Here is a 126,462-nt window from a genome sequence, read left to right on the forward strand (position 1 = left end):
GTGAAGGTTAAGCTCAAAATCATATCAAAACATTTTTGGAAAATCATGCTGGCTGGCAGACAAAACGTACACTATTTCAAAATATATATTAAAATACAGATTGTATATTGTGTATGAGTTAGGGAATGTGAATGTGAACTGCTCCATTCTCCCGATAGATTAACTGAAGATTAATTTGTTGTGTAGGTAACAGTGGCAGAATTTGCTTTCAATTAATTTATTATTGTAACTGAAAGTTTAATTGTGAATTCCTAGCTTGCTGATCCTGAGATCTTCGAGTACAGCGGTGTCTGGCCAAGGGACCCCTTCGTTCCAGCCACCAAGCTCACCTCAGCTCTGGCCGCTCAGTTTCTGATTCCCATCAAGTTTGAGTACACTAATGGTGTGGTCGGCAAGTTGTTTGCCCCAGCTGAAGTCTCCACTACAGTGCTGAACATCCACAGAGGTATCCTCAACATTCTTCAGCTCAACCTCAAGCAGAACCAGAATGTTTATGAGCTGCAAGAGGTGGGACCATAAACCCAAAGAATCGTTTTGTTTTTATTGTTATTGTTTTCAGTATAATGCCATGTAACACATATGTCAAATATAACCTCAACAACCTCAAGGCTGGAGCTCAGGGAGTGTGCAAGACCTTCTACGTCATCAGTGAGGATGTCAAGTCAGAGCACGTTGTTGTCACCAAGTCCAAGGATCTCAACAACTGCCAGGAGAGGATCATCAAGGATATGGGCCTGGCTTACTTGGAAACACTGGTAAGCAAAACAAGGTCACTTAGTTTAGATCTGGTGATGCTTGGCCATGTACATTTTCTAACTGACTTGCAGCAAATACTTAAAGGTTCACTGCCATCAAGCCTTTTCCTCTACTTACTGAATAGTCACTAATCACCTTCTATTCTGAAGAAATAAACACACTTTCACTTTATGTACACTGTGCTTTCTTTTAATTATATTACTGTCTTTTAATCAAATGTTTTTATTCTATTTTATATTTTTATTTAGTTATATTTTTCTATCTTTTATTGCTTTTCAATCTTAAGCAACTTGGTCTTTATTTTTCCTTTGGGTATTCCCTTTTTATCATGTAAAGTACATTGAGTTGCCTCTGTGTATGAAGCCTCCATGCTTACCTTGCATTGCCTAATAACTGTCCAATCTCACAAATACAGAAGTCAAACAGCCTGACTGGAGCCGCAACCTACAGCTACATCATGAAACCAAGCGCCTCTGGTGCTCTGATCACTGAAGCTACAGTCTGGGAACTTCATGAGGTCACACCTGTTGCTGAAATGGGTGGAGTTGCACAGATGGAAGCCAAGTATGAGCTTTACCAGAATTTTAAACAGATTAAATATAACTACAAATGCATTCTTGCAAGCTAAATTCAGTCTTTTTACTGTGATTACAGACAAAGCCTCACCCTCATCGAGGTTAAGAGGACTCCAATTATGCAGGCCAATGCTGATTATGAGGCCCGTGGAGCTCTGCAGTATGAGTTTGCCACTGAAATTCTTCAGACTCCCATTCAGCTTATCAGAATCAGTGACCCGGCAGCTCAGGTAATGCTAGCTAGAGGTTAACAACATTTTCTCTCTGAACATTTCTGAACAGTCTTTTTTTGAATGTCTCTTCCTCTCAATTAAGTTTTCTTCAGTGTGGCTCCACAATACATTTCCTTAGTATTAAACATGTTAAAGCAGCACTAAGGAGTTTTTGGCTTGGAGCTCCTCCTAGCGGCGAAACCTGTTGAAATTTGCTTTCCTCGTTCATGACAAACTAGCGAGTCAACAACTTTGCTATCACAGTGAAACATCAAGCAAGTACAAGACAAGACAAAGCAGGACAGCAAATAAACCAGTGGCGGCTCCTGAAAAAATTCTCAGGGGGGGCAATTTTTTTGATAATGATTAAGGCGACCCATTCAGTAGGTACATTAGGTTAGCTGATTAACTCATACAGCAATACCTTTTTGTCCACTATTGGCAACACACAACAGTAATATTTCCCCTCTTGCTACATAGCTAGAGTAGCAAGTTACAGGTGGAAAACTATGGAAGAAAGTTGCATCCAGGAGCCTTCATAAGCAAACATGATGTAGCTCCACATTAAATGATCCCACTTTTTCATTATCCACATGTCTCAAATGTTGTATGATGTAACATAGCTTAACAGGACACATGATATGTCCAGTAACAACATAAAGAAGGGGGCAACATATAAGTCAAAACCAACACTATTTATTGACTGATCTTAAAAGTATTGGCTTACAAAAGCAAAATAAGTCATCACATGAAAAATTATTCAGTGTTAGTGCAAGAAGCGAACTGTGAAACACACTGTGAAACCAATGAAAAGTGACAGTGGTATATAGAAATACATACCGCGTTAGCCTCTTCACGACCGCAATTTTCTTTCGTTCCAATTCTTGGATGTAGGATTTCCCTCCCTTTGTAGAAACCTGTTGAATGGATACATTTGGTCCAGGAAGTCCTAATTGTTTTGTTGTTTATTGATTTATCTTCATTAGTACGCCGACTAAAAAGGCGTTTCTGTCAAAGAGCGAATCGAGTTGTTGCACTGAACAGGAGCCATCTTGACAAAATATGCCTCTGTCGAAGCTGTATGACATTCTTATAGGCTTTTACGTCCATTACTTATGACACGACATGGAGGGGCGAGCCCTCCCGGAAGCCATAGAGAATGCATTAATAGCCCTGTTTTGTAAAAAAATAAATGGATTTAACATGGGAGTCAATGGGAGAGGTCTGGGGCGATTTTCATTTCGGCCCAAATCGCCCAGAAGGTGCAGGGCCATTTGAAGCACGACTTTTGCCTTTACTGCCTGGCTGTTACCTGATTGGACAATGACATTTAAAGGCAGATCAGACGGTCTAGTGGTAGAATCCGACAGAAAAAATATATAATATTTACATTTAGTCATTTAGCAGACGCTTTTATCCAAAGCGACTTACAAGGAAATTGCATTTATACATCAGGATTTTTTTTTCTTTTTTTTTTTTTTTCTTCACTTTTCCCGTAGGCAGTGCGTCGCCCCAATCGCCCTTATGGACAAGCCACCCCTGAAATAAACTACTTACTAATCCAGCAGAAAGATGGCTAGCTCTGAATCGAAATCGCTACCCGATCCTAGTCGCGCATGCTCAGACACAAAGGACCGGGCGGCTCCAGAAATCCTACAGACCGCAGTAATTTCCCTACAGACCCCCGATGGCAATGGCGGAGAGGCCATTCTCCATATTAAAAGTAATTGTAGTGGCACAATTATTTTGAAGCTGTTATTTTAAGGTAGAATTGTTACATAGTGTTACTTTAACTAATACATTTCCTGAGTATTAAACATGTTAACTAATTCCTGAGTATTAAACATGTTAACTAACTCATCATCGCAGGCTGTGGAGATTCTGGACCACCTGGTTGCAAACAATGTGGCTAAGGTCCATGAGGATGCTCCTCTGAAGTTCCTCCAGCTGATCCAGGTGTTGCGTGTGGCCAGCTTGGAGAACATTGAAGCCATCTGGAGTCAGTTTAAGGCCAGACCAGAATACAGGTATGACATTATTACTTTTCTGTAATTAGCCTTTAATAAAGTAACAAGTCTGTACAATACAGTGTTACATCCAATATTTGTCATATTATTGTTGCAGGCGTTTTATCCTGGATGCCATTCCTGTTGTTGGAACACCAGCTGCTGTGAGGTTCATCAAGGAGAAGTTCCTGGCTAAGGACATCACCGTTGCCGAAACAGTTCAAGTTCTTTTGGCTGCTGTGCATATGGTTCCTGCCGATGTGGAGATCATCAGACTCATCTCTGTAAGTTGGCAGAAGAAGTGTAGATTTAAACTAAAAAGTTCTCCGTAAGGACAACACTTATTTTAACACTTATCGACTCTTTTCTCCTAATCAATCAGACCATGGCTCATCACCGCAAGGTTCAGGTACACCCTGTTCTACGTGAGATTGCTATGCTGGGTTATGGCACCATGATTGCCAAGTACTGTGCTGCAGTTCCTACTTGCCCAGCTGAACTCCTGAAGGTAAATGTTTTCCCTTTATCCTCAAAATTTTCACTGAATTTACATATCATTTTTTTCTGAAGTGAGTGAAACTAACTTCTTTCTCCAGCCCATTCATGAACGTGCAGCTGAGGCTGTTGCCAATGCTGATATTGATGAAATCACCCTACTGGTCAAAGTTATGGGTAACGCTGGTCATCCTGCCAGTCTTAAACCAATCATGAAGATCCTCCCTGGATTTGGCTCTGCAGCTGCTTCTCTCCCCATCAGAGTTCAGGCTGATGCTATCTTGGCCCTGAGGAACATTGCTAAGAGGGAGTTTAAGTTTGTAAGTGTGCCTGCCTGTCCATGCTGTTTACATCATTGCTTTCTCTGAGTTGATTCATTGGTCTCTGTATATGTGATGCAACTTGGCTGATTTCTGAAACAGGTTCAGCCAGTGGCCCTTCAGCTGTTCATGGACAAGACTCTGCACCCCGAGCTTAGGATGGTGGCCTGCATTGTGCTGTTTGAGACTAAACCTAATGTCGCACTGGTGTCTACTCTCGCCAATGCGCTGAAGAAGGAGACCAGCCTGCAGTTGGTCAGCTTCGCCTACTCCCACATGAAGGCCCTGTCCAAGGGCAACGCCCCAGACCTTGCCCCTGTGTAAGTGTTAGCTGATTTTTCTTTGCTACGTTTATTACCATAATGGACCAGAGGCCCTTCTCATACCCCATCCCCATATGTCTTGAAGTGATCACAAAATAGATATATATATATTTATATATATATATTGTCAAAAATGCTCTCAAGTTTTGTAGTTATTGCTTGTGTGGATTTCACCATGTGGTCATTAAATATGCATATAAGCATAAATGATGTATTGGTTCCTCATGCTGTCACCAGTAATATTGCCATGAAGATCCTGAACCCCAAGCTGGACAGACTGAGCTACCGTTTCAGCAAAGCCATCCACCTTGATTTCTACAGAAGTACAAACTATTTTCATTATCATAAAAAAACGAAACTTTGCCACACAGCTTTATCCACAGTAAAATATCTCTGTTTTAATTTGTCCCACTCCCCAGATAATAAATCCTGAATGAATTTTAAAATGTCTCCAACTTTAACATGAAATTCTCTATTTTTAAAGGTCCCATGATGGCTGGTGCTGCTGGTAGTGCTTTCATCATCAACAATGGTGCCACCATTCTGCCCACAGCCGTTGTGGCCAAAGCTCGTGCCTATCTTGCTGGAGCCGCTGCCGATGTTCTTGAGGTTAGGAGAAATTGAAAGTTCTTTAGCTTGCCATAAAATAATCTTTTTGAACTTCATCAACATCAGTCGTCTGATTGATTTTCCCTCAGGTTGCTGTGAGGACTGAGGGAATCCAGGAGGCGATCATGAAGTCCCCAGCTCTGGCTGAGAACACTGACAGGTTGACCAAGATGAAGCAAGTCCTGAGGGCTGTAGGTCGCAGTGTTCCCTACATCTGTAATTAAATTGAAAACCATTCTTGCTCTTTTCTTTCATATATTTGTAATGCTTTTGTATATATTCACCTGTCTGTTCAAAGATGAAAGAATGGAGGGCCCTTCCTCAGAGCCAGCCTCTGGCCTCTGTGTACGTCAAGTTCATGGGACAAGAAATCGCATTTGCTAACATTGATAAAGCCCTTGTTGAACAGGCAGTTCAGGTATGTCCAATTTGTAAATTAATGACTGTAAGTGTTATTAACTTGTAAGCCCTAACAGAAGAGATTCCTGAAAAAAAATCAGAAATGTATACAAAATCTAGTCCACTTGTTGATTTTGCTCTGTATTTTCAGATCTTAATAGAAAACACAATACAGAACTTATCATGAAGGTTTTCTATGTATGTTTCAACCAGTTAGATTCGATTTAATTTTCTATGCTATGTGAGAGATCGGGACTCAAAAGCAGGACTTAAAAACTGTCACTGCTGATTTCCAGCTTGCCACTAGTGCCGATGCCAAGCTCCTGCTGAAGGATGCCCTGAAAGCACTGCAGAGTGGCATTTCAGTTCAGGCCGCTAAGCCTCTTCTGGCTGCTGAGATTCGTCGCATCTTCCCCACTGCTGTTGGTGTGCCAATGGAGCTCAGTCTCTACTCTGCTGCTGTTGGTGCTGCCACCGTTAAAGGTAGGACTGTATTATGATTTCACTTCCATACTAGGAGGTTTTTCCAAGGTAGCTATTATTTGCAGTGGATACAAATATCACCGCCTGATCAATTTTTATATAAACCCTTTTAGTTCAAGCCTCCATCAGCCCACCTCTTTCTGAGCCTCTCAGTGCTGCCGAGCTGCTGAATGCAGACATTAAGTTGGAGGTTGAGGTCACTCCAAGGTAAGAAGAAGATAAGATACATTCACACTATTACGTGGGTGCCCAATGACTATTGGTGAAATAAGTAGTGTTTCTTCTCATTTCCTAGCATCGCCATGCACACCTTTGCTGTGATGGGAGTCAACACTGCCTTGATTCAGGCTGCTGTCATGGCTAGAGCCAAGGCTGTCACTGTGCTGCCCGCTAAATTTGCGGCAAGAGCAAATATTCCCAAACTGAAATTCAAGGTTGAGGCTCTCCCTGTTGAGACACCTGAGCACATTGCAGCAGTGCGGTAATGATACTCAAAGCTATTTGACTGTATGAAAATCACCAGAGAGATAGATCATGGTTGTAACAATACAATGTTGAAATAACACAATATTATGTTTGGAAATATTCTGGCAGCTTTGAGACCCTTGCAATCACCAGAAACATTGCAGATCTTGCAAGTGAGAGAATCACACCCATGGTCCCTGTGATTGTTGCAGCTGATCAGCTGTCCAAGCAAAGGTTTACATCTAAGATGTCAGCCTCACTTGCTAGTGATATGGTAAGACACTTAGTACATGTGATTCCTCTCACACTGCTACTGTGTAACAGACCTCACCCGTGTTGCCATCTCCATAGTTTTACACCCCCGTGTCTCTGCTCGTTTGTTCCAGGCCCGATCCTCTGAGGTCATTTATTCTGATCTGTCGTCTGAGGTTGCCCCTCAGCTGAATGCAGGAACACCAATTCACAAGATAATTTGTGTCCCAGCTCCCCTCTTGGGAATCAAGGGATGCTTTGAGCTCACCTCTAGCAATGCTGCTCTCATCAAGAACACACCTCTGCTTAACTTGATTGGACAGCATGCAGTCTTTGTTGCTGTAAGACCTGGTAAGAAATAATCATGTTATTGTTAGACATTCCCATATCTCTTGCAATTGTCTTCATACTGCTTTCCTGTTTTCTCTAGCTGATGGTCCAGCCATTGAGAGAGTGGAGATTGACATTGACCTCGGACCCAAGGCCGCAGAGAAGCTTGTGAAAGACCTGCCTACACTCCAGGACGCTCCAGAGGGCAGGAACATCTTGCTGAAGCTCCGGAAGATTCTGGAAACTGGCATGAGGAACATCTCCAGCAGCTCCTCCAGCTCCTCCAGCCGACCGAGCTCCTCCTCCTCCTCCTCCAGCAGCTCCAGTTCCGCCAGGCGTTCATCCCAGGTGAGGTGATGCATAGGATTGGCACGCCATTTCCAGACATTGGTCTGCTGCGACAAAATTCCACCAAAAAGGATTGGATGAACCAGTGTCCTTAGCTCACTGATTGGCCCTCTAGAAGTTTTGCTGAGCAAACTTTTCTCATCTGAGCTTACAGAGCATGATTCCAGGGATTACTGAAATAATATATATAGCATCACGTGTATTAGCTAAATTCAAACTAGGAAATTAAAATAAATCTTTCAAATGTATCCCTTGCAGGAAACAATGTACAAGTTCACCAAGAACCACGTCCACCTGGTAATGATCATATTATGAGTTCTTATACAATTATTTTTGCATTCCCTTGCTATTTTGTACAGTGTCTTAACTTCTGTCAATTCTGTCTCTATCTTACAGCACAGAACCAGCGCAGATTTGAGCAGAAGTAGTGCATCCAGCTTTGAGGCCATTTACAAGCAGGTAAAAAGTGAATTTATACTATTATCTCCTTATGTCAAAACTGATTAGATCAAATCAGTGTGATAACCACAATTCATTTGATTATTACAACATTTCATGTAAAGTTATGGTTTATAAATCAGTTACATAATTTGTTTTGTGGTTGATACATTTTTAAATAGTTAAAACTCAGTTCAGAAAAAAAGAACCCAGCACTTGTAGATGTTTTGCTATGTACGTCTTTACTAAAAAATCTTTTCTACCATTGCTAGAATGAATTCCTTGAGGACGCCATCGCTCCTGCTGTGGTGGTCATGTTCCGTGCTGTGAGAGCCGACCATAAATTGCTGGGATACCAGGCTGCTGTCTACTTTGATAAGGCCAACAGCAGGGTGCAGACCATCATCTCTGCTCTGGCTGAAACTGACAACTGGAAGTTGGTTGCTGATGGTGTCCTCCTGAGCAAACACAAAGTCATGGTGCGAATCCAACCTCCTTCTTCTATGCCTTCTCTTAATCAGCATAACATTGACACTTAACTTTTGTGATGTAATATCTATGTATTATGAAATTTCTGTTATCAGGCTAAGGTTGCCTGGGGAGCACAGGGCACCGAATATGCCACCATCTTGAAGGCTGAGACTGGACTAATAGATGCAAGTCCTGCTGTCCGTCTGGGATTTGAATGGGTGAAGATCCCTGCCATTGTCACAGTCTATGGCAAGAGGTAACCTGTCGTCCAAGACAGAGATATAGTTCAATGCAATTCAATTTTATTTATATAGCACCAAAACAATACAATTATCTTAAGGCACTTTACAGAGCCCAGGGCCTGAACCCCCTTAGAGCAAGCACAATGGCGACAGGGGCAAGGAAAAACTCCCTGTTAATCAGGAAGAAACCTAAAGCAGAACCACGGCACATAAGGGGGGGGGGGGCATCTACTCAAGTTTGATGTGCCCCTATGAATATTAATTGGCTGTTATTCTGTGTCCACCTAGACTGACAAAGTATATCCCAGGTGTTGCTCTGATTGCTGGAATCACAGTGACCGAGGCCAAGAACACTGCAAAAGATATTGAACTGACTGTTGCCGTCCCCACCGATAGGTCCCTGAATATCATTCTGAAGACCCCCGAGGTAAATTGTTATGCTTTAAATGAATCCCCTGAAAACCCATCTCTCTCCCTCAACTCTAGCTCTCGTTTCGACATTGCCTTATGCTAATGATATGTAAAGTCCAACCCCGCAAGTTGAGGGGATTGGTCCCTTAGGTATGTGACAAATGACACCCAGGCTGTCTGGTTTTGTGTTTTTGAGACAATCATTGGTTCCAAGGTGGAAGTACTCAGCCATGGCGTTGACTGCTTATTTCTCTCATGATATGTCGTGTACCATATTTAAAAAAAAAAACATTATATGGACTTGTTTTCATTGGATTGGGTATTTAAGGTTACTACTTAATATTCTGTACTGCTATGTTTTGTGGAATATTCTTCTGTAGATGACAATGTCCAAACTGGCTTTGCCTCTACCCATCCCCCTGCCAATCAGAAAAGAGGATGTTGACCGCCTCTTTCCAGAGGAGGATATGACTGAACATTTTAAAACTCTTTTCGCTGAAGCCACCTCTGGTATGTGAAAGAAATCAGAATCCTTATTTCCAATTATGACGACTGCTGTTCAAGATCTTGAAACGGATTATTCTGTGATACTGTCAGTATTGTCATGTTTATCCTTTGTTTTGTTTTTTTACAGCTCAATGTACCAGTACCCACGACATGCTGACCACATTCAACAACAGGAGGTTCAGGAACGAAGTGCCACTCTCCTGCTACCAGGTCCTGGCTCAGGACTGCACATCAGAGCTTAAATTCATCGTTCTCATGAAGAAGGATCGGATCACTGAGCAGAAGCACCTCAGTGTGAAGTTGTCTGACATGTGAGTGATATATCAGTAGTGTTGTGCTACACCATAACTAATTTACTATGCTTCGTTCATCATATTTAATATCGTCGCCTCTCTACAGAGATGTGGATCTGCACCCCATGGGCAAGGACGTGCTTGTGAAGGTGAACGGACTGGAGGTTCCTCTCTCTGGCCTTCCCTACCAACATCCAACAGGTCTGTCTTCTCTCTCTTGTTGCCGTGGAAATACTGATCATCATAACAGCTCAATGTTTCAGGTTATTTGCATTAAGGTATGAGGTTCGTTGTTTTTGTTGCCCTTTATTACTTTAGAATCCATCCTGATCAAAAAGAAAGGTGAGGGTCTGTCCCTTTATGCCCCGAGACTGGGCCTTCAGGAGGTTTATTTTGACAAGGACACATGGAAGGCAAGTACAATATTCCATGGGTGTGCTGTGATTGATGCCCTTACTTTTTTTATTGTTTTATTGGGATTTTCAAAGAATTATACAGCACAATATACATTGTTGCATAATTGGTGTAGTCAAGATCAACATAACATAGACATAACATATAATAACATACTGTACACAATAAAGGCAGGGTCATTGATGCCCTTAGTTTAATAAGAACGTCAAACTAAGAAAAACTGTGTCCTTCAGGTTAACGTTGGGGACTGGATGAAGGGACAGACTTGTGGTCTCTGTGGTAAAGCCGACGGAGAGATCAAACAGGAGTATTCCACACCCAATGGTTACCAGACCAAGAGCCCTGCCAGCTTCGCCCACTCCTGGGTGCTTCCTGCCGAGAGCTGCCGTGACAGCACTCGTAAGAAAGATACCTTTTAGCAATCACATACTGATTTTTAGGCAAAGGTCTGTCACATGTAATGTGCTGACACATCTTTGTATTTGTTTCAGAGTGCCGTCTGAAGCATGAATCTGTGAAACTGGAGAAGCAGATGATTGTGGATGGACAGGAGTCTAAATGCTACTCTGTTGAGCCAGTGCTGCGCTGTCTGCCTGGTTGCCTGCCAGTGAAGACCATGCCAGTCACCATCGGATTCCACTGTCTGCCCACCTGTGAGTATTTGGTTCTGTATTTGGTTGGCATTAGGCTTTCAAAATATGGCAGAATAATGAAGTAGAGACTGAAGGAGGTATAACACAACATCTTGTTGCAGTTGTTCTATTTGCTGAACTATACAATGCTCTTTACATCTACTCCAGATATCCAAGAGTGTCATGTGATTATGAAAAAGCAAGAGTGTCAGAAGAATATATATATGTATATGTATATATATATATATATATATATATATTGGACAAATGTTGTAAAAAACAATATTTTTTGGGGGGGGGATCTTACAGCAAACATTCTGGTATCTATAACAACATGATTTCTGCTGTTTAAAACTATCCTGTGAAGTTACAGGTTTATCTGAAATGGTCTTTTTCTCCTTTTTAGATTCCAGCTCTGTGGATCTGAGCAACATCTCTGGGAAGAGTGTGGACCTAAGGGAGACTTCAGAGGCCCATATGGTATGCCAGTGCAACGACCAGTGTGCATAGAGTGATCACGATTTGTTGTAATATGATATTATGTTCAATATTTGTTTAAAGGTGTAATTACTGAATTCAATAAAAGCCCCATTTGAACCACCCTCTGTGTATATGCACTGGTATCTAAACCTAATTCATATTTGTGCTGAAAGCCTGTGTGTGTGTGTGTGTCATGAAGCAGTGTGTGATTATAGAGCAAGGAATACTTTTTCTGACAATCCTTTCAGTGCAATCTGTGTATGTGAGGATGCTGTTCATTGATTACAGTTCAGCATTCAATACCATAGTCCCCCTCCGCCTGGTCGTCAAGATAAGGTTGCTGGGGATCAACACCCAAATGTGCAACTAGGTGCTCAGCTTCCTCACTGACCGACCCCAGGTGGTGAGAGTGGGGGGTGGGTGTTACCTCTGGGCCATAGTGGTTTCTGTGGGTGTTATTTTTATACTCGCTGAGCTTTAAAGGCATATTGAAAACAAGACCCAAAATGGTGGATGTTGGAAAAAAACATAGCCACATGTCTGCTGAAAAAGCAGAATAATAAGAAATACATGGCCATCATCCAGAGTCCAGAAATACAAATAAACCTAGGAAGGTATCCATTTGTAAAAAGCATAACCTTCTATGGTTACGGTTTTATTTTTAAATAAATGGTTGTTTCTTTTTTTCTTCTCGGATGTATATCCACTTTTGACAAACCATAAAAACCAGGGAAAAAAGGTTTTATTTTATCATGATTTTGATGTGTCATCTTGCAATTAAACTCAAAGATTCTTACACTGATTATGAGCATTCCCTCTCTGGAGAGATACATTAAGATTTGAAAAAAAAACCTTAATGAGCAACAATCAAAATATGAATTAAAAAATATAAATATTGTGCATACCTATTCTGAGCTAAATACATACCATCAGTGCTGGAAATTGCCTTTTAAAAGAGAGATATGGAAATAAGGAATTTGTTGACTGGGTTTCGTCATACAAGTAGGTTTTCAGAGAATTACTGTAAGAGAATCTAAGACATAAATATGTAGAAGAAAAGTGTGGAATTTAACAAGTTTTTAGGAATATTGAAAATGCTTTTGAAATTATTTTAGTTGTAACACACTATGAAAATAAAACATGGTACCTGCAGAATGAGACAATTTTAGGCTTGAGAGAAGTATTATTACCAGTTATAAACCAGATAGGCTATCTGTAATTGTTCATGGAAATCCCTGACATGACCTGAAAAGTTGTCCTGAAATGACCCATGAGCACATCTGTTGATCAACCTGGAATGTGCCCAACACAATGTCAGTGTGTTTCATTAGCTGAAGAATTACCATGACAAATGTCAGCATGAGTAAACCTATTACCCAATGTCCAATAAACCAAGTCCTGACCTGAAGTGTCGCCTAACTCTGAATTAATTCAGGTAATAAACTGTATGAACTTATTTGATGAAAATTACAGGAATGTAAGATTGGTAACAAGAAAGTGTAGATGAATGTGTTAGAAGTCTTCTGGGTAACACTTTACTGAGATAGTCCACCTACAGACATCAAGTTCAGTCTTTGTAATAATTCACTGAACATCACTTTAACCAAACCCAATCCTTCACCATCAATCGTGGTTAACAGCGTTTGCATAGATAGTTTGTATATATAATACATATAATACAACCTCTCTATAAAATTACATATAACAGAACTTCTAAAACATACCTGAAGGTATGAAATTGTACCAATACATGTTGTTTTTGGCCTTCTGAGAAAGAGACACTAAGGACCGTAACCCTTCCAATTCCTCAAAATACAAAATATCAAACCATCTTATCCCTGTTCCTTAACCAAATGTTATGCCATGCAGGTATGTAATGAGATGTCTTAGCTTCCAGAGTACATTTATATGAACTTTAACTTTAACAGAATTGTTGTGGTTCTGGTAGAGTGTACCAAAAGCCCTAATGTCCCAGACACTGATATGAGAGGAGAGGAGGGCAGGCCAGCCTAACCTGTTCAGGTCATGAGCATCTAACCTTGAACCAACCACGTGTGCATCACAACGATTTGGTAAAAGAAGCCTCAAAGTAAATGATATATTGGGTGATGTCAATAAAATGTGGGCTTTAAAAGCAGTGTGTTGGTGTGGCTCTTTCCATCCAGCTGCCATGAAACTGGTTGTGCTTGCACTGACTCTGGCCCTTGTGGGTAGGTGGCTTTTGTCCTTAGTTATTTTATTAAAAAGTACCCATTGTATTCTAATGCCATTTTTAAATGTACTATTTCATTTAATATATATTCAACTATTTCCTAACTTTTTCCTCAGCGAGTCAACATGTGAACCTTGGTAAGTGACAAATTAAGCATTTTGAAATATCAACTGCCTTCTCCATTTTACCAAGTAAACTAATATAGTAATAGATATATAGTAAAAAACATACCCCTTTCGACAGCTCCTGAGTTTGCTGCCGCTAAGACCTATGTGTACAAATATGAGGCACTGCTCCTGGGCGGTCTCCCTGTGGAAGGTCTGGCCAGAGCAGGACTGAAAGTCAGCAGCAAGGTTCTCATCAGTGCTTTGGCTGAGAACACCTACTTGCTGAAAGTAATAGAATATTCTATTTCCTCTACTTCAAAAGTGTATTTTAAAATGAGTTGAATCAATGATTAGTAATTAATGCTCAATTTCACTTCATTAGCTCTTGGATCCTGAGATCTTCGAGTACAGTGGTGTCTGGCCAAAGGACCCCTTTGTCCCAGCCACCAAGCTCACCTCAGCATTGGGTGCTCAGCTTCTGATTCCCATCAAGTTTGAGTACGCTAATGGTGTGGTCGGTAAGGTGTTTGCTCCAGCTGAAGTCTCCACTACAGTGCTGAATGTCCACAGAGGTATCCTCAACATTCTTCAGCTCAACCTCAAGAAGACCCAGAATGTTTATGAACTGCAAGAGGTGAGACAAAACAACATGAAGAATCATATTCTACTATTTTCACGTGATTTCCTGCCATATTACTAATATGTCCATCTTTGATCTAAAGGCTGGAGTTCAGGGAGTGTGCAAGACCCACTACATCATCAGTGAGGATGTCAAGGCAGAGCGCATTGTTGTCACCAAGTCCAAGGATCTCAACAACTGCCAGGAGAGGATCATCAAGGATTTGGGCCTGGCTTACTTGGAAACACTGGTAAGCAAAACTTGGTCACTTGGTTTAGATCTGGTGATGCTTGGCCATGTACATTTTCTTATGTAAAACTGACTTGCAGAAAATACCTTACTTTCCTTTAGTCACTACCAATGGGGAACTGATGTCTTAGGTTCAAATGAACACAGTTCCCCTTGATGCACTTCGTGCTTTCTTTCAATTATATTCTTTCAAGTATCTTTGAATTGTATTACTGACTTTTAATCACACGATTTTATTCTATTTTATACATTTTTCTATCTTTTATTGCTTTTCAATCTTAAGCACTTTGTCTTTATTTTTCCTTTGGGTATTCCCTTTGCTTTTTATCATGTAAAGTACATTGAGTTGCCTCTGTGTATGAAGCCTCCATGCTTACCTTGCATTGCCTAATAACTGTCCAATCTTACACATACAGAAAGCAAACATCCTGACTGGAGCAGCAACCTACAGCTACATCATGAAACCAAGCGCCACTGGTGCTCTGATCACTGAAGCTACAGTCCGGGAACTTCATCAGGTCACACCTGTTGCTGAGATGGGTGGAGTTGCACAGATGGAAGCCAAGTATGGGTTTTTATCATAGTTAGCATTTTCTCAATTCACCAAATAGAGCTAATTTGTTGATTTAAGGCCAGATTACATGTGTTCTTTTACACCACGATTACAGACAAAGTCTGACCTTCCTGGAGCTTGAGAAAACCCCCATTGTGCCCATCAAGGCAGATTATGTGGCCCGCGGATCCCTGCTCTACGAGTTTGCCACTGAAATTCTTCAGACTCCAATTCAGCTCCTGAGGATTAGTGATGCTCAGGCTCAGGTGACATTTTTACATTGCATACAATTTCCTGTATGACACCATTTTCTAAACAAATTTTCAGATGTCTCACAATCTCTGTACATTTTTTTCAGATTTTGGAGATTCTGCACCATCTGGTTGCAAACAATGTGGCTAAGGTCCATGAGGATGCTCCTCTGAAGTTCATCCAGCTGATCCAGGTGTTGCGTGTGGCCAGCTTGGAGAACATTGAAGCCATCTGGAGTCAGTTTAAGGCCAGACCAGAATACAGGTATGAATTGCCTCTTTTTCAGTATTTAAAGCAAATATATGTATGTACATCTTCCTGTACTGACTAACATGATTATTTCAGACGTTGGATTCTGGATGCCATTCCTGTTGTTGGAACACCAGTCGCTTTGAGGTTCATCAAGGAGAAGTTCCTGGCTGAAGACATCACCATTCCTGAAACAATTCAAGTTTTTTTGGCTGCTGTGCATATGGTTCCTGCTGATGTGGAAATCATCAGACTCATCTCTGTAAGTAAACAAAAGCATTGTAGGTTTTAATAACATTCTTTAGTAGGAAATATATTTATAACTCCTCTTTTTCAATCAAACAGACACTGGCACACCACCACAAGGTTCTGGCAAACCCTGTTCTGCGTGAGATTGCTATGCTGGGTTATGGTACCATGATTGCCAAGCACTGTGCTGCCGTTCCTACTTGCCCAGCTGAACTCCTGAAGGTAACTATTTTCCCTTTATCCTCAGAATTTTCCCTGTATTTACATATCATTTTTTTCTGAAGTGACTGAAAATACTCAACTTCTTTCTCCAGCCCATCCATAAGCTTGCAGCTGAGGCTATTGCTAAGGCTGATATTGCTGACATCACCCTACTGGTCAAAGTTATGGGTAACGCTGGCCACCCTGCCAGTCTTAAACCAATCATGAAGATCCTCCCTGGATTTGGCTCTACAGCTGCTGCTCTCCCCATCAGGGTTCAAGTCGACGCCATCTTGGCTCTCAGAAGCATTGCTAAGAGGGAACCTAAATTGGTGAGCCTAGCCACATTTCTGTCGACATGGGCCATTGGAGAAAATCAAGGTTTCATTTCTTATTGTTTATATGTATTCGGTCTTGTAGATTCAGCCAGTGGCCCTGCAGCTGTTCATGGACAAGGCTCTTCACCCTGAATTGCGTATGGTGGCTGCTGTGGTTCTGTTTGAGACCAAACCCACAGTTGCACTGGTATCTACTATTGCTAGCGTTCTGAAGAAGGAGACCAGCATGCAGATTGTCAGCTTTGTGTATTCCTACATCAGATCCCTCACCAGGAGCACTGCCCCAGACTACGCCACTGTGTAAGTGCACCCTGTTATGGCTTTCCATATTTCATTTTTCTCATGAACCATGTTTGGTAGTCTAACACGACAATTCATGCCCATTTTAGTGCTGCTGCCAGCAATATTGCCATCAAGATCTTGAGCCCCAAGCTGGACAGACTGAGCTATCGTTTTAGCAAAGCAATCCACCTTGATATCTTCAGAAGTAAGCATTTTCTTTTCAATTTTCTTAATAAATCCTGAATGAATTTTAAAATGTCTCCAACTTTAACATTACATTCTCTATTTTTAAAGGTCCCATGATGGTTGGTGCTGCTGGTAGTGCTTTCATCATCAACGATGGTGCCACCATTCTGCCCACAGCCGTTGTGGTCAAAGCTCGTGCCTATCTTGCTGGAGCTGCTGCTGATGTTCTTGAGGTGGGTTAAATAACAATAAGCTCGAATAAAGTGTACGACTGAAACAACTTCCATCTCTGAGATCACCATGCTCCTCTGATCACACTGTCTCTCTCTCAGGTTGGAGTTAGAACTGAGGGAATTCAGGAGGCCCTTCTGAAAACTCGTGTTTTGAAAGATCTGGAGGACGACAGGCTCACCAAGATGAAGCGCGTCATGAAGGCAGTAAGTAAAGGTTAAATTAATTTTCTAAAATGAATATAAATGATGTCATGATTCAGTGTGTAACAAAGCATCTTCACTATGATGCAGATTGCAGAATGGAAGGCCTTGCCAAAGAGCCAGCCACTGGCATCCATCTATATCAAATTCTTTGGACAAGAGATTGCCTTTGCAAACATTGACAAAGCTATTGTTGATCAAGCAGTTCAGGTAAGGAATTTAGTTTTCATTGTTTCCACTTCACACACTAGAATTATGAGCTGTATTTTAGTGCATTGTTTTAGTGGGGCAGTGTGTGAAAGGTTATTTTCAGTATGGACATGTTATTATCTTTCCCATCTCCAGCTTTCCACTAGTGCCGATGCCAAGCTCCTGCTGAAGGATGCCCTGAAAGCACTGCAGAGTGGCATTTCAGTTCAGGCCGCTAAGCCTCTTCTGGCTGCTGAGATTCGTCGCATCTTCCCCACTGCTGTTGGTGTGCCAATGGAGCTCAGTCTCTACTCTGCTGCTGTTGCTGCTGCCACCATTAAAGGTCGGACTTGACTGATGATCATTTTATTTCTGCCCATTGTGATATAATATAGGTATCCATAAACAATATATTTCCCTTGCTCTTTTTTTTTGTCCTTTTATAACATTTGTAATTCTATAATTACCTGACATCTTTCCTCCGCATGTTACAGTTCAGGCAATCATCACCCCACCTCTACCTGAACTCAGTGCTGTCACTGCTGCTGAGCTTCTGAAACTAGACATTAAGCTCTTGGCTGAGGCCACTCCAAGGTTCACCTCTTCTTACAAATCCACAACACAGCCACACATAGTCCTTGCTGCGCAGTATTTTAACATCCACACACGTTCCACATAGTGTAGTAATTCCTCAAGTGCAGGTCCTTAAATGTTTTTATTTCCTTTTCTAGCATCGCTGTGGAAACATACGCTGTGATGGGAATCAACACTGCCTTCATTCAGGCTGCTGTCATGGCTAGAGCCAAGGCCCTCGCTGTGCTGCCCGCTAAACTGGAAGCAAGAGCAGATATTCCCAAACTGAACTTCAAGATTGAGGTTCTCCCTGTCGTGACACCAGAGCACATTGCTAAAATCCGGTAAAGATACTAGTGTCCATGCGATTTAAATATAAAAAATAGGTATGATGTGTCATATTTCTTTGTAATTTATCCATATTAATTTGTAACTAGTGTTGAGACCCTGGCTTTCGCCCGCAACATTGAGGATCTTGCAGCTGAAAGAATCACACCAATGGTACCAGTTATTGCTGCACAACGGATGTCTATTGATCGTAGTTTGGTAGGTCTAATGGAAACTTCTTTTCATGCTTTGAGGCATTTTCTGACTCTGTTCTGCAGTGTGAACCTGATTCTTTCTACCACAGTCTTCTGAGATTTCCTACGAGGCATCATCTGAAGTACAACCTCAGTTGAGAGCAGGAACACCAATCCACAAGATCATTTGTGTCCCAGCTCCCCTTCTGGGAATCAAAGGATGCTTTGAACTCACCTCTAGCAATGCTGCTCTCATCAAGGACATTCCTCTGCTTAACCTGATCGGAGAGCATGCAGCTCTTCTTGCTGTGAAACCAGGTAGGTTTTTTTGTGTGTGTTTTTTAAATGAATTTCTGCAGCGGATAGCTCAGTCAGTTTAAATATGTTTTTTTTTCTTTTTGTGTAGCTGATGGCCCAGCCATTGAGAGACTGGAGGTTGAAGTACAAGTTGGAGCCAAGGCTGCAGAGAAGCTCCTGAAGGAGATCAACATTATTGACGAGCTGAGCCCTGAGGGAAGAACCATCATTACTAAACTGAAGAAGATCCTTGAGCCTGCTCTGAAGAGCTCCAGCTCCAGCTCCAGCTCCAGCTCAAGCAGCCTCCTCAGCTCCTTGTTCAGCTCCTCCAGCTCTTCCAGCTCCCATAGCTCCAGCATGTCAAAGGTGAGTTTGGGCCACATCACATCATATATCTTTTTTTTCCATGAAAAGATATCTCAAAATTGTATTTGAAATGACACATTATTATAACTGTGAGCATTTGACTTTAATGTGCCTGGAGGTTGTTTTCAGTTGCTTTGTTCTACATTTGGTTTCACACAAAGTAAAACATGCTTTTGACATTTTTTGATCTAACTAACTCATAGGTTTCACTTAAGGAGTATCCTTTCAAGAAATTCCACAAGGATCAGGTAATTCCCCTTATTCTTTTAAATGATGTATCTATTAGTATTTTCATCCATTGAATGTAAGAAATGAATATATCCACTGGAATTGCATCAGTAGTACAAATGAGGTCTGTCTTTGATAACTGTGCTTTACTCTCAGTACCTGGTCTCTCAGGGAATCTCCGCTCAAGAACTCAGAAGCAGTGGAAGCAGTGCATCCAGCTTTGAGGCCATTTACAAACAGGTGAGGTCCATCAAATGCTGCAAAGCTCAAAGCAATGGAGTGGGTCTGGGTGAAAATGAATACGAAAATGAAATGTGTGTCACTTTTTATCCGTACTTGAAGACTAAGTTCCTTGGTAATGCCGTCGCTCCTGCTGTGGTGGTCATGTTCCGTGCTGTGAGAGCCGACCAGAAGTTGCTGGGATACCAGGCTGCTGCCTATCTTGATAAGGCCAACAGCAGGGTGCAGACCATCATCTCTGCTCTGGCTGAAACTGACAACTGGAAGTTGTGTGCTGATGGTGTCCTCCTGAGCAAACACAAAGTCATGGTGCGATTCTGTCACATTTCATGTTATATTCATTTAAGGCTTTAAAGTCATTTTGAGACTTTGGTGTAAACATTTAAGCATTTGCATCGTCTGTGAAATCAGGCTAAGGTTGCCTTTGGAGCAGAGTGCCAGGAATTTGCCACCATCTTGAAGGCTGAGGCTGGTCTCCTTGGTGCAAGCCCTGCAGCCCGTCTGGAGGTGGAATGGGTGAAGATCCCTGCTATTGTCACTACCTATGCAACCAGGTACTCTGTCATTAAACAAAGAGTTATATTTCAAAGCAAATATCAATTCCATACACTTGACATTGTACATTATCTGTGTCCCCCAAGGCTGGCTAAGTACATCCCTGGTGTTGCTTTGATGGCCGGAATCACTGTCAGTAAAGCCAAGAACATTGAAAAAGAATTGGAACTGACTGTTGCCATCCCCACCGAGAGGACAGTCGATGTCATTGTGAAACTGCCACTGGTAAATATCTCCAAATAGTTTCATTGTGATGATTTCTAAACGCATCAGTCGTGTTGATGTTCGTCACACTGTATGCTTTGTGTGTGTGTAGATGACTCTTTCCAAACTGGCCCTGCCTCTGCCCATTGCCCTGCCTATTGGTGCTGACGCTGTTATCCGCGCCATTCCCGAGGACAACATTCTTGACCAGTTGTATTTCCTGTATGCAGAGGCTACCTCAGGTAGGCGTAAACATCTGAGACAAGATTAATGTTCCGCCTAACTGTTAGTGCCGTCTCATGACATTTCATTTATTTCATCAGCAATTCATTCATGTGAATCTATGGTACATCATTTCTTTCAGCTCAGTGTAGCATGGTCCGAGACACACTGACCACATTCAACAACAGAAGGTTAAAGAATGAGATGCCACTCTCCTGCTCCCAAGTGTTGGCTCAGGACTGCACATCAGAGCTTAAATTCATGGTCTTGCTGAAGAAAGATGAGCTCAGTGAACAGAACCACATCAACGTGAAGATTGCTGATATGTGAGTATTCTTTAATAGTGAGTACCCCATTATATCATAATGATGGAGTTCGGAAAGCTGAAGATTTTGCTGTGACCTTTTTCAGGGATGTTGACCTGTTCCCCACTGGAAGTGATGTACTGGTAAAGGTTAACGGAATGGAGGTTCCTATTTCCAGCCTTCCCTACCAACATCCCTCAGGTAAACTAAACATATTCATGTTCATCTTCTATTAATCCAAAAATACTGATTTGCTTATAATTTCTGTTTATAATAAAATGGTTCTGGTTTTAGGCTCCATCCAGATCAGACAGAAAGCTCAGGGTCTGGCACTTCATGCTCCTAGCCTTGGTCTTCAGGAGGTTTACTTCAGCAAGGACACATGGAGGGTAAATACAGCTTACATGTGCAGTAACACTTTAAGAAATACAAAAGGACTAAACCTCAGTACAACTGTGTCCTTCAGGTTAATGTTGTGGACTGGATGAAGGGACAGACTTGTGGTCTCTGTGGTAAAGCCGACGGAGAGATCAGACAGGGGTACTCCACCCCCAGTGGATACCAGACCAAGAGCCCTGCCAGCTTCGCCCACTCCTGGGTGCTTCCTGCCGAGAGCTGCCGTGACAGCACTCGTAAGAGAGTTACCTTTCAGCAATCACTTACTGATTTTTAGGCAAAGGTCTGTCACATGTAATGTGCTGACACATCTTTGTATTTGTTTCAGAGTGCCGTCTGAAGCATGAATCTGTGAAACTGGAGAAGCAGATGATTGTGGATGGACAGGAGTCTAAATGCTACTCTGTTGAGCCAGTGCTGCGCTGTCTGCCTGGTTGCCTGCCAGTGAAGACCATGCCAGTCACCATTGGATTCCACTGTCTGCCCACTGGTATGTCTCAGATGCTACTTGATGGATACTTAAAAACTGATTTCCTAGTTGATCTATACATTTGTGTTGTGAAGAGCCAGCTTATCTGACACTACTTGTCTTTTTCTCCTGTTTAGGTTCAAGCTCTGTGGATCTGAGCAACATCTCTGGTAAGAGTGTGGACCTAAGGGAGACTGCAGAGGCCCATATGGCATGCCAGTGCAATACCCGGTGTATATAGAATGTTAAGATTTGAACCTCAAATATGTCCTAACCCCTGTACGTGAAATAAAGTTATTGCAAGTTGAATTTGTCTCTGAAACTTTCTTAGGAAAAAAACATTGGTGCAATGGTGCAACATTAGTGATACCAAAATGTTAAATACAAAGACATAAAAACTACACTCTAATTGGAGGCAATACTTTTTTCTTTTGGAGATACCATATTCAAGCCTTTGTGTTCCAAATACATACCTTAGCCCTGTTTTTAAATCATGACATTATCATACAATATGGCACTTAGATGCAACCAGCATGGTTATCCTTCTGAGATGTCTTTGAAAATGTTTTTAACGATGTTGTAAGCCCCTGAGCATTTAATGTGTGGGGTATACCATTGCCCACCTCATTACACCCCCTCAAATTGACCGAGACCGTATGATTTATGTCTATGACAGAGCAATGGCAACACCCTACATATAATTCTCAAATCTGAAGATACAAAATGTTGAGCAAGACTTCAAATTAGGTCATATTTCCTGAGACAATATTATTGCACAATTTATATAACAAAAAACAACAGATCTCCCCAAAAGTAATACATTTCCAATTTCCAACATTTAAGGGGTAATGGATAACACGGTGTTCGCGTAGCAGAAAATAATCCACGTCCAGGTGGTAACGTGGCCAGGACACAAAGTAGTGACCTCTCGTTCCCAAGCTAGCACATCCCAGCATTCTGTTGAGCCTTTGCTTTGTCAAATCACTGCAGACGTTCACCAGATAAAGTGTAATGGTACTCAAAGTTATCTCAGACCTATGCAACGTGTTGTTTCTCTCAGAACTTCGGTTGTTCTATTAATATGCAACTTTGTAAGAAAGCGACAGTAAATTTAAACTTCAAAACAAATTTGGTGAATGGATAATGCAAGTATAATACGATCAAAAACTAAAAATACTGCTCAATTTGTTGTCTTTGTTGGATGAACATACAAAACGAATTCCGTACTGTAAAAACGTTGTTGGTGTTAGCAGCTGGTTGGCATGTCCGTCCCCTTCAAAGTCTCATCCATCGACCTAGCAAAGCCTTTTTTGCCTTTGATTACTGATGCTTCTGCCAAACGCCTCCGCCTTGCTGATCACACATATCCTGTGGCTACCCTCAAGTCAAGGTTCAGGTACCTCCAGGACATTCCCCTTCAGTCTTTTGACAGAGTAAGCCCTATGCTTCTTATGGGGGAAGACCACCCTCACCTGATAACCCCTGTCGAACGAGCTAATCTAGGAGCCCCAGGTGGTCCGGCCGCCCTTAAAACCAGGCTTGGTTGGACGCTCCAGGGTCCAATTAGGCTTACAGAGTTGCAGGTATCGCCCCAGCAGTGTTTGTTCACTTCACTCAGCCCCTCTGGAAGTGGAGATTCAGAGGAATGTGGACCAAAATAGGTAGGTACTAGGGATGGGCATAATTAATCGACGATCGATTAATTGATCATTAACAATTTCCTTGATGAATTTTTTTTTTCATCGATTAAAACTAATGTATGTTCTGTTGCGTAGTGTGCGTGTAATTTATTTATTTTAGGGCTGTCAAAGTTAACGCGTTATTCTATGAGATTATTGTGGCCGAGATTAAAGCAATAAAATATTTTAATGCAGTTAACGCAACTTTGTTTACTTCCGGTGTGCGTTGACCCATGGCACGAAACTGCCGCGTGTCTGCAGTCAGTTAGATAGAAGAGACCGAGACGGTAGTTGAAGATGGAGAGAGCTGAGGAATTGTTGGGCGGAAAGTTTCTGTTTAAGAGGCAAAATGACAGAACAATCGACAAAACTAAAGTTGTATGTAGCATTTGTCAAGCTGAATGTAGCTATCACAGAAGCGGCTTGTCTTTAAGTTATCACCTTAATGCAAAGCACCCGACAGAAAGCAGTCCCAGGTTAGATGGTCGCCAACCCACACTCCACGACTTCTAGGAAAATAACTAGACCAGTCCGTGAAAAGGTTACCAACGCTGTAGCAGTTTGGGTTGCCGGTGACTGTCGGCCCATCAACATAGTTGAAGACGGTGGGCTGACTGAGGTGATTCGAATTGCGTCAGGGGACAATTCTTACGATTTGCCATCGAGGGGCACCATTGTGTCTCGCATACATTCCTTGTATGACGGCGAGAGAGCACGAAAAAAATACAATTAAACAACAGTGTCTAAAATACACGCTGTCTGAAGTGATTACTCGTTAATTTATAAGATTTAGTCTTTAGAAGAAAACAAACTTTTAAATCACGATGAATCTAGATAAATGAATTTCAAAATGTGAGATTAATTAGTTAGAGAGAAAAAAAATACGAGGGTCAGTTGTGTTTATAGGCACCGGCTTCTATCTAGCTGTCGGCTCCGCTGCTTAAGAGTACAGCAGCGCATATTTTCAAGTGTAACCATTGAACGGATCCCGTTTAACTGCCACAAGAGTTGTCCATCTTGTAAGTTTAACTGCCACAAGAGTTGTTCATCTTGTAATAAAGATCTCAATGAGGAAACACGCTGTGTTTTTTCTATTTTCACTGCATTTTAATAAAGCCTATAAATAGTGTATTTTAATATAAAAATATTAATGATTAATCGAAAATCGATCGTTAATTCTCCCGACGATCCATTAAGACAATTTAATCGAATGCCCATCCCTAGTAGGTACCTTACCTTGTGAGCAGGCACCGGATATTTGTGGGTGCAATTGTGCATAAATAGTCGTACTGTCTTTGTGACGGTCCCAATGCGACCGCACATCTACCTGGATCCACAACCGCTAACACACATTGCACTTGCATACAATCGCGCGCACACACACGCACACGGATATACAGACGCAACTATTTCTCCCATTCTCTTTCTTCCTCTCACACACACACATACATGGAAGATACATACGGAAAGGAGGCTAGGACAACAATCGTGGTTTCCTACATTTATTGAGTAGACCGAGAGACTCGTGGAGTGGATTGCCAGCTGTTTGGGTGCTCGTGTTTGATTGTCGGTGCAACGGCTAAGAAGCGCCACCGGAACCAGTGGGAACTTATATACGGTTCCTACCTTAATCAGGGTGGTGATTCCCTGTTGTGGCGGTTGGGACAAGAGAAATGGTTTGGCCAAACCACTTTAGTACAATGTCTTTTTTTACAGGCCAGCGATTAGGATGTATTAAATAGATATTATTCTAATTATATATTTAGCACATTGTGAACACTGTGTGGGTGTTTCAGGGTTTATATTGTGCACTGAAACACTAATTGATTATTTTGTATACCCCTCCTTTTTATATGGTGCTGACCACCTTTCTATATATGTGGATTTGTTCTGTCTTGAGGAGGGGTTGGTAAGGTATGTGCATCTCTGGGAACTGCTGATGGCTGTCCTCTAGTCATTTAGAGGCTTAGCAGAATTCTGTTCTTTTTGGGAATTTTGTGAATGTCTTATGGATTTGAAGTGATGAAGTTTGTGAATGACTTATGGATTCCTGAACTTTGAAAAATAATAAACCAAAAAAAAAACTGAAAAACTTTACTCTGACTCTGAGCTTTGGCCATACCCATGGATAGACGGTTACCCAAGGCTTGGTCCGTCACAATTGGTGGCAGCGGTGGGATCGGCCAACAGAGGACAAGAGTGAGTGGATTATAATTTTTTTTTTTTCATAGTTTCCCGTCCCTGGTTGCTTCATCTGTTGTGGCTGTTGTTCTTTGGACGTCATGGGGCCTAAAAAGCCACGAGTGGCAGCAGCAGAAGCCCTCGGAGGAGAAGAGACCGGCGTAGACCCAGAATTGGCCCAGGTGTCTGAAGATGGCTCCCTTCAGGAGCTCAGAGACATGTTCCGGAAACATCTCTCCGTTCAGCAGAACAGAGATGATTGGCAGGAGAAAGAGGCGGCACGGCAGGAGGCCCGGTGGAAGACAATGCAACATCAGTTTGGTTTACTACAACGCGAGGTGCATGAACGGACTACTCCAGATCTGGAAGAGGAACCCAGTTTGGGCAGAAGTGATAGATTTGGGCTACCACCAGAGTCACAGCGGCTGAGCAGCCGAGTCCGTGGTCAGGTGGGAATTGAGAGAGAGCCCCGTCTGCTCAGATTGAACGAGACGGATGACATTGAGCATTTTTTAATAACCTTTGAGAGAATAGCAGAGGCGTGTCAGTGGCCTACAACTGACTGGGCAGTCCGGTTAGTGGCTCTTCTGACGGGCAAAGCTAGGGCAGCGTATGTGAACATGGATAGGGAAGAGTCATTGGATTATGAAAAAGTGAAGGCGGCCATACTGGACAAATACAACATTAATCAAGAAACCTACAGGTTGCAATTTAGGGCAACAGAGGTGAGAGAAGATGAGACCCCAAAGGAACTTTACGTAAGATTGAAAGACGTATATCAGAAATGGGTGCAGCCCCAACAACACACTAAAGAGGAGATTGCTGAGGTATTTGTTTTGGAACAGTTCCTTCGAATGGTCTCTCCAGATCTTCAAATATGGATAAAGGAGCGTAACCCCAGCTCCGCCGCTGAAGCTGCCTCCCTGGCAGATGTTTTTGTGGCAGCCCGGCACAAAGCACAGGCCTGGACGTATGGCCAATGGCGAGAAAGTAGAGACTTCAGGAAGCCCTATCGGCCTCCTCAGCCGCCCATGAGGACCAACAGTGAGGGTAAGTTTGCCGGTGATAGGGGTGGTCCGACCAAACAGAGCCCTACTTTTAGGTCTAGTGGCCCCAGGATTCTTGTGTGTTTTCAGTGTGGACAGGAAGGCCATGCAAGACCGCAATGCCCCAATAATCCAGCTAACCAAGCTAATGTCTGCACTGTACCTAGACCTAGTTTTCCAAATAGGCCGATAGCGCCCCATTGTTGCACAGTAGTCTTGAATGGACGGGAGGTTAGGGCACTAGTGGACACCGGGAGCATGCAGTCGCTAGTTTCCTCTGACTTAGTTCCAATAGAGGGTAGGAATTACTCTGTGGTGACCAGACTGCGATGTGTGCATGGGGAGGAAAGACCGTATCCAACAGCTTCGGTATATGTGAAGGTTCAGGGACAGCCTTATTTCTTGGAAGTGGGTGTGGTAGATGATTTGCCATATCCAGTGATTTTGGGCCAAGATTTTCCACTTTTGTTAGATCTGGCAGTGGCTAAGAAAGACTGTAACCTGGCTCTAACACGGGCCATGGCTAAGCAGGGTGAGGTGGAGCTACCACTCTCTGCATTGCCTTTCTATAATGCCGACATAGAGGCTCAGCCAGGTAAGACAAGGAAGTCTAAAAGGCAGAGGAGACATGATAAATTACAATTTGGAGCTGCCCGCATGGAGGAATTTGGTGTGGAGCAGCTTAGGGCACCTTTAGGAATCCCTCAGGACATTGGGGCAATGCAGCAGCAAGACCCAGATATTGGCTTGTTATATCAGCAGGCTCAGGGGGAAAGACCGCTTAGTCAGACTAATAAGCCAGGGGATAGTTTCTCTGTAAGTAATGGGGTGTTGTACAAAGGAGATGGTTCAGAGGCAAGGATGGTAGTTCCTCAGAAGGCTAGAGGTGTAGTCCTGGAATTGGGCCACTCCATCCCGTGGGCAGGTCATTTGGGCAGGCAAAAGACTATTGCCAGAATTAGCCGGCATTTCTTTTGGCCTAATATGGCCAGGGAAATTGCAGAGTTTTGTAGGACATGCCCAGAGTGTCAGAGAACCACCAGCAGAGGACCCCCTAAAGTCCCTTTAGAGCCTCTTCCGGTAGTGGGGATACCCTTTGAGCAGTTAGGAATGGATGTGGTAGGTCCCCTTGAGCGCAGCAAAGCTGGTAACCGGTATATGTTGGTCATTACAGATTATGCAACGAGGTATCCAGAGGTTTTTGCCCTGAAGACAGTAAAGGCTAGGAATGTAGCCACCTGTCTGATTCAGATGTTTTCTAGGGTGGGTTTCCCTCGGACCATACTAACTGATCAAGGGTCAAACTTTATGTCAGAGCTGTTGAGGCAGGTATATCAGCTGCTAGGGATTAAGGGCATACGGACTACCCCCTATCATCCGCAGACGGATGGGCTGACAGAAAGGTTTAACCAGACCCTAAAACAGATGCTACGGAAGTTCGTGAGTGAATCAGGAGCGGACTGGGACAGCTGGCTTCCATATCTCCTTTTCGCATACCGCGAGGTCCCGCAAGCATCCACAGGGTTTTCACCCTTTGAGTTAATGTACGGCCGGGAAGTGCGAGGACCCCTGTCACTGCTAAAAGAGGCCTGGATGGGAGACCAGGAGGTCCCAGAGGCCCAGAATGTGCTTTCTTACGTTTTGAAGATGAGGGAGCGGTTGACGAGCATGGCACAGCTTGCCCAACAGAGCCTGAAACATGCACAACAACGCCAAAGGAACTATTATGACCAAAGAGCCAGACCAAGGAGTTTTGGACCAGGAGATAAGGTGTTGGTGATGCTGCCTAGTGATACAAGCAAACTGTTGACAAAATGGCAGGGCCCTTTTGAGGTCACCCGTAAACTAGGGTCTACCACCTATGAAGTCGTTAAACCAGGACAGAAGCGCTCCAGACGGGTGTTACACATCAATCTCCTGAAGGAGTGGCATGAGAGACCAGAGACAGGAATAGATGCACTCATGATTCGGCAGGTGCCAGATGAGGACGAGGTAGAGGAGCAGTACCTACCACTACCATCAGAGGGCGCCCTTGAACTCAGCCATCTGTCTCCGACCCAGCAAGCTGACATTCAGGTTCTTTGCAGGCCAGTCCTGTTTGAAGAAAAACCAGGGCGCACTAGTCTGGTGGAGCACCAGATTACCTTGTGTGAGGGGGCAGAGTCCCGCCGCAGGAGCTATAGAATCCCTGAGCGTCTTCTGACCACTTTGAAGGAGGAGGTGGACCAGATGTTGGCTATGGGCATTATCGAGCCGTCTAAGAGCGAATGGTGCAGCCCAGTGGTATTGGTGCCGAAAAAAGACGGGAGTCTACGGTTCTGCGTCGATTTCAGGTATCTGAATTCAGTTTCCAAGTTTGATTCTTACCCAGCACCCAGAATTGATGACCTGATTGACTCCTTAGGCTCTGCTAAATGGCTGACGACCATTGACTTAGTTAAGGGCTACTGGCAGGTTCCCCTCAATAAGTCTGCTAAGGAATTAACGGCTTTCCGGACCCCCTGGGGGCTGTTCCATTTTTCCGTGATGCCATTCGGTTTGCACGGAGCACCAGCAACATTTCAGAGGTTGATGGACCAGGTGTTGGTGGGGACCAACGGCTACGCAGCAGCATACCTAGATGATGTCATCATATATAGCTCATCGTGGGAGGAGCACCTCACGCATCTGACAGAGGTGTTGCTGCGGATAGAGTCAGCTGGCCTTACTATCAACCCAGCCAAGTGTGCGATTGCCAAAAAGGAGACGGAATATCTGGGGTATGTAATAGGGGGGGGGGCTTATCAAGCCTCAAGTACAGAAACTGGCAGCCATACAGAATTGCCCATTGCCCCAGAATAAGACCCAGGTGCGATCCTTTTTGGGCATGGCAGGTTGGTACAGGAGGTTTGTACCAAACTTTTCTCTTAGGGCAGCAGCCCTTACTGATATGACACGGAAAAACTGCCCAGTCCAAGTACAGTGGTCTGGGGAGGCAAAGGAGGCCTTCTATGACATAAAGAATGTTTTGTGCAATGAACCTGTGTTGTATTGTCCAGATTTTGAGAAAAAGTTTGTGTTGCAGACTGATGCCTCTGATTTAGGCTTAGGTGCGGTGCTTCTTCAGGGTGAGCCCGATCAGCAACATCCTGTGGCATACATCAGCCGGAAGCTGTTTCCAAGGGAAGTGAGATACTCCACAGTCGAGAAGGAGTGCCTGGCGGTGAAATGGGCACTTGACGCCTTCAGGTACTACCTCTTGGGCCGGGAGTTTCTCTTGGAGACAGACCACCGGCCACTGCAATGGATGGATCGCATGCGGGATTCCAATGCAAGGATTACCCGGTGGTACTTGTCTATGCAGCCATACCGGTTTATAATTAACCATATCCCAGGACGGAATAACACCACTGCTGACTTCCTCTCCCGCTTACCAGCGTGAGACTAGAGGTGGGGGGGTGTGTGACGGTCCCAATGCGACCGCACATCTACCTGGATCCACAACCGCTAACACACATTGCACTTGCATACAATCGCGCGCACACACACGCACACGGATATACAGACGCAACTATTTCTCCCATTCTCTTTCTTCCTCTCACACACACACATACATGGAAGATACATACGGAAAGGAGGCTAGGACAACAATCGTGGTTTCCTACATTTATTGAGTAGACCGAGAGACTCGTGGAGTGGATTGCCAGCTGTTTGGGTGCTCGTGTTTGATTGTCGGTGCAACGGCTAAGAAGCGCCACCGGAACCAGTGGGAACTTATATACGGTTCCTACCTTAATCAGGGTGGTGATTCCCTGTTGTGGCGGTTGGGACAAGAGAAATGGTTTGGCCAAACCACTTTAGTACAATGTCTTTTTTTACAGGCCAGCGATTAGGATGTATTAAATAGATATTATTCTAATTATATATTTAGCACATTGTGAACACTGTGTGGGTGTTTCAGGGTTTATATTGTGCACTGAAACACTAATTGATTATTTTGTATACCCCTCCTTTTTATATGGTGCTGACCACCTTTCTATATATGTGGATTTGTTCTGTCTTGAGGAGGGGTTGGTAAGGTATGTGCATCTCTGGGAACTGCTGATGGCTGTCCTCTAGTCATTTAGAGGCTTAGCAGAATTCTGTTCTTTTTGGGAATTTTGTGAATGTCTTATGGATTTGAAGTGATGAAGTTTGTGAATGACTTATGGATTCCTGAACTTTGAAAAATAATAAACCAAAAAAAAACTGAAAAACTTTACTCTGACTCTGAGCTTTGGCCATACCCATGGATAGACGGTTACCCAAGGCTTGGTCCGTCACAGTCTTCATTAGGGCCACCAAGACAACATTGGTACTTTCCTGACAACAGCACCAATATGTTGGTAATCTCACCCGATTGGATTGAACACCTAACGGTCGCCACACAAAGTGTAGTGTCCTCCACAGTGGTCAAAATAAAGATCATCCACAAATCAGTCTCATAAAATATATTAGTCTTATAAAATATATTGAAACTATCAATTTGGAGCTCTGAATAATAATGATGATAATCAATAATCAATAATTAGCCTTAATGATTCTGTCCTGCGGTTCAGAGAACACAGTGTCGGCATTAGCGGTGGCATCTAAGGCGTGTATCACCAGGTGCTGTTACTGCCTGAGGACAAGCCACTTCTGGGTTTCCTTTGGCGCAGCATGCGGAGGGAAGAAACACCGCAGGTCTTTGAATGGCAGATGCTGCCTTTCGGGAACACATGCAGCCCATGTTGTGCTACCTACGCGCTGCAGCGACATGTGTTTAACCACAGCAGGACTGATAGTGAAGAGCGATTTTCCAAAGAAGGGCTTCTATGTCGACAACTGTTTACAGAGCTTGCAGTCTGCCCGGGAAGCAACACAGTTGAGCGACAATCTCAGAGGCCTCTTGGTCTCTGGAGGATTTGAAATCAGCCAGTGGCCCAATAACTGGCCTGAAGTCATAAACCACTTGCCTGAAGATGCCAGACCAGATAAACTGAGGCTGTGGTTGGCACATGACAAGTCTGAAGCACAGGAGTCAACGCTGGGGGTGAGCTGGTAGTGTGATGCTGACACCTTCAGTTACAAGCACAGACCAGTCACCCATCAAGATACCACCATGCGCAACATCTACCATGTGTGAGCTAGTCAGAATGACCCTCTTGGGTCTATACTTCCTTATACCACACAGGAGAAGGTACTAGTTCAGCGGCTGTGGGACAGGCGGAGGGACTGGGATGACCCCAATCTCCCTGAAGAGCTTCTGACAGCCTGGTAAACCTGGGAAACTGAGCTTGAATACCTGCCTCAAATGGTGGAAATACAAGACCTCACTGACCTCCAGGCCTGGCGATATGTTGATTCTTCCAGGAATCCGGTAGATGACCTCATTAGAGGTAAAACCCTGCAAGGGCTTGCGAAACCTAACAGATGGTGTCAAGGACCATGATTCTTACAGTTATCTCCTGAAGAGTGGCCAATCCTCGCTCCACCGAACCACTCTGTGTCAGAGGATACCACGGAGCTCAAGCGTTATTCAGGTGTGACACCAAACTGTGCCACCCTGGACCTGAACGAGTATTTGCCGAATTGAGGTTCTTGGTGTGGATCCTAAGAGGCTGTGAGACAGTAAAACGTCATCAGCGGGTTTGTTACTATGTGGAGATGATACTAGTTGTATTTCTGGCTAATCCAAATGCAGTTGAGGTGAACTGTTAATTATGTTAGTTAGTAGGTTAGATCTGTTTCATTTTGTCAACTTCCTTTTGTTATTATTTACGACATAAGTAAAGATTCCATTCCGAACGTGATGTTGCACATTAAGGGTTAGAGCACATTAGAGTAGTAGCACTAAATGATTGATGTGACTGACCTGTTGATGGCAGTATTGTCACACAGTAACCACCACAATTGTACTGTTGTTAAATCTTTATTGTGTGTCTGATCTGTACATATTAAGCCTTTATGTTATTTAATGCAAACCAATCTATAATTTGTCATTTATTTCCTTTCTGCTAGACCACAAACATACAAAAGTGTCTTTTGCTGGTTATGCCTGTTTGAGTCCTGTGCATTACTGTGCTGCCTGCAATATGTTTGTGTGTGTGTGTGTGTCATGAAGCAGTGTGTGAGCAATAAAGACTTTTTCAGACAATCCTTTTAGTGCAATCTGTATAGATTACATACAACAAATATTTACTTTTAGATAACAGACTGCCTTTGATGAATGTGGGGCAACAAAGGAGAAAAATAACAGATTGGGCTGGTTTGAATAACAGAAAACAGATCAACTAAGATTTCAGAAATAAGTTCAGGAGTAATCTTTCATGATATGACACCAACATTTTCACACCAATTCCATTTCACCAAACGATCCAGTACACTCTCATTTGTCCATGGTCTCATTTGACTTCACTCACTGGTGATGTGGAAGTATCAGATTTGTCAGGTAAATATACCTCTACAAAGCAACAATGGTGCAGAGGAATGGACATAAATGTGTATAAAATAGTGTCTGGTCGACAGTACAAGGTAGAAATTTGAATTATATTCTAGAAGACCTCAGCAATAATGAGAAACAAATGTCACCTTATATGAATAGCCCTCATTTTCTAATGGGCGGGTCATTAAGAGCTGAAACCTTACTCAGAGACTGAAATGTGCAAGATTTTAGTTCTATTCTCCTTACAAAATGCTAATTTCTTTCTGGTTTGACAACAAGACCCAAAATGGTGGAAGCTGGAAAGAAACACATAGCCAAATGTCTGCTTTTCTGAGGGTGAGACACATAGCCACATGTCTGCTGAAAAAGCAGAATAATAAGAAATACATGGCCATCATCCAGAGTCCAGAAATACAAATAAACCTAGGAAGGTATCCATTTGTTAAAAGCATGACCTTCTATGGTTACTGTTTTATTTTTGTTTATTTTTAAATAAAAGGGTTGTTTCTTTTTTGTACTGATTCAAGTCCTTTTGACAGACCATATAAACCAGAGAAAAAAAGGTTTACTTTTTTCATGATTTTTATGTGTCATCTTGCAATTAAACTTAAACATTCTTAGACTGATTATGAGAATTTCCTCTATAGAGATTCATAAAGATTTGAAAAAAAAACGTAATGAATAATAATCAAAATATGATGGAATTATTTTAGTTGTAACACACTATGAAAATAAATCATGGTACCTGCAGAATGAGACAATTTTCGGCTTGAGAGAAGTATTATTACCAGTTATAAACCAGCAGTGGTGTATAAAGTACCCAAAAGCCATACTTGAGTAAAAGTAAAGATACCTTACTGTAAAATGACTCAAGTAAAAGTAAAAGTAACCTTTTAGAATACTACTTGAGTAAAAGTCTTAAAGTATCTGATCTTTACTGTACTTAAGTATCAAAAGTAATTTTCTGATATTAAATGTACTTAAGTATTGAAAGTAAAAGTACAAGTAAATGCTGTTAATAAAAAAGCAAAGGGTCAGAATTTTGAGAATTATGAAGTTTATTCCGACTAGAATGAGCATACTTATAAACTGGGCCTTATTTGAACACAATAGTGCATGAACGAGTTCAAAAGACGTAGCAACAGTAACTAAGAGTATGGGGCTTTTGCGAACGGTCAATAGCGCATTAACGTGCCCTAGGACCACTGATTCGCCAAACCTGCTTGCAGTCGTTGTTCTACCAAAGTCCCCGACGTTGGTCTCGTCACTCCCATGATTTTTTTTTTTTTCTAAAGATGATTTGATTTTGTAATGAGTAACGAAGGTTTCATGGGAAATGTATCGGAGTAAAAGTATCAGTTTTCTTTGCAAAATGTAGCGAAGTATAAGTAAAAGTTAACAGAAATACAAGTAGCCTAGTAAAGTAAAGTACAGATATATAAAAAAAACGACTTAAGTACAGTAACGAAGTATTTCTACTTCGTTACTATACAACACTGTAAACCAGATAGGCTATCTGTAATTGTTCATGGAAATCCCTGACCTGACCTGAAAAGTTGTCCTGAAATGACCCATGAGCACATCTGTTGATCAACCTGGAATGTGCCCAACACAATGTCAGTGTGTTTCATTAGCTGAAGAATTACCATGACAAATGTCAGCATGAGTAAACCTATTACCCAATGTCCAATAAACCAAGTCCTGACCTGAAGTGTCACCTAACTCTGAATTAATTCAGGTAATAAACTTTATGAACTTATTTGATGAAAATGACAGGAATGTAAGATTGGTAACAAGAAAGTGTAGATGAATGTGTTAGAAGTCTTCTGGGTAACACTTTACTGAGATAGTCCACCTACAGACATCAAGTTCAGTCTTTGTAATAGTTCACTGAACATCACCTTAACCAAACCCAATCCTTCACCATCAATCGTGGTTAACAGAGTTTGCATAGATAGTTTGTATATAATCTGAGCATCTGTAGATAGTCTATATGGGACCCTCCAAAGAAAGTGTGACTATATTTTGTTCTTGGTCATGTACAGTAAACATATATAAACACTAAAATCCAATTTTCAGTGGATACACTTAACATTTTAAATATACACTGCATTTCCAATGCAGACACTAAACAGGGCCCCAGCATGTCTGCCTAGTCTTTATATCTCCCATGGCCATTATTTGGAAACATACAGTATCACAGACATATAATACAACCTCTCTATAAAAGTTCATATAACAGAACTTCTAAAACATACCTGAAGGTATGAAATTGTACCAATACATGTTGTTTTTGGCCTTCTGAGAAAGAGACACTAAGGACCGTAACCCTTCCAATTCCTCAAAATACAAAATATCGAGCCATCTTCTCCCTGTTCCTTAACCAAATGTTATGCCATGTAGAAATGTAATGAGACATCATAGCTTCCAGAGTACATTTAGGTATAATATGGCCTTTCTCTCTCATATATATATATGTGTGTGTGTGTGTGTGTGTGTGTGTGTGTGTGTGTGTGTGTGTGTGTGTGTATATTAGAGAATAATATATTTTCCAACAGTTACAGGTTGAAGACAATCAATTCAGTTAATGGTGAGACAGAGATTGGGGCAACACATGAATGAATTTAACAGAATTGTTGTGGTTCTGGCAGTTTACCAAAAGCCCTAATGCCCCGGACACTGATATGAGATGAGAGGAGAGGACGGCAGGCCAGCCTAACCTGTTCAGGTCATGAGCATCTAACCTTGAACCAACCACGTGTGCATCACAACGATTTGGTAAAAGAAGCCTCAAAGTAAATGATATATTGGGTGATGTCAATAAAATGTGGGCTTTAAAAGCAGTGTGTTGGTGTGGCTCTTTCCATCCAGCTGCCATGAAACTGGTTGTGCTTGCACTGACTCTAGCCCTTGTGGGTAGGTGGCTTTTGTCTTTTAAAACCTTAGTTATTTTATTAAAAAGTACCCATTGTATTCTAATGCCATTTTTAAATGTACTATTTCATTTAATATATATTCAACAATTTCCTAACTTTTTTCTCAGCGAGTCAACATGTGAACCTTGGTAAGTGACAATTTAAGCATTTTGAAATATCAACTGCCTTCTCCATTTTACCAAGTAAACTGATATAGTAATAGATATATAGTAAAAGACATACCCCTTTCGACAGCTCCTGAGTTTGCTGCCGCTAAGACCTATGTGTACAAATATGAGGCACTGCTCCTGGGCGGTCTCCCTGTGGAAGGTCTGGCCAGAGCAGGACTGAAAGTCAGCAGCAAGGTTCTCATCAGTGCTTTGGCTGAGAACACCTACTTGCTGAAGGTAATAGAATATTCTATTTCATCTACTTCAAAAGTGTTTTTTAAAATGAGTTGAATCAATGATTAGTAATGAATGCTCAATTTCACTTCATTAGCTCTTGGATCCTGAAATCTTCGAGTACAGTGGTGTCTGGCCAAAGGACCCCTTCGTTCCAGCCACCAAGCTCACCTCAGCATTGGGTGCTCAGCTTCTGATTCCCATCAAGTTTGAGTACGCTAATGGTGTGGTCGGTAAGGTGTTTGCCCCAGCCGGAGTCTCCACTACAGTGCTGAATGTCCACAGAGGTATCCTCAACATTCTTCAGCTCAACCTCAAGAAGACCCAGAATGTTTATGAACTGCAAGAGGTGAGACAAAACAACATGAAGAATCATATTCTACTATTTTCACGTGATTTCCTGCCATATTACTAATATGTCCATCTTTGATCTAAAGGCTGGAGTTCAGGGAGTGTGCAAGACCCACTACATCATCAGTGAGGATGTCAAGGCAGAGCGCATTGTTGTCACCAAGTCCAAGGATCTCAACAACTGCCAGGAGAGGATCATCAAGGATTTGGGCCTGGCTTACTTGGAAACACTGGTAAGCAAAACTTGGTCACTTGGTTTAGATCTGGTGATGCTTGGCCATGTACATTGTCTGATGTCTTAGGTTGAAATGAACACAGTTCCACTTGATGCACTTTGTGCTTTCTTTCAATTATATTACCTATCTTTGAATTGTATTACTGACTTTTAATCACACGATTTTATTCTATTTTTCTATCTTTTATTGCTTTTCAATCTTAAGCACTTTGTCTTTATTTTTCCTTTGGGTATTCCCTTTGCTTTTTATCATGTAAAGTACATTGAGTTGCCTCTGTGTATGAAGCCTCCATGCTTACCTTGCATTGCCTAATAACTGTCCAATATATCACACATACAGAAAGCAAACAGCCTGACTGGAGCAGCAACCTACAGCTACATCATGAAACCAAGCGCCACTGGTGCTCTGATCACTGAAGCTACAGTCCGGGAACTTCATCAGGTCACACCTGTTGCTGAGATGGGTGGAGTTGCACAGATGGAAGCCAAGTATGTGTTTTTTATCATAGTTAGCATTTTCTCAATTCACAAAATAGAGCTAATCTGTTGATTTAAGGCCAGATTACATGTGTTCTTTTACACCACGATTACAGACAAAGTCTGACCTTCCTGGAGCTTGAGAAAACCCCCATTGTGCCCATCAAGGCAGATTATGTGGCCCGCGGATCCCTGCTCTACGAGTTTGCCACTGAAATTCTTCAGACTCCAATTCAGCTCCTGAGGATTAGCGATGCTCAGGCTCAGGTGACATTTTTACATTGCATACAATTTCCTGTATGACACCATTTTCTAAACAAATTTTCAGATGTCTCACAATCTCTGTACATTTTTTCAGATTGTGGAGATTCTGCACCATCTGGTTGCAAACAATGTGGCTAAGGTCCATGAGGATGCTCCTCTGAAGTTCATCCAGCTGATCCAGGTGTTGCGTGTGGCCAGCTTGGAGAACATTGAAGCCATCTGGAGTCAGTTTAAGGCCAGACCAGAATACAGGTATGAATTGCCTCTTTTTCAGTATTTAAAGCAAACATATTTATGTACACCTTCCTGTGCAATGTACTGACTAACATGATTATTTCAGACGTTGGATTCTGGATGTCATTCCTGTGGTTGGAACACCAGTCGCTGTGAGGTTCATCAAGGAGAAGTTCCTGGCTGATGACATCACCATTCCCGAAACAGTTCAAGTTCTTTTGGCTGCTGTGCATATGGTTCCTGCTGATATGGAGATCATCAGACTCACCTCTGTAAGTGCACCAAAGAATTGTAGGTTTTCATAATTGTTTTTTAGGAGGACAATATTCATAACTCTTCTTTCTCAATCATACAGACACTGGCTCTCCACCACAAGGTTCAGGCAAACATTGTTCTGCGTGAGATTGCTATGCTGGGTTATGGCACCATGATTGCCAAGTACTGTGCTGCAGTTCCTACTTGCCCAGCTGAACTCCTGAAGGTGAATGTTTCCCCTTTATCCTCAGAATTTTCCCTGAATTTACATATCATTTTTTTCTGAAGTGACTGAAAATACTCAACTTCTTTCTCCAGCCCATCCATGAGCTTGCAGCTGAGGCTATTGCTAAGGCTGATATTGCTGAAATCACCCTGCTGGTCAAAGTTATGGGTAACGCTGGCCATCCTGCCAGTCTTAAACCAATCATGAAGATCCTCCCTGGATTTGGCTCTGCAGCTGCTGCTCTCCCCATCAGAGTTCAAGTCGACGCCATCTTGGCTCTCAGAAGCATTGCTAAGAAGGAACCTAAATTGGTGAGCCTAGCCACATTTCTGTCAACATGGGCCATTGGAAAAATCAAAGTTTCATGTCTTATTGTTTATACGTATTTGGTCTTGTAGATTCAGCCAGTGGCCCTGCAGCTGTTCATGGACAAGGCTCTTCACCCTGAATTGCGTATGGTGGCTGCTGTGGTACTGTTTGAGACCAAACCCACAGTTGCACTGGTATCTACTATTGCTAGCGTTCTGAAGAAGGAGACCAGCATGCAGATCGTCAGCTTTGTGTATTCCTACATCAGATCCCTCACCAGGAGCACTGCCCCAGACTACGCCACTGTGTAAGTGCGCCCTGGGATGGCTTTCCATATTTTACTTTCCTCATGAACCATGTTTAGAAGTCTAACATGACCATTCATGCCCATTTTAGTGCTGCTGCCAGCAATATTGCCATCAAGATCTTGAGCCCCAAACTGGACAGACTGAGCTACCGTTTCAGCAAAGCAATCCACCTTGATATCTACAGAAGTAAGCATGTTTTTCAATTTTCTTAATAAATCCTGAATTAATTTTAAAATGTCTCCAACGTTAATATGAAATTCTCTATTTTTAAAAGGTTCCATGATGGCTGGTGCTGCTGGTAGTGTTTTCATCATCAACGATGGTGCCACCATTCTGCCCACAGCCGTTGTGGTCAAAGCTCGTGCCTATCTTGCTGGAGCTGCTGCTGATGTTCTTGAGGTGGGTTAAATAACAATAAGCTCGAATAAAGTGTACGACTGAAACAACTTCCATCTCTGTGATCACCATGCTCCTCTGATCACACTGTCTCTCTCTCAGGTTGGAGTTAGAACTGAGGGAATTCAGGAGGCCCTTCTGAAAACTCGTGCTTTACAAGATCTGGAGGATGACAGGCTCACCAAGATGAAGCGCGTCATGAAAGCAGTAAGTAAAATTTAAATTCATTTTCACGTAATTATCTCCACATGTACGTCCTTAGTGACGTTGACTATTTAGAAAATCTTATCTTCTGTTTCTTGTAGATTGCTGAATGGAAGGTCTTGCCAAAGAGCCAGCCACTGGCATCCATCTATGTCAAATTCTTTGGACAGGAGATTGCCTTTGCAAACATTGACAAAGCTATTGTCGATCAAGCAGTTCAGGTAAGGCATTTAGTTTTCACTCTTTTCACTTTACACACTAGAATTATGAGCTGTATTTTAGTGCATTGTTTTAGTGGGGCAGTGTGTGAAAGGTTATTTTCAGTATGGACATGTTATTATCTTTCCCATCTCCAGCTTTCCACTAGTGCCGATGCCAAGCTCCTGCTGAAGGATGCCCTGAAAGCACTGCAGAGTGGCATTTCAGTTCAGGCCGCTAAGCCTCTTCTGGCTGCTGAGATTCGTCGCATCTTCCCCACTGCTGTTGGTGTGCCAATGGAGCTCAGTCTCTACTCTGCTGCTGTTGCTGCTGCCACCATTAAAGGTCGGACTTGACTGATGATCATTTTATTTCTACCCATTGTGATATAATATAGGCATCCATAAACAATATATTTCCCTTGCTCTGTTTTTTTGTCCTTTTATAACATTTGTAATTCTATAATTACCTGACATCTTTCCTCCGCATGTTACAGTTCAGGCAATCATCACCCCACCTCTACCTGAACTCAGTGCTGTCACTGCTGCTGAGCTTATGAAACTAGACATTAAGTTGTTGGCTGAGGCCACTCCAAGGTACACCTCTTCTTACAAATCCACAACACAGCCACACATAGTCCTTGCTGCGCAGTATTTTAACATCCACACACGTTCCACATAGTGTAGTAATTCCTCAAGTGCAGGTCCTTAAATGTTTTTATTTCCTTTTCTAGCATCGCTGTGGAAACATACGCTGTGATGGGAATCAACACTGCCTTCATTCAGGCTGCTGTCATGGCTAGAGCCAAGGCCCTCGCTGTGCTGCCCGCTAAACTGGAAGCAAGAGCAGATATTCCCAAACTGAACTTCAAGATTGAGGTTCTCCCTGTCGTGACACCAGAGCACATTGCTAAAATCCGGTAAAGATACTAGTGTCCATGCGATTTAAATATAAAAAATAGGTATGATGTGTCATATTTCTTTGTAATTTATCCATATTAATTTGTAACTAGTGTTGAGACCCTGGCTTTCGCCCGCAATATTGAGGATCTTGCAGCTGAAAGAATCACACCAATGGTACCAGTTATTGCTGCACAACGGATGTCTATTGATCGTAGTTTGGTAGGTCTAATGGAAACTTCTTTTCATGCTTTGAGGCATTTTCTGACTCTGTTCTGCAGTGTGAACCTGATTCTTTCTACCACAGTCTTCTGAGATTTCCTACGAGGCATCATCTGAAGTACAACCTCAGTTGAGAGCAGGAACACCAATCCACAAGATCATTTGTGTCCCAGCTCCCCTTCTGGGAATCAAAGGATGCTTTGAACTCACCTCTAGCAATGCTGCTCTCATCAAGGACATTCCTCTGCTTAACCTGATCGGAGAGCATGCAGCTCTTCTTGCTGTGAAACCAGGTAGGTTTTTTTTTTGTGTTTTTTAAATGAATTTCTGCAGCGGATAGCTCAGTCAGTTTAATTATGTTTTTTTTCTTTTTGTGTAGCTGATGGCCCAGCCATTGAGAGACTGGAGGTTGAAGTACAAGTTGGAGCCAAGGCTGCAGAGAAGCTCCTGAAGGAGATCAACATTATTGACGAGCTGAGCCCTGAGGGAAGAACCATCATTACTAAACTGAAGAAGATCCTTGAGCCTGCTCTGAAGAGCTCCAGCTCCAGCTCCAGCTCAAGCAGCCTCCTCAGCTCCTTGTTCAGCTCCTCCAGCTCTTCCAGCTTCTATAGCTCCAGCATGTCAAAGGTGAGTTTGGGCCACATCACATCATATATCTTTTTTTTCCATGAAAAGATATCTCAAAATTGTATTTGAAATGACACATTATTATAACTGTGAGCATTTGACTTTAATGTGCCTGGAGGTTGTTTTCAGTTGCTTTGTTCTACATTTGGTTTCACACAAAGTAAAACATGCTTTTGACATTTTTTGATCTAACTAACTCATAGGTTTCACTTAAGGAGTATCCTTTCAAGAAATTCCACAAGAATCAGGTAATTCCCCTTATTCTTTTAAATGATGTATCTATTCGTACTTTCATCCATTGAATGTAAGAAATGAATATATCCACTGGAATTGCATCAGTAGTACAAATGAGGTCTGACTTTGATAACTGTGCTTTGCTCTCAGTACCTGGTCTCTCAGAGAATCTCCGCTCAGAATCTCAGAAGCAGTGGAAGCAGTGCATCCAGCTTTGAGGCCATTTACAAACAGGTGAGGTCCATCAAATGCCGCAAAGCTCAAAGTAATGGATTGGGTCTGGGTCAAAATGAATAAGAAAATGAAATGTGTGTCACTTTTTATCCGTACTTCCAGACTAAGTTCCTTGGTAATGCCGTCGCTCCTGCTGTGGTGGTCATCCTCCGTGCTGTGAGAGCCGACCAGAAGTTGCTGGGATACCAGGCTGCTGCCTATCTTGATAAGGCCAACAGCAGGGTGCAGACCATCATCTCTGCTCTGGCTGAAACTGACAACTGGAAGTTGTGTGCTGATGGTGTCCTCCTGAGCAAACACAAAGTCATGGTGCGATTCTGTCACATTTCATGTTATATTCATTTAAGGCTTTAAAGTCATTTTGAGACTTTGGTGTAAATATTTAAGCATTTGCATCGTCTGTGAAATCAGGCTAAGGTTGCCTTTGGAGCAGAGTGCCAGGAATTTGCCACCATCTTGAAGGCTGAGGCTGGTCTCCTTGGTGCTATCCCTGCAGCCCGTCTGGAGGTGGAATGGGTGAAGATCCCTGCTATTGTCACTACCTATGCAACCAGGTACTCTGTCATTAAACAAAGAGTTATATTTCAAAGCAAATATAAATTCAATATATACTCTTGACATTGTACATTATCTGTGTCCCCCAAGGCTGGCTAAGTACATCCCTGGTGCTGCTTTGATGGCCGGAATCACTGTCAGTAAAGCCAAGAACATTGAAAAAGAATTGGAACTGACTGTTGCCATCCCCACCGAGAGGACAGTCGATGTCATTGTGAAACTGCCACTGGTAAATATCTCCAAATAGTTTCATTGTGATGATTTCTAAACGTATCAGTCGTGTTGATGTTCGTCACACTGTATGCTTTGTGTGTGTGTAGATGACTCTTTCCAAACTGGCCCTGCCTCTGCCCATTGCCCTGCCTATTGGTGCTGACGCTGTTATCCGCGCCATTCCCGAGGACAACATTCTTGACCAGTTGCATTTCCTGTATGCAGAGGCTACCTCAGGTAGGCGTAAACATCTGAGACAAGATTAATGTTCCGCCTAACTGTTAGTGCCGTCTCATGACATTTCATTTATTTCATCAGCAATTCATTCATGTGAATCTATGGTCCATCATTTCTTTCAGCTCAGTGTAGCATGGTCCGAGACACACTGACCACATTCAACAACAGAAGGTTAAAGAATGAGATGCCACTCTCCTGCTCCCAAGTGTTGGCTCAGGACTGCACATCAGAGCTTAAATTCATGGTCCTGCTGAAGAAAGATGAGCTCAGTGAACAGAACCACATCAACGTGAAGATTGCTGATATGTGAGTATTCTTAAATAGTGAGTACCCAATTATAGAAAAATGATGGGGTTCGGAAAGCTGAAGATTTTGCTGTGACCTTTTTCAGGGATGTTGACCTGTTCCCCACTGGAAGTGATGTACTGGTAAAGGTTAACGGAATGGAGGTTCCTATTTCCAGCCTTCCCTACCAACATCCCTCAGGTAAACTAAACATATTCATGTTCATCTTCTATTAATCCAAAAATACTGATTTGCTTATAATTTCTGTTTATAATAAAATGGTTCTGGTTTTAGGCTCCATCCAGATCAGACAGAAAGCTCAGGGTCTGGCACTTCATGCTCCTAGCCTTGGTCTTCAGGAGGTTTACTTCAGCAAGGACACATGGAGGGTAAATACAGCTTGAATGCAACTTACATGTGCAGTAACATTTGAAGAAATACAAAAGGACTAAACCTCAGTAAACCTGTGTCCTTCAGGTTAATGTTGTGGACTGGATGAAGGGACAGACTTGTGGTCTCTGTGGTAAAGCCGACGGAGAGATCAGACAGGAGTACTCCACCCCCAGTGGTTACCAGACCAAGAGCCCTGCCAGCTTTGCCCACTCCTGGGTGCTTCCTGCCGAGAGCTGCCGTGACAGCACTCGTAAGAGAGATACCTTTCAGCAATCACTTACTGATTTTTAGGCAAAGGTCTGTCACATGTAATGTGCTGACACATCTTTGTATTTGTTTCAGAGTGCCGTCTGAAGCATGAATCTGTGAAACTGGAGAAGCAGATGATTGTGGATGGACAGGAGTCTAAATGCTACTCTGTTGAGCCAGTGCTGCGCTGTCTGCCTGGTTGCCTGCCAGTGAAGACCATGCCAGTCACCATCGGATTCCACTGTCTGCCCACTGGTATGTCTCAGATGCTACTTGATGGATACTTAAAAACTGATTTCCTAGTTGATCTATACATTTGTGTTGTGAAGAGCCAGCTTATCTGACACTATTTGTCTTTTTCTCCTGTTTAGGTTCAAGCTCTGTGGATCTGAGCAACATCTCTGAGAAGAGTGTGGACCTAAGGGAGACTGCAGAGGCCCATATGGCATGCCAGTGCAATACCCGGTGTATATAGAATGTTAAGATTTGAACCTCAAATACGTCCTAACCCCTGCACTTATGAAATTGTGAAATAAAGTTATTGCAAGTTGAATTTGTCTCTGAAACTTTCTTAGGAAATGAACATTGGTGCAATAGTGCAACATTAGTGATACCAAAATGTTAAATACAATGACTAATTTCCAAGTTAGCATATCTCAGCATTCTGTTGAGCCTTTGCTTTGTCACATCACTGCAGACCTTCACCAGATGTAGTGTAATGGTACTCAAAGTTATCTCTGACCTATGCAACGAAGTTCCGTTGTTCCATTAATGTGCAACTTTGTAAAAAAGCGACAGTAAATTTAAACTTCAGAATAAACTTGGTGACCTGCAAGTATAGTACAGTCAAAAACTAAAACTACTGCGGTATAACGAATTAATAAAAACAGGTATAAATTCCCAATAATATCTTATTACATTATCTGGTCCAAATACTTTAGTACTTTAGAAAAGGTAATTGGGTAACTTTGGGTTACGGGAAAAAAAACAATAGTTGTGCTGTGACCCCCACCCATGCAACTGGGTCCAACAATACATACATGTGTTATGTTTTAACTCCACTTTAGGGCATAAAACTATCAGAAGGTTTTAAAAACAGCAAAACCATATAGGGGTTGAATAACTGTGACACAATATACTGTTACACACAAATAGTGCATCATACATTTTCTTTGTTTACATTATGTTTCACTCAGTTAAATTTAGCTCTTTGAAAAAACTTCCAACTGTAGATTAACAATAAATAATATATTAATGTTCTATATTTACTACATGTTTCATTATATTTCTTACTTGCAGTTTTGACAAGGCACTGACACACCTGATTTACTTTGAACAAAAACATAAACGCACATGTTTTTCTCGCCATGTTTCATCCACTACAATAAAATATATTTCTCCCTGCTCACAAAAATCGTATTTCGCTCAAATTCTGTGCACAAATTTATATCTGTAGCCATGGCCAAGATGTAGTATCATTCGTTTACTACAATGCATTGACTTAGTAAAACCTTTGAGATTCTTCCATCTGGCATTTATATTTGTGTTCATCATATGACATCCATCCTATTCTAGATGACTATAGTGTATCACTATTATACCATTCAAGTCATAGGATTGCTTCACATTCAGCATTAATCCTTTGAATCTACTGTACTAACACCCTCGTGTGGTAGACAGGTGCTATAGCTGCAGGAATTCATGTCATTTATGGTGGCTTCTCCACAATGAGTCTAAATGTGAGGGTAAATTAAAACATATAATGGTCCAGTACAATCTTTGGAATTAACCTTTTTAAAAGTGTTTAAAACGTGCAACACCACTCTTGTCACTATGACTGCAACATTGCTTAAAGGTCAGACTGATATCTGTTGACATTAGGTACATTTTGTGGACTGGACAGAAATCAACTGATTTTAAACAAGACCTACCGGAAAATTTAAAACAAAAAACATGGCTTGGGCTGAAATATCATATGGCATCATTACACATCAACTGAACTGTGCTGATTTTATATATGAACTATTTTACACCATTCCAGACTGTTTTAGTTAAGTTCTATAAGCTTATCCAAGACATATTCTCAAGAGGGAAACAAAACATGTCTCTGTGACTCAACTGATATTGTGTCACCGCCACAGATGAATTATGATTAAGACACCTGCACTTATAAAACCCCAGTAAGTGACAAAGTTTACACTAAACTGTTGAGGTAAAGGTGAGGGAGTCTAGCGAATTCTAAAGGGAAATCCACAGTTTTCTAATTATTCTACTGGATATGGTGGCAGTCTGTTCTTTGTTTTCTATATACTTGTATTCTTTATATTTTATCCCTATGTATAACGGTGATCAGGACTTTTGCTGATTTTATACAGGAAGTAGGGCTTTTCATTTTTAACATGTATCACACTAAGTGAACTTTCGAAAAACCGTCATCGAATGTAACTCTACAACCTCAGATATTGATCCTATTCCCACCACATTTTTTAAGCAAGTGTTTGATAGGGTCTCAGGTCCGGTCCTAGACATTATAAATGTGACGGGTGGGAGTGGGATAAGTGAGTCACCTGTTTCCTAGCGAGTCACCTGACACTCCCTTAATTTCTTCCGGTCACATGCAGGTAAAATAGCACACCGCGAGGTCAGTCTTTTGTTTGAATTAGCAGCGCGGCAAATGCAGTGGTGAGAGCACTGTTGGAATGGGGATTCTGCCGGTGGTGATTTTACGTGAAGCGGTGCACCGTGCTTAAAATACTTTGTTCCGGTCTACATTCTATGCAACAGCACAGACGTACAGGAGTCATTTGTAGCCACTGTTTTTCCCTACCTTAGATTTATATTAAATACGAAATTAGTGGGGTGGAACATTTAAACCACATTCGCTGTTCCAGTGCAACTAGTATTAAGCCAGCAGCTCAAGGCTTGCCTTGGCGGTTATGTTCTGCTACAATGTGTGCCTTTTGACCGTGTGTGTGTGAAACCACCTCCAAGTTGTGTTTGGTTATTTATTTATTTATTGTGTTTGGCTGAGCCTACTCTTTTCTTTTCATTCCTTTGCAGTGAGAGTGCTCTCTTTTGGTGTGATTAATTATGATTTGATAGCTCTGTCACTATTGACATATTCGTGTCCTTTCGTTATCTTAAGTTTGTAGCAGGCATAGTAGCCTAACCGCAGCTCTGGTGCTGCTTGGTATTAGTGGCTTGTGTAAGCACTTTATGGGAATTGTGAAATATTGTATCACTATTTATATACAAGCTATTTATTGCCACACTGATCTTAAGTATTTATTGATAAGTATCTATTTATATCTCTGCCTGCAAATAAGACATCAGAAAATAAAGTGCATTATTTTCATACGCCGCCTCCTTTCCTCATTCATTTAATTGAATAACCCATAGTGGGGAATACCGGGTCCACGACACCCTTGTCCTAGCTAATTCTGATTCTTAGCCAAGCTTCAGTCTGGTATAGGTTACATTTGGCGCTGCGAGCAGGGTAGGAGGTGGTGTGCAATTCTGCCTGGCTACTTGTATATATTTTTGCTTTTTGTTATATTGTTTTTTTTTTTCCTTTTTCTTTTTGGAGGTGGTTATTTAAAAGGCATTAGATAGGTGGGAAAAACAGTGGTTACCACGAGGAAGATTCATCACACTTCGCTCTCAAGGTTGGCTTTCTCATCGTACAACATGTCTGATACCCTGGAGGAACAGGTTAGGGCTTTGACGGAGCTGGTTAAACAGCTTCAAGCTGATAACCAGCAACTTAGAGGGCAAGCAGGTCCTTCAAATATATCAGACTCTGACCAGGATCTTCCCAACAATCCTACTAGGCCAACCCCTGTTGAGCGTCTGGTGTGTGTACCACGAGAAAGAAAATGTTCAAGGTTTTCGGGTAAAATGTCTGTTGATAATATGTCTGTAGAGGACTAGATTGAGGAAGCAAAGCGGTCATTGGCAGTCCGTTCTATGTCTAAACTTGAGCAGGCTTTGTTTTTGTACGATGTCTTGGATGGGGAAGCTAAGCGGGAGATAAAGTTTAGTCCAGCAGCTGATCGCAATGACCCACAGAGAATTTTTTCCATCTTGAAAAATAACTTCCGTTGCTCCAAATCTCTTAATGCTTTGTACCGCCAGTTTTATCACCGCCGGCAGTTTGAAAGTGAATCTGTGAGGGAATATTCCTTTAGTTAGTTAATGGAACAGATAAAGGAGAGGGACGAGGATTTAGAGCAGTCGGATCGCATCCTCCGTGACCAGTTTGTCGAAGGTCTCCGTAATGATAAACTTCAGGGTGACTTGCTGGATAGAATCTCAGCCAACCAGCGTTTACATTTTAGGGATATACGCAATGAAGCTCTTGATTGGCTTAATAGGCGCACACAGACCACCCCCCGAGCCCATGCATATTCCTGCAATTCCTATGAGGCAGACACTAATGCAGTTACAGCCAGTCCCTCCTCTGAGTTGACAGAGCTGAAGGAGTGCCTTCGCAAACAGCAGTCCCAGCTAGATGCAATTTTAACTCAACTAGGACAGTCACGCAGTATTACCAGTTCCACTTACAGACCGGCAGCAGCTCAGCCTAGGCCCTACAAATTCCAGGCAGATGGGAAGCCCATATGCCTACGTTGTAATCAAGCTGGCCATATAGCTAGAATGTGCAGGGCTTTCATTCCAGGGGGTCAGGGGGTGGCAACACGGAGTGACTACCATGGGGGAGAGCAGACGGGGGCATCCGCCAACAGTGTGATGAGGCAGGAAAACTAGCGCCCTCCGGTGTTGAGAGCTTGGCACCAGGAGGGGGTTTGTTGGGCTCAAAACAGAAGACCTCATCTACTAATACCCGTCTTATTGGAAGTTGTCCAGTCATTGACATTCGTCTTGGGGGTGTACTTACACGCTGCCTCCTCGACACCGGCTCCATGGTAACAACGGTGACTGAGAGCTTTTTCCGGCAGCATGTACAACCTCAGACCACTGAAACAATGCAGCCATGTGATTGGCTACAGCTTAAAGCGGCTAATGGGCTAGCCATTCCCTACTTGGGTTACCTTGAGCTTGACTTAGAGGTGCTGGGCAAAACTCTCCCAAAGATAGGAGTGTTAGTGGTTAGAGATGCACTGGACGCCACCACGCGGCAACAGAAGATATCTGTGCCAGGCCTGCTGGGGATGAACGCTATTAGCCCCTGCTACCAGGAACTGTTCAAGGAACATGGGCAGGATCTTTTCTATTGTCCGCCAGTACAGACCGCGGAGAATGGATGGAAACGAGCTTTATCTGAATGCCAAAGCTTGGAGCACATCTCTGGCTCTGGGTGCATTGGGAAGGCAGTAGTACAGCCAGGTCCCACCCTTCGTATACCCGCTGGGTGCCTTAAGTTTGTGCAGGCCACCTGCTCTCTTGTCCCAGGTCCTATTATGTCATGCTTTCTCGAGCCCCTGCCCTATGGAGAAGGTCGATTGCCTGTGAATCTCCTTATCTCGTCTGCCTTATTGCCCATTACTCAGGGCAAAGTGAATGTACCAGTGGTTAATGTGGGGACAGAAGATCAGTGGCTCCAACCCCGCACTACACTGGGAACCCTTCACATAGTGGACCCCACCTCCGGTGATGGTACAGGTGATGAGCAGGTAGCTCTTGTTCAAGCAGCAGGGGCTAGCACCATAGCCTCTGTAGATTTCAGGGGAGTACATTGGCCAAACCTTTCAGTTTCACAGCAGCAGGAAGCTAGGGCCCTCCTAGAGCAGTACAGAGGGGTATTCAGTGAACATGACGGGGACTTGGGTTGTACAGCACTAGTCCAACATGAGATACACTTAGAGGATACAGCTCCAGTACGGCAACGTTACCGGCGTCTGCCTCCATCTCAGTTTGCACAAGTCAAGGCTCATGTACAAGAACTGGTAGGGAAGGGGATCGTCCAACCTAGTTGTAGTCCATACGCTTCACCTATCGTAGTGGTCCAAAAGAAAGATGGTACAATCCGCCTTTGTGTGGACTATAGACAACTCAATGCCAAAACAAGGAAGGATGCATACCCTCTTCCAAGAATAGAGTAATCCTTGGACGCACTGACAGGTGCCACACTGTTCTCCACTCTAGACCTGGCCTCTGGATACCATCAAGTCCCCATGGCTGAGAGGGATAAAGATAAAACTGCCTTCTGTACACCCTTCGGGTTATTTGAATTTAATCGCATGCCCTTTGGCCTATGTAACGCCCCTAGTACTTTCCAGCGCCTGATGGAACGAATCTTTAGCGACCAAAGTTTCCACTCCTTACTGTTGTACTTGGATGATATCGTGATTTTCTCATCCTCGTTTCAACAGCATTTACAACGGCTAGAAGTGGTCTTAGGTAGGCTCAAAGAACACAACTTAAAACTTAAATTGAGCAAATGCCATTTTTTTCAAGAGGAAGTGCAATATTTAGGGCATGTTATATCGGCTCGTGGTGTGGCGACTGACCCAGATAAGATCCAGACTGTCCTGCAGTGAAAGCGCCCTACCATCCTGACCGACCTGCGTTCATTCTTGGGGTTCGCCTCTTATTACCGCAGGTTCGTGGCAGGCTTTGCCAAGCATGCAGGGCCTTTACACAAGCTTGTAGCAGAAGTCCAAGGGAAGGGAAAGAAGAGGGGTGGAGCTAATGCCATGCTGGGAAATCTCTGGAATGACCACTGTGAACAAGCGTTTGAGACACTAAAACAGGAACTTGTAAGTGCCCCAGTCCTCAAGTATGCAGACTTTTCAAAGCCATTTGTCCTTGAAATAGATGCCAGTCACCAGGGCCTGGGGGCTGTCCTGTCTCAGGAGGTGGACGGGAGAAGACGACCCATTGCCTTCGCCAGTAGAACATTGCGGCCATCTGAAAGAAATATGTCGAACTACAGTTCGATGAAGCTAGAGTTTCTGGCATTGAAATGGGCGGTGATGGAGCGGTTCAGAGAATATCTGCTCGGGGCCAAATTTGTTGTCTATACAGACAACAATCCCTTAAGCCACCTGCAGACTGCCAAGTTAGCTGCCGTTGAACAGAGGTGGGCCTCCCAGTTGGCAGTTTTCGACTTTCAGTTGAAATATCGCCCTGGTACAGCAAACCGGAATGCCGACGCCCTGTCACGTCAGAATCGTGATCTGTCCACACAGCTTGTTACAGCCTTGGTCTCTGGCATTACGGTTCCATTGGAGTTAAGGGTGCCCGGGGTACTACCAGAACACCTGGCACAACAAGCAGTGATCGCCACCATCGATGCAGCTCCCATCCGCTTGCCAGCAGACCTACGAGCACTCCAGGCAAAAGACTCAGTGATTGGTGCCTTTTTGGTGTACTGGAGGAGGGCCCGGCCGCCAAATAGGCAGGAGAGAACACAGGAAGCCGAGATGGTACTGGAGCTAGCTCGTCAGTGGCGCAGAATCCGAGAACAAGATGGCATCTTGTATCGTGAGATTCAACAACCCCCAGCGCGGGACCTCAAACTACAGCTACTACTACCCAAAGTGCTGCACAAGGAGGTTTTAACAAGCTTGCATGACAATCATGGCCACCAAGGGGTGGAAAGGACCACTGAACTAGTCCGTCAGAGGTGTTACTGGCCTAAGATGCGTCGGGACATTGAGCAGTGGTGCAAAGAATGCGAGCGGTGCACTCTAGCCAAGGGAGTGGTTCCTACTGCCCGCACTTATGCAGGCCACCTATTGGCCACCAAACCCCTGGAAGTTGTCGCCATTGACTTTTCAACCCTGGAAAAAGCCAGTAATGGCTATGAAAATGTCCTCATTGTTACCGATGTGTTTTCCAAATTCACCCAGGCCTACCCAACTGCTAATCAGCAGGCAGAGACTGTGGCCAAAGTTCTTACGGAAAAGTGGTTCTACTCCTTTGGGGTGCCAAAAAGAATCCACTCAGACCAAGGCCGGTCCTTTGAGGGAGAATTGCTGAAGCGCCTGTGCAAGTTGTATGGGATTAACAAAAGCAGAACCACCCCCTATCACCCGCAAGGTAACGGGCAATGTGAACGTTTTAATCGTACACTCCACGACCTTTTACGGACCCTGCCCCCTGAGAAGAAGAAAAGGTGGCCCCAAGCTCTTCCACACTTGCTGTTTGCATACAACACATCTGTCCATCAGTCCACAGGTCACTCCCCATATGAGCTCATGTTTGGGCAGAAGCCCCAACTTCCGGTGGATTTCCTGCTGGGGCTGGGAGCAGAAGCTCCAGAAAACACACCTCCAACCGATTGGGTAACTACCCACAAAGAACATCTGGCCAAAATCTACGCTGACGCCAAGAGCCGTCTGGAGGCAGCAGCGACCACCAGAGAACGTTACGGTCAGCCTCCACCCCCCCTCCTAGTGAATGCCAGGGTGTATCGTAGAAGCCATCCACTCGGCCGGCATAAAATCCAAGATCTGTGGGACCCAAGAGCATACCGAGTGGTGAAATGCCGGGACGACAAGGGGCTGGTGTATCATATTACACCTGAAGATGGATTGGGTCCAGACATGAATGTCCACCGCTCGGAGTTAAAAGCTCTGCCAGGCCAGGATAAATCACCGGTGGGTGCTCTTGTGGACGTTCCATGTGGCACAGCAGAAAATGATGACCGACCAAAGGCCAATGAAAAGGATGAGGATGAGGATGAGGTGTGGTTCCAAGTTCTACCTAATCAGCCAGATACAAGGCCTTGCTGTGAAGCTGGACAAGATGGGACACTGGCTGGACAACAAATGCCCAGCTACTGCCCGTCACAAGGTGACTCGGAAACCCCAATGACAACAGTAGGTGGCACAGGTAGCTCCTCTCCAGAGGTGGGGTCAGACTCACCCCAAGAAATTATGCCATTGGGAGAAGACCCAGTGAGACGCCCAAGACGGGCACGAGCAGGCCAACACGCCAACCCCTTCCGGTTGCCACAGTCAGCTACCCAACACCTGGAGGGCCAACAAAACGCCATTCAGTCAGTTAACCTTACCCCCAGCTGTTATTTTAGACCATGGCATTAGAAAGAATTTGATCACCGGCACCGGGACGTGACCTTTCAAAGTGGGGGGAATATGTGACGGGTGGGAGTGGGATAAGTGAGTCACCTGTTTCCTAGCGAGTCACCTGACACTCCCTTAATTTCTTCCGGTCACATGCAGGTAAAATAGCACACCGCGAGGTCAGTCTTTTGTTTGAATTAGCAGCGCGGCAAATGCAGTGGTGAGAGCACTGTTGGAATGGGGATTCTGCCGGTGGTGATTTTACGTGAAGCGGTGCACCGTGCTTAAAATACTTTGTTCCGGTCTACATTCTATGCAACAGCACAGACGTACAGGAGTCATTTGTAGCCACTGTTTTTCCCTACCTTAGATTTATATTAAATACAAAATTAGTGGGGTGGAACATTTAAACCACATTCGCTGTTCCAGTGCAACTAGTATTAAGCCAGCAGCTCAAGGCTTGCCTTGGCGGTTATGTTCTGCTACAATGTGTGCCTTTTGACCGTGTGTGTGTGAAACCACCTCCAAGTTGTGTTTGGTTATTTATTTATTTATTGTGTTTGGCTGAGCCTACTCTTTTCTTTTCATTCCTTTGCAGTGAGAGTGCTCTCTTTTAGTGTGATTAATTATGATTTGATAGCTCTGTCACTATTGACATATTCGTGTCCTTTCGTTATCTTAAGTTTGTAGCAGGCATAGTAGCCTAACCGCAGCTCTGGTGCTGCTTGGTATTAGTGGCTTGTGTAAGCACTTTATGGGAATTGTGCAATATTGTATCACTATTTATATACAAGCTATTTATTGCCACACTGATCTTAAGTATTTATTGATAAGCATCTATTTATATCTCTGCCTGCAAATAAGACATCAGAAAATAAAGTGCATTATTTTCATACGCCGCCTCCTTTCCTCATTCATTTAATTGAATAACCCATAGTGGGGAATACCGGGTCCACGACACCCTTGTTCTAGCTAATTCTGATTCTTAGCCAAGCTTCAGTCTGGTATAGGTTACATAAACACATCCCTTAGAACTGCCTTTTTCCCAGATGCCTTCAAAACAGCTGTTGTAAAGTCCCTATTAAAGAAACCCAAATTGGATACCAATACACTAGCAAACTATAGACCGATATCAAATCTTCCATTTATTAGTAAAGTACTGGAAAATATAGTATTAGTCCAATTAAATTCCTTTCTCGAAGAAAATAACATCTTGGAAGTCTTTCAGTCAGGTTTCAGAAAATATCACAGTACTGAAACCGCTCTCACCAAAATAATTAGCGACCTCAGAATAAACTCTGATGCAAATAAAGTCTCTATCATTATCCTGTTAGATCTTAGTGCGGCATTTGATACCATTGATCACGACATCCTAATCAATAGACTTGAAAAGCTTATTGGGCTCTGACTGTGTATTGAACTGGATCAAAACATATATCAGAGGAAGGAAGTTTTGTTAGTCTAGGAGACCATATGTCTGAGAAACATGAAAGCTGCTACGGGGTGGCACAAGGGAGCTGCTTAGGTCCATTACTCTTTTCTCTGTCTTACCACTCGGTGACATCATCAGAGAATATAGTATAGATTTTCATAGCTACGCGGATGACACACAATTGTATCCGCTGAACTTAACGATGCGACAGCCATAAACTCCATTACCAACTGTTTATTGGCAATAAACAAATGGATGAACGATAATTTTCTAAAATGAATTGAGGACAAAACTGAAGTCCTACTTATCGGCCCCAAATCAAAAAGAGAGATGCTAACCAAGAATCTAGGAGGTTTAACCCGCTAGATTAAACCTGAGGTGATAAGTCTCGGTGTCATCCTGGAAGTGAATTTCAACTCCCACATTAACAAAGTGACCAAAACAGCTTTCTTTCACCTCAGGAACATAACGAAGGTACGACCATTCATAAACCAAAATGATGCCGAGAAGCTAATTCATGCTTTCATATCAAGCCGGCTGGACAACTGTAATTCATTTTTTGCTGGTCTTCCCAAGAAAACAACTGAAAGACTCATTCAAAACTCTGCAGCTAGACTATTAACCAAAACTAAAAGGAGAGAACACAGTAGTCCTGTCCTAGCTACTTTACACTGGCTTCCTGTTACCTATAGAATTGACTTTAAGGTCCTCCTCCTCACATACAAAGCTCTAAATGGACAAGGACCTAGCTACATTGCTAACTCTCTTACTAACTACACACCAGCTAGAACACTGCGATCATCAGATACAGGTCTATTACAGGTCACCAGAAGCAGTCATAAGAAGATTGGTGATGCAGCCTTTGTCAACTACGCCCCAAAATGATGGAACACCTTACCCATTAATATTAGGGAAGCAAACATGCTAGACACTTTGAAAAGGCAGCTTTTTACCAAAGCATTTTATTAGTTTTATCTGGCACTATTTATTTCTCGGTAACTTGCACTATTTCTCTGTAAAACTGTTTTAAGGGTACCATAGCACTGTCGGAAACCATATTGTGGCCTCAATATATCTCCTGTTATTCTCACAGATATTTCCCTAATGAATTTTGTAGTCCCCTGGGCGCGGTCACCTTCCTTATGCCTGTAAAGGAGAGCTACTGTCCCCCCTGAAGCCCCGCGCTCGGTGGAAGAGGACGAGAAGGCCTCTCAAGGAAGGGTATAGAAGGAAGGGTGGCCTCTGGGTGCAGAAACATAGCTAGGGAAAATATTTAAAAGGGTAAGGAGGAATCTATGAAGCAGCACTATGGTTCCGACTGAGCTAAAGACCAGGCAGAAGGGTTTTATTACTTTTATTAGATTTATTCCTTTTATCATGATTTTAGTAATCCAAGAAGCCTATCGGAACATCAGGTTCTGATACGACATCAGGTCCTGATTACTTAATGTATCATAAAAGAGCACACCTGGGCAACCAGGAAGGGAGTGCATGTGTGGGACACCTGAGATTTCCAGTGCAGGTGAAGAAGCCATGTCATGTGCCAGGAAAACTGGAGAAATTCTGAAAGAAACCTGAGGCCAGTTAATGTAATACATCCTCTCTGTCTTGCCTATTTGTGGAATTCATTGGAATATACGGTACTTTGATTTTTCCACCTTTTTGCAAGAGAAGAGGAGTTCTTTTGCTTTATGCGAGACCAATCTTTTTTGTTTGTTTGTTGCATATGGTGGCTGGATATTGTTGAAGGCTGACTTTTTCTTTTGGACCCTCCTTTGCTAAATATCACCACGGATCAATGCTTCAAGGGACTTGATATGTATGATTTCTTTGTTATTTAGTTTTGAAAATGTTTGCCACAGTTCTTGAAGCTTGTCCTTAAACTTGAAGAGAAGTGAGGAAATAGTTTGTCTTGTGTATGCAATTTGCACCTTTACAGTGTCTCGAATAATGTATAATAATTTGAGTTTCTAAGTTGAAGCCAATTTGTTATAGTCTCATATAGAAAAAGACTGTAAAATGTATCTATGTTCATATATGTATATAGGTAACAGATAACAGTGTGTTGACAAACAGACTTATAGCCCCTTTCATATTCAGTGACATAAAAATATATGTTTTATATGACCTACCTTGCATATTGATGCCATTTTAAAATGAAATGTATGCCAGGTCTTTACCACAGATTTATCATGCAAGTATGGTACATGACAAGTGTGATTCCTATATGTTCTACAGACCTTTTCCATACATAGGGTAGTGTAAGGTGCTAACAACACCAGGCCAATAAACACTGTCGACAAAGAGACAAAGAGCACTTACAAAGTGTTAGACACATGGGTGGCAATAGAGGACCCAGGGAAGCCCTTCACATTCGAGAGTTGCTCTGCCAATTCTTCAACTCCCCAAAAGGAAGTGTAAATAGTGTACATCATGTGTAAATAATTCAAAGTTTGGATTACAGTACATGGAAAGCTTTGTAAAATGTTTTTTGTAAAAGGATATTGCCCATCTATAAACTGGGCAATCTCTCTCTCTCTCTCTGTCTCTCTGTCTGTTTCTCTGTCTGTCTAGGCATCCTTGGTTTGAATGTATTTTCACTAAAGCTTCCTTGTTGACTAGGGTGACCAGACGTCCTCTTTTCCCCGGACATGTCCTCTTTTCGAGACCTAAACAATGCGTCCGGCAGGGATTCCAAAAACGTCCAGGATTTTGCTTCGTCGGATATTTGTGTTTCTCTGGGTTTTTCACAAACTAGTTATTATGCCCTTACAAGTTTTGGAAATGGTATCTCCCTTACGTTCCACCTTCTTGCGCGAGCTCTGACTGTAGAGAGAACAGTCATTGGTCGACCGATCTCAGTGTTGCCAGATACACGATAATTATCCTCCAAATACGACGATTTTGAGCCTTTGGTACGATACTTCACCATTTCCAATCTGGCAACACTGAGCACCTTGCCGCCTCCACTAGTTGCATTGTTTACAGCACATGACATCTGCAGCCATGCCGAAACGTAAACGTAAGTTCACGGACGAACTAAAAAAAAAAATACCCATGTTTTCGCCTCGGCCGTGATGCTTCGGAAGCTGAGTGCATGACTTGCAGAGCAGGCACTTACGTGTCAGTGGCAAATAAAGGTGGCAGCGATTTGGAAGCTCACGTGCACTCTGCAAAACACAAAACTGCAGCAAGAGGAGAGAGCTCATCAAAGTAAAGTGACAGACTTTTTTGTGAGTAAAACAGACACTTCTGTTACGGCTGCAGAGGGTACCCTTGCTTTTCATACAATAAAGCATCACAACAGCTGCAGATCAATGGACTGCACATCTGGTTTGCTAAAAAAGATTTTCCCAGATTCGGTGACAGCTCAAAAAAGTGCTGAAGGGGATTCTGTGCACCCAGTACAATTTCAAACACATGACCTGCAAGGATTTTCATACCTATTTGATAGGTAATCGCCGACTCATGGGAAATTCAGAGAAATATGCCCAACCACATGAGGAGGACTGAAAAGTGTCTTCATTTTCTTATTTTAATATGTGGCTATATAAAGTATTTATTATTTAGAATTTTTTATTTGTTATCATTATTGCTTCAATATATGGACAAGACACATTAAAGAAGCGCTGGACTAAATGCCACAAAAAAGATTTGTTTTACATTTGCACTTTGCAGTTTTGTTAAAGTTCAATAAATAGATGTTCATATAGTCATTTGTGTCATTTTTGTCATTTCATTTGTGACATTTGTATGCATGCACATGGTGCAGCATGCTATATGCCTAAGGTTAAGGTATGTAACATTCAATTGACCCTTCGCTAAATCCCAGTCCCACCCCATTTAATGTTGTGCAGCGTTTCGTCCTGGCTGAATTGAACCCAGATGTCACAGGGCTCTGGTAAAGCTGTTGCTTCAGTTATGGGACAAGCACTATAAGGAGATTGTACCAAAGCATCAGGAACTCTATGAAACGTTTATGAAACGGTAGCTAGGGGGTCTACATATCATAGCGCGAGCATTTAAACAGGTTAGCACATAGCTTCTAATCTAAATGATCTATCGTTACGTTATAGGCTAGTTACCTGCTTATATACCACCTGTTGCCCCAACTGCCTCCGAAACAGCCCTCCATCCGGCATCTCTTCGACGTTTGTCCTTATAATTGGCGTCACTGTATTCGTATAGGTGTTTATGTTGTTCAATTTCATATATTAGTTTCAAGTCATCCATTCTTCAACACTAGCTGCTACCTTATCTTCAAACAGAAAGTAACGTTAAATCTCCATGGTAACAGCTCTCGAGGGTTTGGGAAATAATCGAATGTATTTCTTCCTTCATTATTCACAGCAAAATATATAATTTGTATTACATTTCATAGATTTATTACCAGACTATATGAAAAAAGGGCCACGCACACCTCGCGGAAAATAATAAAATATAGAAGATGTGATTCTGCAAACAACCAAACCAAATCGATATCATATGCTACCTATGAATTGAGTACTTAAGTAACTGTTAAAGAAACTGGTTGACATTAACTTCTTTTATTGTCAACTCTGTTCGTCTAACATACATGTGACCTATCTCTGTACTTTCGCGGTCTCCTCTCCTGGCTTCCGTAGTTCGCGTTCCCTTAACTATACTACAGTAACTATATAAAAAAAAGAGAATACAGATATATGTGTAACTAATATAAAGAAATAATGACCTAATCTATTAAATCAAAAATTAAATACACTATAGTGTATCACTATTATTCCGGTCAAGTCATGCGATTGCTTCACGTTCAGAAGTAATACTTTGAATCTACTGTACTAGGATAACACCCTCATGTGGTAGACAGGTGCTATAGCTGTAACCAGTGGTTAAATTGGCTTTTGTGAGGAGGGGGAGCCCTTGTGTGTGGTCAATGGTCATCTTTCAAAAGCATCTTTATTCATATCACTCTCACATACATTATGAATTAATGCATTATTACACTAAAGGGGCTTTTTTTCCACTTCTAATGTTTAGGGGTTGAATAGTTTTTCAAACAAACAGGCTACAATTCAATGTATTATGTTTTTAACATTAAGAAACTTATTTATTATTAGCAAATAACAAAGCTGCATGAAGAATATAAAATGTATGTTCATGAGTACATTAGTGCAGCTATCATTAAAACAGACATTGGTATTTATACAGTATATCATCACTTGTTTCAGGATCATTGGAATCTATTACAGTTTTTTTTAAATTACTTTGCAGCAACAACCTTAAGTTAGCCTATATTTTGTGTAATTCAGAGCTGAAACCACAACATAGGGACACATGTCCTTATATCATATTATCCTAGTATTTTAGTTAAACTGGTATTGTCAAAAATACATTTTTAAGTAAGTATTGAAAAACTAATAGTTGAGTTTAATTATTTCAGTTAGGCCTATATTGCAAAGATCATAGGAATCTAGGTAACACTAAAGACCCCTTTGTCAGTCAATGAACTATGAAATAGGCTAACTTATTGTGTAACTTAATTGGAGACCATAAACAGAGGCAATCTTTTTTTTTTTCAAAATTGGGATTATTGGCCTGATTATATGTGACAAGATCATTACGTGAAGATCCCCATCAACATGTAAACTGGGTAATTTGATGATGCTATGCTGTCTTCAGAGTGTCAAGAGAGCAGGTAGGCTACGAGATTTGACATTTGCTAGCGGCTAGCTAGCCAGTGGTTTGTATGGTGTTGCTCGCTTTTTAGTGCGGGCGTCATTGGCCATCATAGGCGTTTGTTGTGCCCTTGTCCACCTATGGATATTAGCCCCTTGATGCGAGTTCAACTGCACTTTGTCGCAAAGTTGTGCCATGTTTTTTCTTTGGGTTAGGCTGGCTAGTTGGCTATTAGGGTCTGTTCTGAGTGAAGGCTAAGCTGCTTGGCTGCGTCCTTTAAAGTTAGCTTACCGGTAGTTAATTTGTTGTTTCAGGCTGAAATGTCAGTCTGAATACCAAAAACAGATCATAGAACACTAACCTTCTTCACACATTCTAGCGGTGGCGCTTTGATGGACAGCTTATTAACAACAACAATGATCCTTTAGAAAACCGTCTTAACAATCACCAAAGATTGTAGGTGTCGATTTTTGACGTTCACTGACGTGCAAATCACGAGAGAATCAGTAGAACGCCTCTCATAATTCCATGTATCATTGATTGGCTACAGTGTCTTTGAGTAGTCTTGTGAGTTATATAGTCTGATATTGCAATGCGTTTGTCAGGAGATGAAAAAATATTAAAAGTAGTATATGATTATTTTACACTGACGGAGACGGAGCTGAGCTCCGGCGGGGTTTGTTGTGGACCTGAGGAGGCGGAGCTGAGCTCCGGAGCGCTCCGGCCCAATTTAACCTCTGCCTGTAACCATAGACATATATAGATACATGTATAGGGCTGTAACACCCTCGTGTGCAAGACAAGTGCTATAGCTACAAGAATCCATAACAGTAATGGTGTCTTGGTGGAATTACATTTTAAGAACATAACCAACAAAATGGAACACAAGATCATATGCTACATGACCAAAGCCAAAATCATTTAAAGGAAATTAAAACCAACTAGTGTATGAACCCTGAGCTACACTTGTGAAAGGGCACTGAGCACAGGCCTGCACCAAGCAGAGAGCTGTTGTCATTGTCCATTGCAAATACAAAGCAGAGCCTGCTAACTATCTCACGAGTTTGTTCTCAGGTTTTCCCTTGATTGCTGTGAAAGGCTACATGGCACACACATCAAATAAAGCAAAAACAAAGTCTAACTAATATAGAAAAGTAACAATGTACAAATTAAGCAGCAATATACTTTAACATTGTAAGATCAATAAAAACTATTTACACTTGTATGTGTATTAAATGTAAATCTTGTACAAAACTACTTTAGTTGTTTTCTTCAGAAAGTGTTAACAATCGTAACTGTAAGTGCTTATATAAATTGCTACTTTTTAGTGTTTATGACAAGCATTACATTATAAAGGTTGCTTATTTTTTATAGTGTAGCCAATAAAACGGAATGTATCTAGCTATTATGAAGCTGTGTTGTGTGCCCTTTAGGAAAAAAAAGAATAAAACAGCTACACATGTGCATATGAAAGTGGGTGTTACCAAAATAAGGTAGAGTATGTACTTAGAATTTCCTTTATTACTATAGTTTTTAAGAGGTAGATTCTGAAGAAGTAGCACTCAGTATCATGGTTTGGACACTGTATGTATGTATGGACTGTCTCGCTGATATATCCACATGGATGAAAAATCACCACCTTCAGCTGAACCTGGCCAAAACGGAACTGATGGTCTTCCCAGCCAAACAGGTCATCCACCACAACATCAAGATCAATACTGACTCTTTATCTCTTGCTCCATCCAAAACAGCAAGAAACCTCGGGGTCATTATTGATGACCAACTGACCTTCACGGCCCACATCGCCTCTGTCTCCAGGTCGTGCCGCTTTGCGCTATACAACATCCGCAAAATCAGGCCGTACCTAACCCAGTATGCCACCCAGCTGCTGGTGCAAACCTTGGTGAGCTCCCGCCTTGACTACTGCAACGCCCTCCTAACGGGCCTGCCGGCTTGCGTGGTGAAACCACTACAGATGATCCAGAACGCGGCGGCGCGTCTGGTGTTCAACCAACCGAAAAGGGCACACGTCACCCCGCTACTCATCGAGCTCCACTGGCTGCCAGTAGCTGCTCGCATTAAGTTCAAGTCACTTATGCTTGCCTACAGAGTGCTTACTGGTTCTGCTCCCACCTACCTAAATGCTCTTGTAAGGGCAAATGTTACACCCAGGACGCTGCGCTCGTCTAGTGAGCGTCGTTTGGCACTGCCGTCCGTGCAAGCACGGCAATCCAGACTATTTTCATTTGTAGTTCCACGTTGGTGGAACGAACTGCCTAGTACTACCAGAGCAGGGGCGTCCCTCTCTACCTTCAAGAAGCTTTTGAAGACCCAACTCTTCAGAGAGCACCTCCCCTCCTAACTGGCACCTGACTAGCGCTTAACTTGCACTTCAGCAGTTACATTCCTGCACTTCTTTTTTCCTCTTTTCTAGGTTGTTGTTTTTCTAATTCTCATGTAAAGTAGTATTTATTGTTACACCATGCTTTTTTATTGCTCTTAGCTTGACTGTTCCCTCCCTTGTACGTCGCTTTGGACAAAAGCGTCTGCTAAATGACTAAATGTAAATGTAAATGTATGTGGTTTTGTTTATTGCACGGTGTAATTTCATGTGACATCTGCTTATCTCATTACAAACACCTCCAACTTATAAATACCTCACATAATGGCTGTGGCTGCAATGAGGTCACTAACAAAGTCCTTATAAGTAAGTCTAGCCACTCGGCAGCCATCTTGGCAATGCCTCCAGGCAGGTATTTTGGGCAAACAAGATCAGGCTCCTATCTGATGGGGAGAGATTCATAATTCCCCATAGAATGGTCAAACAGACCTTTAAGGTGCAGATCTGTACACAGATCTGCCATTTTTCGCATTGCAGACTCATTTATTTTGCCTTCACTGTTTTTTCTCCCCCCTTATAATGTCTCTGACCTCTGGAGAGATCACATTCAAAAATATTTACTGACTGGACACTCTTCCCCTCCTGTAATGCTCAGAGACCTTTTGATATATTTCCCATAAATACTGCAGTATAAATTACACCTTTCATTGGTGTTTTTCAAACCATTCTTCAGACAGAAACTGAGTTGCTGCTTTGGACACAAATAAGTATTAGCTCATGTCACGTTGAAGATGTATAGAATAGAAATAGAAAAGCTATTATTGTCATTGTGTTCGCATACAACGACATTTGGAGTGCTGCTCCTGTTGTTGCGACGAGGGACAACATATAACACAATACCAACATATAACACAACAATATTATAACTATCATAAAACAGTATGAATAGCTTAAAGATATATATATATATATATATATATATATATATATATATATATATATATATATATAATATTAGGAGTATATATATTAGGAGTTCAAGTAAAGTACTTCCCTGAGGAACAATAAATACAGCAACAGTACTTCCCTGAGGTGCTTTACAATAAATACAGTAACAGTTTTGTTTATACACATGTATAAGGTGACTGAGATGCCATATGTGACTTGCAGTCAATAAAGTGATTAGTGTATAAATATTGCACAATGAAATTCTATGTTAAGGACATGTCTGTATTTAGTGTTCTTATGGCCGTCGGGAAAAACTGTTTTTTAGACGCATGGTCCTTGCTCTAGAGGACCTGTGCCGTCTGGCTAAGGGCAGGAGAGTAAACAGGTGGTGGCCTGGGAGAGAAGAGTCTTTCAAGATGTTATTGGCCTTCCCAAGGTAGCTGGAGCGGGCAATGGATTCCAGGGAGGGCAGTGAGCAGCCAGTGATTTTTCGGGCTTTGTTGATGACCCTTTGGAGGGCTCGCTTGTCTGCTGCTCTGCGTACTACGCAGAGATGCTGTAGGTTAATACACTTTCGATAGTGGTGCGGTAGAAGGCCACCATCAGATTACACTCTATGTTGTTTTTCCTGAGTACTATCAAGAAGTTTAGTCGCTGCTGTGCCTTTTTGACTGTTTCTGAGGTGTTGGCAGACAATGAGAGGTCATCTGATAAGTGGGCTCCTAGGAACTTGAAGGTGTGGACCAGTGCTGAGCGTGATGGTGGAGGCCAAGTTTTACAGTTTGTGGGCGGTTTGTGAGGAAGTATTTTATCCAGGTTCAGATGGAGGGGGAGAGGCCTAGTGCAGTTAGTTTGCTGACTAGTATGTCAGGGATGAGTTGCTGAGTTGTAGTCTATGAAGAGCATTATATGCTTAGAGTATGCGCATGTGTGTGTGGGTGAGTGATAGAGAGAGAGAGAGAGAGAGAGAGAGAGGGAGGGGAGGAGGGAGAATGTTGTGTATTAGCTCATTACATGAGAATAAAACGTCTTCACAATGATGCTAAATGTGAGGGTGACTTAAAACATATTTATTATGGTCCAGTAAAACCTTTGGAATTAAGCTACTCAAAACCAACCATTGCCCTTTCATGTGACAAAAAAAACAATGTTTAAAACTTGCGACACCACGCGTGTCACTATGACTGCAACTCTGTTTAAAGGTCAGACTGACATCTGTTGACCCTAGGTACATTTTGTGAGGAATGAGCACCACTGAACAAAAATCAATTGTTTTTAAACGGGAATATGAAGACATTGTTTGGGCTGAAATATTGTATGCCACTACTATCACCACTACTCATATTATCTGAACATGAAATCTTAAATGTGCTCATTACACATATGAACTCTATTACACTATTCCAGACCTTAAAAAAGTTTTAATAAAGTTCCTTACCAAAGAACTCCAATAGGTTTTTTTACAGACCTTTTCCATATAAATGTAAGGTGCTAACAACACGGGGCCCAAGAACACTGTTGTAAATATATGTAGGCACTCTAGTGTAAGTTTGTAAGTTGCTTTTATTTATTCATCAGTTAAATAAATAAATGTAAATGTAAAAACACAAGAGTGTTATCTACGTTACAGAGACACTGTGCCCTTACAGACCTCTTTTTACTAAGTGGCATGTAGTAATGTCAGCGGTACTTTTAAAGTCTCTGATCTTTTGTCCTTTTTAAAAGCTGCAGTCATGAAAACAAATGTATGTTAAAAAATACCCAGGCCATCAGTTTAGAATTAGTAATCTTTTTCAGTTGGTCATTATAATTGAAGAAAAAGTCAAATATATATGAGGTTTCAAACTACATTCACATTTCAAATGGCAAACTGGAAATATTGATCGATTTCTCAGTGCAGGAAAAAAAACAGATAGCCACCACCCAGGTCACAGGAATAGGGTCAGGTTAACCTGATTTGGCCAGAACATTTGGCCACAACTTTGTGTGTACAAAGAAGGGTCAAATGATAGTTAATGATATATTTGAGATTGAATATCTCAGCCAAATTTTTTATATAAAAGGGGACCACTTCTTCAGATGTTGTTCTTTACATCTCTTCAGCTATGAGAGTGGTTGTGTTTGCACTGACTCTAGCCCTTGTGGGTAAGTTGCTAAAACCTTTTTCAATTCTGGTTGAAAATATTCAAGTTCAGAGTAATTAGTTAACATAAAAATGTATGAAGATTTGACATTCAATTCTAACAAAATATCTCTTTTCTTATTTTAATTATGTTCTAGCGAGTCAACATATTAACCTTGGTGAGTATAAGCAGTTGACAACCGTCTTAAAGATTAGATTATTAGAGGAACCGGGGAAAAACATTTAAATGTAAAATGTTCTTCACAGCAACCTGTCTCACTCTTTCGACAGCTCCTGAGTTTGCTGCCGCTAAGACCTATGTGTACAAATATGAGGCACTGCTCCTGGGCGGACTCCCTGTGGAAGGTCTGGCCAGAGCAGGAATGAAAGTCAGCAGCAAGGTTCTCATCAGTGCTTTGGCTGGGAACACCTACTTGCTGAAGGTAATCTGATGTTCTGTTTCTGATTAGCACAATGATGTTTAATTAGCATCAGAACTGAACCCTATGTATCCTTAGCTCTTGGATCCTGAGATCTTCGAGTATAGCGGTGTCTTCCCAAAGGACCCCTTCGTTCCAGCCACCAAGCTCACCTCAGCACTGGCCGCTCAGCTTCTGATTCCCATCAAGTTTGAGTACGCTAATGGTGTTGTCGGCAAGGTGTTTGCTCCAGCTGCAGTCTCCCCTACAGTGCTGAATCTCCACAGAGGTCTCCTTAACATTCTTCAGCTCAACCTCAAGAAGACCCAGAATGTTTATGAACTGCAAGAGGTGAGACAAAACTAAATGAAGAATCATATTCTACTATTTTCACGTGATGTCCTGCCATATTACTAACATGTCTATCTTTGATCTAAAGGCTGGAGTTCAGGGAGTGTGCAAGACCCACTATGTCATCAGTGAGGATGTCAAGGCAGAGCGCATTGTTGTCATCAAGTCCAAGGATCTCAACAACTGCCAGGAGAGGATCATCAAGGATTTGGGCCTGGCTTACTTGGAAACACTGGTAAGCAAAACAAGGTCACTTAGTTTAGATCTGATAATGCTTGGCCAAATACATTTTCTAAAAACGTTCTATTCTTACACATACAGCAAGCAAAGAGCCTGACTGGAGCCGCAACCTACAGCTACATCATGAAACCAAGCGCCACTGGTGCTCTGATCACTGAAGCTACAGTCCGGGAACTTCATCAGGTCACACCTGTTGCTGAGATGGGTGGAGTTGCACAGATGGAAGCCAAGTATGGCTTTTCTTGTATCTTGCATTATCCTATCATAGAAAATGCAGATATCTTATGAAGTAATGCCTTTATAGCTAAATCTGTTTTTCTTTTTCTTACCAGACAAAGCCTGACCTTCCTGGAGCTTGAGAAAACCCCCATTGTGCCCATCAACGCAGATTATGTGGCCCGCGGATCCCTGCTCTACGAGTTTGCCACTGAAATTCTTCAGACTCCAATTCAGCTCCTGAGGATTAGTAATGCACCGGCTCAGGTGAAATTACAGCCTTGCATAGGAACCCCTGTGTGCCACCATTTTCTAAACAAATTTTCAGATGCCTCACAATCTCTGTACCTTTTTTTCAGATTTTGGAGATTCTGCACCATCTGGTTGCAAACAATGTGGCTAAGGTCCATGAGGATGCTCCTCTGAAGTTCATCCAGCTGATCCAGGTGTTGCGTGTGGCCAGCTTGGAGAACGTTGAAGCCATCTGGAGTCAGTTTAAGGCCAGACCAGAATACAGGTATGAATTGCCTCATATTCAGTATTTTTAAATACATAAATAAATATTATATATTTATGTATATATACTCCATATGGACACTGGTTTGTTATATCTATTAAGTGCAACATGAATGTTTCAGACGTTGGATTCTGGATGCCATTCCTGTTGTTGGAACACCAGCTGCTGTTATGTTCATCAAGGAGAAGTTCCTGGCTGATGACATCACCATTCCTGAAACAGTTCAAATTCTTTTGGCTGCTGTGCATATGGTTCCTGCTGATATGGAGATCATCAGACTCACCTCTGTAAGGGCACCAAAGAATTGTAGGTTTTCATAATTGTTTTTTAGGAGGACAATATTCATAACTCTTCTTTCTCAATCATACAGATACTGGCTCTCCACCACAAGGTTCAGGCAAACATTGTTCTGCGTGAGATTGCTATGCTGGGTTATGGCACCATGATTGCCAAGTACTGTGCTGCAGTTCCTACTTGCCCAGCTGAACTCCTGAAGGTGAATGTTTCCCCTTTATCCTCAGAATTTTTCCTGAATTTACATATCATTTTTTTCTGGACTGAAAATACTCAACTTCTTTCTCCAGCCCATCCATGAGCTTGCAGCTGAGGCTATTGCTAATGCTGATATTGCTGAAATCACCCTGCTGGTCAAAGTTCTGGGTAACGCTGGCCATCCTGCCAGTCTTAAACCAATCATGAAGCTCCTCCCTGGATTTGGCTCTGCAGCTGATGCTCTCCCCATCAGGGTTCAAGTCGACGCCATCTTGGCTCTCAGAAGCATTGCTAAGAGGGAACCTAAATTGGTGAGCCTAGCCACATTTCTGTCGACATGGGCCATTGGAAAAAATCAAGGTTTCATTTCTTATTGTTTATACGTATTCGGTCTTGTAGATTCAGCCAGTGGCCCTGCAGCTGTTCATGGACAAGGCTCTTCACCCTGAATTGCGTATGGTGGCTGCTGTGGTTCTGTTTGAGACCAAACCCACAGTTGCACTGGTATCTACTATTGCTAGCATTCTGAAGAAGGAGACCAGCATGCAGATTGTCAGCTTTGTGTATTCCTACATCAGATCCCTCACCAGGAGCACTGCCCCAGACTACGCCACTGTGTAAGTGCACCCTGTTATGGCTTTCCATATTTCACTTTTCTCATGAACCATGTTTGGTAGTCTAACACGACAATTCATGCCCATTTTAGTGCTGCTGCCAGCAATGTTGCCATCAAGATCTTGAGCCCCAAGCTGGACAGACTGAGCTACCGTTTCAGCAAAGCAATCCACCTTGATATCTATAGAAGTAAGCATGTTTTTCAATTTTCTTAATAAATCCTGAATGAATTTTTAAATGTCTCCAACTTTAACATGACATTCTCTATTATTAAAGGTCCCATGATGGCTGGTGCTGCTGGTAGTGTTTTCATCATCAACGATGGTGCCACCATTCTGCCCACAGCCGTTGTGGCCAAAGCTCGTGCCTATCTTGCTGGAGCTGCTGCTGATGTTCTTGAGGTGGGTTAAATAACAATAAGCTCGAATAAAGTGTACGACTGAAACAACTTCCATCTCTGTGATCACCATGCTCCTCTGATCACACTGTCTCTCTCTCAGGTTGGAGTTAGAACTGAGGGAATTCAGGAGGCCCTTCTAAAAACTCGTGTTTTGAAAGATCTGGAGGATGACAGGCTCACCAAGATGAAGCGCGTCATGAAAGCAGTAAGTCAAATTTGTATTAATTTTCACGTAAATATTTCCACATGTACGTTTTTGATGACATTGAAATTCTAATATTTGACTTATTTTCTGTTTCTTGTAGATTAATGAATGGAAGGCCTTGCCAAATAGCCAGCCACTGGCATCTGTCTATGTCAAATTCTTTGGACAGGAGATTGCCTTTGCAAACATTGACAAAGCTATTGTCGATCAAGCAGTTCAGGTAAGGAATTTAGTTTTCACTCTTTTCACTTTACACACTAGAATTATGAGCTGTATTTTAGTGCATTGTTTTAGTGGGGCAGTGTGTGAAAGGTTATTTTCAGTATGGACATGTTATTATCTTTCCCATCTCCAGCTTGCCACTAGTGCCGATGCCAAGCTCCTGCTGAAGGATGCCCTGAAAGCACTGCAGACTGGCATTTCAGTTCAGGCCGCTAAGCCTCTTCTGGCTGCTGAGATTCGTCGCATCTTCCCCACTGCTGTTGGTGTGCCAATGGAGCTCAGTCTCTACTCTGCTGCTGTTGCTGCTGCCTCCGTTAAAGGTAGGATCACAATAATTAAGCAAGAGTTTTTGGCACCTGATTTGGCACAATGGCTTTTCTTTTGCTATTGTGACTAATTCCTTACGGTGCTGTGTGTTATTGGTTTCCTGTTTGTTATTTGTTGTTATTTGTTTTCTTTTACTATTATGACTAATTCCTTGTGTGTTATTTGTTTCCTTATCTAACCCCACTGCCTCTGTGTGCAGTTAAAGCAACATTCACATTTTTTTTGTCCTTTATAACATTTTTTAATTCTATAATTACCTGACATCTTTCCTCTGCATGTTACAGTTCGGGCAATCATCAGCCCACCTCTTCCTGAACCTCTCAGTGCTGTCACTGCTGCTGAGCTTCTGAAACTAGACATTAAGTTGGAAGCTGAGGCCACTCCAAGGTACACCTATTTCCACATATCCACACACTTTCATTTTAATAGAATACACAGAAAATGTTCTAATATGTATTTTTCTTTTCCTTAGCATTGCCATGCACACCTTTGTTGTAATGGGAATCAACACTGCCTTGATTCAGGCTGCTATTATGGCTCGGGCCAAGGCCGTCACTGTGCTGCCCGTTAAACTGGAAGCAAGAGCAGATATTCCCAAACTGAACTTCAAGATTGAGCTTCTCCCCGTTGTGACACCAGAGCACATTGCAAACATTCGGTAATAATACCTGCGTTGAAGTAAATGTGAAAAATAATATAGATTATATAATATAGACTTTCATGATGCTAAGCCTGCATTCTTTTTATTGTTACTAGTGTTGAGACCCTGGCTATTGCCCGCAACATTGAGGATCTTGCAGCTGAGAGAATCACACCAATTGTACCAGTTATTCCTGCACAACGGATGTCTGCTGAGAGGTCTTCTATTGATCGTAGCATGGTAGGTCTAATGGAAACTTTTTTTCATGCTTTGAGGCATTTTCTGACTCTGTTCTGCAGTGTGAACATGATTCTTTCTACCACAGTCTTCCTCCGAGGTATCATCTGAAGTACAACCTCAGTTGAGAGCAGGAACACCCATCCACAAGATCATTTGTGTCCCAGCTCCCCTTCTGGGAATCAAGGGATGCTTTGAGCTCACCTCTAGCAATGCTGCTCTCATCAAGGACATTCCTCTGCTTAACCTGATCGGACAGCATTCAGCTCTTGTTGCTGTGAAACCAGGTAGGTTTCTTTTTGTGTGTTTTTAAAATGAATTTCTGCAGCGGATAGCTCAGTCAGTTTAATTATGTTTTTTTCTTTTTGTGTAGCTGATGGCCCAGCCATTGAGAGACTGGAGGTTGAAGTACAAGTTGGAGCCAAGGCTGCAGAGAAGCTCCTGAAGGAGATCAACATTATTGACGAGCTGAGCCCTGAGGGAAGAGTCATCGTGTCTAAACTGAAGAAGATCCTTGAGCCTGCTATGAAGCGCTCCAGCTCCAGCTCCAGCTCCAGCTCCAGCAGCCTCCTCGACTCCTTGTTCAGCTCCTCCAGCTCTTCCAGCTCGTCCAGCTCCAGCATGTCAAAGGTGAGTTTGGGTCACATAATATATAATTTTCTTCCATGTAAAGATATCTCAAAATTGTATTTGAAATGACACATTATTATAACTGTGAGCATTTGACTTTAATGTGCCTGGAGGTTGTTTTCAGTTGCTTTGTTATACATTTGGTTTCACACAAAGTAAAACATGCTTTTGACATTTTTTGATCTTACTAACCCATAGGTTTCACTTAAGGAGTATCCTTTCAAGAAATTCCACAAGGATCAGGTAATTCCCCTTATTCTTTTGATCGTATCTATTCATATTTTTAACCATTGAATGTAAGAAATGAATATATCCACTGGAATTGCATCAGTAGTACAAATGAGGTCTGACTTTGATAACTGTGCTTTGCTCTCAGTACCTGGTCTCTCAGAGAATCTCCGCTCAGAATCTCAGAAGCAGTGGAAGCAGTGCATCCAGCTTTGAGGCCATTTACAAACAGGTGAGGTCCATCAAATACCGCAAAGCTCAAAGTAATGGATTGGGTCTGGGTGAAAATGAATAAGAGGTCATTCTCAATATGTCACTTTTTATCCGTACTTCCAGACTAAGTTCCTTGGTAATGCCGTCGCTCCTGCTGTGGTGGTCATGTTCCGTGCTGTGAGAGCCGACCAGAAGTTGCTGGGATACCAGGCTGCTGCCTATCTTGATAAGGCCAACAGCAGGGTGCAGACCATCATCTCTGCTCTGGCTGAAACTGACAACTGGAAGTTGTGTGCTGATGGTGTCCTCCTGAGCAAACACAAAGTCATGGTGCGATTCTGTCACATTTCATGTTTTATTTATTTAAGGCTTTAAAGTCATTTTGAGACTTTGGTGTAAATATTTAAGCATTTTAATCTTCTGTGAAATCAGGCTAAGGTTGCCTGGGGAGCAGAGTGCCAGGAATTTGCCACCATCTTGAAGGCTGAGGCTGGTCTCCTTGGAGAAATTCCTGCAGCCCGTCTGGAGCTGGAATGGGTGAAGATCCCTGCTATTGTCACTACCTATGCAACCAGGTACTCTGTCATTAAACAAAGAGTTATATTTCAAAGTAAATATCCACTCCATATAAATTCTTGACATTGTATATTATCTGTGTCCCCCAAGGCTGGCTAAGTACATTCCTGGTGCTGCTTTGATGGGCGGAATCACTGTCAGTAAAGCCAAGAACAGTGAAAAAGAATTGGAACTGACTGTTGCCATCCCCACCGAGAGGACAGTCGATGTCATTGTGAAACTGCCACTGGTAAATATCTCCAAATAGTTTCATTGTGATGATTTCTAAACGCATCAGTCGTGTTGATGTTCGTCACACTGTATGCTTTGTGTGTGTGTAGATGACTCTTTCCAAACTGGCCCTGCCTCTGCCCATTGCCCTGCCTATTGGTGCTGATGCTGTTATCCGCACCATTCCCGAGGACAACATTCTTGACCAGTTGCATTTCCTGTATGCTGAGGCTACCTCAGGTAGGACAAAACAAACAAAGTGTGAAAAGGGTGTGAAAGTTTGATTCACTTCTGGTTTCAGCACTGTCTTACATGAGGATGTTCATAATTTATTTTAGCTCAATGCAGCCTGGTCCAAGACAAACTGACCACATTCAACAACAGGAAATACACACTTGAGATGCCACAGTCCTGCTATCAAGTGTTGGCTCAGGACTGTTCTTCAGAGCTTAAATTCATGGTTCTGCTGAAGAAGGATCAGCTCACTGAACAGAACCACATCAACGTGAAGATTGCTGATATGTGAGTATTCTTAAATAGTGAGTACCCCATTACAGTATATCATAATGATGGAGTTCGGAAAGCTGAAGATTTTGCTGTAACCTTCTTCAGGGATGTTGACCTGTTCCCCACTGGAAGTGATGTGCTGGTAAAGGTTAACGGAATGGGGGTTCCTATTTCCAGCCTTCCATACAAACATCCCTCAGGTAAACTAAACATATTCATCTTCATCTATTATTCCAAAAATACTGATTTGCTTATAATTTGTGTTTATAATAAAATGGTTCTGGTTTTAGGCTCCATCCAGATCAGACAGAAAGCTCAGGGCCTAGTACTTCATGCTCCTAGCCTTGGTCTTCAGGAGGTTTACTTCAGCAAGGACACATCGAGGGTAAATACAGCTTGAATGCAACTTTCATGTGCAGCATTTTTTTAAGAAATTCAAAACAACTCAATAAAACTCAAACTCAATACCTGTGTCCTTCAGGTTAATGTTGTGGACTGGATGAAGGGACAGACTTGTGGTCTCTGTGGTAAAGCCGACGGAGAGATCAAACAGGAGTATTCCACCCCAAGTGGTTACCAGACCAAGAGCCCTGCCAGCTTCGCCCACTCCTGGGTGCTTCCTGCCGAGGGCTGCCGTGACAGCACTCGTAAGAGAGATACCTTTCAGCAATCACATACTGATTTTTAGGCAAAGGTCTGTCACATGTAATGTGCTGACACATCTTTGTATTTGTTTCAGAGTGCCGTCTGAAGCATGAATCTGTGAAACTGGAGAAGCAGATGATTGTGGATGGACAGGAGTCTAAATGCTACTCTGTTGAGCCAGTGCTGCGCTGTCTGCCTGGTTGCCTGCCAGTGAAGACCATGCCAGTCACCATCGGATTCCACTGTCTGCCCACTGGTATGTCTCAGATGCTACTTGATGGATACTTAAAAACTGATTTCCTAGTTGATCTATACATTTGTGTTGTGAAGAGCCAGCTTATCTGACACTACTTGTCTTTTTCTCCTGTTTAGGTTCAAGCTCTGTGGATCTGAGCAACATCTCTGGTAAGAGTGTGGACCTAAGGGAGACTGCAGAGGCCCATATGGCATGCCAGTGCAATGCCCATTGCGCATAGAATGTTTTAAATTCCGGTCCATATATTTGTTAATTACCTATCCCTGTCATTAAATGTCTTAATGATAAATCCCATGTATGCCACTGAATTTTAAAATAAAGACATATTGAGCACAAATTTTTGTCTCTAACATTTCATTACAATTTCAAATTTTGTTCCAATATGCATTCACTATTCACTGAGTTCTGTGTTATGGATGGGTTTATCAGTGACCAGTCCACTCTTTGATCAACTTTGGTCTTTTGGTTAAAACTCAATTCATAAAAGATTACCTTGATCTTGATATCCTTTTCCAGAAGTGAAGTCCTTACTACTCCCCACTTTAAGTTAAGATTTTAAAAGCTACTGCAACTGGTGCCCTAATAATCAACAATTCCAAACATCCTACACTGCTCCAATGTCCAATCAGCTTTTCCATATTGTTAGATCTTGCTGACAAATGTTAGCTAACTAACAATACAAAATATATAATTGAGTGTGGGAAGGATGCACTTGACAGCATGCCGTTGTGTACAGTATGTGCAGTAAAGCTAGAGCATCAAGCAGATCTGTCACTAAGACATTTTAAATAAAATCAAGGTACCTTCAACAGGACAGCAACAAAAAAATAAACACAAACTGGGGGGCAGCAATAGTTTGTGTGTCAGCTTAGGGTACAAACTGTGACATTTTGTAAATATTAATTATTTTCTTTAATTACTAAATAATTTGTATGAAACATTATGAGCCTTTATGAAGTAGTATAATAAGAAAGGCAAGCTGTCATGTTGCACTCCTCTTCTTCACCCTCTGTCCATGTGCGGCCAGGAGAGTGAGGAAGGCATCCTATAAAAAAAAGTAATGAAATTTGTTTAATAATCAGCTTAAAGTCAGGCATACTACGGCAATATCAGTAGATCTCATTTCCAGCCTGCACACCTTCAAACAGAAAACAGGCTGATGTCCCATGCTCACCATAAATTACAATTAGGTCTACATTCTGTTAATTAGCCAACATGGTAACTAGCCAGCTAGCCAGCAAGCTTATGTAGGCCACTTCACTCAAGTTAGCCTTTCTTCACGGGGAATGCAAAGCAAAGTTACTGTACTGTACTGTTATCCGTTGGCTTCTTATGATAATTGAACATTGGGATAAACTAAACCTCTCACAATCCGTCTTTCAAGATTGCCTTCCAAGACTGTGAAAGGGTGGTACTTATATACATATTCCTCGATTTTATTATGATTTTATTAATTATTTGAACGTGTGCTATATACATAAAATCCATTATTATTATCATTATTACTATTATAATATAGGGTAACATCAACAACACGAAGATAACCTGCCCGGTGCAGTTTAGAGATGCAGACAGTGTAAATTGCCATGACAGCATAACATTACCTCGGGTAAAATGTATCCACCTCTCATAGAGTTAATCAGGAAATTATACCCGTAGTCACAACTTACTTCTGCAGCACTTACTTCTGAACCGTTTTATCAATTCTTATTCTAAAGTAATTAAAGTCAGAAAGAGTTTCAAAAATGGTACAGATTCTAATCGCATATTTGTGATTACACACTCCTACTCCTCAAAGTCCTGTAGAATAGAATTCCTTGTCCAAAGCGACTTACAAAACATTGAAAACAGACATTAGAAAACAGATAAATATCAAAAAACATAAAAAAGGCAGTAATACTAACCTAATGGAAAAAAATTCTACAAACAATACTATTATTAGAACTGACCCATGGCATTTAAATAGACAGGTGCCGATCCAGTGGCTGTTTAATATAAGCCAGAGTGAGGGATTTGAATTTAATTCCAGCAGCTATGAGCCAGTGAAGGGGGACTAGCAGAGGAGTTACATGTATCCTCTTTAGTTGATCAAAGACCAAACGTGCCCCTGCATTCTGTGTCATCTGCAACAGTTTCACTACACAGGCAGGCAGGCCTGTTAAAATTGCATTGCAATGGTCTAGTTTAGACATAACCAAAGGCCTGCACAATAGGTTGTGTAGCATATCAGAATCAGAATCAGAATAGTATTTATTGCCAAGTAGGTTTACACCTACCTGGAATTTGTTCTGATGTATAGGTGCATACAGTAAACATAAAAACATACAAACACAGTAAGTACTACACATAACATAAAACATAAAAACACAGTAAGTACTACACAAACACAATAAGTACTACAATACAAAAAGCAGGGCAGGAGTGCAAAAGTGGATGTGCAATGTGCAGTGTGCAATGTAGTGTGTGTTAACATAACACAGGCTTGAGGTGTGGGGGCGGGATGAGAGTCCACGTCAGGTGGCCTTGTCACTAAGGCCAACGGCAGCCGGGAAGAAGCTGGTTTTGTGGCGTGAGGTTTTGGTCCTGATGGACCGCAGCCTCCTGCCGGAGGGAAGGACCTCGAAAAGTTTGTGACCCGGGTGTGAGGGATCGGCCACAATCTTACCTGCCCGCCTCAGGGTCCTAGAGGCAAACAGGTCCTGTAGAGAGGGCAGATTGCAGCCAATCACCTTCTCGGCGGAACGGATGATACGCTGCAGTCTGCCTTTGTCATTGGCAGTGGCAGCAGCGTACCAGACGGTGATGGAGGAGGTGAGGATGGACTCGATGAGCAGGTGTAGAAGTGCACCATCATTGTCTTTGGCAGGTTAAACTTCTTCAGCTGCCGCAGAAAGTACATCCTCTGTTGAGCTCTTTTGGTGAGGGAGCTGATGTTCAGCCCCCACTTGAGGTCCTGGGAGATGATGGTGCCCAGGAAGCGGAAGGACTCGACTGGGGAGTCACTCAGGGTGATGGGGGTGGGTGGGGCTGGGTTCCTTCTGAAGTCTACGACCATCTCCACTGTCTGAGTGTATCTCACTGTATTGAGTGAGATAGGGGCTGATCTTTCAAATATTATAGAGTGTGAACCGACAAGACCTCAGGACAGAAGCTCAGATAAATTGAAACAGTTGGTCACCAAATATAACTCCCAAGTTTTGTGTATATTTAGTTGGGGTCAATGAATTACCTCAAGGAATTAGTTGTCCCCTACTGCCCACCAAGACCACTTAATTCCCAGAGTGCAGGCAGAGGCTTCTGCTTGCAAATGCCAATTGCTGTGAAAACATTGTTCCTCATCACCATACCCATTAACTTGATCTAATTCAGTGGCGTAACGTAGTTACGACGGGCCCAGGTGCAGGTATCACGGGCCCTAGTCAGTGGCGTAAGGCAGTGGTTCCCAAACATTTTACAGTCCCGTTCCCCCTTTTTCCATGTTTGTAATCACCGCCTCCGCCACGCCCCCTCCCCCTCCCGCATATTCCGCCTTCAGACTATTTTGATTGATGTAAATATGTCTATGGCCCATGGCTACGGGCCCCGAAGACCCACGGGCCTAGGTGCGGCTGCACCTGCTGCACCTCCTATAGTTACGCCCCTGATCTAATTACAGAAACCCTCATCCTACACCCACTCATCACACTGTCATGCACTTATTCTACCTTGTACCCTGTACTAGCCTTTACCTGCAATGTAAAGAATTGCCACAATCAACATAGTTTTCTGTTTCATTGCTCTTCTTACCCTTGCATTAGTAACCTTACATATCTACAACCTACAATACTTGAATGCTCTCTCCCCACGTTATCCACAATCAGTTTTGCATGCATCATGCATCTATGTTTGTATGCATTGTGTACATTTACCACATGTATGCTTGCATGCTTATCCTGACCCGTGTACGGATTAATCTGCCATGTTTCTGATTGTCTCCCCCCTTCTTTTTCTATCTCTACCTCTCTACTAGGCTGGCTCCAAGCGGATAGGTCCCCCTATTCAGCTTAGGCTTGCGCGCCCCTTCCCTTTATGCACTGACATTTCTCCAGATTCCTTGAATATTTTAATTATTGTATGCACTGTGGAGGGTAAAATATCCCTTACTATCTTTCTTTGAGAAATATTGTTTTTAATTGTTTTCAATTATTTGCTCACACATTTGTTGGCAAACTGGCGATCATCGGCATATTTTTGCTCCTTAAGGACTAGGCCTTTCCTGGATGCTGCTTTTGAACTAAATTATGATTACAATGACCTGTTGACATCACTTGTTTCAAATCACATAATTATTTAATTATTCTACCTCATTACTACCCCTAAATTGTCCCCGTCCCAACTTTTTTTTTAATGTGTTGCAGAATGAATGGCAGGAATGGATGTATATTTACAAATGTATCAAATGAAGTTTAACAGACAAAACATGAAATATCTTGTGTTCATACTGTCTGCAATGAAATACAAGTCAAGGTACATTTATAAATCACTGCTTTCTTTTTCAGTTGCATTTTCCATACCGTCCCAACTTTTTCTGATTTGGGGTTGTAAATAAAATTGAATTAAATTAAGATTTACCGAGCTGGATGTTAATATTTTGTGGGGTAGCCGAGTTGTCTGGGAATACGAGAAGCTCAGTTTTAGAAAGATTGAGCTGAAGGCGACGATCCATTATCCAAACTGAAATATCACTGAGGCATGCAGAAATTCGTAGAGTCATCCTGGGGGAACGACAAGTACAGTGGAGAACAGTTGTCATCTGCATAGCAGTGATAGGGTTCCCGTAGGGAAAGCCAGTTCATAAATCGTTTGCATTTGAACAAAAACCATGTTGTTTGAAAGCATGACATTGTCCAGTAAGCAGTTATTAACTTATCTCACTAATAAAACGTGATAATGTTTTAAAACAGGCCTACTGCTGTAACTGATCAAATTCTCAAAGAGATTGTATCTATGCCATCGATTTCCATGTCAATATTTATTATGGCTCTATATGATTGTGGAATATATCGACTTTAATGGCCAATGAGAGAATTTCCAATAGACGGGCTTCTGGCCAATGTTAAGGCGTGTTTGCTGACGTGTTGAGCAAAAAAAAAAAAACAGGGTTCATGTTTTGAGGGTATGGGTTAACTGGCGAGCTAGCTGGCTAGCTTCCCTGTCAAGCGACCTATGCTTGTGACGAGTGATTTTACAAGAACTGGGAAGATTACGGGGGGAGGCTGACCTTGGAATAGGTTTCCCCCCTGGATCTAGAGACATGGAGTCACCTACAGAGTTAGAAATTTTGGAACTCAGGTAAAATTAGTTTACTTGCTAATTTAATCTCCGGTTTTGACAGCTAGCCATCTATCGCCCAAATCCAAACTAGCTAACCAGCAAGCTATGTGAGTTAGGTACGCACATTTCTCGTTTTGAGTGCTGTAAAGTAAGCTAGCTAGCTCATTAATTTACATTTTTGCTGCAAATAGCCGTTTTGGTGTAACGTAGCCACTGCGTGAACATGTTGACAGCAGCTGAAATCACACAACACAGAACTTAACAGCTAATGCAAGAACTGTGATATAGCTATGGTAACTTAGCTGAGTCTATGGTATGGTAAGCCCTTTGGTAGACTGTGTAGAGGCAAACAAAGTATTCCTCTTTATTTTGACACTACGTGTTGATAATGCCAACTAATGTAATAATGTAGAAGATGTGTAATAAATTCCATCACATGTCCCGATAAAAGTTACAATAGTGTCTGTTAAAACTGGTTGTTAGGTGTGAATGTTAGCTCTCTAGCTAGCGAGCTAACGTTCACTTGCTAACTTCACCACCGAACTTAAAAGTCTCCTCTTTAGCCTATGTTGCTTGCTAAAGTCACAAGTTTATCAGGACATATATTTAACGACCAAAGTGAATTGACATGTAAAATTACTTTTCTTCAATTTGACTTATTTCTTATAAATCAGTATCGTCAGCGACGATACCTATTTCAGCTAACTATCTAGTTAGTAGCAGACAGCACTTTAACGTTGACTTGGTCTGTCATTTCGGCGATTTAAAGCATTTGCCATAAGATTGACATTTTCGGTTTGCATTAATAAGCCTTGGTAATTTGTGGATATTGTCGGGCCTGCCTAACGAACACATCAGTAGTCATCACATATGACCAGGAACTACCATGGTGGTTTGTGCGAGAAGAAGATTTTTTGAGAACGTATCTGGGGGAAATTCTGAAGAAAGACAGAAGCTGATAGAGACCTACACCTCACAGGCCTTGTTGTTGTTGTTTTGCTAGTTAGGCTATATTTCGCTGGAGCATAAGCATGTGACTTTTCGGATTCAAGCTTCTGACACTTCAGAAATGTCTGCATAGAGTCAGGGAAGTTTGAGGTTAACGCAAGACTGGATTCTTACCCTGTTTAGTAATTGGAATAGGAATTGTCCCTATGTTCAGCCAGGGTCAATTATCTAATTGTGTGAAATTAACTTTATCAGAATTTGCGATAAATGAGACTTTTGTGTAGCTTACATTACCTCTAGATAAAAGCGTCTGCCAAATACCAGACCTTTACCTGTACATAAAAGCACTCTGTCTTGAGAGGTCAAATACATGTGTTGGTGTTTTTTTTATAGTTATGAAAAGTGGGCTGAGTGTATTTGGAAAAATAACACAACTCCAGGGCTGAGTGCTGATGCCAGAGAAAATGAGGAAGTCCTGGAACTTAGCTTGCAGTTTAATTTTCAGTCAAGCTGTTTTTCAGGATCATAACTCAGATTGCTTCACGTGTCTTCTGAAAAAGAGTTTTATTCTGTTCATTCGTTTCTTTGTTTTGCATTAGCCATCCTTTTGATGCCCACTATGTGTTTGTCATGTTTATGTGTCTGGTGACAGTCCCTTTCAATCCAGACAGGTTTGGATTTGTACCAGCTACCAGAGTCTTGATCTAGTCTTGGGCAGTTTTGGTGTGTGTTCCTCATGTTCCATGTTGTCTTGTCAGGAGGGAACACTGGAAGCTGCTCTCCAGCCTTAAAACCACCGTGGAGGGGCTGCTGTCCACAAACAACCCAATCGTCTGGTCACGATATGGAGGCCTTGAGCGACTTCACAAGGACATGAACAGCATTCTGAGTCATGGGCTGAAGAATGAACAGGTACAGTAACCCAGGCCAACCATGCTGTTCAGATCTGGGTCGGATCTCATTTGTGACTGGGCCCAAGAGAACGCACACATTATAAACTACATAAAGGTGTAACTGACAGTTAGTACAAAATAAGCCATACAAAACAATGTTCCGATAAAAAATGACTCTGGAACACGGGAATTCAAATAGTTTATTTTTCACTATGGTGTGCAAGTCCGCTTCGTAACTAATCAGATTTGTCCTATTTGTCCCAGACACAAATAGTCTCTAGGTGAGAGAGTATGTCATTTTCGATGACAGATTGGAATGGGGACGGTGATGGTTGTATTTTATAACATGAAGTAAAAAAGCGATCCAGTTGCTTAGTTGGCTGGGTCTGTTTGTTGTGTTATATATGCCCTTGTTGTGTGTTTCAGGTGTATAACAAGCAGAGGGACTACTGGCGATTTGTGTGGTGCGTTCGGTACATCAGCCCCAACTTGGCCACTCATGTGGAACAGGTAACGTAACATCTCTCAATTCAATTCAATTCAATTCAATTTTATTTATATAGCACCATAACAATACAATTGTCTCTAGGCGCTTTACAGAGCCCAGAGCCTGAACCCCCTTAGTGCAAGCACATTGGCAACACGGGCGAGAAAAAACTCCATGTTAGTCAGGAAGGAACCTTAAGCAGAACCACGGCACATAAGGGGGGACCCATCTGCTTGAGGTCGGGCGGGTAATGATAGGAAGGGGGGATGGGGGAGGGTTGTGTGGCAGAAGGGGATGGGAAACAAAAGGTGTTGTACATATCCTGCATTTGGTAGGTGTACATAATATATATACAGACATCCGGTGGTAAATACATGATACAAACAAGACCAGTTTAGTGGGTATACACTGTGCTCAAAGGTTTACTGTTACAGGGGTAAGGGGAGTAGGAACAGAGAAACATGTTGATGGTGGCAATATTATATATTGTATATAAATGCTAGCATAGGGTATGAGGTAGAGTAAGTGTACGGCAGTGCGGTGGCGGTGGGTGCAATTGGCAGAGGGTTTCTACGGGTAGACCGGGTGGAGAGATTACAGCAGCGTCCCATAGCGAAGATAGTCTGGATTAGGAGAAAAAGAAAAAGAACAGAGTGAGTGGGTAGAGTTTGGCTGTCCATATGCGTAGTTGAGGAGCAATGTTTCCACTTCCATCAGCAATTGGAACATGCTCACAGTCCTCACTCTCTCTCTCACTAACTCACTCTCACAGCCATCTCTCTCTCTGTCTCTCACAGCCCTCTCTCTCACCAACTCACTCTCTCACAAACCCCCTCACAAACTCACTCTCTCACAGCCCTCTCTCTCACCAACTCACTCTCTCTCACAGCCCTCTCTCTCACTAACTCTCTCTCTCTCACAGCCCTCTCTCTCACTAACTCTCTCTCTCTCTCTCTCTCTCTCACAGCCCTCTCTCTCTCTCTCTATCTCTCTCTCTCTCACAGCCCTCTCTCTCACCAACTCACTCTCTCACAAACCCCCTCACAAACTCACTCTCTCACAGCCCTCTCTCTCACCAACTCACTCTCTCTCACAGCCCTCTCTCTCACCAACTCACTCTCTCTCACAGCCCTCTCTCTCACCAACTCACTCTCTCTCACAGCCCTCTCTCTCACTAACACTCTCTCTCTCTCTCTCTCTCTCTCTCTCACAGCCCTCTCTCTCTCTCTATCTCTCTCTCTCTCACAGCCCTCTCTCTCACTTACTCACTCTCTCACAAACCCTCTGACAAACTCTCTCACTCACTTACTCTCTCTCAGCCCTCTCTCTCACTAACTCTCTCTCTCTCTCTCTCTCTCTCACAGCTCTCTCTCTCTCTCTCTCTCTCTATCTCTCTCTCTCACAGCCCTCTCTCTCACTAACTCACTCTCTCACAAACCCTCTCACAAACTCTCTCACTAACTCACTCTCTCACAGCCCTCTCTCACTAACTCACTCTCTCTCTCTCACAGCCCTCTCTCTCTCTCTCTATCTCTCTCTCTCACAGCCCTCTCTCTCACTAACTCACTCTCTCACAAACCCTCTCACAAACTCTCTCACTAACTCACTCTCTCACAGCCCTCTCTCACTAACTCACTCTCTTAGTCCTGAGTCCATCATTGGTGGGACAAATATATAAAAGATAACGGGCCTTAACGCTGAATGCATCTCTGGGAATCACATTTCTGCCACGTGCAAAGAGCTTATTGAATTGTAGGACTGTAATTACTTTAATTGGGGACAATGTCCATTTCAAAGTAACCAACACCTTTCCTTTCAAACTGTAACCTCATATGACCCCCGTTATGGCCGTCTCTTGAGTGAAATCTGCACACACCACTGATCCATACACTATGTGTTACTGTCATGCTACCTACAATTAAGCTTTACTTGTCCTGTTTGCTGTCTTTGCAGTTCAGCCAGCTGGAGCCTGTTCTGAGCAGTGGCATGCAGGTTCAGGGCGAGAGCTACAAGGCTGAGCGCTGGCTTCTGCACAGCCTTCAGGTCCACTCGCTGTCGGCTCAACTCAAACCACTGCTCAAACACCAGAACAACACTTGCAAATATTACAACGGTAACACACAACACCAGAACAACACTTGCAAATATTACAATGGTAACACAACACACAACACTTGCAAATATTACAATGGTAACACACAACACACAGCACATCTGTCTGTGTCTGTCAAGACTTCTCTCTCTCTCTTGTTGTCTGTGTGCTTATGACCCTTGTGATAGTTAGCTCAAAGTTAGCAGAGTTATTTCTGCAGTTTATATTGAGTCATAAGAAAGAGGAAGAAGGGCACAAAGTGCAAGTTAGTGATTCATTCAGGGCTTTCTACTTTTTCACTATAGACTTTATACAGCTAGGATTGCTAGGCTAAGTTGCATGGAACTTTTAACTATGACTGCTTTATTTAGCTAGGATTGCTAGGCTAAGTGACATGAGACTAACTATGACTGTGCTTTATTTAGCTAGGATGGCTAGGCTAAGTGGCATGAGACTTTCACTATGACTGTGAAAAAGACTTGACTGGGTCATACTTTTATCTGTTCTCCACTCAACACAGGCTAGGTGTTTGACATGTTGATATTGTTTCTTTCTCCAGATGAGGCGTTTGTGCTGAGCGAACCCCATGTGTCTGCCATGTTCCAGTGCCTGGAGGCAGTGGAGCAGAACAACCCCCGACTACTGGCTCTGATCGACACCGTCAGAGTGAGTGCTCGTGCTCGTGCTCATGCTCGCGCTCGCGCTCACTCTCTGATCTCTGCATGGCTGCTAGTGACATGTGACCAATTCATTTGTTGACGTGTGAAATCACGAACAAAAATCCCCTCCTCTGTTGCCCTCCTCCTCTGCCTTCTCAGCTCTCTCATCTAAAGGATCCGCTGTCGCTGGGCATGCTGAAGAGTCAGAGTCTTTGTGTGCTCCCCGGGGCCATGGGAAACTGGAGGACCGCCGAGGCAGCCCTGAGCGGTCTGTCCCGCCGCATGACCACCTCCCAGTGCTCCCTGAGGGAGGGGTCCGCGGGGTCGCCCCTGAGCCTGGCAGAGAGCACCTCAGGTTAGCCGTAATGCCGCTACGCTCACACGCAGGAAGAGCGGCAGCATCAGGAAGAGGCCTGGGGAGGAGAATAGGTGCCTCTGTGTGCTGCTTTTTGTGTGTTGAGGGAACACACCATGCTCTGAATAGCCAGAGTGGCCTGAATGCTTTCCCTGTCTGCGCACAAAAAGTGCACAGTGTTGAAAATGATTTGCATGTGCTTTTTGGCGTTCCTGTTGAGACGTCAAGTGTGGGTGGTTAGTAAGTGGGGCACAGGGAATGTTATCTATTTTAAAAACATTAAGCTCACATAGCTCCATTCTCCCTCTCTCTCTCTCTGTCGTCTCTCGTCTCCTGTCTCCTCTTGGTTTTTAATGTTTTAGGTGTTTCAGTGGTGTAATTGTGTGAGAAAGTTAGACAATGGTTTTAAACCTCGAGACAAATGAGTGTTAAACCTCTCTCTCTCTTTCTTTCTCTCTCTCTCTCTCTCCATCTCTCTCTCTCTCCGTCTTTGTGCCCCTGCCCACTGTACCACAGGCGCTACACGGCAGCAGACAGACGCCTCGGACAGCGGCATCGGAGCACCGTGGGAGTGTGGTGGAGGTGGTGGTGGCGCAGGGGAGCAGCAGCAGCACCTCTCCATCGTGGGGCCATCCTGCGCTGTGCCCCGCATCTCGCTGACTGAGTCTCCCTGCGCGGCCGCGGCGCCGGGGGGGGAGCTGGGCGACTCGGCCGAGGCGCTGGAGCTGGATGACGGACCGGAGTACCTGGCCATCGGGAACCTGGGGCAGCGCAGCCGGCGGGACTCACAGGGCTCCACGCGGAGCAGCGGGCAGGGCGCGGGCGAGGGCCCCAGCGCAGCCAGCGGTAGTGGCGGGGGAGGGGCGGGAGGCGTGCAGGGCCACGCCTCTAATGCACAGCCACGACGCTGCTCCTTCTCCGAGGGTCAGCGGGGGTCCGGCCGGGGTCACAGCAAGGGTCACACGCGGTCACTGTCCGACACAGGGGTCACGCAGAAGAGAAGGCTCGGTGAGTAGAGGGGGTGTGTGTGTGTGTGTGTGTGTGTGTGTGTGTGTGTGTGTGTGTGTGAGTGTGTGAGAGAGACCATCAAGTGTTTGTGCATGTTTGATCAACTATTTGTGTCTGAGTGTTTGACAAACAATGTTTGTGTGGGTGGGTGGGTGTCCATGTACATGATTACAAGAATATTTAGTGTGCCTCCTAGAACTGAAGAAATACCTTATTTACTTAAGTTCATTAGTAAACTACTACTGTGTACATAAGTAGAGACATGGTTAGCACATAAGAGCTGAGGTGAATTTTGTGTGTGTATGCATCTGCTTGGTAGAATGTCTCTGTGTAGGTGAGTGCAAGCTTTTAATAACTTTAGAAAAAAGTTTCTTTTCCCCTTAGTCGGGCGCTCTCTCTTTTAATTCCAGTCTAACTCTCTGTTGGTAACAGTTTCCTCTGCCTCTCTCTGTCTTTCTCTTTCTGTTAACTCTCTGTGGTGAAGAAGGGGGACACAGGAAAATCACCATTATTATAGAGGACCCTGTGGCAGGTCTGCAGTGCCCCCCCTTACTCTTCTCACCCCTCTGCATGCTCACACTTCCTCCTCTCAGTGCTGTGTCTGTCGTATCGCTCTTGGCTGGTGGATCAACCCGATCTGCTGCTCTCATCGCTTGTGTGTGTGTGTGTGTGTGTGTCATGTGTGTGTTTGTGAATGCAGACCGTTGTGAATTTATAGACTGTTTTGTGTTTGTGTTATTATTTTGCATCGTAAGACATTCATTCCAAGATTAATTCAAAGACTGTTTTGTGCTCAAATTCCATCATGGGAGAGCTATTACAAACAAGTCCTTACCAAAGTCTCTGACTGCACCTATAATGAGGAAGTTTATACTAGGGAGTTTGCCAATGAGGCTTGAATCAGACTTCTGTTTTTCTCCCAGGCCATGAATTATCACAGATCTCACGGTCACTAATTCTACACTTTTGGCCGTGAAGGTCTTGCCTTACCAAAGTTCCTCACTCTTTGAACTCCTCATGTTTCCCTTTTACAGACCCAACTGACAAAAATGTGTTCAAACAAAGATGATATCCCAAATGTTAGTGTGACTGCCCAGAGGAGGTTTAGGGGGCGTACCCTGACTAAACAAGTAGTGGCTTGCAGAATCTGAACAGGTCTTCAAAATGTAATAGAATTTAACCAAACAATGTGGATTCTACTGCCTATTTAAATTTTACTACAGTAGCTTATGTAACTATGTTACTCAACCTTTTGCTAGATTAAGTTCAGTCTTATCGCATTTGAACGGAATTTTAGGCTTTAGAGTTTACAAAAAACACCATTTTAGATTGTAGTTAAATGAGGCACTTTCACAAATCTTTTTGGACCATGTTGATTGTGTCTTGTTAACGAATTCCTATGCAGTGCCTTTGTATGTGTGTTCATGGAAGCATCATGGTGCCGTGCAGGTGTGCTCGAGCTATTGAGTGGAAATTTGTTTTGTAGAAATCCCCAATCTGGCCTAAATAGGCTATCAGTTCATACAGCATGGATTCATTTTTCATCATGATTTATTTTTATGTTCAATGAAAATGTCTTGATGTTTATCAGTTAATTCAGTTTCCAACCCATCCAATTCCTTTCCATTGTTCTTAATTTTTGCACGTATTCCATCCCATTGTAAGTTTCAACCCATCATTGCCAGACTTCAAGGAATTAGTGAATATTAATGTTGGTGTGCGTGTGTGTGTGTGTGTGTGTGTGTGTGTGTGTGTACATGCGTGTTTTGTGTGTGTGTGTGTGTGTGTGTGTGTGTGTGTGTGTGTGTGTGTGTGTGTGTGTGTACATGCGTGTTTTGTGTGTGTGTGTGTGTGTGTGTGTGATATCAGAGTCGGCTGGTGAAAATGCCTGTGGGAAGGACTATGACCCCTTCTCGCCCAACAGCAGTGGCCGTAGCACTCCTAGCTCTCTCTACATGGAGTCCAGTGAGTGTGACCCAAGAGGGCTTGTTTTTTTCACTAAAATGGTCATGAATGTACAAAATCAAGTAAGTTATAATGTGTTTGTATACCTCAAATCACGTCTGTCTATCTGTGCGCTTGTGTGTGTGTGTGTGTGTGTGTGTGTGTGTGTGTGTGTGTGTGTGTGTGTGTGTGTGTGTGTGTGTGGTGTTGATATGCAGATGGCTCCCAGTACAGCAGCATCCCAGATGGTATGTTCCGGAAGCCGTCAGAAGGCCAGAGCCTCATCAGTTACCTCTCTGAGCAGGACTTTGGTAGCTGTGCAGACTTGGAGAAGGTCAGCCAACACCCAAAACTTTTAATTTACAGTCTTTGCCAGCATCAAAATTCCTCTATCTCCACTAGTAGAGCAAGATGGTAACAACAGTTCTGATATCTTCCACTTCACACAGTTGACTGCTGGGGCTGGGAATCGCCAGGCACCTAATTTACTCAATTTATCGAGATGTTGATGTATTGGGAACCTGGGGTGTGACATAGTGTAATATCACGATGCCTAGCTCAATAAATCCCCCTACTGTGTGCAGGAGAACGCTCACTTCAGCATATCGGAGTCGCTCATCGCGGCCATTGAGCTGATGAAATGCAACATGAGGCGGCAACAGGAGGATGCTGAAGAGGAGGTTGACAGCGACAGCGAGATCCAACAGCTCAAGCAGAAGATCCGTATGCGCAGACAACTGATCCGTCGCAGCCGAGAACCACCTAGCAGCCTTTCACAGCACGGTAACAACCTCATTCACCACAGTAACAGGCTATCGCACCATGGTAACAGTGTGTAGCACCATGGTAACAGCCTCTCACACCATGGCAACGCCTACATACTTGGGTGAGGAGTGCCTAGAGGTGGTGCATTGAAAGTGTGGGATGTCTATTCCTGATCTCCATAGTAAACAGTGTAAATGAAAACAAATGTAAATAGAAGCGTACCGTGGAATGTTAATGTAATCTTTTGGCTCCTCTGCTGTTCCCTTCCAGGATTCCATTCCACAGACAGTGGAGGATCCCGCCGGAGTTCCCAGGATTCGGTTCACCTCTCTGACTCTGGCTCTGCTGGGGAGATTGAAGAGTGTGAGCTTAAAGGTAGAGCAGGAACATGCTGTGTGTGTGTGTGTGTGTGTGTTGGGTGGGTTAAAGAATGCATTCGTTTTTTTTAGCTATCTGTTGTTGTCGTCACTGAAAATCATTTCCATCACGCTCCAATCATGCATTCATCAATCATCATTCATATTTCTGTACAATCACTACAAACCATTAGCACAGGCTAATATTTAGCTCTGCTTCTTAAAGAGTTCACACCTGTGAATGCCCTCTCTCAGTTTCAGGGCAGGTATTGGACAGTGCTTTTTTTTTTGTATAAATGAATTCATTTATTGAATGTGCTGAGCACTGTTTGTATATGCTATTGGTATTGCAACAACATTGGCTGTGGTCATGGAGTCCAGTCACGGGTCAAGTGGAGTGCGTTCGCTTCTGTGAGCTTTAAACGTGGGCAAATCCACGCTTACAGCCAGTGGGGGTGTAACTGCATGGGTGTGTGTGTGGGAGTCGACCTGAGTCAAGTCTCTGTCCCTTAGATGGCTGTGGGGGTGAGGCACTGATGGTGGTTTCTCAGAGTGGCCTATCGCTGTCGCTCGCTTCCCTCTTCTCAGGTATCTGCTGGGGAGTGGGGGTCGGGGGGTCAGACAGGTAGCAGCCTGGACTCTGGGATCTCGGCCTAATCTGGGGCCCAATCTCTCCAGAGTCGCTATCTGTCTGCAGCTTGTTGCCGTAGAGCTAACCTTAGGCCAAACACAAAGCGCGCTTTCACCCGACTGCCTGGGCATGAGTGTGTGTGCGACCCCGACTGCCTGGGCATGAGTGTGTGTCCACACACATGCACATGTTGCACTGGAAAATGTACCACCACGAGACTCTGGTAGGGCCATTTTGGGCGAGTGCGTGCGCGTGTGCGTGTGCCTGCATGTTTAGGTTTGAGCGTGTGCATGGGGGAGTGTACCCAGGCTTCACTTAAGCTTTAATCCTGAGTAGTATTAACCAGTAGTATTATTTTTAAGAAGCCGAATGTATTTTGAGTTTCTGTTCTGCCCCACGCGCAATAGTGAATCCTGCTTCAGTAGAACCTCCGGTGTCCTGTGTCTATATACAGCGTGCGCTTTTTGACAGTCCTTTGAAATTCCAAATCGCTGCTTTGAAGATTAGTCAGCTTTTAGGCACGAGGTGCCCCCCCCCCCCCCCCCCCCCTAACGCTTCAAATGGACTCTGTGTGCAAATGCTGTCTTCCTTCTGTGCTGTCTGGGACACCATGCTTTGCTTAGGCTGTGTCCCCTGCTGCCTGCTCTGCATCTGTGTTCGCCTGAATTGAAAGCACTACATGTTAAACGTCACCCAGAGGATAGTGCTTCGTAGTAATTGATCATTTGCAGAGATTAATTCCAAATTGGGAAATGAACAAATAAATAAATAACAAATGTTTTTTTTAGGCCTGTAGTTGCCACTCATTGAGAGCCGTCTGAAATGGTTATTTTTGTATGAATAAAAAAAACTATTCCTTCAATCTTCCATTTCCCATTTTGGACCAAACTCTTCACTCTAACATTCTGCATTCATCCCTGGGCGAAATGTTTCATTAGTTTCTCCATCCAACCAAACATAACATCTTCCATCATCCCACTCACCATATACTGTGCAAGACATCATCCCAATCACCATATACTGTGCAAGACATACTCAATATTAAGACTAAAGTCATTTTAAAACTAAAGCGAAAGGAGTGATCACTCAATAACTGGTCTAATGTATAGAGTGTATTGCACTTAATGACAGGTGATGGTGGAGAAATACAAGGCTCTTGTAGCTTTTATGGCTTCTACTGCTTTATCTCATTCTGTCATCTAGAGTTGGAAGTGATAGTCGGTCTTGCCTGTTAAATTCTTTCATGACTGATAATGTTGTATAATCAGTAGATCAAAGACGTTAATGATTACATCACACATGCCTTTTAGAATCGACCTCTTAGTCGTAGTTCTCAAGGAAAATTAATATCTGATGTTGATCTTGTACTGGGTCATGTGATTGTGTGTCCTAAAGCCATATCTGTTCCTTGCTGTTAGATGCAGACATCAAGAGAAGTGTGATGTCCAGCAGCAGATCGTTTCTCAGCTCTGAGTCCATGTAAGTGTCACTGCCTTCAGTCAGTCAGTCAGTCAGTCAGTCAAGAACTCACAGGATTACATATCCACAGCTCAAAAGGCTGGGATGGAACTTTAAAAGTGAAAGTGAAAGGTAATAAGATGTAGCTCAGGCTGATGGCAGAGTCACAGCGAAGTGATGCCCCAGTATTCCTCTGGTGGATGTGTGTGTCTGTGGGTTCAGAGTAATGCCATTTAAATATGAATCTGGTGTATCTGGGACTGGATGTGTGGCCATGTAAAGTCTGATCTTTTGTTTTGTGTGTCATATGTCATGCTTGTTTTATCCTGTATGGAGCATGTCAGTATGTGTGTGTGTGTGTGTGTCAGTACTTCATATGTGTGTGTGTCAGAACTTTGTGTGTGTATGTGTCAGTACTTCATATGTGTGTGTGTCAGTACTTCGTGTGTGTCAGTACTTCATATGTGTGTGTGTGTCAGTACTTTGTGTGTGTGTGTGTGTGTGTGTCAGTATTTCATATGTGTGGGTTACAGTACCTCATATGTGTGTGTGTGTCAGTACTTCATACTCCTCCTCCTTCCCCAGATCCCCCAGCTGCTTGCAGTCCAACTCTGCAGAGTCTGTGGCCATGGGACTCCTGAGGCAGTTTGAAGGCATGCAGCTACCAGCAGCTTCAGAACTGGACTGGCTGGTCCCAGAGCACGATGCTCCACAAAAGGTACGTGTGTGTGTGTATATATACACACAGACACACACACACACACACACACACACACACACACACAGGCTTGCACAGATATATATGTACTCGTATATACAAAAATGTTGACGCGGACACACATCTGTAGGTATATTCACATATATATTCACATGCAGACACACACACACACATACAGAGACCCTGTTCACTGACTGACGTGTCTTCATACAGCTCCTCCCCATCCCTGACTCTCTGCCCATCTCCCCTGATGACGGCGAGCACGCGGATATCTATAAACTACGGATACGAGTGAGGGGAAACCTGGAGTGGGCTCCCCCGCGACCTCAGATCATTTTCAACATCCACCCCGCTCCCAAGTATGTGGAGATATTATACAATACATTATTGTTGTGTTGGAACCAGAGGTATACATGTCATCTAAATGTAAAATATTGTTAGACTTGTTAGCATTTATGTTATGTCTTTTCTCATAACATACTGTATATGTTATGCTGTTAGAGCTGTCTTATTGTACAGCATATTGTTGTACAAAGTAAATATTGTTGTTTTTATGTGATATCGACCTAGTTGACTAGCCTGAAAATCCACTAAAAAGGCTTACACCTGACAATAAACAATAATGGCTAATGGTCTGATTGTCCCATTCCTAACTATCAGGAGGAAAGTTGTGGTGGCCAAGCAGAACTACAGGTGTGCTGGATGTGGAACACGCATTGATCCAGGTACAGAAACACGCTAACAGAAACACGCTAACAGAAACACGCTAACACAAGTCGCCAGTCTTTCACTCTTTGATGCAACACCTGATTACGATTAATAGATTACGATGTTGTCATTTTGATGCAATGCTCACCCAGCAATCTCCTCTTGTGTCAGATTACATCAAGAGGCTACGCTATTGTGAGTACCTGGGCCGTTACTTCTGCCAGTGTTGCCACGAGAACGCCCAGGCGGTGGTGCCAGGCCGAGTCCTGCGGAAGTGGGACTTCAGCAAATATTACGTCAGCAACTTTGCCCGGGACCTCCTGGGCAAGATCGCCGGGGACCCCCTGTTCAACCCCAATGATATCAACAGCAGCCTTTACAAGAAAGTCAAAGCACTGGAGGCAGTCAGGGTAGGCACAGCCTCGTCTTAACTGGCACACACATGAGAGAAGGTCACAGAAGACCTCTGGGCAAGTGCTGAAGGTTACTTACAGAGGGAAAAAATGACTTTCATTTCTTGAGTAGATGTGTTTGAATGTTCAAGCAGTAGAAATGACCATAGAAGCCCCAAGTTAGAATTTTTACTGCGGCATTTTGTCTGCTTATGCCACCATTGATTAGTTGTTCAAACTTGTTCTCTATATAAAGGTATGTGGAGTAATCAGACTCGTTCTCTATATAAAGGTATATGGAGTAATCAGACTCGTTCTCTATATAAAAGTATGTGGAGTGATAAAAAAAACACCCCAAAAAACAACCCAAACCTTTTCTCTTCAAAGATGTTTTTGTTTTTAAAAATCTGGCCAAGGCGTGTGTACATCAAAACTTCCCTTGCATAGAAACATTGGTTTCCCTTTCACTTGCGTTTCTTTTTATGTACAGAAGAAAGAGGATATAGCAGTTGCTGAATCTTAGGGGTGTTCCAGTCTGATGCAATGGCCTTTGTCTGTGCAATTATCTTGCTCTCAAAAAGTCTGCCTGAAATAGAGGAAATTAAAAACCCTCTGAGACTGTTCAGGTTGTCTATTTGAGAAAACTGATTTTGCTTAGGAGAGTGTCAGATCAGGACAAGATTATGTGGTACAGAACACACTTCACTACCTCGTGGTTAAATGCATGCACAGTTATCTGAGTTACTCTTTGTATTCTAAAGTGTGTGTGTGTGTGTGTGTGTGTGTGTGTGTGTGTGTGTGTGTGTGTGTGTGTGTGCTCTATGTGTTCTTCAACCAAATAAGTATTCAGATAGGTAACACTTAGGTACTTCTTTTCTCATTTTCTGCCTTCTGTAGGTTTTACGAGTTCAGCTGCTCCACATGAAGAACCTTTTCAAGACTTGTCGCCTGGCCAAAGAGTGAGAAAACCCTCCCTTGTGTAACTGCATGCAGGATTGCAGATGTTTAATTCCTCCATCACTGACTCTTCTCTTCTCTTCTCTCTCTCTCTCTCTCTCTCTCTCTCTCTCTCTCTCTCTCTCTCTCTCTCTCTCTCTCTCTCTCTCTGTTTCTCCCTTTCTCTCTGTAGGGTGCTGGATCAGTTTGACTCTGTCCCAGGTCACCTGACGGAGGACTTGCACCTCTTCTCTCTGAATGACCTCAGCACGGTGCGCAGCGGAGATCTGGCCCCTCGGCTGCGTGAGCTGCTCCGGCAGGGCACTGCACACGTGGCCAGCTGTGTGGTGAGGAATCAGATTCATTAACGTCTTTCCCAGATGGGATTTCCCAAACAGGTTTAGCTCTGATCTGGCCAGGATAAGGCCTGGACTCGATGCTGGTGACAGTGGCTCCAGATTGAGCTTCTGTCTGGGTTTACCTCGAAGCGTCAGCACTCAGCATTTTAAAGGTGTATTTTTTTTGAGTTTATTCAGGTCTTTACACTTACAATTTTATCTGTTTTTCTGTTCTTTCTGCAGCTTTGCCAGGCCAAGGGCTTTGTTTGTGAGTTCTGTGGCAATGACAAAGACATCATCTTCCCCTTTGAGCTCAACAAGTGCGAGCGTTGCGAAGGTGAGCCCCCTCTGGTGGTGGGAGGACTGAGCGTCACGTCCTCCTCTCCTACCCCCTCCTGGAAAGACTGGAAGTTTCTTGTCCCCGGCAGGCTGGCTAGAGTTCTGTCCCAGGACAGGAGAGAGGGGGAGGGAGGGGAGCAGGACGATAGCGCTGAGGGAGAAAGAGAATCAGGAAGCAGTTTATCCCAGGAGGAGATGGGAAAGGCAGAGGAGCAGCAGGAGACGCAAACTGGAGAGGAGGTGGAAGAGGGTTCCAACTCTGACGGTCCAAAAAAACAGACCATAGTGAAACTTCTCAAAGCCTTCAGACCTGGCAAACTGATCAAGGCTTTTTCCTCTGAGAAGAAAGATAGTGAAAACGAAATAAAGGATGTCAGGATAGAAGGAGGAGACAAAAGTGAAGGAAAGAAAAAGGAGAAAGGAAACCTGTTCAAAAAGTTCAAGTCTAAAGGAGTTACTAGATCTGTATCTAAACAGTGTGCTACAGCACCAGGCGAGACCATAGAGCATGAAGGAGATGGCAAGATTGAAGTCGGAGGACTTTCAGAGCAAAGTGGTGATGCCAAAATAGATCAGGTACTAGAGGGGGAACTTGACACTGCTGACGCTCAAGACAAACCTCAGCCCAAAGATAAAAACAGAAGACACTCTGTGAGATCAATCAAGCCTGGTCAAATCTCTGACCCGTTTTCAAATGTCCCGAGAGCCGAGGAGAAGGTAGATGACGTGGTAGAAAGTGCTGATGATGTCATAAAGGAGAAGCAAGAGGAGAAGGTAGATGACGTAGTAGGAAGTGCTAGTGATGTCATAAAGGAGAAGGGAGCAGAGAAGGCGGTGGCGGCAGGAAAATGGCGGTTGAGGAGCACACGCAAGGCAAGGAGAAGAAGCAAAGACAGGAAGGGAAAGGAGCGCAGAGGCAGGGGTGTGGAGAAAGGAGGAGGGACAGACCCTGAGGAGAGTAGAGAAGAGCGCTCAGCACCAGTACAGTCAGTGTCCGCTGAGACAGACTCAGAATGACCTGTTTCACAAGGCGTGTGTGTTTGTTCGACTGCGCATTGTGTATGAAATGCCATAGAACTCAGACCCCCAGAGATATGTGACCATTATTATTTTTGTTGTTGTTATTATTATTATTATTATTATTATTAATATTATTATTTTGAACCACTGTGTTTGTCATGTTTGACCTTGTATTTACCATAGATTGCACTGCATGTTGCTCTGGTTTTGGTGAAGGACAGTGGTGATGGTGCTTTACAGTGTTGCTCTGGTGTTGGTGATGGCGCTTTACAGTGTTGCTCTGGTGTTGGTGATGGTGCTTTACAGTGTTGCTCTGGTGTTGGTGATGGTGCTTTACAGTGTTGCTGTGGTGCGCTCTGGTGTTGGTGAAGGACAGTGTTGCTCTGGTGCGCTGTGGTGATGGTTTTTATGTTCTGCTGTCTTTACTGGTGATAACAGGCTTTCTAACCTCAGTAGTATGAATGTATGTTTTTTTTATGGGACGTTGTCTCTAAGCTGTGGAGAATCAGGCATATGTTTGCCTCTGATTTACTTGCTGCTAATGCGTGGAATGGTGGTGGTCCTACCAGTTGGTATTTCACACTAGAATAGTGACAAGCTTGTTTGGCAGTGTTTTAGTCCTTTTAGGCAGTTCTTGGCTTATTTTGAAAGTGAACAGCAGAGCTGTGTGCTTTAGGTTGAGTAGTTTTTTAAGACATGTTGTATGTTTTTTGTAATACTATGAATAGTTGGTGTTGGGAGAGAGGTCTTTGAAAGCCTCATTCTCAAGCCTAAGAATGCATTCTCCAGGAAATGACTTGGAAGCTGCCTGTTTTTATACTGAATTCCTGTCAATAACAAATTATGTTATTTTATGAATAAACATATTCATTATTTTGTTTTGGTTTGTGATTTTAATGAATCCAACATGAACTGGGGTGTTGTTGGGGGATCTTTCATGTTTTCATTTTGACGTGAATTGTTGTGGAATTGAAATGCTTACATACTAAGATGTTCACAAAATGTACAAAGACATGAGCTTTGGTTTAAACCAGGACGGAGCACAGCAGAGAAACCCTTTGTAGATTTGGGTCTTGACACGCTCTCCAACATCACAGTTAGGATAGATTTCCTCCTCCCTCTGTGAATCTCAAACTGCCTGCTTTGTTGTCATGGTGAGGTTTCTGTCTTTGTTGTTGTTCGGCTCCTCCCCTCAAACCTGAAGTGGTGATTGGTTCTCTAGAAAAGGCCTGTGGGTAACCCTTCCCCTTTCCAGACTTGTGCTGGATAAACTGGTTTGTCCAGTGGAACTGTTCTAGTGGTGGATGGAGAGAAGGATGAAATCAGGAAGTCAGGGTGTTGAAACTGGTGACTTGCGCAACAGTGAAGCTTTTTTTAGTTGTTGTTAGAGACGGCTTCATTACTCGATTACATTTGCATTAGTCACAAATCAAGTGTCGTTCCTTACTGGTCTGTTCAGCATTTTGTTGTTGTAAAGGATTGTTTCACCAGTTGCTTGTAGAGAGTGGAAAATTCAACTCTGTTCTGTGCTGTCTTCCCCTCAGACTGCAAAGCGTGCTACCACCGCGTCTGCTTCAAGGGGAGCAAGGAGTGCCCGCGCTGCCAACGTCTCGCGGAGAGGAGGGAGCGCATGGCCCGGAAGAACATGGAAGAGCAGGAGGACCTGGAGGAGGACGAGGGTGGAGGGGGGAGCTGAGTCGCCATGGGATCAGGTGAAGGAGCGAGCCATGGGCAAAGAGAGCTGAGTAAATCCTCAGTCATCGGTCCCCGACGCTCTCCGCGTTGCTCTCTCTCAAACAGAGTGCTGTGTCCGATGAGGTGGCTTACTGGGCGACTATGCCGGAATCCAATGAATGTCAGCTTCACTTTACACTTTACCCTTTTTTTTTTTTTACTTTTATGCGTTGTTTTGAGATGTAATATAAGAATTGTGTTATATATAATTTTATGTCCTGTAAATGCAAGTGTGCAAATGCAGAGAATTATGTTCTGCCTCCTGATTTATGTTGATTTTCCTTTTAAAGTTTGACAGTTAAAAGCAGCAACCACTAAAAGCACTGAGAATCCTGTTATTATAATATTACGATTGTCCAAAAAAAAAACAGCTCCTCCCGTGTTTTATAGAGATATAAATGATGAAAATGCCGGCCTCCTCAATATTCAGTGTTTCCCAGTTGCTGTGCTTAAAGGACCTGAAGAACAAGATGTCTCTTGTTCAGTTAAATTCCTGGCTATTCTGGAGCAATATCAACATGTTGGCCTGACCGTACTTATTGCAGGCATTTTTGCCTGTAAGTGTGTGTGTGAGTGTGTGCGTGCGTGGGGGTCCGTGTGTGTGCGTATATTTATATATATATATATATATATATATAAAGAAATGCTTGAAATATGTGTGTTCCAGTTGAAGTGGGCACAACGCAGTCCAATCCCTTCTTTTGTGTTGAAACGGTGTGGCTGTCATTGGGGTCTGGCTATGTTTTATTGCACTGGCATTTTGATAACAAGACTGCTGGCTTCTGTTTAATTGGCATGGCTCTAGCTCCTGGACCAGTTTGATTCTATATATTAGGATTATTTCTGACAATAATATGTTAATCTCTCTTGCTTTCAAGGCTAGAGTCTGAGTAGAGTTTACCTAATGTAGATAGAGTCTGAGTAGAGTATACCTAAAGGCGTCAAGCCACTGACTGCTTTCTTGGCGCAAAACAGCCCGACACAATAATTTGTTGGTTTGGTCAATGTGATCCTGCAGCTTAAAACGTTCTGCACACGTTTTGCTCTGCAGATGTGGAGCTGCGTGCTTTAGTGTCTGATCCTTCAGCAGCCTTAATGAGCAGCCTACCAGTTTTAAAGGGGCACTAAGCCGTACTGTGCCCAAGCATGTTTTCCCAAACAGCAGCTGAGACTGGAAATCATTCGCATTCCCAAACCCAGTCAAATCTGCTCCAGAGCTATCTGCTATCTGGGTGTTAGAAACAGTAAACACTCAGTCATGTGCTTCAGAGAACCATCTCTCATGCTAAAGTGCCACAGCGCCCCCTACAGGCTGTGTTGAGCAATAACTATGTGCTTCTTTTCCGTTGCCAATTGTTAAAAAGCCCTATTTGCACTGACATAAAAGAAGTGGTGTGGGGTAAGAGTGAGTGTGTGTGCGTGGGTGTGCGTGTATGCGTGTGTGCGTGTGCGTGTGTGTGTGTGTGTCACAGAATGAGTGAGTGAGGTGGCTGCTCATGAATTGTTCATATTTTATAGCTGTGGCGGTTGTCCATTTTATCCTGCTGAAGGTCTCCCCAGTTGTGCGGGGTCATACTTGTTAACTGCCTTTTTTATGTGGAGGTCAATTGTAAGATTAAGTGCACTACTGATAAAGATGTGTTTTACTATTAATATTATTAAATAATAATGTTGACAATAAAATACTGATTTTACTGTTCTTTGGCATTGAATTCTTTTAAAGTTGTTTTTAATCATCATTGATAATCATCAAAACATGGTCTAAATTGATCACACTGATTTCAAAACAAGGAGATATTGTTGAAGAAAGGAATTTGAATAAATTGTCCATTTTTAAACTTTATCTTCTGAAGTCTGTCCCACTAAGACTAGGAAACACTGAGTTCTTAAAATTATACAATACATCAATACATTTTATAACAGTCCAAGCAACTTCCAAAATGATGGACCCTTTAATAATCATTATGGGAACATGCTCCTTTCTGTTAATTCTTGCAAAGTGTTTCAGTGAAAATATACCTGATTAAATGCACAAATCTAGTTCATATTCTCATAAAATTATAAGATCTAAAAGTATAAGATACTAAATCGTAAATAGTATAAGATACTACTCAAACGACACACATCTGTGTATGTGTGCTTCATCACACTCATCTTAGGAGTGTGCTCCCAGGCTCTGTGTGTGTGTGATCTACAACAGCACATCATTCCCTCATGTGCTCCCTATTGCTCATAAGATGAGTGTGTGTGCCCAGGGGTTGTGTGTGTGTGTGTGCGCGTCTGCGCTCGCTCTCTGTTGCACATCAGATGAGTGTGTGCCAGGCGGTGTGTGTTGTGTTGTGTCACTGGTAGATCCATATGCACCACATGCAGATGATGACTACCGCATAGCAGGTGATGAGCATCAGGTAGATGCGGAAGAGCAGGAAGTCCAGGATGTACCCCACGTGGCACCATTGGTCCATCATCTCGCTCGCCCTCTGCAGGTCGGAGATGTGCGAGCGAATCACGCTCACGTCCTGGCAGATCTGAGTGAGCTCCGGCACAGCCAGCGGCAGCACTCCAGACACTGGGGTGGTGAGCACACAGACACACACATCAGAGCAGAGACAGAAACAGAGTTTGGCTCAAGCTACAGCCAAAGGACAGCCCTTCATGAGTTTAAACATTGGAGACCACAGACCAGTCCTGATGCTTCACTCCCAGACAAATCTTTCAGGAGAACGTGAAGAAATACTAAGAACCAATTACATTTTTCATTGACAATATCCTCCAGTTATGCATTGCTCTCTTTCCTTATAATGCTCTTCAGCGCAAAGGCTGGTTTACGCTCAGACCAAGGGCCAACAATGGTTCTTCAGATTGGATACCATTCTCTTGGCAAAGGCTAATGCAGCAGAAAGAAATGTTAAAATTTGTTTTCCAATTGTCATTGTACTATTGAGTGTGTAAGAGCCAAATTCATGATTTCATCTGTTATAATAATTTAGTTTAAAAAGATTAAAAAAGGTAACTGAAGATAAATAATCTCATTATGATTTGAAAGAATGTTTAGGTTAAAATATATAATTTAGTATTGTATTTAAAAGCTGAATAACTTGTCAGAATATAAGCTTCCAATCAGATGACGTTGGCGACATAGTTTTTTGACCGTGTCAACCGTTGTAACTCTACGTTTTCTAGTAAACATTTTTTATGGAAGATTTACTTGTCTCATTTGCGTGTCAATTAATAGTTTCTAAGAATGAACTCAAAATTGTGGTACAGAAGACTCAGAACTAAACGGAGTGCCACTACATTTAGTCAAAAAACTAGCTTAGCCGAGTTTAACTGGATTGCCTTAACAAGGAGAAGAACGTGGCTAGGACGTGAAAAGGACGGTCTCACCACTGAAGCTAACGTTGGAACTGGTAATCCATTGAAGTATTCTACGCGAACAGGTATCGAAAACTCCTTTTTATCTTTGAGTATTAAGAAGATACGAAGATATACGGATGAATGAAGATAATTAGTGAGATTGGAGGAAAACGAAAGTTAAACTGTAACTGCTCCATGCTGGAAATAGCAACATGATTCAACCCTAGCAAGAACCTACGCTGATAGCCAGCTTTTATTCAGTCAATGTGGAGATTTTAGCGATTTTTGAGAAGCTGTTTTGCACTCGTTAATTAAGAAAAGTTCCGTGTAAGAAAGAGCTTTTAAACTGTGGCATACAGCTTGAGCATTAACTCGGCAACGTGTACGATGGCTTTTGGGGAAGAACGGAGAGGTGTGGAGGATATGATGGCGCAGGGAAGATCACGTAAGCTAACTGAGAAGGCATTAGAAGACAAGTTGCAGAAATACATTGCATTGAGGAGACGAAAATTAGGAACTCTGACAAGCACAATAAGGGAGTTTGAGATATTAATGCGTGATGCTAGAAACGTCCAAAATGTGCAAGATGCAATGGAAAAAGATTTTGCAGAGTTGGTAGGAGAGTTCAGAAGTCTCAACAGTGAAGTTGCAAATCTTTTAAGAGAGGATGAACGAACGTGTGACCAAGATAATTGGTTTGAAGTTAAAATGGCACCAATCAGAGAATTTATGAAAGAAACTAAAAGATGGATAGCAGCTGTACATGAATCAACATCAGTGCTGCCAATGGAAAATGTACAGCAAAAATAATTTGATCTGATAGATAGCCTGCAATAAGCTGTTAGACCAAATTACAGTATTTCCCAGGCAGGAGATAGAAATGCAGAACGTGGTAGCCTATGTGGAACACAAGTAAGTCATGCAACAGCCGCATCACGTGTTTCGTCAACACGGGTTAGACAGGAAGCACAACATGCAGCCCTGCTAGAGCATGCTGCAGCACTGAAGAGAAAGCAAGAGCTTGAATTTGAATCCGCTAGAATCCAAGCTGAAAAAGAATTTGAAACTGCTAGAATTCAAGCTGAAAAAGAAGAATTAGAAATGAAAACGGCATTAACTGAAAGTGAAGCGAAATTAAAGGTGCTTAAAGAATATGAAAGATCTGAAGATAGTTACAGTTACCATACGCCAGTGCAAAAATTACAATTTGGGAATGTGAAGAAGGAAAGGGTTAGCATAAGGATACCGCAACAAGCTAACACAAACGTTTGCATTCAACCATCAATGCTGCATTCTCAACCGCCACCGTCTCAGTCAGCCACAAGTCATCGGCCTAACACTCAAGTGGACAGAGGTAATGACATACTAAAGGTCATGCAAAGGCAGAATGTAATCACAGAGCTACTTGTAAAACAACAGCAGCTGTCTCCGCTACCAACAAAGGACATTCCTGTGTTCAAGGGCGATGCACTACAGTTCAAATCTTTCATAAGAGCCTTTGAACATGCGATAGACCAGAAGACTGACAAAGAACAGGATAAATTGTACTTCTTGGAACAGTATACAGCTGATGAACCCCAAGAGCTTGTCCGCAGCTTCACTCATATGACACAAAGCAAAGGCTATCTTGAAGCAAAGCGGTTACTTCATAAGCACTACGGGGACGAACTACGGATTGCCAGCGCATATATTGATAAAGCACTAAAATGGCCGCAAGTGAAGTCTGAGGATGGAAAGGCGTTGAGTGCTTATGCAATGTTCCTAATTGGATGTCTCAACACCATGATGGACATTGAATACTTAAACGAGATGGACAACCCTACCAATCTACGGACAATGGTGTCCAAATTGCGTACAAAATGAGAGAACGTTGGTCGGCTGGAGCTTTCGATATCAAAGAGCGAAGTGGCAGAAGAGCAAAGTTTGCTGACTTGGTGAAATACATCGACCGTCAAGCTAAAATAGCATCAGATCCCCTCTTTGGTAATATTCCAGACAGCCGCCCAACTACAAGTGGAAAAACAGAACAGAAAGAGAGGTATCCCCAAAGAAAGAAATACGTGGAAGCAGCTTCGCCACCAATGTTTCAGCAGAAAGCAAAGGGCCTCAAGAAACGCATGCTAAGCCAGCGATCTCAAGAAAAACCACAAGCGCCTTTGATAAGCTGTGTCTACTGCCAGCAGCCTCACACTCTTGCTGCATGCAGTAAAATCAAAGCTCAACCACACAAAGAACGAGTGGACTTCTTTGAAGTCAAAGGGATTGTGTTTCGGATGCCTGGCCATCTCAGCAAATTCTGCAAAAGAAGAATTGAATGTAAAGAATGTAAGTTGAAACATCCGGACATTCTGCACATAATCAAAGAAGGATCTGCTGCGCCTGAAAAGAGAGAAGATGCTCATGGAAGCTAAGTATCGTGTGCTGTCCAACAGGAGTCTTGTAGCCTCACAGGGGCCGGAGAAGCTGAATGTGTGCTGTCAATAGTACCGGTGAAAATTAAATCAAAGAAGAGTAACAAGGGTGTTGAAACATACGCCTTTTTAGACCCGGGAAGCACAGCAACCTTCTATACGGAAGACCTGCAAAGAAAACTGAAAACCGACACGAATACTTCTCAGCACCATGGGACAAGACAAACCTGAAGAACCAAAGCTCATGAACAGTTTAGCTATCTCAGACCTTGAGGTGTGCGGATGGGAAGACACCAGCTTCATTGACCTGCCGAAGGTGTTCACACACAGAGACATACCTGTGCACACTGGAAACATACCTAAGCAGTCAGACATCCAGAAGTGGCCTTAGAGAAGTGAGCTTGCCAGAGATAAAAGCTGACATAGGCCTACTTATTGGAGCCAACTGTTCGAGAGCAATGGAGCCATGGCACATCATCAACAGTCAAGATGGAGGGCCGTATGCTGTCAAGACCGCCATTGGCTGGGTGGTGAACGGACCCATAAGAAAAGAACTAAAAGACGAAGAGAGTGAGTCACCTCATCTTTCAGTGAATAGGATCTCTGTAATGGAAATAGAGAAACTTCTGGTCGAACAGTACAACACTGATTTTCCAGAGCGGAAGTACGACGACAAAAAAGAGATGTCCCAGAAAGACAAACAGTTTTTGCATTCTGTGCAGAAGACAACAACATTCGAGAGTGGGCATTACTGTGTTGGATTACCACTCAGGAACGAGAAGGTCAAAATGCCCAACAACCGATGCGTTGCTGAACAGCGCATAACCTGTCTGCGAAGAAAGCTACAGAAGAATCCTGAGTTCTTTGAGGACTACAAGAGCTTCATGCACACGATCATTGAAAAGGGCTATGCCATTCAAGTTCCACCACACCAGCTGAACCGTGACGACAACAGGGTGTTCTACATACCACACCACGGTGTTTATCACCCGAAGAAGAAAAAGCAGCGGGTGGTTTTTGACTGCACCGCCTCCTTTCAGGATCGATCTTTGAACAGTGAGTTGCTTCAAGGGCCCGACACGACCAACACATTGGTTGGTGTCCTCTTAAGATTTCGTGAGGAACCTGTGGCGTTAATGGCAGACATTGAGTCGATGTTTTATCAGGTTAAAGTGCCAGAACATGACTCAGACCTTCTCCGTTTTCTTTGGTGGCCAAACGGCAAGTTGACTGAACCTGTGGAAGAATTCCGGATGGCAGTGCACCTCTTCGGAGCCACCTCTTCGCCAAGTGTTGCCTCATATGCGCTAAGAAGAACTGCTGAAGATCACAGAGATGTTGCATCCCCAGAAGCCATCCAGACAGTCCTCCGTAACTTCTATGTGGATGACTGCTTGAAGAGCCTAGCAACAGAAGATGATGCAGTGACTTTAGCTCAAGATCTACGGACTTTGTGTGCCAATGGGGGCTTTACTTTGGCAAAGTGGATGACTAACAGCAGGAAGATGTTGCTGTCAATCCCAGAGGCTCACAGAGCTAGTGATCTGAGACACGACGCTTTGCCAGTTGAAAGGACCCTCGGTGTCCAATGGGACACGGAATCCGATCATTTCACATACCGAATGAAGCTGCAAGACAAACCGATGACCAGAAGAGGCATCTTATCAGTCGTCAATTCCATCTACGATCCCCTCGGCTTTCTGGCCCCGGTCACCTTGTCAGCTAAACTCCTGTTGAAAGAACTCTGTAAAGAGCAACATGGGTGGGATGAAGACGTCGGTGAAAAGCATGCTGAACATTGGAGAAAGTGGATTGAAGATGTTACTCACCTCTCCAACTTTTGCGTGAACAGGTGTTTGAAGCCTTTGGATTTAGGATGCATTGCTGCAGCACAGTTGCACCATTTTTCTGATGCCTCAGAGTACGCATATGGCACTGTGTCTTATCTGTTATTGGAGAATACAGAAGGTAAGAAACATTGTGCGTTCCTTATGGGAAAATCAAGAGTAGCCCCACTCAAGTTGATCACTATCCCAAGACTTGAGCTGACCGCAGCGGTTGTGGCAGTGAAGGTAGACAAGATGCTACAGCAAGAACTTAAGATCCCACTGCAACAATCCATCTTCTGGACAGATAGCACTACGGTGCTCAGATACATCGACAGCGAAACAGCCCGTTTCAAGACCTTCGTCGCTAACAGAATTGTACTCATCAGAGAAGCAACCAAGCCGTCACAATGGAAGCATGTTAGGACGACAGAGAATCCTGCGGATCAAGCCAGCAGAGGCCTGAAGGCAAAGAACTTGGTCCAAGGGGGAACCTGGATCAACGGGCCAAGCTTTTTGTTGAACAGTGAAAATGACTGGCCAGAGCAGCCAGACAGAAAAGAAGAAAGCCTTCCAAACGAACCGGAAGTCCGCAATCAAGGTCAAAGAAGATATGGAACCATTGAACAAACTGATAAACTATCACTCAGATTGGCATAAATTGAAAAGATCAGTAGCCTGGATTTTGAAAGTAAAATAAACTCTGTGAAAGCTGAAGGAAGAAAGAAAAGAGTTATCACAAACAATCCATCAATCTGAAAAGGACCCTGAAAAGCAAAAGTCAAAATTAGAACAACACATGAAGAAATACAAAAGAACAATAGAAAAGAAATCACTTACCTTGGATGATTTAGTAGCTGCGGAATCAGAGATAATCCGATGCAGCCAGAGACAGCAGTTCAGAGAAGAGGTCAAAACCTTGCAGAAGAGCAGACAGCTCAGACGCAGCAGTCAGTTGTTCAAACTGGACCCCATTCTCCAAGATGACACTTTAAGGGTTGGTGGAAGACTAAACATCCAGTGATTCTGTCTAAGTATAATAGAGTCGCCACACTGATTTTAAGAGACATACACCAAAGAACAGGACACTGTAGTCGCAGTTATGTCTTGGCACAACTTAGACGCAAGTACTGGATCCCACAGGCCAATTCTGCGATCCGAAAGCTAATCAGCAAATGTACAACATGCCGCAGGATCAACGGAAAGGTTGGAGAACAGAAGATGGCAAGCTTGCCTGAAGATCGCCTCTTGCCAGACAAACCTCCTTTCACAAACACCGGTGTTGATTTCTTCGAACCGTTTGATGTCAGACGGGGCCGGGGTACGGTCAAGAGATACGGCGTGTTCACTTGTCTCACACTCAGAGCGGTGCACATCGAAGTTGAAGATAGCCTTGACACTGACTCATAAGCAGAAGACGCCAAGTTACCATCATGAGGTCGGATAATGGCACTAATTTTGTGTCTGCTGAAAGAGAACTGAGAGAAGCCATCCAACAGCTGGATAACGTGAAGATTGAAAGAGCCCTGCAACCAAAAGGGATCAAGTGGATATTCAACAGCCCAGCAGCCTCTCACCAAGGTGGGGTTTGGGAAAGACAAATCCGGACGATGCGAAGGATCCTTAGTTCCTTATTGAAGGAACAGACAGTGAATGATGATTGCCTACACACAATAATGTGTGAAGTGGAAAGCATCATAAATGGCAGGCCGCTCACAAGTGTCTCGGATGATGTGAACGATGTTGAGCCTCTGACACCGAACCACTTGTTGTTGCTGAAATGTCAACCCAGCATGCCTCCAGGCATATTCAGCAAAGATGACACATACACAAGAAGAAGATGGAAACAAGTCCAATATCTCGTGGATTTATTCTGGACCAGATGGACACGTGAGTATCTTCCACTTCTACAGGAGCGCCAGAAATGGCTGAAGCCTAGAAGAAACTTCATGACCGGAGATGTCGTGCTACTAGTGAACAGTTCCTCTCCACGCAACTCCTGGCTCATGGGGAAGGTTGTGGAGACTTTGCCAGACTCGAATGGAACAGTGAGAAGAGTAAAGATAAAGACTAAAACCAGCACGCTGGAAAGGCCTGTAAACAAGCTGTGCCTATTGGAAGAGGCAATATCAGAAAGTGAAGAGAGAAGATACTAGTTTAATAGTTTATGGACATTTGAAGTATTGTGGCTCTTGTTTGTTGTTATAATGTTTAAGTTATAATTGCTTAGTCCTCCTGTCTAACCAATTAGGGGCCGGGTAATGTAAGAGCCAAATTCATGATTTCATCTGTTATAATAATTTAGTTTAAAAAGATTAAAAAAGGTAACTGAAGATAAATAATCTCATTATGATTTGAAAAGAATGTTTAGGTTAATATATATAATTTAGTATTGTATTTAAAAGCTGAATAACTTGTCAGAATATAAGCTTCCAATCAGATGACGTTACGTCAGTGTAATACCTGCGTATGGAACTTTTAGTTTAGATTTGAGCTCAGAGATGTTGGAAGCGACATAGTTTTTTGACCGTGTGAACTTGTAACTCTACGTTTTCTCGTAAACATTTTTTATGGAAGATTTACTTGTCTCACTCGCGTGTCAATTAATAGTTTCTAAGACTGAACTCAAAATTGTGGTACAGAAGACTCAGAACTAAACGGAGTGCCACTACAGAGTGATCTGGTCTACCTTATTAATATCCACCCCTGGACAAAGACTTGGTAGAGGTTATGGAATTGAAACGAATATCTCACTGTTTCGGCTTTGGTGCGCCGGTGTTGATTGGGCGGGTGGCTGGATGGCACGGGTCCCCGAGTTGTCCGGCTTCTCCTGGACCACAGAAGTGATTTCCTCGGGCCACCTGTAGCAGATGAGCCGGGCGATGAAGCCCAGAATCACCACCCGCACCCAGTGCGGCACGTCGCGGTACTTCGTGGAGTTGGTGTGGAGCACGTTGGTGATGACGACCGTCTCCAGCAGGCTGATCACCATCAGGGCCAGACACACGGAGAAGTAGATGCCTGAGAGAACGGGGAGGAGATAGCAGTGCTTGCCAAGCAGAAAATAAAAACTCAAAATAATAAAATAAAATAGTAAATAAATATGTTTAATATTTCTCTCAAATCCCCTTCAAAGTAAATAACACCATGTGTTTGCTAGAGTTTGGTCATCTGACCTATGATGGGGGTGCCGTTTGGTGATCTGACTTATGATGGGGGTGTGATCTGACCTATGATGGGGGTGATCTGACCCTATGATGGGGGTGCCGTTTGGTGATCTGACCTATGATGGGGGTGTGATCTGACCTATGATGGGGGTGCCGTTTGCAGTGCTGGGCAGCAGGTCGTTCATGATGAGCAGGAAGACGGTGTACCCCAGGATGAGTGTCATCTTAAAGGAGGCTCTGTCCACGCTGTGTGGCGGCAGGTAGAAGGACAAGATGTCGATGATCATGAGGAAAGAGCTGGGGATCAGGAGGTTGACCACGTACAGCATGGGCCGTCTCTTAATGACCACCTAGACAAAGAGAATGACCGGACGAATGCACCACACACTCTCTCAGTGAACATAAGACACATTTTTAACACACATTTTTGTGTCTGTTTTATTAGCAACTGGTCGCATTAAAGCCACGTTGCTACTTGTTCAAGTAGTTGAATTTGGAGGAGTAAAATGCTAGCATGTTAAGTCCCTGCCAAATGAATATAGATATGAATTCTGACACCAATGATATACTGCTTCTGTGTCTGTTTTTCCTCGTTTTACCCAGAAAGTGATGATGTCGCACTCGTCTATTCCGAACTGCAGGATGCTCGCTTCTCCCAGGATGACCACCAGCTCCCACTCCCCACTGGCCTCCAGGTACTGCTTAGAGTTCCCCGACATCTCAGCAAAGGACAGGGCCGGGCTGACCCTCATATCCTTTACTGTCGTCCAGAACAGTAGCGGGAGAGAAGAGGAAAGGAGTCGGGCATGTTCTAGATTCTATATTAGACGCGGTTCTATGGCACTGGAGTGACGGCAACAGCTTATTTGACGACTTAATGGATTAATCATGGGTAAGGTATTCAGCATAGCTGGTATCTGACGCACAGTCTGCAGGTTTCGAGGCTTTAATAGTGTTTACTTGTGTGCATGTAGGAACCGAAGGTGAAAGTGCAGTTCTGGATGTCGAAGGGGAAGCTGAAGATCTCCAGGTTGCAGGAGCTCACGAGCCTGAGCATGCGGTCGTAGCGGATGTGTCCCGTGTGATTGACGTACACGTAGGGGCAGGCTTGGGAGACGTCATCGTCCACACTGACACAGGAAGGCAGAGAGCAGCACACACACACCCACACACACACACAGACACACACACACAAACACACACACACAAACACACACACACAAACACACGTGTGAGTAAGGCCTACCATCTGTCACTCTCAGCTATGAAATACTGGATCAGAGAAGCTCACAATTCATAGATGATGATGTCAGGTGTCCAGAGTTCCTTCACTGGCAGGGAGATTTTAGTGACACCATCGCATTTTTCAGGATCCCATATGAGAAACTCGTGGAACCAATACTGCAACAGAAAAGGAAATAGAGCACTCCGTACAGAACACGTGGCTGAAATGGCTCACCAGTTCAAGCTGTGTGCAGCACTTACCAGTCTAAGCCAGAGGAAGGTAGTGAGGATCTGAGTTTTCTCATTCTGTGGTATAGATATGGTGAGATAAGGCAACATGTTAAAAACAGCACGGTCTGTGGCACAGTAAAGGAGGTGCACACACACTCATGCACCCCACAGATTCCTCAGCACTTTCACAGGTAGCCCGCCCATGAAAGCACAAAATGATAAAATGGCCTATGGCATCTGTGGGTAGCTCTCAGATGTACGAACGCTGTTATTGAGCCTTTACTCACCACACCCAACACAGCATAGAGAGTGAAGGAGATGTTGAGTCTTTACTCACCACACCCAACACAGCATAGAGAGTGAAGGAGATGTTATTGAGTCTTTACTCACCACACCCAACACAGCATAGAGAGTGAAGGAGATGTTGAGTCTTTACTCACCACACCCAACACAGCATAGAGAGTGAAGGAGATGTTATTGAGTCTTTACTCACCACACCCAACACAGCATAGAGAGTGAAGGAGATGTTGAGTCTTTACTCACAACACCCAACACAGCATAGAGAGTGAAGGAGATGTCATTGAGTCTTTACTCACCACACCCAACACAGCATAGAGAGTGAATGAGATGTTGGCGATGGTTGGAGTGCTTAGGTTCACCGCCGGTCTGAAGGATTTTTTGGCAAACACATCGTCAAGTGATTCATAGGTAGGTCCGCTGTGACCCTCGCGACAGGTCAGTTCGCAGAGACACAAAGACACTGAGGGAGAACACCCAGCCAAAGGAACATTCATAAGGATCGAATTATATGATTAAGTGATTAAAGCACCGGTCTCTCCCGCTTTTGATTAATACAAAGAACAACAACTCGTAGTCAGGTTTTATCTACATACTTACATACATACATGTACACACATATGCACATACAGTACATCTATGTAGTATACATACATAAAAAGCGAACCACAAAATACCCTCAGATCTCAAAATAATAATCAAAACAATTTAGTTATTGACTTACCTGTCAGCAGAAAGGCACAGGATGTGAACAGGTACCCACAAGAAGTTCCCATCATGACCGGTATGTCTTCAGCTCACCTCATTTGCTCCTATTGCAGATCAAATACCTGATGAAGCTCCCTGTTCTGATTTAAAATACTTGATGAAGCTCCCTGTTCTGATTTTGCTCCTATTTCAGATCAAATACCTGATGAAGCTCCCTCTTCTGATTTAAAATATCTGTTAGCTCCCTGTTCTGATTTTAGGTCACACGCCTGTCTCAGACAAATGGTACTGCTTTTCCCTAAGTAAACCGCTGCATACAAGCCTGCATGTTTTTTTTAACACCTACAGTAACAACTCAAGCATAATGTTATTTTCCCCTCTGTGACACAGCTATGTCCATGCAGTGTGTGTGTGTGTCTAGGCCTGTGTTTGTACCAGTGCTATCGCATTCAGCTTGTTCTTTTCCATTTACACCTTTTTGCAAACAGCAGGCAGATAATGTTACACCTTTAATTGGTGAGCAGTATTGTGCAGTTGGTGCATGTGGAGTTATAGCATTTGTTTTATGTCCTGTTTTGAACAATCTTCACATCTTAAGGTACGTAGATGTATTATATACAATGAATCAGTTGACATTCATAGATTTTAATAATATAATAATATAATGATATTTATGTGGATTACAATATCGGTCGGAAACATTAGTTTTTTAATTAACTTTAACAATCAGGGCCGGCTGTAGGGTGCTATGACTGAGGGGGCAATTGAGATTATCAAGGAGGCCAACCGTGTCTAAATTCCAACCAAAAATGTGGATACAACAAATAACTATGAATGTGCTATCAATGGAAAGTGGTTAGAAGTGAACATAACAGTTCAAACGGATACCTTGATTTTGGAAAATGATGACCTGGTCGGTTTTCTTCTGGGGGAGACAGACGAGACGTGCCATGAACTCTAAGACGAGGACTCGAACCCAGCGTGGCACAGCTCTGTAGTCCTTTGAGTTGTGCAAGATGTTGGTGACGATGATGGTTTCCAGAAGACTAGCCACCATTAGAGCCAGGCAGATAGAGAAAAACACGTGTGGGGAAAAAGTCAAATGAGGAGTTAATACCACTCACAGTTTCACATTTTACATATGTGACATTATTACTCGTGTCCACTTCAAAAACTGCACATTTTCAGTACTGGGGGCTATATGTGCGCCCTGGATACTGGACCCCATGACCTTGGTGTTGTTAGCAATAGTTTAGCTACCAGCCATAATGTCTGCATATTGTCAGCTAATAATTCAGTGACAATCTTTGTCAAATAGAAGTGGAATAGAGTTTCCAGTGACTGGCAGCAGTTCGTTCATGAGGAGCAGGAAGACGGTGTAGCCAAGGATGAAAGTAATTTTAAAGGCCGATCGGTCCACGCTCTGTGGGGGGAGGATGAAGCTGAAGAGGTCCAGGGTGATGAGGAAACAGCTGGGGGGCGCCTCAGGGTAATCTGGGGTCAAAAGTCAAATCAGAAAGGAGTCACACCTGTGTAACACAAACACTGAGATTCTATTCTAAGTTCCATTATTTAACCTTAGATACAAATCAAATACATCAAAATTCGTGTTTTCATGTTAAATTCACAATGAATTACTTCTGGGCCCCTTTCAGTGAACTTCAACGTGAAGTGTCACTCACTTCTTTACTGACGTTAACTATTCAGGTATAAGGATGATTTTAATGAAAACCATCGTAACACTTTTTGTTGGCAACACTTTATTTGGGTAGTCCATCTACAGAGACTTTACAGATGGTTTGTTGAAACTGAAGTTCAGTCTTTCTAATTGTTCACTGAGCCAAACCCAACCACTAGCCCTAAACTTAACCATACATTGTAGTTAATAGAGTTTCAGTCAATATCAACATGTTGGCCTGACCGTACTTATTGCAGGCATTTTTGCCTGTAAGTATAAAATAGGGTGATATTGAATTAAATGAAACCCAAAAGGACTGTATGCTGGTGTAATGAATAAGTGACAATCGCCACAGGTTTGTCCGGTCAGAACATAAATGGATGTCAAGTCCCAATGATGATGAAAACACTGTATTTATTTGCACACACACTCAAGCCTTGAATGGCGGGATGAACATGAATGACTGAAGATGAACGGTGAATAGGATTATCCGCGTAAAGGACTCGTATTTACACATGAATTCTTGAATGACCGTGTTTGAACCGTGATTGAGTTATCCGTGTAATGAATTGAAGACCATGAACCGTGATTTCTATTAAACAATACAAATGACAAATATATACAATTAAATGCAATAAAGATGAACCATTATATACAAGATGAATGAATATAATATATACAAGATGAATGTTACGGCTATACTGTAAATGCGGATCTGTCCCTTTAAATACCGTGCCGTATAACGGCGAACATTCCATATCTCCGTAACAAAAGTAACTGGTTGAACTGGCCTCGGGGTGAAATGTGGATGCTACAGATGATAATGATGACTGTAAATAACAGATACTATTTACAATGAACTGAACGGACTAAAGAGCTAAATGATACATATAACAACACTTACATTCTTGAACGACGCACGGCAAATGATCGCGAATGTCTTTGAATGAATTGAATTGTCCGATGTGCTCCTTGAAGATGACTTCTCCAACTCCGCTTGACTTGACCCACAACTTGGCCAGAGGAGGGTCGGCCTTATATAGTGGAGAGATGACGGGGGCCTTTAAACTGTCTGTATGACCTGGATCTGCGCTGTCCGTCTGCTGATGAGGAAACAGCCACACCTGTGGAAACAGAATGCAAAGCGGGCTTGGAAAGCTGCAAGCTGGATGGGTGAAGGTCAGCCATTCTGGGGATGACTGGGTTGCTGTGCCATCTTCGGCACTCAGCACAGCCGTGCTGGTGCTTCCTGATGGCCTGTCTCCCCCTCAAGATCCAGAACCAGATCCAACCACCCTGTCCGGGCCTGGATGCATGAGCCGGCTGTCACCATCCTGGATGATGAGCTTGGTGATGGGGTGATGAGGATCCAGCACTATGGGGTGCAATGCGTCCTCCAGGGACTCACACCTGCGGAGCCGCCCCCCCACGCGGATCAGCTGGACCCCTGAGTCGAACTCTGGAGCCAACGTGTGCAGTCTGCTGGCTGCAGGGACAGGTTTCCCTGTGGAAAGAAGAATGAATTCCTCCAGGAAGCAGTCTCTCTGGACTGTCCGGAGGAGAGCAAGCTCAGCTTGCCTGACGTCCTCTGCTGCGGGGTCGGTGGGCGTGGCCGCCCCATGACAGGCTCTGATAGAGGCCTCCAGCAGCTCTTGGTAGCTGCTGAAACCTCCAGGATCGGGAAGTGACTGAGCAGCGGTCACAGAGACGTGACCACAGAATGATGACTTCCGCAGTTCAGCAGGCTCGTGGAAGGATGACCCGTCTCTCCCTGCTGGCTGGGAAGGCTTCTTCCTTTTCTTGCTGTGTGCCTCTGCACGGATGGACTCCTGACACAGCTGTGTCCTGATGACATCCCTCTGCCTAGGTTTGGTCACCTGACAGCGATGCTCAGTGGAAGGAGTCTCGTTACCAGTGAGTAGACACTGAGGGGTGGAGGACTGATGCATGGGTACATTGAAAGGGCCTTGCAGTGTCCAACCGAGACGTGTGCGCAGTGCAGCCGGTCCACCTGGTGGGCCTAGGAAGGGCTTTGACTGGATATGAATGAGTGGATAAACCAAGCTCTGTTGAGGTGAAAGCTTGCTCTATCCTGAACCGCTTCTGAGGATAAATGGCTGATGCCACAGAGAATGAGACTGACCTCCCTGGCACAGCCCTGACGTCCTGACGGATGGTTCTGAGTGCCAGCTCCTCACTCCGTCCGTGAAGACCCAGCTCCTGAGCAGCACTGTGCAGCAGCACTGTGCAGCAGCATTGTGCGCTCGTAACCGTCATCCAAGATGGCGTAGGTCTCCATCTTCTTGTTGCCATTGAATAGGCACACCTTCACCATTTTTAGCAGTACGCTACCACCCCTCCTGGCAGGATCGAGGTAGTACGTCACCGGCTGACTGGCTTCGGGGGCTGGCTTCTCCGGTCTGGCGTTCACCTCGTGCAGCACTTCCAGATGTGTCAGATTGCATGTCTGACATCTGGCCTTGAGGTAGCACTGCACTGTTTGATGATCCCTTCCACACCTCCAGCACCGTTTCCCTTTCTTGATCCAGCTGACCTTCTGATCCTTGGTCAGCTGCTTGAATGTTGTGCACTGATTGAAATAGTGCTGATTGTTGTTGCAGAACGGGCAGTACTTCTGCGGCTGCTCTGCCTTCCGTGGTGAGGGCTGTGCTGTCTTGGTGGGCTCGACTGCCTTAACAGGTGAGTCACACCCAAGCAGGACAGTGGTGGAATGCACGGCTGGGCTCTGATTCGCCCTGACGCCTCTCTGGCGGTCAGGTGGCTCTTCCAGCGGTGCTCTGGAGTGGATGAATGGCACCTCATCCTGCGGCACCCGGACCGCCTTCTCCAGCCAGTAAGAAAAGTCCAGCAGTGTGGGGATTGGTGTCCGAATGGGGTCGATGTAGCGTTTGAACTGGATGCCCATGTCATGTGGCAGCTTGGATAAGAGCCGTGACACATGTGAGCCACACTCCAGTTCTGTACGCCCTTCTCTCCCCAGCTGGTCCAACATCCCCACAAGGGCCCGCACCTTTAGTGCGAACAGGCGGAACCCCCTGCTGTCACCGCTCTTGACTGGAGATTCAGCAAGGACCTTGTTGATGCGCTGCAGAGCCAGCCTGTGTGGCTGGCCATACAGCTCGGTGAGTGATGCCATGGTGTTGGTGTATGGATATCGGCTGTTGCAGTAGGAGTCTGCTATCAGCAGAGCATCCTCCAGCTTCAGGTGGTCGACCAGGATCTGGTACTTGAATCGTCAGTCGCATCCGCAGGCAGGATGTTCTCCAATGCCAGCTTCAGGCGGGCAAACTGGCGGGGGTCTTCTTCTGTGAAGCATGGGATGTGAGGCTTTGGTCCTCTGTAGGTGCTCTCTCGTCGGGGAGGAGTAGGTGGCCCATCGTAAGGACCCTGCCCCAGTGGCCTCAGTCCAGCAACCGGGTATGATGGGTTGTAAGGACGAGCTGATGAGGTGCGAGGAGGAGTGAATGGCACCATGTACTGCGGTGTTGGTACCTGAGATGGCGGTGCGTGAGCAGCTGGGCTGTGCTCTGGACGCATATGCATGCTCCGCATATGATCAGTCAGCTCAGCCACAAACTGTTGAGGTGGATGATGTGGGCGTGGCACCTGCCACGGAGACGTGTCATCATCTGGTTGGACCACCAGCTGAGAATGATGAGACGTAGTCCACGGCACACCTAGCAGGTCATCCACTGGCTGAAGGAAGGGCTGCCTGGTTGTCAGCGGCGTGGATGAGAAATCCGGGAAGGGAAGCCTTGAATAGGATACCCCACTGTCTGCGACGTGGGGTCGTCCTCTGGATGCGGCAGCGAAGCTGGTGGTTGGAGCTGGTGGTGCATCTGATGCACGTGGTGAGAGGGCTTGGACAATTTGCTGCATATCAAGCCTTAATTGTTGATTGTCTTCCCTCATCTCCCTGAGAGCTGAGAGGAATGCCTCTGGGAGTGGGCTTGACTGCTTCTGTCCAGCAGGTGGTGCTAGAGCGTCCACATGGCTGGGACTGATGGCTCCACCAACGGCTTGGTCTGGAAGGGTGCGTGGAAGGTGACGTCTTGGAAGTTCCAACAAGAAGTCATCCAAGTACCGAGGCTGACGGCCCTCACGGCGAGCACGGGTGTTGTCTCTGGGCATCGACATCCTGGCCTGTAGTAATTGTAGATATCCGGCTCGAAGGACCATATAAAATAGGGTGATATTGAATTAAATGAAACCCAAAAGGACTGTATGCTGGTGTAATGAATAAGTGACAATCGCCACAGGTTTGTCCGGTCAGAACATGAATGGATGTCAAGTCCCAATGATGATGAAAACACTGTATTTATTTGCACACACACTCAAGCCTTGAATGGCAGGATGAACATGAATGACTGAAGATGAACGGTGAATAGGATTATCCGCGTAAAGGACTCGTATTTACACATGAATTCTTGAATGACCGTGTTTGAACCGTGATTGAGTTATCCGTGTAATGAATTGAAGACCATGAACCGTGATTGAGTTATCCGTGTAATGAATTGAAGACCATGAACCGTGATTTCTATTAAACAATACAAATGACAAATATATACAATTAAATGCAATAAAGATGAACCATTATATACAAGATGAATGAATATAATATATACAAGATGAATGTTACGGCTATACTGTAAATACGGATCTGTCCCTTTAAATACCGTGCCGTGTAACGGCGAACATTCCATATCTCCGTAACAAAAGTTACTGTTTGAACTGGCCTCGGGGTGAAATGTGGATGCTACAGACGATAATGATGACTGTAAATAACAGATACTATTTACAATGAACTGAACGGACTAAAGAGCTAAATGATACATATAACAACACTTACATTCTTGAACGACGCACGGCAAATGATCGCGAATGTCTTTGAATGAATTGAATTGTCCGATGTGCTCCTTGAAGATGACTTCTCCAACTCCGCTTGACTTGACCCATAACTTGGCCAGAGGAGGGTCGGCCTTATATAGTGGAGAGATGACGGGGGCCTTGAAACTGTCTTCAAACTGTTGAAGTGGCCAAATGGTCAGTGAAATTCCACTGTGCACGAGCCCCACAGAACTCTGGGATCAGCTGATAGGCTGACCTCTGCCTGGACCCCAGGTCCCGTGAGTGGCCTGCACAGTGGGGTGCCCCAGCTGGGTGCAACTGGTGGCCTTTTTAACAGTAAACGTGTGTGCGTATTTATATATATATTATATATATATATATATATATACATATAAATGCTTGAAATATGTGGGTTCCAGTTGAAGTGTGCACAACGCAGTCCAATCCCTTCTTTTGCGTTAAAACGGTGTGGCTGTCATTGGGGTCTGGCTATGTTTTATTGCACTGGCATTTTGATAACAAGACTGCTGGCTTCTGTTTAATTGGCATGGCTCTAGCTCCTGGACCAGTTTGATTCTATATGGGCCATTCTACCGAATTGGTGCAAAGTGTGGTCCTACAACAAGAAAAACTATTTACAAAACAATTAAGTATTCAAACATAGATATTTACTAAGAATATGTCATGGTATATTTAAACCCAAGACATTAAATGAGATAGGGATAAGCTAAATATATACAAAATCATCATTTATAGGGTACTTTCTATTGGGAAGTAGCTGTCCCCAACCCTGGCATCTAAATTTCAATGTCTATTTTTTCAATGATCTAATTTCAAAGATCTTTATGATTAGGTTTAAACAGAACTTGGAAGATTTAGATTTATTGTGGGTTTAATTTAAAAAAAAAAATAAACTATACTCAAAAAATCATGTCCATAGTTTTAATGTCACTACCGAAACACAGGAGTTTTAGTCCATTGGCTGAGCCTGTGTTTTAGCCACACCCCTGCATTTATAACCAGGCAGTGATACTGCATCCCTATCCCTCATGGCTGAATGTTAAGTAGCTAGATCCCATACTTTGGATATAAATGTGTTCCAAAGTCTGAAAATCAGTGTGTAACCTTAAGAATTGTCACTACCGAACACATATTTTCTTCAATTAAGTAAACTTTTTTTTTTTTTTGCAAAGTATTATGTTTGTTTGTGTGTACACCTCTTCAAAGATTTGTTTGCTAGCCATGTGCTTGCTAGAATTATTTATTTATGCTCAGTCAGCTAGAATTGTCACTACCGAAACAGTCACTACCAAAACATATGGTAAAGTTTTGGTAGTGACATGATCGTTTCGGTAGTGACAAAATGGAATGGTAAGTAGTTCAATCCCATCATTTTTAAATAAATGTGTTATGTGGACTAAATGGTAAACATGTAGATAATGCTGATTTCTATCTGAAATTGTTCAGGAGAGAAAGAATCATAAGATGCCAAAAGGAAAAAGTGGAGCAGAGAGGCTGAGAGAATATCGACAAAGAGTGAGGGATGACCCAGTGAAACACCAAGAATATTTAAGGAAGGAAAGAGAAAGAAATAAGAAACGAAAGGAAGAAGGAAAGTTGAAATGTATCAGTGATTTATCCAACAGGGAGCAAAAGAAGGTCAGAAAATCATGGAGGAAAAGACAGCAAAAGCACAAAACATTTGTGTTTTTAATATTCCCAACCTAAAGCATGGTATGAGTTAAGATTAAGCAATAAGGTTGAGGAAATATGATACAACCTTGCAAACAAAATACTGTGGTCACTACCGAAACAGTGCAGTCACTACCGAAACACTGGATGTTTTGTAAAAAATAAAGTATATTGAGTTATCAACTAAAATGTTATGATACTGATTGGTTTAATGTATGTTCAATTTCATCAATCATCAATCATCAACTCTTGAATCAATATGATCAGTATTTTGCATTTTACAAAGAAATATTGCACTTAGATTTAGATGAATTGTATAAATTGAACTTTGAAATTTGGTACAAATTTCATTTTTATCGATTTCATTGTGAAAATCTTCAAGAAATATTTGTAAAAATACTCTTCAGAGAAGGGAAGGAAACACAATCTGAACAGGTTAATAATAATACGTTTTTACTATAGTTTATTACTATGTTTCGGTAGTGACAACTTTTGGGAGAGGAAAAACATTCCAACACATTCTGAAAATACAATATAAAAATTGACGGTTCATTTACTAGATATGTGTACTTTAGATATGGTACAATATATATACGGACAAAGTTTTGGGAATAAAACATACAAATTTTCAAAATATTTCCAACCTGACTTTGCACCAATTCGGTAGAATGGCCTATATATTAGGATTATCTCTGACAATAATATGTTAATCTCTCTTGCTTTTAAGGCTAGAGTCTGAGTAGAGTTTACCTAATGTAGATAGAGTCTGAGTAGAGTATACCTGAAGGCGTCAAGCCACTGACTGCTTTCTTGGCACAAAACAGCCTGACACAATTATTTGTTTGTTTGGTCAATGTGATCCTGCAGCTTAAAACGTTCTGCACACATTTTGCTCTGCAGATGTGGAGCTGCGTGCTTTAGTGTCTGATCCTTCAGCAGCCTTAATGAGCAGCCTACCAGTTTTAAAGGGGCACTAAACCGTACTGTGCCCAAGCATGTTATCCCAAACAGCAGCTGAGACTGGAAATCATTCGCATTCCCAAACCCAGTCAAATCTGCTCCAGAGCTATCTGCTATCTGGGTGTTAGAAACAGTAAACACTCAGTCATGTCCTTCAGAGAACCATCTCTCATGCTAAAGTGCCACAGCGCCCCCTACAGGCTGTGTTGAGCAATAACTATGTGCTTCTTTTCCGTTGCCAATTGTTAAAAAGCCCTATTTGTACTGACATAAAAGAAGTGGTGTGGGGTAAGAGTGAGTGTGTATGCGTGTGTGTGTGTGTGTGTGTGTGCGTGTGTGTGTGTGTGTGTGTCACAGAATGAGTGAGTGAGGTGGCTGCTCATGAATTGTTCATATTTTATAGCTGTGGCGGTTGTCCATTTTATCCTGCTGAAGGTCTCCCCAGTTGTGTTAATATTATTAAATAATAATGGTGACAATAAAATACTGATTTTACTGTTCTTTGGCATTGAATTCTTTTAAAATTGTTTTTAATCATCATTGATAATCATCAAAACATGGTCTAAATTGATCACACTGATTTCAAAATAGATATTGTTGAAGAAAGGAATTTTAATAAATTGTCCATTTTTAAACTTTATCTTCTGAAGTCTGTCCCACTAAGACTAGGAAACACTGAGTTCTTAAAATTATACAATACATCAATACATTTTATAACAGTCCAAGCAACTTCCAAAATGATGGACCCTTTAATAATCATTATGGGAACAGGCTCCTTTCTGTTACTTCTTGCAAAGTGTTTCAGTGAAAATATACCTGATTAAATGCACAAATCTAGTTAATATTCTCATAAAATTATAAGATCTAAAAGTATAAGATACTAAATCGTAAATAGTATAAGATACTACTCAAACGACACACATCTGTGTATGTGTGCTTCATCACACTCATCTTAGGAGTGTGCTCCCAGGCTGTGTGTGTGTGATCTACAACAGCACATCATTCCCATATGTGCTCCCTGTTGCTCATAAGATAAGTGTGTGTGCCCAGGCGGGGTGTGTGTGTGTTTGTGCGCGCGCTCTCTGTTGCTCATCAGATGAGTGTGTGCCAGGCGGTGTGTGTGGTGTTGTGTCACTGGTAGATCCATATGCACCACATGCAGATGATGACTACCGCATAGCAGGTGATGAGCATCAGGTAGATGCGGAAGAGCAGGAAGTCCAGGATGTACCCCACGTGGCACCATTGGTCCATCATCTCGCTCGCCTTCTGCAGGTCGGAGATGTGCGAGCGGATCACGTTCACGTCCTGGCAGATCTGAGTGAGCTCCGGCACAGCCAGCGGCAGCACTCCAGACACTGGGGTGGTGAGCACACAGACACACACACCAGAGCAGAGACAGAAACAGAGTTTGGCTCAAGCTACAGCCAAAGGACAGCCGTTCATGAGTTTAAACACTGGAGACCACAGACTGGTCCGGATGCTTTACTCCCAGTCAAATCTTTCAGGAGAACGTTAAAAAAAGATTCAACCAATGACATTTTTCATTGAAAATATGGTCCAATTATGCATGGCTCTCTTTTCTTATAACCCTCTTCAGCACAAAGACTGGTTTACGCTCAGACCCAGGGCCAACAATTACTGACTTTCAGCCACCAATGAGGCTTTAGATTGGATACCATTCTCTTGGCAAAGGCTAATGCAGCAGAAATAATTGTACTACATTGTAATATTGAGTGATCTGGTCTACTTTATTAATATCCACCCCTGGACAAAGACTTGGTAGAGGTTATGGAATTGAAACGAATATCTCACTGTTTCGGCTTTGGTGCGCCGGTGTTGATTGGGCGGGTGGCTGGATGGCACGGGTCCCCGAGTTGTCCGGCTTCTCCTGGACCACAGAAGTGATTTCCTCGGGCCACCTGTAGCAGATGAGCCGGGCGATGAAGCCCAGGACCACCACACGCACCCAGTGGGGCACGTCGCGGTACTTTGTGGAGTTGGTGTGGAGCACGTTGGTGATGACGACCGTCTCCAGCAGGCTGATCACCATCAGGGCCAGACACACAGAGAAGTAGATGCCTGAGAGAACGGGGATGAGATAGCAGTGCTTGCCAAGCAGAAAAAAAAAACTCAAAATAATAAAATAAAATAGTAAATAAATCAAACATACATTACAAAGATATGAGATGTATGCACAGAGGGCACTTGACTTAAATGGGAAGGGGAATATTGTTGAGATTGTTGATAATAATATATTGTAAATATCATGTAGATTGCCAAGCAAAAAATAAAAATCCAAAATAAATATACTCTAAGTAAGTAAAATATTCCAAAGATATGTAATGTATGCACAGAGTGAATTTTACTTGACTAATATGGGATTATTGAGGTAATATAATGTAAATATCATGGAGATTGACTGACTGATTGATTGATAGCCTCGGACTACAACACAATGATCATCACATCAGTCGAGAGAATTTGAATGTTCTTTTAGATGGCCACGGCTGCTCAGACCACACTAGGAAAACAAGGGCCTCAAAATTCAATACAATTCACTCTATTGTTCGCCCAGACACCCTGCTAGAATCCTTCATATGTATCAAGATGCCCTTAAAATGGACACGTACTCATTGAAAAGTCACCTGAAATTGCTGGTTATTAACCCCTGGTCCCACGCACAAATCTGTTTAACATTTCTCTCAAATCCCCTTCAAAGTGAATAACACCATGTGTTTGCTAGAGTTTGGTCATCTGACCTATGATGGGGGTGCCGTTTGGTGATCTGACCTATGATGGGGGTGTGATCTGACCTATGATGGGGGTGATCTGACCCTATGATGGGGGTGCCGTTTGGTGATCTGACCTATGATGGGGGTGTGATCTGACCTATGATGGGGGTGATCTGACCCTATGATGGGGGTGCCGTTTGGTGATCTGACCTATGATGGGGGTGTGATCTGACCTATGATGGGGGTGATCTGACCCTATGATGGGGGTGTGATCTGACCTATGATGGGGGTGATCTGACCCTATGATGGGGGTGCCGTTTGGTGATCTGACCTATGATGGGGGTGTGATCTGACCTATGATGGGGGTGATCTGACCCTATGATGGGGGTGTGATCTGACCTATGATGGGGGTGATCTGACCCTATGATGGGGGTGCCGTTTGGTGATCTGACTTATGATGGGGGTGTGATCTGACCTATGATGGGGGTGATCTGACCCTATGATGGGGGTGCCGTTTGGTGATCTGACCTATGATGGGGGTGTGATCTGACCTATGATGGGGGTGCCGTTTGCAGTGCTGGGCAGCAGGTCGTTCATGATGAGCAGGAAGACGGTGTACCCCAGGATGAGTGTCATCTTAAAGGAGGCTCTGTCCACGCTGTGTGGCGGCAGGTAGAAGGACAAGATGTCGATGATCATGAGGAAAGAGCTGGGGATCAGGAGGTTGACCACGTACAGCATGGGCCGTCTCTTAATGACCACCTAGACAAAGAGAATGACCGGGTGAATGCATCACACACTCTCTCAGTGAACATAAGACACATTTTTAACACACATTTTTGTGTCTGTTTTATTAGCAACTGGTCGCATTAAAGCCACGTTGCTACTTGTTCAAGTAGTTGAACTTGGAGGAGCAAAATGCTAGCATCAGCATCAAGCGCACGTCAAGATGAGCCCACAAACTCTGTTTAAAAGTCCCTGCCAAATGAATAGCTATGAATATAGATATGAATTCTAACACCAATGATATAGTGCTTCTGCGTCTGTTTTTACTCGTTTTACCCAGAAAGTGATGATGTCCCACTCGTCTATTCCAAACTGCAGGATGCTCGCTTCTCCCAGGATGACCACCAGCTCCCACTCCCCACTGGCCTCCAGGTACTGCTTAGAGTTCCCCGACATCTCAGCAAAGGACAGGGCCGGGCTGACCCTCACATCCTTTACTGTCATCCAGAACAGTAGCGGGAGAGAAGAGGAAAGGAGTCGGACATGTTCTAGATTCTATATTAGACGTATTAGACGTGGTTCTATGGCACTGGAGTGACGGCAAAAGCTTATTTGATGGGTTAATCATGGGTAAGGTATTCTACATAGCTGGTTTCTGACGCACAATCTGCGGTTTTCGAGGCTTTAATGGTGTTTACTTGTGTGCATGTAGGAACCGAAGGTGAAGGTGCAGTTCTGGATGTCGAAGGGGAAGCTGAAGATCTCCAGGTTGCAGGCACTCACGAGCCTGAGCATGCGGTCGTAGCGGATGTGTCCCGTGTGATTGACATACACGTAGGGGCAGGCTTGGGAGACGTCATCGTCCACACTGACACAGGAAGGCAGAGAGCAGCACACACACACACAGACACACACAGACACACACAGACACACACACACACACACACACACACACACACACACAGACACACACACACAAACACACACACACAAACACACGCGTGAGTAAGGCCTACCATCTGTCACTCTCAGCTATGAAATACTGGATCAGAGAAGCTCACAATTCATAGATGATGATGTCAGGTGTCCAGAGTTCATTCACTGGCAGGGAGATTTTAGTGACACCATCGCATTTCTCAGGATCCCATATGAGAAACTCGTGGAACCAATACTGCAACAGGAAAGGAAATAAGAGCACTCCGTACAGAACACGTGGCTGAAATGGCTCACCAGTTCAAGCTGTGTGCAGCACTTACCAGTCTAAGCCAGAGGAAGGTAGTGAGGATCTGAGTTTTCTCATTCTGTGGTAAAGATATGGTGAGATAAGGCAACAAGTTAAAAACAGCACCTCCTGTGGCCCTGCGCAGGAGGTGCACACACACTCAGGCACCCCACAGATTCCTTCAGCATATTCACGGATGGCCCACCCATGAAAGCACAACATGATAAAATGGCCTATGGCATCTGTGGGCAGCTCCAAGATGCATGTACAAAATTCTGCATATCCACTGAAGTACATCCAACACAGCATAGAGGGTAAAAGAGATGGTATTGAGTCTTTACTCACCACACCCAACACAGCATAGAGAGTGAAGGAGATGTTGAGTCTTTACTCACCACACCCAACACAGCATAGAGAGTGAAGGAGATGTCATTGAGTCTTTACTCACCACACCCAACACAGCATAGAGAGTGAATGAGATGTTGAGTCTTTACTCACCACACCCAACACAGCATAGAGAGTGAAGGAGATGTTGAGTCTTTACTCACAACACCCAACACAGCATAGAGAGTGAAGGAGATGTTGAGTCTTTACTCACCACACCCAACACAGCATAGAGAGTGAAGGAGATGTTGGCGATGGTTGGAGTGCTTAGGTTCACCGCCGGTCTGTAGGACTTTTTGTCAAACACATCGTTGAGTGATTCATAGGTAGGTCCGCTGTGACCCTCGCGACAGGTCAGTTCGCAGAGACACAAAGACACTGAGGGAGACGACGCAACCAGAGGACATTTATAAGGATCGAACTATATGAGTTAAGTGAATAAAGCCCCCAGTCTCTCTCTCTTTTGGTTAATACAAAGAACAACCACTCCGAGCCAGGTTTTATCTATATACTTACATACATACATACAGTGCCTTGCATAAGTATTCACCCCCTTGGATGTTTTACCCTGTTATTGCTTTTATAAATCAATCATGGTCAATATAAGTTGGCTTTTTTGACAAAATCATTTACAAAAAAGCCCTCTTTAATGTCAAAGTGAAAACAGATTTCTACATAGTAATGCCAATTAAATAAAAATATGTGATTGTCAAAAAAAGCCAACTTATATTGACCATGATTGATTTATAAAAGCAAAAAAAGGGTAAAACATCCAAGGGGGTGAACACTTATGCAAGGCACTGTACATGTACACACATATGCACATACAGTACATCAAAATACCCTCAGATCTCAAAATAATAATCAAAACAATTTAGTTATTGACTTACCTGTCAGCAGAAAGGCACAGGATGTGAACAGGTACCCACAAGAAGTTCCCATCATGACCGGTATGTCTTCAGCTCACCTCATTTGCTCCTATTGCAGATCAAATACCTGATGAAGCTCCCTGTTCTGATTTAAAATACTTGATGAAGCTCCCTGTTCTGATTTTGCTCCTATTTCAGATCAAATACCTGATGAAGCTCCCTCTTCTGATTTAAAATATCTGAGTTAGCTCCCTGTTCTGATTTTAGGTCACACGCCTGTCTCAGACAAATGGTACTGCTTTTCCCTAAGTAAACCGCTGCATACAAGCCTGCATGTTTTTTTTAACACCTACAGTAACAACTCAAGCATAATGTTATTTTCCCCTCTGTGACACAGCTATGTCCATGCAGTGTGTGTGTGTGTGTAGGCCTGTGTTTGTACCAGTGCTACCGCATTCAGCTTGTTTTTTTTCATTTACACCTTTTTACAAACAGCAGGCAGATAATGTTACACCTTTAATTGGTGAGCAGTATTGTGCAGTTAGTGCATGTGGAGTTAGTGCATTTGTTTTATGTCCTGTTTTGAACAATCTTCACATCTTAAGGTACGTAGATGTATTATATACAATTAATCAGTTTACATTCATGGATTCTAATAATATAATACTATTTATGTGGATTACAATATCAGTCGGAAACATTAACTTTAACAATCAGGGCCGGCTGTAGGGTGCTATGACTGAGGGGGCATTTGAGATTAGCAAGGAGGCCAACAGTGTCTAGTGTGAGATTGGGCTGAGATACCTCATGAAGGCATAATAGGGCAGAACCGGGTCTAAATTAGGTCCATAACTGGAGAGGTAGGGTACTTTGCCAAGCCTTCCTGTACCAACTAGGCTACAGCTTTAATATATGATCATCATGTTCAGAGTCGGCTGTAGGGTGCAATGACTGAGGGGGCATTTGTGATTTTCAAGGGGGTAGTTACAGTGATGCAGGCATGGATGGACATAATAGGGCTGGCTGTATGGCTGGCTGCCGGGTAGCGACTCTGTGCCCTAAGCCGGACATTTTGACAATCAAATTTGTAATTTATCAGATTTGTACAAATTTTCCAGGCAAAAAAACCTGGAGGGGGCAGTGCCG

The 126,462-nt window shown here is 43.2% G+C and overlaps 5 protein-coding genes across 11 annotated transcripts; 4 read left to right on the plus strand and 1 right to left on the minus strand.

Moving 5' to 3' along the window:
• Positions 1 to 621: 621 nt before the first annotated feature.
• Positions 622 to 11,582, plus strand: LOC105895134 (vitellogenin-like). The gene is made up of 30 exons (XM_031574711.2): positions 622 to 755; positions 1,172 to 1,320; positions 1,411 to 1,561; positions 3,413 to 3,570; positions 3,668 to 3,833; positions 3,932 to 4,057; positions 4,146 to 4,364; positions 4,467 to 4,684; positions 4,925 to 5,010; positions 5,172 to 5,296; positions 5,386 to 5,487; positions 5,595 to 5,714; positions 5,992 to 6,178; positions 6,292 to 6,385; positions 6,474 to 6,659; positions 6,773 to 6,917; positions 7,030 to 7,246; positions 7,326 to 7,573; positions 7,832 to 7,870; positions 7,970 to 8,032; positions 8,284 to 8,490; positions 8,596 to 8,738; positions 9,013 to 9,151; positions 9,516 to 9,645; positions 9,770 to 9,953; positions 10,042 to 10,136; positions 10,254 to 10,348; positions 10,583 to 10,748; positions 10,841 to 11,002; positions 11,388 to 11,582. Exons 1-30 carry the CDS (start codon positions 729 to 731, stop codon positions 11,489 to 11,491), a joined length of 4,251 nt encoding a protein of 1,416 aa, XP_031430571.1. The 5' UTR covers positions 622 to 728; the 3' UTR covers positions 11,492 to 11,582.
• Positions 630 to 22,266, plus strand: LOC116222051 (vitellogenin-like). 2 transcript variants are annotated; one of them, XM_042708958.1, is made up of 34 exons: positions 13,617 to 13,671; positions 13,790 to 13,810; positions 13,917 to 14,068; positions 14,163 to 14,414; positions 14,503 to 14,649; positions 15,065 to 15,213; positions 15,317 to 15,467; positions 15,560 to 15,717; positions 15,799 to 15,964; positions 16,048 to 16,173; positions 16,266 to 16,484; positions 16,573 to 16,790; positions 16,880 to 16,977; positions 17,067 to 17,191; positions 17,291 to 17,395; positions 17,483 to 17,602; positions 17,738 to 17,924; positions 18,076 to 18,175; positions 18,313 to 18,498; positions 18,592 to 18,700; positions 18,786 to 18,993; positions 19,082 to 19,338; positions 19,542 to 19,586; positions 19,723 to 19,806; positions 19,909 to 20,115; positions 20,218 to 20,360; positions 20,448 to 20,586; positions 20,678 to 20,807; positions 20,930 to 21,113; positions 21,199 to 21,293; positions 21,387 to 21,481; positions 21,559 to 21,724; positions 21,817 to 21,978; positions 22,095 to 22,266. In XM_042708958.1, the coding sequence occupies exons 1-34, from the start codon at positions 13,632 to 13,634 to the stop codon at positions 22,196 to 22,198; spliced, it is 4,848 nt and encodes a 1,615-aa protein (XP_042564892.1). In that variant the 5' UTR covers positions 13,617 to 13,631; the 3' UTR covers positions 22,199 to 22,266. The 2 variants fall into 2 exon arrangements, with proteins under 2 accessions (XP_042564890.1, XP_042564892.1); XM_042708956.1 differs by lacking the exons at positions 13,617 to 13,671; positions 13,790 to 13,810; positions 13,917 to 14,068; positions 14,163 to 14,414; positions 14,503 to 14,649 and adding an exon at positions 630 to 755.
• A 13,823-nt stretch (positions 22,267 to 36,089) lies between these two features.
• Positions 36,090 to 74,197, plus strand: LOC105894978 (vitellogenin). Of its 5 annotated transcripts, none has more exons than XM_042708955.1 (34): positions 36,090 to 36,221; positions 36,349 to 36,369; positions 36,476 to 36,627; positions 36,722 to 36,973; positions 37,062 to 37,208; positions 37,551 to 37,699; positions 37,804 to 37,954; positions 38,046 to 38,203; positions 38,292 to 38,457; positions 38,541 to 38,666; positions 38,759 to 38,977; positions 39,065 to 39,282; positions 39,372 to 39,469; positions 39,558 to 39,682; positions 39,782 to 39,886; positions 39,985 to 40,104; positions 40,240 to 40,426; positions 40,578 to 40,677; positions 40,815 to 41,000; positions 41,094 to 41,202; positions 41,288 to 41,495; positions 41,582 to 41,832; positions 42,036 to 42,080; positions 42,217 to 42,300; positions 42,403 to 42,609; positions 42,712 to 42,854; positions 42,946 to 43,084; positions 43,176 to 43,305; positions 43,428 to 43,611; positions 43,697 to 43,791; positions 73,256 to 73,350; positions 73,447 to 73,612; positions 73,705 to 73,866; positions 73,983 to 74,197. In XM_042708955.1, the coding sequence occupies exons 1-34, from the start codon at positions 36,131 to 36,133 to the stop codon at positions 74,084 to 74,086; spliced, it is 4,893 nt and encodes a 1,630-aa protein (XP_042564889.1). In that variant the 5' UTR covers positions 36,090 to 36,130; the 3' UTR covers positions 74,087 to 74,197. The 5 variants fall into 5 exon arrangements, with proteins under 5 accessions (XP_042564889.1, XP_031430570.2, XP_042564888.1 ...); XM_031574710.2 differs by lacking the exons at positions 42,036 to 42,080; positions 42,217 to 42,300; positions 42,403 to 42,609; ... (3 more) ...; positions 43,428 to 43,611; positions 43,697 to 43,791 and adding exons at positions 71,430 to 71,474; positions 71,608 to 71,691; positions 71,796 to 72,002; ... (3 more) ...; positions 72,797 to 72,980; positions 73,071 to 73,165; XM_042708954.1 differs by lacking the exons at positions 73,256 to 73,350; positions 73,447 to 73,612; positions 73,705 to 73,866; positions 73,983 to 74,197 and adding exons at positions 43,885 to 43,979; positions 44,068 to 44,233; positions 44,326 to 44,487; positions 44,604 to 44,785.
• Positions 74,198 to 78,984: 4,787 nt separating this feature from the next.
• On the plus strand, positions 78,985 to 98,659 carry rubcn (rubicon autophagy regulator). Of its 2 annotated transcripts, XM_031574716.2 has the most exons (21): positions 78,985 to 79,197; positions 80,886 to 81,039; positions 81,447 to 81,530; positions 83,461 to 83,620; positions 84,159 to 84,265; positions 84,418 to 84,613; positions 85,130 to 85,621; positions 87,491 to 87,586; positions 87,784 to 87,899; positions 88,150 to 88,348; positions 88,601 to 88,705; positions 89,200 to 89,274; positions 90,736 to 90,796; positions 91,361 to 91,493; positions 91,707 to 91,852; positions 92,154 to 92,218; positions 92,373 to 92,611; positions 93,491 to 93,552; positions 93,723 to 93,876; positions 94,111 to 94,204; positions 96,771 to 98,659. In XM_031574716.2, the coding sequence occupies exons 1-21, from the start codon at positions 79,160 to 79,162 to the stop codon at positions 96,920 to 96,922; spliced, it is 2,928 nt and encodes a 975-aa protein (XP_031430576.1). In that variant the 5' UTR covers positions 78,985 to 79,159; the 3' UTR covers positions 96,923 to 98,659. The 2 variants fall into 2 exon arrangements, with proteins under 2 accessions (XP_031430576.1, XP_031430577.1); XM_031574717.2 differs by lacking the exon at positions 89,200 to 89,274.
• Positions 98,660 to 120,511: 21,852 nt separating this feature from the next.
• LOC116222025 (5-hydroxytryptamine receptor 3A-like) lies at positions 120,512 to 125,389 on the minus strand. Its single transcript, XM_031574264.1, has 9 exons — positions 125,338 to 125,389; positions 124,662 to 124,825; positions 124,098 to 124,142; positions 123,903 to 124,012; positions 123,540 to 123,709; positions 123,178 to 123,338; positions 122,667 to 122,877; positions 121,196 to 121,462; positions 120,512 to 120,738 (listed from the first exon to the last, which is right to left on the minus strand). Exons 1-9 carry the CDS (start codon positions 125,387 to 125,389, stop codon positions 120,512 to 120,514), a joined length of 1,407 nt encoding a protein of 468 aa, XP_031430124.1.
• Between the last annotated feature and the right edge of the window lie 1,073 nt (positions 125,390 to 126,462).

This window comes from Clupea harengus, chromosome 10 (assembly GCF_900700415.2).
Source record: "Clupea harengus chromosome 10, Ch_v2.0.2, whole genome shotgun sequence".
Lineage (NCBI taxonomy): Eukaryota > Metazoa > Chordata > Actinopteri > Clupeiformes > Clupeidae > Clupea > Clupea harengus.

What these genes read in the sequence shown, in the direction of transcription:
- LOC105895134 (XM_031574711.2), top strand. Translation starts at nt 729, where the DNA reads ATGGGCCTGGCTTACTTGGAAACACTG. An exon ending in AAGGCCAGACCAGAATACAG is followed by an intron (nt 3,571 to 3,667) that starts GTATGACATTAT and finishes TTATTGTTGCAG; the next exon opens with GCGTTTTATCCTGGATGCCA. An exon ending in GAGCACATTGCAGCAGTGCG is followed by an intron (nt 6,660 to 6,772) that starts GTAATGATACTC and finishes ATATTCTGGCAG; the next exon opens with CTTTGAGACCCTTGCAATCA.
- LOC116222051 (XM_042708958.1), top strand. Translation starts at nt 13,632, where the DNA reads ATGAAACTGGTTGTGCTTGCACTGACTCTGGCCCTTGTGG. An exon ending in CTAAGAGGGAACCTAAATTG is followed by an intron (nt 16,485 to 16,572) that starts GTGAGCCTAGCC and finishes TCGGTCTTGTAG; the next exon opens with ATTCAGCCAGTGGCCCTGCA. An exon ending in GCCCCAGACTACGCCACTGT is followed by an intron (nt 16,791 to 16,879) that starts GTAAGTGCACCC and finishes TGCCCATTTTAG; the next exon opens with TGCTGCTGCCAGCAATATTG.
- LOC105894978 (XM_042708955.1), top strand. Translation starts at nt 36,131, where the DNA reads ATGTGGGCTTTAAAAGCAGTGTGTTGGTGTGGCTCTTTCCATCCAGCT. An exon ending in GCCCCAGACTACGCCACTGT is followed by an intron (nt 39,283 to 39,371) that starts GTAAGTGCGCCC and finishes TGCCCATTTTAG; the next exon opens with TGCTGCTGCCAGCAATATTG. An exon ending in TCATTGTGAAACTGCCACTG is followed by an intron (nt 43,085 to 43,175) that starts GTAAATATCTCC and finishes GTGTGTGTGTAG; the next exon opens with ATGACTCTTTCCAAACTGGC.
- rubcn (XM_031574716.2), top strand. Translation starts at nt 79,160, where the DNA reads ATGGAGTCACCTACAGAGTTAGAAATTTTGGAACTCAG. An exon ending in ATGGGCTGAAGAATGAACAG is followed by an intron (nt 81,040 to 81,446) that starts GTACAGTAACCC and finishes TGTGTGTTTCAG; the next exon opens with GTGTATAACAAGCAGAGGGA. An exon ending in AGCACGATGCTCCACAAAAG is followed by an intron (nt 91,494 to 91,706) that starts GTACGTGTGTGT and finishes GTCTTCATACAG; the next exon opens with CTCCTCCCCATCCCTGACTC.
- LOC116222025 (XM_031574264.1), bottom strand. Translation starts at nt 125,389, where the DNA reads ATGGGAACTTCTTGTGGGTACCTGTTCACATCCTGTGCCTTTCTGCTG. An exon ending in CCTTCCTCTGGCTTAGACTG is followed by an intron (nt 124,013 to 124,097) that starts GTAAGTGCTGCA and finishes TTCCTGTTGCAG; the next exon opens with TATTGGTTCCACGAGTTTCT. An exon ending in AAACGGCACCCCCATCATAG is followed by an intron (nt 121,463 to 122,666) that starts GTCAGATCACAC and finishes CCGTTCTCTCAG; the next exon opens with GCATCTACTTCTCTGTGTGT.